This window comes from Centrocercus urophasianus, unplaced genomic scaffold, assembly GCF_019232065.1.
Source record: "Centrocercus urophasianus isolate 14NV4802_14NV808 unplaced genomic scaffold, USGS_Curo_1.0 seq_15, whole genome shotgun sequence".
NCBI classification, from domain to species: Eukaryota; Metazoa; Chordata; class Aves; order Galliformes; family Phasianidae; genus Centrocercus; species Centrocercus urophasianus.
This window is the reverse complement of record NW_024884697.1, coordinates 38,078,842-38,223,020: the sequence shown is the minus strand read 5'-3', so window position 1 is coordinate 38,223,020 and position 144,179 is coordinate 38,078,842. Positions and strand designations below refer to the sequence as shown.

General features: G+C 41.0%; 4 protein-coding genes across 6 annotated transcripts in view; 1 reads left to right on the top strand and 3 right to left on the bottom strand.

The window, feature by feature from the left end:
- ACSS3 (acyl-CoA synthetase short chain family member 3) overlaps positions 1 to 14,509 on the bottom strand; it is a 76,720-nt gene extending 62,211 nt beyond the window's left edge. The window contains exons 1-3 of one of the 2 annotated variants that reach the window (XM_042815465.1): positions 14,238 to 14,509; positions 6,614 to 6,758; positions 1 to 45 (exon numbers count right to left, since the gene is read on the bottom strand). The exon at positions 1 to 45 is cut by the window's left edge and continues 144 nt beyond it. In XM_042815465.1, coding sequence (XP_042671399.1) covers positions 1 to 45; positions 6,614 to 6,758; positions 14,238 to 14,494 — 447 coding nt within the window. In that variant the 5' untranslated portion in view covers positions 14,495 to 14,509. The remainder of the gene's footprint in view (positions 46 to 6,613; positions 6,759 to 14,237) is intronic. The other variant, XM_042815466.1, reaches the window with a different exon arrangement.
- Positions 14,510 to 58,380: 43,871 nt separating this feature from the next.
- On the top strand, positions 58,381 to 106,349 carry LIN7A (lin-7 homolog A, crumbs cell polarity complex component). 2 transcript variants are annotated; one of them, XM_042815757.1, is made up of 6 exons: positions 58,381 to 58,458; positions 76,935 to 77,053; positions 94,553 to 94,624; positions 96,985 to 97,194; positions 102,651 to 102,859; positions 104,264 to 106,349. In XM_042815757.1, the coding sequence occupies exons 1-6, from the start codon at positions 58,416 to 58,418 to the stop codon at positions 104,304 to 104,306; spliced, it is 696 nt and encodes a 231-aa protein (XP_042671691.1). In that variant the 5' UTR covers positions 58,381 to 58,415; the 3' UTR covers positions 104,307 to 106,349. The 2 variants fall into 2 exon arrangements, with proteins under 2 accessions (XP_042671691.1, XP_042671692.1); XM_042815758.1 differs by having other exon boundaries at positions 102,651 to 102,863.
- A 20,563-nt stretch (positions 106,350 to 126,912) lies between these two features.
- On the bottom strand, positions 126,913 to 128,128 carry MYF5 (myogenic factor 5). The gene is made up of 3 exons (XM_042816190.1): positions 127,622 to 128,128; positions 127,199 to 127,274; positions 126,913 to 127,106 (listed from the first exon to the last, which is right to left on the bottom strand). Exons 1-3 carry the CDS (start codon positions 128,126 to 128,128, stop codon positions 126,913 to 126,915), a joined length of 777 nt encoding a protein of 258 aa, XP_042672124.1.
- Positions 128,129 to 131,687: 3,559 nt separating this feature from the next.
- Positions 131,688 to 132,735, bottom strand: MYF6 (myogenic factor 6). The gene is made up of 3 exons (XM_042816189.1): positions 132,217 to 132,735; positions 131,924 to 132,014; positions 131,688 to 131,806 (listed from the first exon to the last, which is right to left on the bottom strand). Exons 1-3 carry the CDS (start codon positions 132,733 to 132,735, stop codon positions 131,688 to 131,690), a joined length of 729 nt encoding a protein of 242 aa, XP_042672123.1.
- Between the last annotated feature and the right edge of the window lie 11,444 nt (positions 132,736 to 144,179).

Below are 144,179 nucleotides of genomic sequence, written 5' to 3'. Positions count from 1 at the left end.
TTTCTTCACACCATGTCTGACCATGACATCAGCTAACTTGGACACCTGTACTGACAAAACATTCACAACATTAAAAGCTTTTCCTACAATCAACAGACTCAGCACATAAAGGAGACAAGCAAGTAAGACACAGAAAGTTGATGAACAATGCAATCCTCGGTCCAACTAGAAGTAACAGGAACAGGAGTTTTGTTTACAATAGTTTAACACCAGCAGTAAGACTAATAACTGAAACTGTGGGAAGTTCTTGGGGTATCAGAATACATATGTAAGTCTAAATTCAGAGAAAAGCAGTTGCTCTGTCTGACAGGGGAACTCTCACTCGACAGTAATAGTAGTTTTTTCCTTAGTAAGCTGTCATTCACTACAAAATACCACAGTAAATATTAGAAATTATGAGATTCTAATTTGTTTCACTGTCAGTGTGAATCTACTCCTATATGAACACCTCACACCTGACCTATAATGCATTATTCTTTCTGTATTCATTATACCACACAGGTAAGGTTTTAAGTAAAGGTCAGCCTTGTGGAAGACTCTTACCATTCTGCACTATCAGACTGGGAAGAAGGGTAACACAAACTCCTGAGAGCAGCAAGGGGATATGTCCTGTAGAATGAAAAATACCCACTTCCAAGCATCTCAAGCAAAAACATGTTTTCAGTGACACAGCAAATAACATAAGCAATGGGAACAGCCTAGGCCAATCTTGTATAAGTAAAAGAGGAAGGAAGGCTTTTCTTTTTGAAGGATGTACAATTCAGGAGAGCAGATCTGCCTTAAAACGTTTTACTTTCATTTATACTATTCTCCAAATTTGCATTTTCTCTATTTAAAGAGCTACTTCAATGCAGTTCAGCATTTTAAATATTAGTATCACTCTTACTTTCAGTGATTTGTAAGCATTCAGTGCTTTCTTTTAGTCACACTGAATGTATTGAAGAGGGGCACAGCATTACCTCATTGCTTCTCTGTTCCGTAGAATTGCACATCTCTGTGGCCTGAGATTGGAATATCCAAGAGCTCCAGAAGCATCTGAGCTGTGTTTACATTAAACACACTGCTCAGAGTCTGCTACTACACTCTGCATATTTCTACACCTCTGCCTGAGGATTTAAGAAAACAGACCCAAGTATGCATACTCACATCAGAAGCCCCCCTTTTTTTATAAGCACCATATAAATCCCTGCTGTTATTTTCAGCCACAAGACAGCATGTGTATGTAAGGCAAAGTCGTCAGAACGCCAAGTTGCAAACACACATAAATGTATGCAATTCATTCATAATAGCCCTCTCATCTTAAATACAGCTCATTATCAGAATAAATATCTTTAATTCTAGATGTATTAATACCTGTCAATACACTAAAACAAATCAACAAGTCTTAGACATGCACACAGCCAGACAAAGCAGGAAGATTCAACCCGTACTGCAAAACCAACAACATCCACCTCTGACATCACAGGCCAAAATAATAAAACATGAGGCACTACTTTCAGAGCAACCCTCATAAAACACTGCCTCCACCTGCAACTTCTTGGAAGATTGTGGAACATCATAAAACATGTTTACATTGCCCTCAGGATTGATGTGAAAACCCTGAAACATTCGAGCAATCATTCTAAAGCAGAAAAAAAGTGGGAGTATGAACATTTCATAAAACTGTTAAAAGCCATGAAACTTCTCAGTTTGTAACAGTATGTTATATTTATGGCTTACATAAAGAAAGCATATTTCATCACTCATGATTTTACACTTGTTATTCCCTACCAGCATGCTGTTTCTCTACTTTGCTTCAAAGTTTAAGATTGCTCCATTGCCTTAATATATTTGACACCTCAGTAATAAAATCGCTTTCGACATGTGATATAATAGGAGTCTGAAGCAGACTCTCAGATTTGAAGATCTGGACTTAAATTACACTTACATCAAACGCAAGCCCTAGTGAGCATGTTTTATTTGCACCCAGCCACCAAACAAATAATATCTGTATTAGTAGTTCAGGTTTTGAGACACTGCTATTCTGAAGCAAACCAGCTGGCTGGCCCCAGTGGTTCAAAAATGCAGTTTTGGTCCCCATCACAAGAATTCTGTTTAAGAAGATACTAATCACAGAATCATAGAATCATAGGGGTTGGAAGGGACCTCCAGAGATCATCGAGTCCAACCCCCCTGCCAAAGCAGGTTCCCTACAGCAGGTCGCACAGGTAGGCATCCAGGCAGCTCTTGAACATCTCCAGAGAAGGAGACTCCACCACCTCCCTGGGCAGCCTGTTCCAGTGCTCCATCACCTCACTGTAAAGAAGTTCTTGTGCACATTTGTGCAGAACTTCCTGTGCTGCAGTTTCTGGCCGTTTCCCCTTGTCCTGTCTCCACTCACCACTGAAAAGAGTCCGGCCTCGCCATTCTGCCCCCCACACCTTAGATATTTATAGACCTGGATCAGGTCCCCTCTCAGTCTTCTTTTCTCAAGGCTGAACAGACCCAGTTCACTCAGCCTTTCCTCATAGGAGAGATGCTCCAGGCCCTTCACCATCTTTGTGGCCCTCCGCTGGACTCTTTCCAAGAGATTCCTGTCTTCTTTGTACTGGGGAGCCCAGAACTGGACACAGTTCTACTAAACTGAAAATTTCACTCCAAATGCTTAAAAGAGGAATTCCAAACCTTAGTGGTTTAAACAACGCTTTGGTCTCAACAGAATACAATCCCTATGTACATGTCAGCATGTTCATATCAGGGAGATATCTTTCAAGGGAAAGTTTTTGGGACAAGCATAGATATTGTCCATTTTCCTTTCTGTTTTGCGAGACTGGCTGTGGGACACATGCCTCCTAGAAGGGAGGAGAAAGAGGAGGAGATGGAGATTCTGTAACACTTACCAACTCAGCATGGATTTTGTGTTTGCTCAGAAGCAATGCCACAGCATCCACTCTACACAAGAGGGGATTTCTAGACAAACATTTTCCTCAGAAGGAATACTGCGGGACACCATAGTGCTCTGTAAAACTCCTGCAGCACCTGAGTTCCCTCACATTAGCTGGCCAATATCCACAGACTGAGAGAGTATTCAAGCAGCAGTGAGACAGATGAAAGGAAAGCACAGAGCTTTCTAAAGGCATCTACAAGTCAAGGATGGAAAGATTTGTGGAACAGATAGATTCAGACTGCTTTGAAGTGAGTCATGGGACATTTGGTTCAAACTAAACCTATTCCAAATTAAAGCCAGCAAACCACATATAGAGGAAATGTCAGGAGCCTCAGCAATCAATTCAACATGGCTTTGCTACATTCATCTGCCAGTACTGCACCAAATTATACACTACTGCAGGCATCATTGATGTTGACGTGATCCTGTAGAGCTATCTTAAGTCAAGGGAGATCAAGTTCCTGCTACTTTTTCTGACTTCGAAGATGATTTGGAAGCCTTTTGTGCGGAATGTGAAAAACCCAAGATGCCACTCTTCCTAAATGCCTGATTAGTCTCATCCCTTACTGAATACTAATATTGGTATTTCTGAAGAGCTACCTCTGTGACAGCACAGTTAAGTCTTCCCAGGACATCCACTGAAGAATGACATTTGAAATTTGAGTAAGAAAATGAAAAACAGCATTAAACAAAAAAAAAGACTAATATATAATACTGTCAAAATAATTTTGCTTTAACAATCAGGATAAAAAATTAGACTGTCAGTTTCAGTAGGATTTTCTATATTCAGTTTTGATCTGCTAAGTACTTCTTTTAAGTACTTCTGAGAATGAATGTCTTGAAATGAAAGGAATTGGTCACTTCTGCAGGGAGAAGGCAAAGAAAGAACGTGGAGTAAAGCGTGGAGAATGAGAAAGACTGCTGGAAGCAAAGCAATCTAGGTGATAGTTCAGTCATATATAGAGGAGATGCAAAGCAAGACAGACACAGCTACAACCTGAAAATGGCTAATACAGCGATCTCAGAAGGAGATGCTGTTAGAGTGGGTAATTATAGAAAAAAATCCATCCTGCAGAATAAATTATATCCTAACCCAATGTCGATAACCCTGAAACCCTTCTCTCATCCATGTTTCTGTAACATTCAGTGCTGAGAGGGACTCAGCCTGGGGGGGGGAAGGAGGGTTGGTTTTCAGTAATCCTGTCGGGTTGCTACGCTCAGGAGTTATTTATCACAGAACCAAATTCAGCACGCTAACTGTGCATTGTTACTGAAAAGAATGACGAAGAGACATCATACTTGTTTTGTGTAAAATATCTGTCATGTGTCAACATCTGCAAATGTGGTACTCAAATACTTGAGATGTTTTTCAGCAAGGGAGGCCTCAGTCATGTAAACAGAAAGGTTTGTTTTCACGCACATAACAATCTATGCCTTAACCTGAAAATGGTAGCATTTTCCAACACAATCAGAAAGTTTACTTTTAAATGAACAGAATCCATTGCTCCCTATTTCTTCTGGGTAACTAACGCTGCAGTGATTCAGCAGCATTTCTAAAAGAATTCATGCCTCCATTATCTTTTCCAGGCATCTCACTACTGGAATTTGAGAATACCCCAAGGCACATACAAAGCTGAAACTTTCATCGCACCATTGCAGTGGTTCGACGCTGTAATCCTCACGTAAAGACCTCTAACAAGCACCAGTACAGGAAATAAGTCAAACTGGCACACTCTCAGAGACCATCACATCTCCAGTTTTCCAAAGCCCTACTCTCTGCATTTGCAGCATTCCATCTGTAACAGCATATAATTAATACAATATGATTGTATGCACTAAATAAAATTTCACTTTAACAAACTGTGACAGCGTCAAAGCATTCCAAGTGTAGCAGTACAGTGTATCAACAGATCTCGCCATTCCCAACAAAGAACTGCTGAAATTGCCCTACAATTCTTATGTTCCAGCTATGCCTTAAAACAAAAAAAAAACAAAGCACAAACTTTTCCACAGGTCTGACACTAAACAACCACAAGCTTCCAAAATTTCTCTCGGTTACTTATAATTTAGTGATGCTTGACTTTAATTGCAACATCATTGTAGCTTTTACATCTGAACTGTTGTGCAATGAGTAAAAAGGATAATGTGAGAACAGCAGGCATCCTGAGCACGTAGCTCAAGCCATCCTACCCTCCTTAAGAGGCTGCATTATCTCCAACCAAGCACCTATTTTCTTTTTCCATCCTTACCATGTATTTGATCCTTGGACACACTGTCCAACTTGGTACAAAATTCTGCATCTTCCAACCCTGTGACCCACAGCTACTCTGCATATCTTCTAGTGAATCCTCCTATGAATTCCTCTTTTTTTAGCAAAAGCCAGAAAGAATTCCATTGCTTCAAATGTCTCTTGTATGGATATTCTGAACAGGCAGCCTATCTGATAAGATATTCTCACTGAAATATCAGCTTAATGGCTAGAAAGACTACTAAACATTCATCGGATGGGTACACTGCAGACTACAGTTTGCACACAGATTTACACTGTCAGCCTATTTTAAATTGAGAAAGAAATTCAAGGCAGAAAGCATAAAGCTTCTTTCCAGGGTACTGCTCTGTTCATATGTATAGTCTACACTTAGACCGATCTGTAACGAAACATGCAAAGCACTGAAAGCCTATTTCAGCTCTAGCATACAGTATGTTTAGCTTGTGCTGAGCAGACTGAAAACACAGCAACAAGTGATGATGGAGGGATGTGAGCCAAACAATGTAAGCCACAGCCTCAGTGGTTTGGTGTGCCTCTGCTCAAAATCTCTCCTCGTTTGTACATAATCTACGACACAAAACACACAAGCAAATATATCTGCAGTTTTCAGCCAACGTCTTTGTGGGTATGTTTGTTTTCTGGTATCCAGCAATGACCAGATGAACCAAGTTAAGTTCCACAACAACGGACCAGAAAGCTGCAAGAGAAGTTATTAATCTTAAATCCTGCCTTTCATGATAACACTCCCTTTTAATTAAAGAGAACAAGCTACAGAATTTCAAATTCTGCACATATGTCTGATTACACTTTTCTGGATAGAATCAGATGGTTATCCCACTATTCTAGGTCAGAGTAAGCTAAAGGTAAGCAGGGTTGGCTCCCTCAGACCTTCCACACAGAGAACCAGCACGGGCCATCAGCACTCCCACTGCAGCCTCAAGCAGGCATGCAATGCAGCTCTCCTTAGAGCTGCTTCCTGCGAACGTTGGATTTGTTTTTACACTCAATCGTGTACAGCCATAATCAAGGTATGTACCTTCGCCTCTGCCATAGTGGCATTTTTGTTCATCATAGCAACTCACTGTCATGCAGCTTGACAAATATTTTGCATTCTTTCATGCACAGAAAATAAGGGCTATTAGAAAAAAAAAAAAAGAAAAAAAAGAAATTCAAGAGTGAAAAGTTCAGAATGTAACCAACCAGAACAAAAAATATTTAACTGCAGGAAAAAAAAATAAAGGAAGATCAAAACCTCTCAGATACACTATTATTTGATGCAAGCAGTGAAGCTTACAAATCAATACAAGCACAACGAAAGGAATAAAGTAGAAAGATAGACCATTTTTACCACCCTAATATCCACCTGCTGTGCAATATTTCCAGCCTATTTCCAGTAACAAGGTTATTCTCAAACGTACCTGTTCAAGGAGTTCTTTGTAAGTTATTTTCTCTTTGGTATTTGTTACAGGACTGTCGTAAATAATGGCAGCGTGGTCTCCTCGTCCATTCTCAACGTGACGATCAACAGCATTGTAACAGATATTCAGTTCTCCGCCGACAAACCTAAAAAAGAAGTTGGGAGAATACAGCAGGCAACCTTCGCAGAACTGAGACAGGGTTGTTTCTTGAAGTAGAGATCAAAACTTTACACTCAGTTCAGGAAGTCCTTTTTTTATTCTAGAATCACCCAATTTACTGAAAAAGATAAATAAGCTCATTATTTAAATCAGTAAAAAAAAAGTGAAGTATTTCCACCTTAACTGACTTAACTAAGAATCCGCTAAACTTGATCGTGATTTAAATTCCTTTCCATCAATCATTTTGATTTTTATAGCTAAGACTTCAGGGAACAAGACATACATTCACGTAAAACAGTTTGACATTATGAACATATCTTATTACACTACTTTGTACTGGCATGCACATGTACCTTTTTTATGAAGAACCGGCTCAAGACACAAAATGTTCTAATTCACACGTTGGCAGTAGCAGTTAAGCACGCACACATCTGTATCCAAGTGAAACTGACCCCAACAGTCATAAAAGCTTATAAATTTGTCTGATATTCTGAACGCACTTGACATTACCAAGGGCTACATCAGTGACTTAAAAGCCTCTGTAAAGGAGTGTGAGTCACGGTCTCTTCAACAGCCAGACATTTAGAAAAAAATCTCTTCTAATTAAAAAAAAAAAAAAAAAAAATCACCTGCACAAACTCTGGTTTTACTTTCAATGCAATTTTACAAAGAAAATTCAAGCGTGCCACAGTCCTCAAGAAAACACAGAAGGCACCATATGCTTTTACTATACAATTACTATACAATTACTATTAGCAAAGAAGACACAGAATTGAAGTTACCCAAAACGATGCTCTCCTTTGTGCTTTGCTATCTATCTACAGCAAAAAGAAGAGCAACAGAAAAAAATACAGCCAAGTTTTCAAAAATGCTATGGGGATGCTCACTGACATAATGTCTTGTTGTAACGTAAAAGATAAAAACAGATGGCCTAAAATAACCCACAACTAATTAAAAGAGAGCATTTTCCTTCCCATATAGTACAGGACCTCTCTAAAATAGGATATATGATGTAATTTTTATATATCCATATGCACAGATTAGTCCCTATTGTCAAAGAATGGCAATTATTAAGCTCAGCCCAATTAGGATGTCAGGACATAGCAATCTTCTACTGTGACTTGTTTACAATGCCATTGATAAGGAGAAGTGGAAGAGCAAGAAAGAAACAAAAAAGACTGTTGTGGTTTAACCTGGCAGGTGGCTGAGCACCAAGCATTCATTTGCTCATTCTTCCCCTCCCCAGTGGGATGGGGGGGGAGCATCAGCTTAAGAAAAACAAACTAGAACTCATGGGTTGAGATAAAACTATTTACTAAGATAGAGGAAAGGAAAATACTTATGACTCTCTCTCTCTATATATATATAAAAATGAATGTATATAATATGTGATGTACAAGCAAATGTTCACCTCACCCCAATCAATGCTCCGCTAACCCCTTGAGCAGTGGAAGAAAATCAGATGAACTCCCACCCCCTTCAAAACTTCTTCCACATAATGTCACATGGTATGGAATATCCCTTTGGCCAGTTTAAGCCAGCTGTGCTAATTCTGTTTCCCCCCAGCTCCCCAGGGCCCTCAGTGTAAATGGCCTTGGCTTTGCACAACACTGCTTAGCAGCAGCTATAAACATCAGTATGTTATCAACATTGTTTTTCTCCTAGAACCAAAACACAGCATCATACCAGACTCTCTGAAGAAAACTATTCTGTTCCACTGAAACTAAGACAAACATGCTGTACCATAAAGCCCTCCCCATAAAAGAAGAACTGATGGATAATAACAGACTGTCAGTTGCTTCAGGTAACACAGAGAAACTCTGTATAACTGCCATAATAGCCGTGTAGGAATCAGGACATCCATGGATTTTTATATCAAATCCCTGTAGGATGATAAGAACAATTCTGTTTAAGAAACATGTAGATGTTGCTGTAAGGGAAGTGGTATAGTGGAGAAATATTGGTGATAGATGGATGGCTGGACTGGATGATCTTGGAGGTCTTTTCCAGCGCTGGTGATTCCGTCATTCTACGAATGAGAGCACAACATCTGGGTTATCACGCATAACTACTTAAGAATGGTGAAAATACGAGGGGTAGAAGAGCTTGGACTCTCAGAAAGATGCATGACAAGTTCAACACTGCCGTGCTTTATAACGACTGCTTGTGAAAAATGTGAGGCTGAGGGTTGAAAGCAACCCCACGGCATTTAGATGGTGTGACGAGAGCTCTGCAAAGGGAAGGAGGAGCACAGGCTGCCATGGGCCCAGAAGGCAGCATTGTGCAGCTCACCTGCTATGGCCACAGCCACAGCTCTTCTGCTTCTCTGCTGGTCACACACGGGCGTGTCGGAGCACCCCATTCTGTATGGCAAATAAACTGCCTGGCCTTGAAAAGCTGCTCTGTGCTGCTGCAAATTTCTGTTCATTCAGTGATTCCCAAAGAGATGAATATCTCTGAAGAACACAGAATTGCTCAGGTTGGTAAAGACCTTAAAGATCACCAAGTCTGACCACATCAATTTTTTTGAATGAGCTCTAGGAAGAAAGCAACATCAGCATAAAAACAGGACACAGTCCTGAAAATAAGGGCACTGATTTGAAAAAGAGTTCTAGAACTGAAAATGAAGTATTCCAATAGACTGCAGAAAGATATGGGATGAATCTGCAGGATAAGTATAAGAGCTGCAAGTGAATTTTGCCATAACAAGTAAGGCTGTAAAATGCTAATCTGTTGCTAACCAGACACTTCTTTCAACACAGCACGCAAACTGAATTCCTGGTCAAAAATCATTCCTTTAGACTACATTCCTAGTGCTGAGAAGTGAGTAACATTTAGCAAATGGAGCCCAGAAAGAGTAAAACAGAAATAAAAAGAGCAAACAGTAATGAGTCTAACGCACAAAGGAGACTGGCTGCAGGCTCTTTGAAGAGCTCACCTGCTGCCCCTTTCTGCAGTAAAACGTCAGGGTTCTTCTGCCAACACCACAGCAGGATTTACATGTTGGCTGTAACAATGCAACTGTTTGTTTCACAGCAACTTTTTTTTTTTTTTTTTTAATTGGATTTGGCCAATATCTACCTCTTTTTGATAACTCTTCCTGTCCACCATCAGTTTCAATAGGGCCAAGTGTCAGGTGCTGCATTTTGGTCACAGCAACCCCAGGAAAACCTACAGGCTCGGGGAGTGGCTGGAAAGCTGCCTGATGGAAAGGGACCTTGGTGTACTGATGGACAGTTGGCTGAAATGAGCCAGCAGTGTGCCCAGGTGGCCAAGAAGGCCAACGGCATCCTGGCTCGTATCAGGAATGGTGTGGTGAGCAGGACTAGGGAAGTCATCCTGCCCCTTGGCATTGCTGAGGCCTCACTTCGAGTAGTGTGTTCAGTTTTGGGCACCTCAGTACAGAAAGGACATTGAGGTGCTGGAGCAGGTCCAAAGAAGGACAACAAGGCTTGTGAAGGACTTGGAGAATATGCCCTATGAGTAACAACTGAAGGAGCTGGGGCTGTTTAGTCTGAGGAGAAAAAGGCTGAGGGGAGACCTTATTGCTGTCTTCCAGTACCTGAAAGGTGCTCACAGCAAGAGCGGGGTTGGTCTCTTCTCACTGGTGACATGGTTATTGGAAACGGCCCCAAGTTGTGCCAGGGTAAGTTTAGGCTGGATATCAGGAAACAGTTCTTTACAGAAAGGGTTGTTAAGCACTGGACTCCCCAGAGAGATGGTTGAGTCACCATCCCTTAATGTGTTTAAAAACCATTTGTATGTGGTGCTCAGAGACGTGATTGAGCAATAATAGGTTGTTAGAGTTCAGGTAGTATGGTTATGTTGTGGTTGGTCTTTATGACCTTGAAGGTCTTTTCCAACCTGAGCAATCCTACAGTTCTATGACCCCTGAAAGCAGTAGCCTTTGATAACCCACATGATGACTAACTTTCCTCAAACAATACACCTGTGCAGTGATTCCAGCAGTTACCACATCAGGACACTGTGAGCCCCTGAAGAGCTGCTGCAGCCTCCCATGGCCTGGCACTCTGCTCCTCCCAGCTTCTGCTCCTCAGTCACATTCCAACTCTCCTTTAACTACACTTCAACATGACTGCTGCCATTAGCCCTTATGATTAATAGAAGGGGACAAGAAAATTCTGTTCATGTCCTTCTACTCTGGGCAAGTCAGTTAGCTAGGTCTTCTGTAACAGGCCTCCAATTACACAGAGCTTAATATATGCCGTAAGTGACCAGGGAATGTTTTTACTTTGTTTTCATCTGTCAATAGTGATGAAACTAGTCTTGAAGAAGGCCACGCATAATTATCACTTAACTCAATTCTCAAAATTTATGTCTTAATTTCCAATAATATCTGCTATCTTCACAATCTAACAGGATTCCGAGAATTTTCAGGCTCTGTTCAAATGGCTCAGGAGCAATGATAGTTAAGAAAAATGCACGCTGAAGGTTCTGAATAAATCCAGAATACATGCAAGAGAAAAATCTACACTGCAATTGCACTCTGACTGTAAGAAAAAAAAAAAAAAGAAAGCATTGTGCTAAAACCCCGTGACATCATGCAGGGCACCAGTAATTCTCCAGCCTGAGTTTCCAGGCGTTAAATGGATTTCTTTTAAAAGGCTTAGATGAAGGCAGAACAGACGCTGAATGAAGTGATAGACAAAACCTCTACACAGTACCACATATTTTAAGATAACAGTATGTTAGTTGATCTAGCCACACTTTAACAAGTGTAAGCAGCATTTAAACAGTCATCTGGGTAACACTCAGAAGTTCAAAGGTGATTTTATGTTACGTTTAATGTCTTGGAATCACAGAAAAACACAGCTTGTAAACTGCCCCCTGCCTGCACTAGTCAGGGAAAACTGTTTCTACCACTCCTAACAAAAAACCTGCCTAATCCAACTGTGTTTCCACATGATCCCCAAATGATCTGTTCTAGAGTTTCACCACCATTCGCACTGAACAGATTTTTTCTTCCCATTTGGAATGCCATTTATACAATCCTGCAGTGTGCAATAGGAGAGTCTAAAGAGAGCATGCTAGGGTATGCTTATGTTTCCGTTAGGCTCTTACAGCATTTAGAGAAGCAGAATTAGGATTAGAAACCAAAGTTTCAGCTGTGCTAACCACTTTCTTCAAGTAAAATAAAAGGGACCAGCAAACATAGAGTGTCTGTTTTGTCTGTCAGGCTTGGCAACAAAACACAATGATATTGAAAATAAAGCACACTTATTAATCTAATAATATGCATCCAACACATATTCTAACTCAAGAAGCACATACAAGAATTTCTTAATGGTACTTCAAAGTTCCATAAACTGCTTCCGAGGCAAAGTACAGAACCACATCTTTTCTCTGTTAGATCAGCAAACAGTTTTTCTCTGAAGCCTGGCATCGTGTTCAGTTCTGCTATGTTTTAACTGTTTTCTCTTCAGAAAGTACTCTCAACAAGGCTCTTGTATCTTCTTTCTCTCTTAAACACAGTCCTGTCCTCCAAGAGCCTATCTATCCCTTGTCCTGTGGAGCACACAGGATACTGGCAACCATCTGAGTCTTCAGAGGCAGAATACTCTGGGATCCCTTGCAGCTCAGTATCTCTTAACATAAAGGAAAAGAAAAAAAAAAAGAAAGAAAAGGAAAAAAAAAGGAAGAAAATCGCATGTTGTGCATTAAGTTGATAAAGAGAATTTAAAAAAATAAATTGATTTACTTGAAGTTTTATGACCCATGAAAGGTCAACAGATATCTGACATCCAAACAGTAACTATGGGCCTCACATGGACTTTTCAGTGATGTGCACCTTTGTAAAATCCTACAGGATCCCAGAACAGCTGAGGTTGGCAGGGCCCTCCGGGTGCACCTGCTCTGAACTCTGCTCCAGCACGTACCCCCAGAGCAGCATGCCCAAGCCCATGTGCACGTAGCTTTGGAAGATCTCCAAGGAGGAGACTCCAAAGTCTCCTGGGCAGCCTATGCCAGTGCACTGTTATCCAGACAGCCAGGAATTCTTTTCTGGTGTTCAGGGGGAACCTCTTGTGTTCCAGGTTTTGCCCACTGCCTCTTGACTTGGCACTGGGCACCACCTGACTCTAATATCCTTCAGGTACTTGCATACACTGATGAGATGATTTCAGTCTGTGGCTATCTGCATCCACAGAGATAAAGATGCCAGCGGGACGGAAAGTCAGAAAAGGCCACTGGAAGATAAATCTGACTTCAGCCCAAATAACTTAATCCAGGTATCTCTGTCATGAGAACAAATTACTCCCACCTGAGAAACCAAAATGCTTTAAAAAGACTGAACTACATCAATTCCAGCCAGCAAGCTTACTATATCAAGCTACATCAGTTTGACAGGACCTGACAACAAAACTGTGCTCACCAGCATTGCTAATATTCTTTAATTCTTAAAAAGTAACTTTAAAGTTGTTGCAACAACTTTTTCATTTACTTTATTCAAGCATGCCAAGGAGCTTTAGTGGTTCTTAATTGTGCAGGCAACCCTGCTTGCCCTTTTGGAATAGTACCATGGCCTCAAAGGCCAGTGGACCACTGGTCTCCTTATCCATCCATTTTAAGACTCCTGACTGTTATGTAGCCCCGCTGACTTAGGGAGATTTATCCCAGCTGGGTGCTGCTTAAGATTCAGTTTAAGAGATAGAAACAATTTTCACTGGGAGAGCTGCTAACCAATAACCACAGCCAGCAATGAGAATGTAAGCTTCATGTTGCTGGCTCTGTGTTTCCTCATTTTGACAGATTTTAGAGTGATTAATAGTTTTAATTACGTTTTGAAAAAGCTTAGTATTTTCAAATTAAAATCAAGTCAGAAAAACATAGAAAAAAGCCAAGAACATCGATGTGAAAAAGATGACCCCCTGCCTTGCTTTATCTTGTATGAGCTTCTCCTTGAAAGGAGATTGAAGAGCATGAGGTAAACTTGCTGAAAAAAACATTATGGTGGTCGTGACAAAACTTTAACGGGCAAGCTGCCTTTGAAGAAGCATTGAAAATCCTCTCCTGCACTTTACAAGAAGGACGTTAGTTCTGTCTTGGATCAGGCTGCCATTCACCACACACAGCACACTACGAACACACTGCTGTAACCACGTCGTCAGAGTAACGACGCACTGAGCCAACTCCTACCATTGCACAGCCCCATAAGTCTCTGTATTCGCACACGTCGCTGCCCGCCCTCCGCCGTGGCCAGGCTCCCGTGCTCCCCGCAGCCCGACGGAGCAGCAGGCACATCGCCGGCCACCTGCATCACACACAGGTCTGTGGCGAACTCCCTTCACTCCAACGCACTGCTCCACTCCGATTTCAGTTGTTAAGCCGGTGTAACCGTAATCTCCGCTGAGCTCTGCAGCCGTCCCCCCCGCGGCGGGCTGGCTGCCTCGGGCAGTTCCTGCAGCCCCGCCCGCCCGCGGCTCTCCCCGCCGTGCCCCGCACTCACCAGGAGTCGCTGCCCGGGCCGCGCCTCTCCAGAGCCCTGGCCCAGGGCTTGGACCACTGGATCAGCTCGGCGGCAGCTCCCCAAACTTTCTCGGGCTCCGCCACCGAGGCCCTGAACACTTCCCCGTACTGTCCTAGCGCCGGCGAAGAGGCGGCGGCGCGGGCCGGTGGTCGGCTCCCTGCGCAGGGCCGCCCTAGCCACCGCCGGACAGCGCCGCCGCCCCCTGCCAGGGCCGCCAGCCTGCCCAGCAGCCCCATGGCGCGGCCTCACGGCGCGGTTTCGCAAACTAACGCTCAGAGCAGCCCCTGGCCCGCGGCGGCTCCCCCGCGACGAGCGGGGCTGCCCAACGACGGCTCCGACGTTCCGCGGCGAGCAGCTGCCCCAGTCAAACGGCCGCACTCAGGAACGACGCGGAGCAACGCGGCCGGACCCCGCCGAGCGGGGCGGGCTGGTGGCCGGGGCTGCGCCCCCGGGGGCCGGGCTGGGACTGGCCTGGCGCCGTCTCTGGGGCTGCGGCTCTGCGGGGCTCGGGGGCGGGCGAGGGCCGGCGCTGGCGGGAGCGGAGCCTCGTGGGTGTACAGAGGCCTGTGGAGAGAGGAACCTGGCAATGTTTACCCTTTTATCTCACGCATCAGGCACTTCGGGTTCCTGGTCTCTTCACGCAGACGTTGGCCGTTTTTCCACATCTGAACATTTTTTTCTATCGAGTAAAATTCTTTTGCAGAAAGCAGGTATAATTTAAAGATTTTCCTGTTCATCGCTTTTTTTTTCTTTCTTCCTTGAGAAGTTTTTTGTGGTTGCAGCAAGTCATCATTACTGCAAATAACACTTCCGAAACCACATCCACAAATGACAGACAGACAGAAACCACCACTGTTTTGCTTGAGTGAAGAGGAACTTAGTATTCTGTGCAGAAACAAACTGAAAAGAGACAGAAAAATTATTTCTTACTTAATAACTTGTGTGGCATACAGCCATAAAACTCGAGTGTTTATTTTGAAATACGCTCTTGCTTTGAGAAAAGCTGGCAATGATAAAGTAGGTATACTGTATGGCACTTAAAACCTACACCAGCTTCTCAGACATATTTTAGGGCTACTGCTGAGTTAGTACAAAAGAAGGTAAGCATGTATCACATTACTGGCACAGCTGTGATTAGATTAGAGCTAGTCCGAATACTCACTACAATGGATTTAATACATGAAATCAATTTCATTGCCTGCCTCAAAAGAAAGAGGAAAAAAAAAAAAAAAAAAAGGCATGAAGAATTTGATTTACAGATTTACAGTCACTCCACTTTTATTAGGTCACCTCCACATTCATGAACATGAAGGCTGATTGTTCCTTTCATTTCTGAGGCAGATGTAAGGAGCTCACCGTGTTCCCATGGCCTGCTGAGCCTGTTTTCTCTGCCCAGTGAGCGAGGCTCGCCTGTCCCACACTGCATGCCACACAGTGCCACTGGCTCCCTCCCCTCAACTACAGTAACACAGCCCAAGCAACACATTAGCATTCAAGAATCACTTACAACAAATTTAACCCTCTAAAGCACCTGAAGAACTATGCAGAGAAATGGTGAACATTTCCCTACTGCCACGGAGAGGCTACAGCATGCCAACAAAGCAAGAACATCAAAAATGCATTTCTGGTTTAGAGATTACTTTTCAGAACATTGCTTTCTTATACATTTTACCATGGTGTCAGAGCAATTGCTTGTCAGTAGAGTCCACAAAGCACAAATTAAAAGATATATGAAAGAGAGAAGCTTATGGGGATCATAAACACTGTGACTTCCTGACAGCCCTGGACTCAGATGTCAGTGCTGAATGCCTGGCAGCATGGCATGTGTTGTCCAAAGGAACACTTACTTTGTGGCAACACACAATTGCTCTCAGGATTTAAAAAAGACTCCCAGGGGTTTGTCTTGTATTTCCTGCATGTGAGGTGCCTAAACTCATTGTGACTGAAAATTCTGACTGAAAATGACCAATCTGACTGAAAACTGTCATGGGAACATGGAAATATGTTTTTAGATAGTTGGTTTTGTTTTTGTTGGTTTTTTTTGACCGTTTGTCTTCCTGTGAAGAAGATCAGCCTTCGTCCCATCAATGCCCACAAGCCCACTCTGGGCCGAGTTACATTGACTCTGCCTACCTGTGGCACCCAGCCTGGGCATTATGATTGCCTCAGCACAGTTTGCGAAGTTTGCTCCCCCAAAGCAAACTATTGGAGGTGTATATTACATCCACTCCCAAGGAGTAACCCTACTGATTAACCACTTTATGTGCTTCATTCTTCACATCACCAACACTTTGATGTTCCACTGCTTTGCAGGAGGCCTATAGCAATTGTATGTAGCCATCAATGTGTCCATGACAGAAAACTGATGTTGAAACATGTCCCTTTGTATTACTGCAAATAAAACTGCTGAGGCCAAAGACTAGCTGAAATATTTAATTATCTGTGTTCTGTAACCTGTTAGTTGTAGGCACTAACGCTAAAAGAAGTATCCTGATATTTAAACACATATGAGTAGTGTCAGGCAGTACCTAGTATTTCTTGTGGTATTGAAAAGTAATGCAATGTTTCCACTCAGCCCGTTATACACATTTAATATCAAAGTATAAGCTTTTGGCAAAGGAATTAGCTTTGAAACAGTAAATGCTCTGCTATTCATTTTGAGAATGTGTCCTAGTAGAAATGATACACCAGAGATGCAGAGGAGACAAATGAATTTAATCAGAACATGAAGTACATTAAATTCCTATTTTAGGTAACATTCTCTTATCTGTTTCCTAAAGGGATGTTTGAAATGAGTATCTGTGGAATATACTTCATTAATTAAACTACTCACAGCTCATACTGATATCTGAGGGGCGAAGAAGGGATTGCTAGCTCTCCCAATTGCATACTAGTAATTTAAGGTTCACTTACAAATGCTATTATAGCAGATTTCTGAACTGCTGAATTTTCTCTCTCTAAGGACTTTTTTTTTTTTTTTGCAAAAGCTGACACTCCTGAAACTCACACTCAACACAGAATTTTGAAGCAGTGCCTAGTGATGTGTGTAGCAATTACCCTTGTAGCTGCACTTCATTGTAAAACATATGCTTGTTTCTAGGTGCAGGTGTAGCAAAGAACAAAGTATGAAGCTTGGACTGCATATTTCTGCAATTTCAAAATGGTTTATCTGAAGCCTTTCTTTTGCTTATAAAAGCGAATTTTCTGCAACAGTATCCTTTAAAGCGAGGTATGCATGTTTGAAGATATATGCATATTGAAAAAAGATGAGTTCAAAAGTATTATAAATTTTGTCTTCTATGTATGAAATATTCTGGCCGTTCTCATTAACTAGACCTTCTAACCCTGCTAATCCGAACTGCAGTTGGAGAGTCCACTAGGGAACAGGAAGCAGTACTGTAGATAAAGAGTTAGGATGTGTATTAACTCACTTTGCTATGGTTCTTTACCGCCTTTTATCCAACTCCTAGACTGTATCTCTCTCAAAGAACTGCCAGTCTTATGTGAATAGATTTCAGAGTCTCTCATGCTGTTAATGTTTGACAAGTAGAGATAGTCATGATTTTCTACACTATGTGTTAGTCAACAGAGCTAATTTCAAATCAAATAAACTTTTCCATTTTCCTGAAAGGTGAATGAAAGTAGTACATTTTAGGCACAAAAAAACGTATACAGTTATTCTTCCAGTTTTCTATCCATCTTAAGTGTAGAACAGCTTTACTCAAAATGCACTAAAAATCTTATACAGAATTCAATATAATAAAAGTATTGCTTGAAAAGATACTTATCTGGACAGAACTCTTCAAACAGACATTTTGGCTGATGTTAGTTAACACAAAAGAGGCCATGGCTTTTTCTGCAATCATAAGATGTGCCCATAGAAGAGGAAATAAAATCACAGTGGCCCACAGAAAAACCTGTACTTACTACTACTCTTTGTTTGATTGCTGCTTTCTAGCCTAAAGCTACCTTTGTGTCAGGGGTGTTTGGTCTGCCTAGTTTTCCAGCACTCAGAGCAGTGAGTGGAATCAATGTCTACATCAGCGTGTCATGGTGGAGCACTTGTCAGCAAACTGAGTGCTGAGTGCTGGAGTTCCATGTCCTCCTGTTTATTTCTCTCTTCCAAAAATGAGCACAAGAAGTGTTTTGGGAAACAGAGGATGAGAACTTATAAAAATGCTAAAATATCTGTATCCTGAGGGAGAAGCCACTTTTCACAGGCTTGTGGGAAGCGCTGAAATGAAAGCCTGTGACTCAGTCCAGGTGAGAATGAGGCATGACATGACTTAGAGATCCTCTGGGATGAAAATGCAATTTTAGTATCAATTATTATTGATGTTATCACTTGATTTCTCCCCAGAGAGGTCTCACAGCTCAGGAGGACCTGTATTTCATCTATAGTTTTCCAGATTTAAGTTCAGTCATATACTTAACTTTATTCATGTGAGCAATCTTATTCACATGAGACCTTACTTAACCTGAGTCACTCTGTTCAGGCAGCTTCGATAAAACTCTTCTTGGCAATAAACTTTTATATTTTAGGCTCTAAGAAGACCTAGCAAATGAGAGAAGAAAAAACAGAGATTACAGGGATCATCTTAAAAACAAACAAACCTAAAAAAATAAGAACATACACACTAAAAAAGAACACAAAAAACTTACAAATCAAAGACATGAAAGCAAAGCAATTTCCTGCAAAAGCAAAATTATTCATGATATGCTCAGTCTTTAGGTGTGCTTGAGGAAAAGAATCCACAGTACATTTTATGGAGGACAGGTAGAATTTAACTTCTGCTTTGCACTCCTGCTGTTGTGGATTTAACTGAGAAGTTGATGATGTAATTTTATAAAGATTGGCATTGAACTTTGATTTTTATGTAATCCATGTCCCTGAGCTTTCCAGGTTCATGAAATTGCAGATTATTGATTGTTTCTACATGACTAAAATCTGCTTTTTTATCTAAATGCAGTCTCGTTTCTTTGATGTGCCTCTACCACTATTTTTCAGATCACTGCATTAGAGCCATCACAAGCAAAAGCTCAGTTATTAAAAATAGTTTATCATTCACTTTATGTTGTTTGAAGGGGACAAAAGGACTTCGGGTACCTGCACTCTTGTTGATGTTACTTTTAAACAAAAATAGCCATGGATTTTGCAACCACATTTTTACCGATAAATATTTTGTTTTTACAGAACTAAGACAGAGTCCGTTAGCCCTCAGTCTGAGTGTTGATGTCACTGGTGGCATACAAATCAAGGCATTTTACAATCACTTATAATACTGATAGCTCTTATCAGCACATTCTCTATACTTCTGAAACTGAGAATACAGCCCAAGAAGTGTATGGCAATTCACTGCTACTGAAAAACTATATGCTTTAATTTGTATCTACTCTAAGTGATGTTTTCAACCTTCCTTGCCTAAAATTAAACAGGAAAGCTCTTTTTTCCCAGAATATCCAGACTTAGCTGGGCCTAAGGTACAGATATTCAGTATACTTTCTTGGAGGTTTTTGGGGGAACAGGGCTCAGAATGGATGTTTGTCACTAAAGATGGGAAAAGGGAGAAAAAAAGACATATACTTGAGATTTTGAAAACATAACCTCAAGCATAGTCCTCAACTGCTTGCACACTCAGTGTGTGTGCCCTGGGCTTGCAGGGAGGGCAGAGCTGTGTTAGTAGCTGGGCTAAAGGCTTGCAAGAGGCAGGCTGATAGGAGCAAGAAGCTACCACAGCTTTAGTATTTACTTGGACTCCTTTCACTTCCTTCTGCAAGAAGTTATTGGTCGTATTGCAAGAGTAGCAAACTTGCCATAGAACCTGACCGATGGCAAATTGTGTCTCAGCATCTTAACATACACTAAAGAACTCTTTTTCATATAAATGACATTTGCTCAGTCTGTACCATTTCTTTTTATCTCCCAAAGTTGCAATCCCATTCTCAACTGTTGTTGGATTTTGTCTTTGTGACATATTTCATAATCCTTATTCCTTATTCTTTACATAAACTTATTCATTGCATGACAAGAAAAGCTAGTGTTCAAACACTGTGGCCATGTGCTCTCATAGTTCATCTGCAGAATTATCTTACAAGCAAACTGGAATTGGTCAGCTATATTGACTGAGAGCAAAGTCAACAGCATATTTCATTATAACTGTCATTTATTAATGAGTGCTGTCTTTTTAATGTGAGTTCATCCATAGCCATACATCAAACAATTTTGTGAATGTCCTGAGTGATCTCAGTCTTCAGCAGCTCAAACTGGTGGAGAACGGATGAAATTTCACAGCAACTTTGGGAAGAAATAGCAGCAGTCACTCAGGTTGCCCCAAATAACACCAGTAATAAATTCTGGAAATAGCTTTTTCTAAAGCTCATACTGAAAATTAGCATGTCACAGGATTCTGTGAGAATCTAAATAAGGAAAATAGGCATGAATTCAGGCTCTAGATTCATTATAAGGAGCAAAAAAAACTCTTAGTGGTAAGCTAGTAGCAAAACCATAGACCCAAATGCATTGTTACATCTTTAAGTACCGCTCACAATTTCACCTATGGAAATACAATTCCAGAAATGCTCAGGGTACAAATTTAGACTTCATAAAGCCATAGGCCAAAAGTCATAGATAATAACAGAGCTTAGGCAGCATACCAGACTTAAAGATACTGTTTTTTTTTTTTAATTATTTTTCAGTCTCTATAGCTTTTTATGCTAGTCTAACAGAAATATAGCAAATTAATGGAAGCCTACAGCTACTTTCCGTACTTAAGGAGATGCACAAGGCAAAAGGCAATAGAGAGAGCCATGAACTAATATGTTTATAAAACTAATATGTTTATAAACTAATATGTTTATGTAAGCTCTCTGGCTTTGAAAAAAGACAGAAAAACCAATTTCTTTACCAAATCAGTATTTTAAAAAAGTGGACATTGAAACTTGGTCATTTGCCTTCTCACTGATACTCTATTCTTCAAGCACCCTGAAGTGTACTCAAAACATCTATACCGTTCTGTTTTTTTCAGGGTTAAAGCAAGGAATTTCAGCCTGCCCCTCTGCAGGCTCAAATATTTTTTTTTAGGGAAATTGTTGATTGACTTCTAGATATGTGCTTTAAAGTGTGCACAATTTCGAATCTTCAGGATTTAATTATTAGTAATAACTTCAGGAGAATTATACTCAATATTTCTGCTCGCTGGAAAAGCCGGATTACTTATAAATCTGAAAGACATTCAGTTGGTCTTGCTCAGTTATCCAGTGTATGTATTTGAAATTATATATACAATTTGTATTTTAACTGTGCAGTTTAATAATAAAGTTTCCCAGACACTTTGAAGGTCTGGATCTGTAGTGGACTCTTCTTCAGACATATGGTTGTTTTCTCAGCTTTTGTGAAATGAATATGAACTGTTAGGTTTTGTGAATGTGCAGTATTTAGATATGCATTATGGAGAACAGCTTCAGCATCTAATATGAGGTTGGAAATGTGTTAAGAATTTTCAAGCCAAGTCTTATGGCCTGTATCAAAACAGATCACTCTTCCAGCTGTCAAACTCCAAAGAGCACATTTGAGTTGTTGTGCCTGTGTATCAAAGTCTCTACAAATGAGAGTCCAGTGATTGACTTCTTGACCTCTGGGAATTAGGCCAGCAAAACCAATGTCCACGCTTTACACTGTGTGCTGTGAGTAGAAGTTTTCTCTTTTCTTTTTCCTTCTTTTCTTTGATATGTGTGGTTTCATTAATAGCTGGAAATCATTTTCAGATGCAGCTAATTTTAATGACATTTTTAAACGTCTCTTCTTGTAAAGAGCCACACTGAAGGATAGCTGTCCCTCTGTGGAACACTGTTGTATTTAATACAAAACAACAAAAAACCGTCCTGCCTTGTAACAACTGGGAAAACCAGATTGCATCTTCTGTCAAATTGAATTCCCCAAAAATTAACTGATTCTCTTTACAGATAACAAATCTAATGAAAAATCATGAGATTCCATTTTTCTCACTAACAGTATTTGCTCAGTTTTTTGTCTACTCATGATCTGCTACTAAATATCTTCTTTCCTTTCAGTTTAAGTACAGGTACATCTGGAAAGCCAAAGATAAAAACCTGTCTCCTCTCATTCTGTCACTAGCACAGAAATGATGGCAGGAAAAACATCACCAATAAGTGAATAGAAAAGTTTGCCAATTTCTGCTCACTAACTGCATCATAATCAAGTATCAAAGATTCAGTGTTAACACCTCATAGGAACAATCAGGACTCAATGAGCTGCACAATCCCTGATCAGTTCAATCTACTTCTTAAATTGTAAGAAAGAGCTTGTTACAAAGAAGATGAAAATATTATGGATATTTTCTGAGTCTAATTTGATCAGTTCATCATTTCCATGTGAAAACCAGAAAAAATTATCTTCCTTCCTTCCTTCCAAAGCTAACAGCATGCATGTATCTGTTAACTTTTGTTGGACAACAAGAGATTGGTTTCACTGCCTAGTTGGTTACTGGGTTTTACCTGCCTTTAAAGTCCTCAGATCCAGGAATCCACAGGTATGGGAAATCATTCCAGTTGTACACACTTCATTAGGTTTTAGTAATAAAACTGACTGAACAGAAAGAACAGTGAAATATATGAATGAATTCACATAACTAAATCCGTATTTTAGAAAGAATAATCAGAGAAACAGATACTTCTTCATAAACTTTGTCCAATGATTTCTGACAGTAACAGACTTACGTTCCTAGCAGTTCCAAACATCAGGACAAAATCACAATCTTTAGATGAACCAAGAGATTTATTGCCAGTCATCAACTCAAGGATTTGATAAGGCAAACATTGATTGTCTCTGATTTCTCAGTATGTGTAAAACCAATTCAAGGAACAGGCCTAAGGCAATACCTTCAACCCTGCTCCCCAGTATAAAGGCTCGTAGTAATTCTATCCTAATTCCAGCATCTATCATTTGAAAACAAAATCCTTTCTCTTTATATGCTGAATATTTTTGCATTATTTTCAAGGCTTTTAGAATCATTTATCTGAAGTTTACCTCCAGATCTATGAACATTTTACAAAAGCACATTTTAACGAGGAAATAGAAGGCTTCAAATGTATGGCATACAAAGAAGTGGAAAAATCACAAGCATTAGCTTTCTTAATACCTTATTTGCATCTTAGCCAAAGAAAAAATTACTCAACTGTTACTTGTCTTCACAGATGCCTGCCAGCAGATTACGGTTTCTCTCAGGGTGCTTCTATACCATAAGGATTAGCCAGTGTCACACTGCAATTAAAAAAATAAAAATCAGACTCTAGTATAACCTCAGTGTAACAAGCTGTCCAAACGTGACATTTCATTCTCTGTCACAAACTTACCAGCGAATAAAAGAGATGCCGATTCCGCTTTCCGTTCTCCTTACGTATTGGAAGCTACAGACAGAATCCACACAACACAATTGTCCTTGATCAAAGTTCACCCATTCAGTTATACAGAATCTGTCTTATTCTTCCTTTTTTTTTTTTTTCCCCCCCAGCTACCCTAATCTTTTGGGTATTATCTTCCAAAAGAGATTGCTTTTGATATTATTTCCTTGTACTCTAAGGGTCCAAAGACCAATTCATTTTCATCAAACTAGTATATGCGCTATTCTTTTGAACATTTTATATTCAAATCCAAACTGTTTTCTTCTTTATAGATTTACATAGTCAGTTTCCCTTCTGGAGCTTCAGTATTTGATGTATTGTGAATGGTCACCACTGAGTGCAGAGAAAAATGCAAAGGTGTGAATATGCCTCTGAAAACTTTCCATATATTCAGAATTGCCTATCTGACACGCTGGAATATTGTCAGCTGAATTTTGAATGTCAACATCCTCTCAGACAGTAACTTTCTATTGTGAATGGTTCCCATTGGAGATCATAACCAACCATCAACAATTTTGAATTTATTAACTCGGTAACCTTATGAGTTAGGCAGCATGCATTAGAAACGCATTACACGAGGGTAATGTAAAATATGAAATAATGTAGTGTTATAAGAATATAACTCCACTTGGCATAATTATTTTTTTCCCAATTTACAACCATCACAAACTAAAACAAATCAGGCACTGCTCGTCAGCCAAACTCAAACAGGAGAGATTATGTCTAAGAAGGCATTTAAATATGCATCCAAATAAATGTTTAGGCAGAATTTCTGCATCTCTTCTCTGGAGAGCCATCAAAGAAAACCCTGAGTGCCCATAAACTATACAATCACATACGCTCAGTATGGTGACTGATGACACCAGGTACGTAGGACACCTACACACTATTCTCAGAGGCACTAGGTAGACTGTGCAGTTACTTGAGAGAACTTTTGCACATGTTCATTTTGAAGGCAGGATTTGATGGTCAAAAAAAATGGCAGCATAGGACCATGGCCTTGATTTGGGTTCAGGCACCCAACTTAGGCGTTCCAGAAACAGGGAAGGAAAGGGAATTGAGACATACTTTTCTACTCATTATTTCCTTTTGGCTTCTTCCTGTTGGAGCCATTTTTGTTGTGGTTGCCTAAAGAAAGTAAAGATATAGGGAGAGTGCTGTTGCTTCAAGAAGGCTGGTTTTGCTTAAATAAAAAATAACTAAAAATAAATCAGTCCCTTGGCACTGCACAGCAGCTGCAGCCCACACCTCTTCTCCCCTGGGGAGTGTCTTGATTGCTTATGCTGACCTTGGCACAATACAGGTGGGAAAATAAAACCCTGCTTTTGCTGTCCAAGAGTAGGACAAGTGTGATCTTTACATAACACTGATTATAGGGAGAAGGGAGAAACCCATCTCCCACTATCTCTCACCTACTGCCTTGTCTAAGAAAGACACACTCATGCTTGTGAGACACAGTACAAGAGATATGTTGGTTTACTTTGCAAGATGCAACAACTCCAGTGTTCCCCAGCCCTTATGTGGAAGAAGTGTGAAGGTTTGGAATTGTCTCATTTACATAGGCACAGATTCAGACTTTTAAACCTATTATATTTTTTAAGCCTATAGAGGCCATATGCAGTTGCACTTCAGTCAGTTCAACTTGAGGACTTCTCAGTGGAGGGATTTGTGCTGAGATGTTGTGTTCAATTGGAGCTTTCAGCAGCCCTGTAAGAAGGTATAAAAAATACCAGGTTAGAATGTGTCCTCATTTATACACAGTACAGCATTTTTATGCCTATTTTGCATGAATCTCTTGTGCTTAAATAAAGCACAAAGCAATAACAAATCAATCCTCTTTTTTTCTTTCTCAGAGTGTGATACAGAGATGATTAATGTTCACCTACTAATCAGGATGAGTTAGTTATTTCACTCAATTCCAAGACTTATGTTCTAATAAATCCCTTACAAGAAAAATGCATACTGCTTATGCGATAGCAGTAAGTGTTTGAGAGTGTATTTGTGCTTTGTTGTTGCTTTTTAATCATGTTTAAATTTGCTACTTCTTATCATGGACACTTGTGTATTTATAATAATATTCTGTTCACCCCTTAGCTTATTCAAGCATGAGTGGCTAGCTTGCTACAGAAAAAGGTTTAATGAGTTTCAAGGGGATAGCACTGTAAAAACACGAAAAATATAGAACAAGTGCCTGAATGCTAATTTAAGATACTTGCTAAAACCTGTCTTCCAAGCAAATGATAATGGATAGATCTCCCATGATGTAATTCATTTTCAAATAAGATACTTTTGCTCTTATTTCTACTCTATCTCCTTACCTAATATCTCTAAATGAACCACACTGCAGCTAAATGTTTCAAGAAGATTAACCCCAAAAGTGAAATGGTTGCTCCTACCCTGTATCTTTATTTATTTATTTATTTATTTATTTTAACAGCTCCATTTATTAGCAGGCTTTTGACTTTCAGAAAACTCAGCAGTTTTGTCAAGGTGTTTCCCATTCTCAGTGGACAGCTGATGTAATATTGCCATAATTAGATGCATGATCTCATAATCTGTTTCCCTCTATTGTTTCTGTTGAGGAAAATGCAGGTTTTTTTCTTAACTGCTTAAATAAAATACTTAAATAAAATTACTTAAGTATGTTGAAACTGGAAGAGACCATGGTGCCACCTTGGTAAAGAGATAGAGACACCATAGCCTTGGAAGCAAGAAAGCACAGGATGGAGGGCCCTGTGTACCACCTCATTTCCTGAAGTCCTTGACGAGAGGTTTGTGTAATTCAGGTGTTGTTGGAGAACCTGCACTGCAAGAACATTTTTAGCTCCAGGGTTCCCTACCACTGTTGGTAGCAGTCGTGAAAATTTCTGTGTGAGACACATTGCTGAAAAGGGCTTTTTATTAACAGGCCTGTGCCTAATGACTTTGTCATGGTGGTAAGCCTTCGGTGAACTCCAGACAAGGCACAGCAATGTCAGTAGCATAACAAAGAGACAATTGGTAGGACTCAAGAGACCAGTGTTTACCACTGAGCTGCTTGCAAGTCATTTGAACTCTGTGCTTTTGCTTCTTTCTCTATGCAGTCTTGACAGTTATCTCCCTTAAAAGTGTTTTCAGATAGATTGGTAAAATCTGAGCTATTAACCATCACGTCTGTGAAACTGCAGGACATCACTGTGCCCTCCATCTACAGCTGTCAGCTCATGATCCTGCCCTGAGTTTCTGTCTTGTCTTTCCCAGTTCCCTGAGCTAAAAGTTACCATGGGCCACTGCCATTAAGACTATCATGCTAAAAGCCAAGGCACCTGTCTGGCTGCTTGGCTTTCTGTCTTCACGCTATTTTTACATTGATGGTGCTTTCTGATACGCCAGTCCTTCCACACTACTTCCATCAATGTAGCCATACTTGGGTATAACCGTGATGGCAAAGAACTTCTCAGTCCTTGTCGTATTAACTGCTTTTGCTTCTGCAAGCAGTTAGTGCAATCTACAAAGAACCAAAGTCAAGAAGATGCAATCATAAGCTGGGTGGCACATCAATCACTTTCCCCAGAACATTCCGTATTAAATAACACAAAGTGAAAATACATCAGGGACCCAGCCTTCTGCTTACATAGCCCAGGGGAGCTTCACAGGAAGCTTGCAAAATTCAGTTTTCTCTCTCAGGTTCAGGATGTTTTAACAGATATTGAGTGAGTATCTGAGAAAATACAAGCACAACCTGGAACTGCAGCTGTTTTAATTGTAGGAGCAACAAGCCATAAGATGTGTGCAGTGCTGAGAATACAAATATCTCAAATGTAACCCAGTATTACAACAGTTTTTAGGGCAACCTGTGTCAAGCAATAAGGGCTATACTTAAATATAGGTGCTAGATACGTACAGGGCCCACTCTGAAAGTAATACCTCTTATTTTGCTATATTGGCCCACAAAATCAGAGCTGGATTTTGGTGACAGTATAGACTGACCCTTCTGACCAGTATTCTCTTACATTTTGTTGCTGTGTGAGAGATGGCAGCAGAGGGACAGCCTGACAGAATGGTAGATGACGTGGAAGTGCACATGAAGCAAAGGTATGGCATTGAATGTGACTGTGCAAAAAAAAAAAAAGGCACACCCATGGACATTTACTGACACTTGCTGAACATTTATGGAGACCAACCAAATGGATGTGAGCACAGTGAGGTGGTGGGTGGTGCATTTCAGCAGTGGGTTACCTTCATTGGTGCAGATTTTTAGGAGCGTAGCATGGAAGCTCTTGATCACTGCTGGCAAAAATGTGTAGCTAATGGTAGTGACTATGATGAAAAATAGTGTTTTGTACATGAGAATTTGTTCCATCAAATAGTGCTGTGGTGCTCTTTGTATCTGTTGTAGTTTCCATGGAAATAAATAGAAGGCACTACTTTCAATGTGACCTACGTAGAAGGAAAACATTAGTGCTGAGAACTTTAATGGCTAAAATGTACTCTCACTTTGATTGCCTTCACCCTGGTCCAAATTGCTGTTAACAACTGAAATGCATTAAGGCTCCTTGGACCATGCCTTTTGCTTTAGCATCTCTTGAAGTCGAATTCCACTTGTCTGCTAAGGTCCTGCTCTTTTCTGTGTAATTCCAGAATTTGCTTGCACAGGATAGGCAAATTCTTTTTTGAATTTTTTTTGAGTGTGTTGCAGGTTTTCTGATCTTCAGCTTGTAGCTTCACATAAAATGTTAAAGAACATTTGGAAAGGCTTTGTGGTACTAACCTTCTTCTCCCTCTGACAGAGCACAATGGCTAGATGCACTATTAGCCTGCTTGTGCGCAGTCACTGATCAGGAATGCAACGCAAAAAGGCACGCTGCCAAAATAATTGACGTACTCGAGTATGCTGAATTGTTTTTTGATTGCTTAAGAAATACTTTTATGGCTGGACAAACAAAAGATAAAAACAACTGCTAATTTTAGAGTGCTTTTTCTGTTATTTGTTTAACATGAATTACAACACAAGTCAATAAAAATCCATTTCAATGTGACTATTTAAAAGGAACCTGATAACAAAAGGCAATCTTTGCCGGCCATTTATTTTATCTCCACTTTCCTCACACTTACTGATACTGAGCTGGTTTGATATAAACCAGCAGCAGTCATTGCAGTAAAGGAGCTAGTGATGGCTTCCCCAGTGTTGATACATTCTCTTTTAGACAATGCAAGAAGCAAGAAATAAGTTGATCCCTACTAGTTTTGACAGAATAACAAAAGAAAGTGGCAAAAAAGCAAGAAATAGAACTTTTTCTGACAACTCAAGCAGCTAAAGCTGCTTGAGAGTCAGTGATTAAGAAAACCAATAAGTGAATATATTGAGCTGGACTGATACAGAAGAGAATCTTGGTGAATCTTGTGTTATCATGAACAAGAGCACATCTGCCTGCCCTTCTAGAGAGCAAAGAGAGAAGAAATTAAACACTCTCTTAGTCACCCTTCAGCATGCACTACAAAAATCTGTCCAAGCACAATGAAAATTAGCACAATCAGAAATAGATCTCTCTTTTTCCTGAAGAACACTTTCAAACAAAAGTATAAGCTTCTGAAAGTTTTTTTAAGAAAGGACTTCTTTGTTGCAATCAATGATTTTAGTATCTAAGCTGATGCAGTTTGATTCGTATTTGTGAAGAAAACGCTTAACTGCAAAATTGAGGGTTATATTAGGACATCTTTATAGCCAATCACTGCAATTATTTCACTCACATTAAATCATCTGCTACTTTTTTTTTTCTCTGTAACATTTTTACAGGCTATCTTTGAAGCATTTATTCCTTTAAAAAAGCCCTGATGAAGAAGTAATGTGGCCAGGAGAATATGTATGTAATCAGGCTTCTGTTGGCTAGTATTGGCAAGATTTCACTTAATTTAAGCAACCTACAAGTAATCTTTTCCTTTTTTTCTTTTTTTTTTTTTTTTCTGCTTTGGATATGACGTTCACTCATAAGGCAAATCTGACTTGTGAGTAAACACAGGGCTTCTGTGCAGCCAAAAGCTGCAAAAAGTACACATTTTTCTATAATGTAAGGAATCAGTATTCATAATCTTTCATCTCTTAGACCCAGCCTAAAAGCTGAGTGTTTTCCAAGGCACTAGCTCACTTCCCCAGCCAGACCTAGGGTGTGCTGTTCTGGCCAAGAGAGCTCAGCGTTCTAACACCCAATGGTACTGGTCACAGCTGTTAATGGATTTCAGCATACTCTCTTTTATGCACAATACGCTATCAGAATATAGGATACTGCTTTGTAGAGTTCTGCCAGTGTGAAAATGAGATATCATCGTGCCTTTCTCATCAAATTAGATCTCCCTTCAATTCTTCACCAAGCACCCTGCATCATTTCACAGCAATACATTGTATTATCTCAGTCAGAAGTTCCTGTTTCCCGTGATCATTTTGGTACAAGCACTACAAAGAATGTGATAAATCTTTCCGAACCAGAAACCAAAAATAACTCACAACCAAGTAATCGTAAAATGCATACATCTTATGCAAAAGTTCTGAAATGAGACAACTCAAGAGCTGTCCATGAACAAGTGAGGACCACTGTGCACATCCCTTCACTAAGGGCTGTGGCAGAGCGGAACATTGATTGTCTCAGCATAACCTCTGTCAGATTCTGGATCCTCCTCTAGTTCACTTTCTGCAACTAGGTGTTCTTGTTTGCAGGAGCATAGTACCATCCTACACCAGAAACGTTACGCAGGGTCTATTTTCAAACCAGAGTGATTTATTAGACTGGATTTGGCACAATAATATGCACATACATGGTGGACATAGTGGAGTGGGAATGTCATCATTTCCAGAAGACCTTCAGTCCTTGCTATTCAAGATCGTGAGGATATAGAAAGGGATTTGGAGAATCATAGAATGGTTTGGGTTGGAAGAGACCTCCACTAGCTAGACAATCTTAAGGTAATTTAGTTCCAGCCCCTCTGCTACAAACAGGTACACTTCTCCCTGCACTAGGTTGCTCACAGCCCCATCCATCCTGGCCTTGAATGCCTCCAGGGAGGGGACATCCACAACCTCACAGGGCAACTTGTTCCAGTGTCTTGTCACTCTCACAGTAAATAATTTCTTCATAATATCTAACCTAAATATACCCTACTCCAGTTGAAAGGCATTTTCCCTTGTCCTGTTGCTACATGTCCTTATAACAAGTCCCTTTACAGTTTTTCTGTAATCCCCCTTTGAGTACTGGAAGGCCACCATAAGGTCCTCCTGGAGCTTTCTCCAGACTGAGCAGCACCAACTGTCCCAGCCTGGCCCTATATGGGAGGTGCTCCAGCTCTCTGACCATCTCTGTGGCCCTCCTCTGGACCTGCTCCAACAGCTCCACGTCCTTCTGGTGTTGGGAGCCCCAGAACTGGACGCGGTACTTCAGGTGGAGTCTGATGACATCAGAGTAGAGAGATAGAATCACCTCCCTGCTTGTCTTGATGCAGCCCAGGATACTATTGGCCTTCTGGGTTGCAAGCGCACATCGCTGGCTCATGTTGAATCCTTCCTCAATCCACACTCCCAAACCCTTCTCCTTAGAGCTACTCTCAAGCCATTCTCTGCCTAGTCTGTGTCTGTGCTTGGGATTGCCCTGACCCAGGTGCATGATCTTACACTTGGAAGTTCCTTTCAAAAGCAAAAATTGTGCATTTGTAGCTCCTTTTAAAATATTATCGTATACAAACCTATCGACATTTGTTGACAACATATTTCACAAGAGAAAAAAGCGCTTTTCTATTTTAAATAGAACACTGTCGTGTACTTTATGCTAGTGTTATTTATACCAAGTCAATAGGAGAATAGTCAACATCCTCCTTATGAAAAAAAAAGAAGTTATCGTAAAAAACAGGCATTATTTAAGATTTCCATTTAAAAATAGCATATAACCTAACTCTTTATTTCAAAGTGTCAACAAACCATACATCTTTAATTAGATTTTCATTTATTTGCATTTAAGAAGAACAAAAACTTTTGAGATAGTGCTCTTCTCATTTGAAATTCTTGAAGCACTTCAAAAGACGAACTGGCCTGCTGCTTTGATATTGCTGCTACTTTTCAGAGTATTATCATGAGCAAAGAACTCAAGCCCTAAGAACTTCCTTTTATTCTAAAACCAATGGCATAATCACTTTTTAAGCACATATATTCTGATTTTAATTGAGTGCTGCACAAAATCTTTCAGTGTATACAGCAATAAAGTGGAAAACAAATCAGAATAAAATAGTAGACTTTGCATATTTCTAAAATATACTGCATTATCCAGAAAGACATACAACAAGAAAAGTAATGTAGAAATGTATCAGTTTTCTCAAATCATTAAAGAAAAAAAAGTCAAAGTAAATTCAGTTCATAGCACTGTAGTTTTTTTCTATTTAGTAGTATTGGACAATTTTCTATTTGTTTACTTACTATGTTTTCTCTTATTCTTTTATATTATGTTTTGGTGGGGACCAAATGTTGCACTTTGTGTTATTTTTACGGAGTTTTCTTTAAGGTCATCAGGGCAAAAATCAAGATACTCCATTTTCTAGACACTGATGTTCTCTACCTTATTTTATGAATAAAGCATACCATAAATATTTAACAAAATATTTATTTGACCAATTCAAACAAGATTTCCTCTAAATACCCTTGGAATATACATGCAGGGATTCATGTCTATTGATTCACTTGGGATGCCTGGACCCTCATAAACAACAAACGACCTTCTTAATTTTTATTGGTAAAATGGTAAAAACAAGAATTAGTGTCTCAGTTTTCCTCCTGGATGTAATGCTCTGTAGATTGCCAGTATTGTTGCTGCCATGTATGCTGATTCTTCCCTTTTGTTCCCATCTCCATCCAGAGCCTTGCAAGAAGGAAATTTTGAGCACAGAAACGTAATGGCATTGCAGGTCTGAGGAAGTCAGCCCATCTTGTCACCACAAAGAAGTCTGAGTGTGCCTGGACCCCTCCTGCACTAAGGAGCACCCACTGACACTGGGCCCAGGGTCTTACCTGGGGTCTGTTCTTACAACCTAAAAAGCTCTTCCTTGTATCATACTTAGAACTTATTTTTCACCATGCTGGAAGACATACAGAATTGATACATATAATATTATAAGTCTTCTCAGTGCTGTCTTCTGAATTCTCTTCAGCTTGTCCAGGTTTGTCTGCCTGCCAAAACTACTTAGAGTGTTTCAGATGAGCAGATGAGGAGGGCTTCCTTGTATCAAGCACAGCAAAATATTTGACACTCATCTTTCTTCCCATTTTCACCATTATCACTCAGCCATTCATAGTTTCAATCTTTTGTACTGAATTTTGTCAATTATTTCCCATTTCCTGTTTGAAAATAGGACTTAATTTCAGAGAAGTCATTCTTGACTAATGCGAATCTTCTGCTCCAGGGAGCAGAGTGGGGAGGAGAGTTTGGTACAAGATTTTTTAGGACCTCAGTAGGAAAGGCCTTACAAAAAATGGCATAATAAAATTTCTGATCCAACAAGAGAACAAAAAGAGGAAAATAGATAATGAGTAAATTTTACATCTCTTCAAATGCTGGAAAACCCACTCAGCACAGGGAGAGACACCACTTAGATTTTCCCTCTACAGTTCCTGTATGTGAAGAAGTTCCTTCTACCTCCTGTGCCATTGTACCTTTTATTTTATGTGACAAAATCACGTGTGCTCCCTGGCAGCCTGGTCTGTCATCCCTGTCAGAACATCCACCAGGGTGCAGCAGTTTCCTTGCAGCAGGTTTCCTTACAGCTCATGCTTTTATCAGATCAGTTTAAGCCTAGAAGACAAGGTCCAGCAGAGCAGATATGGCCCGTTCCAGGTTACTGGCACCTTAAACGTAACGTCTTCTGCAACAGGGAAGGATGCTCAGTTTTGCATTGTTGAGTTCAGACTGTTTCTCTGTTTCTATCAAAATAATACTGCATATGTGCACCTAAGACCATTTTTCATGCGCTGCCCTGACCTCCCATTAATTGGGCTCCTATTTATTCACTTAGGTGGGTAAGCATAACAGACCTGTGAAGCATATCCTAGGAAAGCGCTTGTCATCATCTTTATCTACAAAGCTTTTATCTCATAAAACACATACACAGGAGATTCATATAAACATATAAAATACTAAGAGTGAGATTGTCTTACTGTATAAATATAATAAATTAAAACATACATTTTCACCTGCAAAATCAGCAACACCAAAAGACACTTATACGGATGCAGTATGCCCTAGAAAGGTGTGGATTGTGTAATTCAGAAAGAAAATCATTATTAAGTATAAAAGAGAATAGAGTAAGTAGGTTACATAGATATCCCTACATGTGTTTTCACAGTATAAGCATGAGTAATAGGTGTTGAAAATGAAAGAAAACACCTATCTTGTTACGGATGTATTTTATTCTCACTTTCTTCACAAGAGCTATTTTCCAGAACAGAAAAATTCCTATGTTCAGTCTGTTTTTCACATACTTTTGCAAAGCCAAGGCCTTGGTTCTTTGTCTCATCCACACACCTATACACTGTCATTGCTTCATGACTGTAATGAAAGACTTAGCAGTAAAAGGGCTATTCTCTGCACCTGAGATCTCTCTGACAAGCAATGGTAATGGCACAAGGAACCCTTTAGTCCAGTTGTGTAGAGCTGAATGATTAAATTATAGCTGAGAATCAGCTATTTCGCTGCTCACCTGGCTTTGTATAGCTCTCAACCATAACACTCTTCAGGTGGTCATCTCCAGCTTTTTGTTAAAGAACTGAAAAAAGAAACACCAAAAGAAAGCACTTTTCTGTGTTTTTCAACAGTTAGCATATTTAACATATTAACATAACAGTTAACATCCAGTTAACATATTCACACTGTGATAGCACAGTGGTTGCCCCAGGTAGCAGCTGTCAAACACTTGGAAAGATTTTTATATTTAAGGACAGAATTTCTGCCTACATGGCCTTCACTCAAAAATAATTGAGCTGCTTCAGTGCTGACTGGCAAGATTTTTCTTTTTGCTCAGAAATGAGAAATAGAAAATTATAGTCCAAAAGGTAACAAGTCAGAAAATCATTATTTGAATTCAGGTTTTGTAGCAGAAAACATTTTTCAACCTCAGTTAAAAAAAAAAAAAATAATAATCCCAAAGAACTGTACTGCCCATGCAGTAATGCAACTTATTAAAATTAAAAGCATAAGGGAAAAAAGCAGGTGAAGCAAGTAGGTTATTTGGAACTGCGATATATCTGTTGGTGCTAAGCACCAACGGGAGTGTTGCTAATAGTTGTTCTCAGCTGGAAAAAGAGAAAATGGAATGTAACACAAATTTTCTCTCTTCAGAACACAGAGATTCGTGTCTCATTGTGGAGGCTTTCCACAAACAGCTTTAGCTCTATTTGAGCATGTGAGTATTCAATACAGAGGGAATGAAAGGGAATGTTTGGACAGGAGCTGTAACGCAGACCACAAAGCAATTTTGGTGCTTAGCATTACACCTGAAATGGGATGCTAATATATTTGCTGTTGTGACTGTTATGTGGGATTCATAAGAAGGAGACAGCTTCATATAGACACGCAACTTTTAATAATAACATTCAGACAATAAAACTATTCCAGTGAAAAAATGCAGCCACTTTATTCTGCTATTTCTATATTTGGTCAGTTCACCTTACTAATATCCAAACGTATGAATCTCCTGCATATTTTTACAGTGCTAAGATAGCCCCTAAATAATTTCTGTCATTGAGATTATACTGGAAGGCTCCCAGAACAGCAAGTTCTGCAAAGCAAACAAAAAAACCCCACTGAATTTGCATTCACTGACTAAAAGAATTCCAGCCATCACAATATCCATCTGAATGAATCTCAGTCCTTTCACGGAAGGCAACGTGCTATGGTGATGATATTTAAGGAGTGTTGAAAGGAGACTGAATAAATGACACTTGTATATTTAGAAATTAAAGAAAAATGAAACCATTTGTTCCTGAAGATTGATATTTCAACTTCAAGCACTGAGAACTAACATTAAACCTTTTACCGCACTCAAACCCTGCCACACACGTATAAGATTTTACAACTCAATCAAGGCACTTCTGTTCTCTCATTGAATCAAGAAAGGAAAATGGAAACATATAGGTGATAAAAAGACAAAAAGAAGGTCCAAGGAAGCCACTGGGCTAAGGGGGTAGCAGTTGCTAAAATTTCCATTGCAGGCTCTTTTTTCAGCTTACAGAACTTACTCATAGAAAAACCCTCAGCAAGCTCAATTGTGCCTGTTCCTCAGCCTGCATACAGAAGAGAAACATTTTAAGCAGTGCCTATTCGGGGCAGCAAAGTTTACTTTTCTCCAACTGTTCCAGGAACACTTTCAATCTTGACTGCAGATACAAGGTTTATCAGCCTCAACAGATGTATATATGTGACAAGCAAGAAGTCATACTCCTTCTTAATGCATTAAAGGCAGAAGTTGCAATGCTGCTGACAAGTGCTAGGTAACTCAGTACCTAACAGCACATGCTTACTCATCCATTTGCTTAGACAAATCTGCTGTGATACAGGCTGAAGAAGAATTCCATGGCCACTGAAAACGTATAAATGCAGGAAATTCAAGATTTTACATAAAAACTCTTCTTCAGTTCAAAAACTGTCATGACTTCTTTTCTAATTAGAATGATTTTCAACCATAATGGTAAAAGGGATAAATAAGCCTCAGGTAGCCACAGTATATTTGCTTCAAATATCTGACACCATTTTCAAAGACAGAAATGAAAACTTTGCTTTTAGCCCGAATCCATCTATCCCCTTTTGTTTTTCATTTTCCATTCTGTCTCTTACAGTTGTAAAGTAACAAGGGTCACCTGAATTTCCTATAAAACTGCACAGCTTGGGTGAATATAATTATGGGAAGGCAAATGCATATAGGATAACTGCTTGTAGAAATCTCCTATTAAAGTTGATTTTTTTTTCCTCTTATGTACAGACCTCCTCTTATATACAGTCATTTGACTATAGTCTAACTGGGGGGACCCTCACAGGTGGGAATTGACAAGGACTTGAAGTTGTGTATCAGTACAAAGTTACCTGCATGACAATCTGTTACTCCTTTGGAATGTTTCAAGCACTCATTGCAAAACTGTCCAGTAAGCAAAAGTTCCCTATATTCCTTCAGTGCAGAGACTTTTCAAGTAAGGCATTTCTTCCCTCTGTTCTGAGAGATTCCCGTTTGGACTTCCACAAGAATTTTGTGCCAGAGATTTTCTCTGTTTGTGTTATGTAAAAAAATCATCCCCATTCTTTATCACCTGTTAGAAATGTGTAATTTTTTTCTGTTTTATGTTTTTGGGTTCTTCCATATAATTTAAATGCAATTCTGAATCTTGTGAGCTTATGAACTTGTGTGTGACGCCTTTAGCTGTTCCAGGTGATTTAGCCAGTATTATATCAGTAATAATATACATTACTATATAGAGAAGGAGTATCTCTGTTTATAGAGAAGAAACATATAAAGGAGAGCACAGCATAATAATTCATACAACATACAGAGTAACATTGGGATCGATAGGAGAAAATCTTGCTCTGTCTGAGCATCACTGGAATGAATTTCTAGTAGAGCAACAGAAGCCTCTGCTTTCTCATTCAGAGAAGATATTAAGGGAAAGGAGAATGACACTCAGAAAGGCTGTAAGGAAAGCCTTATAGTCTGTGGATAGCCAAGGTAACAGCATTTAGTGCAATGAGCAGATAATATGCTGAATTCTCTCTTATCACTTCCATGTCAATTCAAATACAGTCAGATCTTGATTACAACTGCAGTGAACCATAAATAGGTTTGAGACAATATGAAGCAGGCACGAGTGATTGTGATAAAAAAAATGAGGCATGAAAGGCATTGCAGATGCTGGATTTCCAGACACACACACACAAAAAAAGTAAAGAAAATAATTTAATCTGGGTTTTCCTCCATGACAAGGGTTTTTAAATTATCTGCTAGATTTTAGAAGTAATTGTGATCTGCAAGTATCATAGAACCATAGAATCATAGAAAGGCCTGAGTTGAAGAGGACCACCATGATCATCCATTTTCAACCCCTGCTACGTGCAGGGTCACCAACCAGCAGACCAGGCTGCCCAGAGCCACATCCAGCCACATCCCTTGAATGCCTCCAGGGATGGGGCATCCACAGCCTCCTTGGGCAACCTGTTCCAGAGCATCACCACCCTCTGTGTGGAAAAACTTCCTCCTAATATCCAGTGTAAACCTCCCCATCTCAGTTTAAATCCATTCTGCCTTGTCCTATACTACCCTTGTAAACAGCCATTCCCTCTCCTGTTTATATGCTCCCTTCAAGCACTGGAAGGCCACAATGAGGTCTCCCCAGACTCTTCTCTTCTCCAAGCTAAACAATCCCAGTTCCCTCAACCTTTCCTCATGGGAGGGGTGCTCCAGCCCTCTGATCATCTTAGTGGCCCTCCTCTGGACCCACTCCAAGAACTCATTTCCTTCTTGTACAGGCCTGGATGCAGTACTCCACATGGGGCCTCACAAGAGCCGAGCAGAGGGGGATGATCACCTCCTTCTCCCTGCTGGCTGCCTCTTTTTTTAATGCAGCCCAGAACACAGTTGGCCTTCTGGGCTGCAAACACACACTGCTGGCTCATGTCCAGCTTCTCATCCACCAGGACCCTCAAGTCCTTCTCCACAGAGATGATAAACACATCAGAAGAGTTTAAACCCATCAAAAGTACCCATCAGGAGAGGGAGTCAATAGAAGCAAGGTGAGAAATTACAACGGGAGAATCCCCAAGCATGTTCTGGCAACCCCTTTGCCTTTGCCTTTGCCCTGGAAGACAAGAAAGCAAAGTGCTTTCCTACTCTGCTTTATTTAGCATGGCAGCAGGTGGATATGCCTAGTATCACTGAGATGGTCTAGCCTTAGGATCAGCATCTGTCCACCTAATGGTACAGTTATTAAAAGGCCACTGTAATCAGCCAAACAGGAAGATTAAACTGCTCTAATTGGAACTGCATATCGCTCTTTTTACATGTTCTGATTTTTGTTTTCCTTAGGTTGCTGTTACAGTCATGCAACTCTAGTGCATAACTTGATGGTTCACAGTACTACTCACGCTGACAATATCTTCCTTACCACACAGGATAATGAAGCCAATTTACATGAGTAATTACAGTATCAGAGGCAAATGAGAGACATAACCTCTATGTAGCTACCAACCCTATGTGATTTTCTGTTCCAATCTTTTATTTAGAAACAAAACACTCTCCACAGATAGAAACCTTGATTATCTGGAATTCAGAGACTGTGCATCCAAGCAGCACTTCTGCTGAACTCTTGCTCCCTATGAACCTCTCTTATAGTTTACGTTAGTAATTTCCAGCTCAAGGCTCTCAGTTAAATCATTTCAGCTGTTCATCTTAAGAGCCACCCACTCAGAGGTAAAACTGAGTACTACATAAATAAAAGCTTGACAAGAAATTGATGACATTCATAACTTGCAGAACAAAACTGGCTTTTTTTTTTTTCAAGACTACCTTTTTATTTCATTTACTACTTGACTTTTTCTCCATTAAAAAAATACAAATTAGGGTGTTTATTTATAAAAGTCCTCAATTCTCTCGTGTCTAGAATTTACAAAGTTACCCTCAGATTTTGGTGAAGAGGAGTGTATTTTAAGCAGAATTCTAATTTCTCGTATGATTTATCAGTTAAGTCATAAACATATGTCATAAACATATGTAAACATACGTTGTATAAAACATAATGAAGCAGGCAGGAACCTGCATCTATTTAATTAAGTCTACCAATCTGTCAGTTCTACGGCATTCACCTTTAATTGTTTTCATTGGATATTTTGATTATACTTGATAGTTTTAAGCTTCTAGACTTAGAATGTGCTGTAAATAGCTCTGCCCATAGAGCAGGTCTCCTGCTCCTGCAGTACTCAGATTGTCTGGTTTGCAGTTGTCCTGCACCACACATGAAGAAAAGACATTGAAAACTAACCTCTCTAGACCATACAGTTGTTTTTTTTTTTCTATTTTCTTTAGAAAAACAGATCAGATATAGCATGACAGTAGCATCTCATAGGAAATTATCCACATCACATAACTGATAACATGTACCAAATGTCTTACTACATTCAATCCTTTCTGGGGCTAAAAATGCAATGAAAAACCAAGGCAGGATTTATTTTAAAGCCTGTTAATGATGTTTGCAAAAAGCATTTATGAGTCAGAATGCAAAGCTTGTTCCATGGTGACTTAATTTGCCAGCCAAGAAGTGCTCTCAAGCTCTGCTAATCAAAAGAGTGAAATGCAGCCTTAGGGATCAGACTGAGCCTATTACTCAGAAGCTGAGAAAATTTTACTTGAGTTCCCAGAGCAGCCTTAGAATCTTTTTTTCCAAAATACAGTTAAATAATTTTTACACTTTGCTACTCCAGCAGAGTGAAATCTCAGCACAGTACAAAACAAATCAGACATGCAAATGTCTGTTAATAATAAAGACAGATAGGTGTATCTCTTTCACAGTTCAAGAAAATTACCATGGATTCTGAGGTCCTTATGGACTTCAGAAGCTTATTGCTGTATATACCATCACCCAGTTATTTAAAGGTCAGTTGACAGATCACTGAGGTAGTTGGCTGTGTGAGGAATACTTTTTTCTAACAGTTGTCTCTGGATGCAATGATTTTATTATTCTCTTCTATTATCCTTTCTTGTTTTGACTTGCTCAGAAAGTTAAAAAACCCTTAGATTGTTCATTCCTCTAATCACATGTAAGTGTCCTGTAAAACACCCACAGTGTGTATGTTAAATTACACTGCCTTTATCCAGCACTTTTTCAGCCACTATTATTGATTAGCAATTCTTTGGTTTGGTTATTCATGGTTCAAAATTTTACTATATGTACTTCTTTGTTATCTCCTAGTGTTTGATAACCAATAGTCTTCCTTTAATGCCCCAACCACTAAGCCTCTCAGCTGATAGGAGAACAGACGATGGAGAGTTTGAGCTAAGTGTGATGCTGAAATTCAACCCCATTCCCACATGGATTATCTGCTGTCTCCTAGTTTAGGAGCTTCTGCTTCTTTATTTCCCTCAATTTGAAATCTTGCAGGTTTCTCCCCTCTTTCTCGCTGTCCATTTTCATCACTTTACCCTTGAAAGTCACATCCAGATACTGTGAGATGCTCTCCACCAATTTGAAAGTCTTTATCTGAATGCTTTTTGTGTCTTCAGCAGTGCAAAGCCAATCAAATTTGCATTAACAGTGCTATTAGCATAGATCTTCAGGGGAACATACACAAACTTATTTGACAGATACGCTCCTCTAACGATGCTTAACAGGTGAAATCACACGGTGAGGTTGGCAGGGCCCTTTGGATCCATCTATCTGTTCCAACCCTTGCTAAAACAGGCACACACAGAGCAGGGTGCCTGGGATCGTGTGGGTTTTGAAAATCTCCCAAAAGAAGACTCCACAACCTCTCTGGGCAGCCTGTGCCAGCACAGCACAGAGGTGCTTCCTCATGTTCAAAGGGAATCTCCTGGCATTGGGCACCACTGAGAAAAGCCAGCCTCTGTCTTCTGTGCACTTTCCCATGGTGATAATGCCCCTGAGTCTATTCTTCCCCACGTTGAACAGTCCCAGCTCTCTGAGCAATCTTACCTCCTAGGAGAGGTACTCCAGTCCCTTCATCATCTTCACGGCCCTTTGCTATACTTTCTACAGTATCTCTGTGTATCTCTCTTGTACTGGAGAGCACAGAACTGGACACAGTATTCCAGGTGTGGCCTCATCGTGCTTAGAGAAGAAATGAATCACCATACAGTATTTTACACTTCAAACATACACCAGCATCCTTTCCAGAGCAGAAGTGGTATAAACAAGAAATTGCTTCGGAGCCTCTGGATCTCAAGATCAGTATTTCTAAAAGTTAATTTCCTATATTTCTTTTTGATTACTGTTCTTGATATATTGTCAGCAGTTATTTCAATAAAATAGACCGTGTGGCACATTCACCTATCACATGCAATTCTGTATTTATGTACATATCTATATTTCATACAGAAAATATATATTCAGAAAACCCTAGTTACCCTCAATTTAGTGTCATTTTATGCATGCTCTATGTTACCAGTGGGTTTAAGTTTTTGTTGAATAATTCAACACAATATTTTTCACTGTTGGTTCTTTCATTTATGCTTCTATTAGGTTCTCACAGCTACACTCCCTGTAAGTCTCTTCCTATCTGGAGAAATAATTTTCTTTTCTTACTTAGTGGTCACACCAACCATGCCTATAATTTCCTTTGCCTCTCCTGTAAAGACACTTTTTCCAGACATTTACATTTTGGATTTCTTCATTTTATAGAAGACTCATGTCAACGACTACTTGTATCATCCTCAGGCATACTCATTCTCCAACTGTTTCTATTTAACTACATATCTGGAACTCCAAGGAAACACCTATGAGAGATTTGTTAAGATCTTTTTTCTGCTGATCCAGAAAATTCTGTACTAACTTTGTATGTCTCCTGTATTACATTTGCATTTCACAGCAGAGGTCTCTTAGTAATTGTTGGACACAGTTAAAGAAAGGTGACAAGATTAACACGTAAACTGGCAAGTTTAATACAAATAAATACATCTGTGTACAAAGAAATCTTAACTCTTTCCACTACAAGCCACCAAAGAAAGCCCTGTGAGTATTATGCAATTCTCAGGAAGCAAAACCAAACAGCACTGGGATTGTCTTCTCTGAGGACTGCTGTGAGGCATCCATGTCATTTAATAAATGCCCAGGCAAATGGACATGATACGCACTTACTTGTAATCATCCTAAAACGATTAGTCAGGGTTTCAATATCCCCCAGAGCACTCAGTAACTCTTAGCTGATTTGTATCACATTTAGATCATTGTTTTAAAACTTTGTCAGCAATGCGTCAGTTAACACAGCAAGAGTGAAACTGGAATGTTACATATTTCAGATTAGACCTGTCAGTTTTTTGTTTAAATACATAATGCATCAATCTGTCTGTGCTGAAGAAATGTTCTTTACCATGTCAATTTCATATGAGAGCAATATTTGCTGAAACTAGGAATTTGAATATGCTCAAGAAACAGACTGACTAGCAGTTTGTTAATATTGATCTCAGGGCCATATAGGCATCTATCAGACTTATACTCTTACCAGAAAATTCCCTGCTGTCAGAAAGGTTTGTTCAGACATTAGCTACATAGCTTTGATTATAATAATAATAAAAAAAAAGAACTCATTTTTAGTGTTATAATAAATTCTGTAAGGAAAGGATCAGGCAGGTTCTGAATGTCAAGCAGAGACAGCATAGAGAGGTTTTATATTATAAATTTCTTCACTTTTAAAAATTAAATACTTTGGTAATGGAATAATTCAACGAAGCGTTCAACTGAAATATCCAAGATTAAAAATACTGCAATAATTAATACAACTACTTGTTACGAGGAAATAATATAAATAGGACACATAAGAAACTGCTATTTTGCTCCCTCGTAACAAGGACTGAATTGAAAGTCAGGACTTAGAGGGACCCGTACTCCATGAATATAGAAAAGGCTACTAAGCTTCTACTTCCAGCAACTTTGATCCTAAAATTAAGTCATACTGAAAGCTGAGGAAAAGTTACGAAGCAGTAAAAATTAAATAGCTCAGTGCTATCAACTTATTGATTTTAATAAAAATATTTATATTATGAAATAAGCATGGCATCTGAAAGAAAATTATAACTTTGCTTGATTTCTTGAGCAAGCATTAACCCATACAGCCATCGAACTTCTACTTTAAAACCCATGCAAGATAAATATGAAACTATGAAAATATACCACGATAATACCATGATACATTGCGTAAGAGATCCAGTCATTTTATGATCTTGACATTTCAGAATAGCTGTGATCTTCGTTATTTAAAACATCCATAGTTAAGGAAGAATTTACAAATAATAGATTTTAAAAAATCTTTAAATTATTCAGGCACTGAGTATCTATTTGGAATGTTTTAACACATGGAGAGCTATACAGTCAGTCCTCTCCAAATCCTAAGCCACATTTTCTCACTGCCTTTGGCCTGACACTCAGTTTGAGAGACAGTCACAAAATACACGTGCAGAACTGGTCCCATGAAGGAGATAGGCCAACCCACATCTGACCCGGGAGTCTTCTTCAGTCTAAATGGGTTGTGAGCAGTGAGACAGCATCAAGAGGAGTGAACTGAACCTGAAAAGTTTAACAGAGATGGAACTCTGAGTGTTTTATGATGTTCAAAATCCACTCCTAACTTCCTGGAGTAGCACATATGCTTCCTTGGCTCTGTTCTCAACCTTGGGGTACAAACCTGCAGCCTTTTAATCCAGAAAACTTGGGATGTCCTTGCCTGTAGCAGACCAGAGGCATTGCACTAAGCTACTGACACAGACCTGAGGTCTTCTGAGGCTTTGGCTTGAATACCAGATGATGACTATTCTGTTAGCTTTTGCTAAGATTTATACAACTGTATAAATTCAAGCCACCTATTCTGTACCTCAAAATAGGTAGCATATCTGTGACAGACTGGGAACAGATTGGGACAGTGTGAAATTGCAAAGGGGTAAAAGGCCGGAAGATAAATTATGTCAATGCTCCACTACAGAACAAAAGAAAGAAAGTATAGCTGCCATTTTCAAACTCACAATAATAACTTTTATTACTCATATAAATGTATGTATAATTATATATATATATGTGCACACCCATAATAAAGAGAAAGACATTGCTGTACATTGTGCCAAAGTAAGAAGTACCTTTTTCTTTAAGAATTGGAGAGAAAAAGAAATCAGACCTATTAACAACATTCAAAACTAAGATATAAATTATGAAAGGGTCTGTAAAGAAGGGAGAGGTGATAACATAATTTGTGTCATTTTGCTGACAGTCAGCTTCACAGCCTACTCTGCCAGACACTAAGAATAGCAGCATTCACCCAGCAAGGAAAGCTGATTAAAGGCAAAGAAAGGTAAGGACAAAGAGTTTGTTCCTTTGTTGGGATTCCTGAAATGCTGAATATTTATGCTAAATTATCATCACAGTTCACATGCTTCAACTACAACACATAAATTATTCTTTGTGCTACTGAAAAATAAATGGCATTTTCTTAGCAGTTAGCTAATCTGGACACAATAGCATAAATTATAGTTAAATAATTGATGTCTTTGTTGGTGTCTTTTCCAATCTCATGAGTGGTTAGTGAGAGCAGTGACTTAAGTTTCTAATTATAATGCATCTGTCTTGCCTGCAGGAGCAGAGCAGAGCATGAAAGAGCATACTCTAATTCAGGAAGCTGTTGTCACGAGCCACGTGTAAGATGACATCATTCTGTGCTAACAGGCTACAAAAACAAAAGATGTTTTAAAGGCACATATACCCAGCCAGCCTGCTAGTGCTTGTAGGAACATATATGTATATATAAAGTAATTATACATATATGTATATATACATATATATATGTATATATGTATAAATATATATAAAGTAATTATACATATATGTATATATACATATATATACGTATATATGTATAAAATAGATAGTCAAAAGATAATTAGAGAAAGCCCTGTAATCCTTGCTTTTTTGTTTGTTTGCTTGTTTTTTTCTATGACAAGACACAAGATACTTCTCTTTTTTCTCTGTGAAGCTTCAGGAATTATTCACATCCTTTCAGAATGACTCCTGGTTCTTTTCCTTTCAGAGCTCTCATCCACACAGTTCCCTATATCTTTGCTCAGTTTTTCCCCTATCTGTCCCACGTTTTTGGAACTTAGACTGCTGAAAGGATAAAATACTTCAGGAGTTCTTATAGACTATTCTTGCTTCCTATAAGTTACGTGAAGACAGCAGTACAATTCACATTTCTTGATAATTCCTGAAATCTGACAACTTCAAATGTTACAGCAGCTGGCTAAAGCCGAAACTCCGTAGCGTATAGAGAGAATCATTCTGAAGAATTTGCTTCCTGTAAAATATCCTTCACTACTGATGATCTCTCTTGTCATGTTTTAACTTTGCCTACATCCAAAAAAATCCTTTTGGATTCATTCAGTGTTTCCTGATCCCCGATCAGAAAAAAAAAAAAAAAAAAAAAAAAGCATGAGAAACCTACTGCAATCTATCAATGACAATGATGCAGGCAGTCAAGATAACCAAGCCTCATTCCTGCAATTCACATAGAAATGAAGGACCAAGGCAAAGAAAATTCATCTCAAATCAGCTGTCTCCTTCCTTTGCCAGCAGTGTGCTGGGGCTCTCTGCAGCAACACTCCCTTGCAATTATAACCCTCCAACACCATGATGCTACATTGCATTGCTGAGTGATTAAGGATGGATCCTAACAGCCCGATAAGACAGAAGAACTGTGCTAAATTCAGATACTGCAGGAAAACTTGGAGACGCTTGATTGTGACCTCTGGGCCCAATACTGACCAGTTCAAAGGAGAAAGCGGTTAAGCATTTCTTAATCTCTTGCCATCTGCTCTCTAAAGCTGTAGAATATTTATATTCTGTACTTCTCTAAACAAGGCCAGCTTTGTGGCTGACCCATAATCCCACTCTCTGAAACTGATTTACTTATAGGAGAAAAGTAGTCTTCGTAAAAACGGGGGTAGAAACCCCTTTTACACTGCCCATCTTTGTTTATGCTGCTCTACATGACTGAACTCAAGTCCTGGTGAATGTGGATTAATGCCTAGAGTGTCTTGAGACCTCACTGGTAAAAATATTTAAATCATTGCTTCTAAAATGATTGAAACGTGATGTAAATGGGCTCAGCCACAATCATTTTTGTGTGAACAAAACAGTCATTTTTCTCTTTTTTTTCCTCACTGATATCAAGGTAGAATGTCTTATAGTGCCAGCTACATTTCATTCATGAGTTAGTAAAAAAAAAAAAAAGAAATGATCCTTTTAAAATGTCTAACATCTGCATTTCAGCGTTGCCCTAGATTACTGACCATCTCTGTACTAAAATATTTAGAGTCACTGACTGGCAAAACACATCTCTACTTTGCCCATTCCCCTGGATTTCCTCAGTTCTTCTATCAGTCCTTGTGATATTGACTGTCTAATTCATTGATAGTAACATAAGCCGTATAAATTAATGTATACAACTGATAAATTATCTTAAAGTCTACTTGCTATGCTCAGTATAAAGCCTGACTGTTCTTAGCTTGTCCACAATGCTGTTTTATCGAGTTAGCCTGTAAAATAATGGCTGTTGTGTTGTCTTCAGCTGCACTCCATGTCATCATTTGCATGGTAGCATAGGGGAGTGCCTTTGAATAAGGCAAGTTTAAAGCCTGGGGCTTCTCTGCAGAAACATTCCCCTACTCAACTTTCCAGGGAATTAGCACAGCTGAGTATCATGGAGCCCTGGATCCTAAAATAGCCTTCATGCCTCACTGAGGTTCATTTGATGAGTGTACATGTACAGAGAGACTCTTTTCCTGTGTGTATCACTGAAAGTGGTTTTAGACTTCATTTCTCAGGGGTTGAATGCCATAGAAACACAGTTAAAAAGCATTTTCCGCACTTATTATTAACAAAGTCCCTTAGCAGGCCAGTCTCACAGCACAACATCCATTTAAATACTCCATTGAATACAGCGTAGTTGATTCACAGATGTAAATAGCCTTCAGCTTTTATCAGAAATACTAACACAGGAGTACAGAATTGCAGTGCTGGGACCTGTGGTACATCAAACACGGTATTTTAACGGAAGTGAGGGGAGCAAGGAATAATAGCATGACTATCAAAGAGAGCGGGGGAGGAACTTAAGCCTTTACAGATTGTCTGCAGAGATACAGTTGACAGATCTGACAGAGCTACAGTTGGCATTTATTATTACAGAAAAAAAAAAAAAAAAGATCAAAAATTGACTTTTACATATATATGTATAAGAAGCACTTGTTTTTAAGCTCACTGGTCATTGCCTTTGTCATTTTATTCATTGTCTTCAAATTTTGCACCTGTTTTGACCTTGTATCAAACCAAACACCCAGAGCAGCTACTCCTACTCCTCTGCCTGAAAGGTGGTACAGCAGAAGGAGAGAAAGCAAGGAGCCCCACTGCAGCTCAGCTCTGCCCCCTGCTGCATAGAGTGCTATGACATGACCGTATACTGACTACCATGATAAAACAGACCAAGCCACTGCATTCAAAGCAGAGCTTGCTCACAGCTGGAAGTTTTTGAATTTTGATGTCTCCAGCTTTCAGCACTGCAACAGCATTCAGTTTTACTGCAAAAAAACAGCTGAGGAGTTGGAGGGGGCCAACTAGGCCCAAGTGGCCTGCATTCCACAGGCTGTCAGTAGTGATGAGATCCTGCACTTCCTTCTACTTACATAAGGAAGGGTCTAACCTGGCAGCAGACATCACTTTGTATTATAACATACAAACCAGTAGAGTCTCACACCAAGACTGCAGTCTATGTGGCAGTGTTCCCCACAAGCAGGGAGCACTGGCATCTGACGTGGCAGCACTCAGCAGGGCAGCCATCCGGCTATAATAGGATCATAAAAAATCATAGACCCATTTGAGTTGGAAGGGACTCTTAGAGGTCATCTAGTCCTATTCCACTGCAACAAACATGAGCATCCACAGCTGGATCAGGCTGCTCAGAGTACGGTCCAGCTACACAGAGAAAATTTAAAATATAAGTAATGGAGGATGGTGTTGCAAGGTCTGAATGTAAAGGGGAAATCCTTCTAGCTCCACACCTCACGGTTCTAATCCCCATATCAAAAGATGATTCTGAACCAAGATCCCAAATCCCCTGCTCTTTGCAATTGTTATCTGTTCATAATAGTCCTCTCTCCTGGAAATATCTTGAAGTACAGCCAGGTTCAGCAGTTTTACATAAAGACAGATCCTAAATCCCTCACAAGCTAGGAAAACAGACACAGCTTGCCTTTTGCATGAGTACTAAGAATTCACAGGTATCTCTAGAAGGAAAAAAAAAAACAGACTTTAAATCTCTCACTGGCCCATCTGTGTGATAAAGAGTTTCCCTTCTTGCTGTCAGAGAACTCAAGCTCAAAATAGTCTCTTCAGTCTCACTTCAGGAGAAGAAAAAAATGAATGAACTGCAAAATTGAGACCTTTGGAGGACAGAGAGCAAAAGACAAAAATGGCAAGTTTAGCAAATTCCCATCCCACAGCCTGCTGATAGCAGTGCCCTTCTCTTGCTCTTGTTCTTGCTTAGTTAGTTTCTGGACTGTCATGTGTTCTGATGGAAATCCAGTTACATTATTTCAGTCATGCATAATCAAATAAAACCCTAGCTGCCCAAGCAGGTTTTACACAGGGCTCTGGAGAGTGCAACACAGAGAAAGTCAACTCTACAAAGTCCACTGGATTCCAAAACATTTATTAGTTCAGTCTTAGTAAATAATAGACATTGTACAGGGCTCATGTTCCACACTGGCTTATAACCCAGGATGGTAGGGGACGTTGGAGTATATTCCCCAGCTGGCATGACAGAAAAGCTGGTCTTAAGACAGCAGGGAGAGCAGACAGATTTATGGGTTTTCATTACCCAGATTCCTAAACATCTTTCCTCTTTCCCAGCACATGAGATATCATCAGGTGATTAAAAGAGGAGGTCCCAGGACAATAGAAGGAGCTGCAGTAATAGGCTATAGCTGGCCCAAGTGTATTCTATATGCAAGTGTATCTATATGCATATACACATATATGGGGTTTAATTCTGCCACATTTTAATTGCCATAGCTCCTCCAGTATTCACTGGCATGTAGTAGATTAAGTCAGTGGGTTTATCTGGCAGAAAGGATCTTAGAGAGCAAAACTAAAAGTATTCCACCAAGGCAGATGAGTGAATGCAAGTAAATGCAGGAAGGGTGTTGGGCAAGAACTAGACATGAAAGGCTTGCTTTCAGGGCATTAAATTTTCCAAGTAAAGAAAAGCAGCACTTCTGTATTTCAGCTGAATCCTTTAGAGGACTGTGAGGATTCAATGCTGTACCTTTACTGATTTTATTACCTGATTTCATTTGCTTGGTGGCTGGATCAGCAGTAGACACAGGGCAGGTCCTTAATGCATCTGGGGCAATTCAGTACATGAAATGCGTATACTGGCCAGTGCAAAGATATAGAAGGGGATTATTAAAGTAAGACATTAGTTAAGTCAAGGGACAAAGCTGAACTCAGCAAAAATAGGTGAAGCAGAATCAAGCAAGGGCATGATTTCTCTCTCATAATTTGCCTTCCCTACTCTGCCACCTCCTTCTCTGACAAAGCAGAAGGCCTCTGTTAGGGATACTTTCCAGACCATGAGGCAAAGGCAGGTCTATCCCTATGCCTGTGTTTGAGCCCACTGCAGTTCCCCAAATCAGGAAACACTCAGGAGTAATTACCCTGTTTTATATGTCTCTACACAGGTACTGTGTGTAATCTAGCCCTGCAGTAGATCACAGTAGAAAGAAAGGCATTAATGGAAAGATGCTGAAGAGGTTTGGTGCAGGAGCATGTTACTGGGAAGACACAGGCCAGGTGCAGCCTGGGCTTTCCTCACAAAAATTATCACATAAGGCAAAAGCTAGCAATTTTATAGTGGTCATCATAATCACAGAAACCAACTCCAAGGGCTGCCAGTAGAGCACAAGTTACTATACTTCCATAAGGGAATTTGCCTGACTAGGCAAAGAGATGCAACAAAAAGTAGCTTCTTGTGCCAACACTAGGAGATGGCACCACAGAGCCAAGCTTCAGTTTGAACAGGAAGAATTCCCTGTGCTAAGAGGCTCACTGCGGTCACTGATGGTTGTGACTGTCATTGCAGAAACTAACACAGTCTTGGAGAAAAATTGGAGGCTAATTGTTGCTTGATGATAGCTGTTAATGGGCCTGGAGTGCTGCTACAGGGACCGTTGATCATCATCAGTGGCTGGGAGAAAGCAGGTCACAAGACCCCTGTGACCCGGTGTTAATCCCTGCAGTTAATCCCAGCAGCATCTTTCTATTTAAAGAAAATGTTAGATAAAAACTGTTGACAGTGCTGCAGTCATTAGCACGGAAAAACGGAGAATTTGTTCTCTGTCCTGGAAAGAAACATGGGTCAACTTGAAGGCAAATTTGATGGCTCTAAATGTGAATGAAGAGCAAATTTACCAGAATGGTGTCATCTGAGGGCTCTGAGCAGATGGACAACAGCATGTGTTGGAAAATGCTGTTCCTATAGCACCAAGAGGAAATGTTCCTCTGAATATTAAAAATAAGTCATTCAGAAATCAGCCAGAAACCTTTCATCTGTACATTTCAGGTTTCCCTGAAGGCCTTCCATGAAAAAAATGCTGTATATGCCATTTAATTAGATTATTAACAGACTCAGCCCCATATTCTCACAAATTAACCACACTGAAGCAAGAAAGTTTACCATGAGAACAGATGAGAGCAGAGAGAGTATAACCAGATGCAGGATTATTTCTGCAGACTCTCCCTCTCAGGATGCAGAACTCCAAACTGTGGGTAGAAAAACAATTTCACTAAAATACTGGCACTTCGAACAGACATACCAGGATTTGTACACATCTAAAACCCACACAGATCCTGAAGCTGGTTTTGCCACTGGGATACACAAAAAAACAGAATAAGTTAGCAAGTGAGATGATGATGTTGCACTGACTAGATGTAATGCCATGTTTGCCATGCCATACAGATCAGCCTCGAAATGGTCTTGATTCGAGATGTGGAGAAAGCCATTAAACTGTTTCTTAGATCAAGACAAGTTAATCACACTTTCTTCCCCTTGGCTCTCATTCCTTCTGAAGACAAATTATTATTCCGAATGGCAATCATAAGTAGCTCTCACATTCTGGTCTACAGCAGAGCTTAAATAGCATCTCTTCCATGCATGTCACTAAAAAAAGCAGGATAAAGCTTCAGTACAATCAAAATCTGCTTTCTGAAAGCTAAAATAATCTTTCTTCTTTTCAATAGAAAGCAGGCCCAAAACAGAAATACTACTGAGTTTCATTTCAGTCACAACACTTTCTCTAGGTGGTGAGGTTTTTATTCTTCACTAGTTTGTCTCTGCTTTTCAATGCTCAGAGGAACAAGCCTGGTTTTCTGGATAGTTTCATTATGTAATCACTGATTTCAGATATTACTTAACTTGAACCTCATATATCTGAACACATCAGCTTTGCAAACACCTCGCTTTTCCCAACTTTCCAATTAAAATTTGAACAGGAACTCTGGATTCCAAAAAGGCTTTCCAATCACATTTTAACTTTTAGGGGTCAAAAAGGCATTACAGAGTATACTAAAATCAGAGTTAATTACAATATGTCCTTGTAATCAAGGTCCTACCCATTTTCATCTCTTGCATCTCTTGATGTCTCCAATTTCACCTGAAAATGAACACAGGGCAAACAGCTTCAGTGAGTACAAGGTTGATAGCCAGTGTCTGTCGCACTGTTCAGATCCCTAAGTTAATTAGTCACAGCAATTCTACAGAATTGTGGTTGACAATGCACCACTCCATAGTCACTTCATATTAGATGACCACTGATGATTCCAGAACTATTTAAAATGTTATGTTAACATTTATGTTAACATTTATGTTAACATTTAAAATGTATGATTTAGCATCCTTTAAAGGCAAGATTGTCTTTTTTCACCATTTATTCTTTCTCCATCTGCATCCTGTGCAAAATTCTTTTGATATAAACACTGAGAAACCTGGTTGAGTATAATCAATAAACCTGCTCCTACAGAGATGTGTAATTTTTTTTCTCTTTTTTTTTTTTTTTTTTTTTTTTGCTCATAGGTTCTTCTAAAATGAATCACACTGATTCAAAAATTCAATACAAAATACTCATTAATAGGCTGGACAAAGAAGGTAGATGGATAATGTTTTTGTTCAGTATTCAAATAACCAAGAACACTAGTTACAACCCGTGTTAATTAATGTATGCCAAGACTAAAGGTACAGTGCTTGCAGGCAAAGCCTAAACTGACACTGAACCAGCTAACTGTGGCCTCGTAGAAGGCAATTTACTCTACTCAAAGGGCCTCAGTACAGACAAACTTCATGTAGAGACCTATTCCTTACAATAAGTCATGGTAACAAAGGGAATCAGAATCAAGGATGAATGGATAGCCAAATGTGATCAAGGATTAAAAGTCGCATTTGTAGATGCTTTTGAACTGCCACTAAGACTAAAAGAAGGGGTGGGTCCTGCACAACAGGCTTGTTCTTCTTAGCTTCTGAATCAGTCTGCTACAGACTGTATGCTGAAACTCACTGGACTGAGGAGTAGACTCTCCACCTGAATTACAGCGGGGATAAGCAGAAACATTCAGCAAAGCTTGATCCTATTCTCCCTGTAGTCACCTGGAGTTGAGTCTTAAACAAAAACATATAATATATGTCATATATAAAATAATAACAATTAAAAAGTATGTTTAAAGACTAGATTGGTCTGAGCGTTTGGGAAAACAGCAGTGAAGTTATCCAGAAAGTGCAATCCATGACACGATATTAGAATGTGTATGTGACTAATGCATCTAATTCTCAGAAAGCACTAAGTGATATTTCTTCTGGGAAATTGATGCAATTCTTTGCCCTATAAACAAACTGCTGTTAAACCATTAGATGTCTCAAACAGCAAATTCTGCCATGGAAACTGCTTGAAAATAACTAATGGGTTTTAAAAAGGAAGGATTCTTTTTCCCCAAAAAGGCAAAACGACATTCAAAAAGCAAGCCTGAATGACGAAAAAGATCCTCAGTCTTTTGAAAACTCACGACAGTACTGAAATCTCAACTTCTAGTTGCACTGATGTGCAAGGTACAAGTGAAATGACTAGTCAGCATAAAAAAGAGAAAAGCCTGAATGCATGTTGGGAATCAGTACTGAGGTTAGATTTATAATCCTGAAAGGTCACTGTACTTAGAATCTTCACTGAAACAACCTGGAGTTTCATGCAATATGCAAACACAATCAAACTGTGTTTGAAGGGGAAACGCCTGATCACAGCTGATCATAGAATCACAGAATGGCTTGGGTTGGAAGGGACCTAAAGGATCATCAAATTCCAACCCCACTGCCACAGACAGGGTAGCTAGCCACAATATCAAGTACTAGATCAGGTTGCCCAAGGCCCCATCCAACCTACCTTGAACACCCCCAGGGACAGGGCATCCAGAACTTTTCTGGGCAACCTGTTCCAGTACCTCACCATTCTCTTGGTAAAAAACTTCCCCCGACATCTAATCTAAATTGCCATTCATTTAGTTTAAAACCATTCCTCCTTAGTCCTATCACTACCTATCCATGTAAAAAGTTGATTTCCCTGCAAATCCTGCAACTACAATATGCAGCATTACTCAATATTGTCAAGTTAATGCTAGTGGTGAAATAACATTTCAAAAGAAAGGGGCATAATCAAAATAAAACTATATCACATAAGGGAAATAATCTATTTTGTAGCTTCTAATGAAATAAAGTAAATGCTTAACAAACTATTTTATGTAAACCTGGATAAGACAAGTCCTGCAGCAAACTGAAATATCACAGGAAAGGTAAGTAGCAACCCATATGTAAATACCTAGGGTGAAGTTTGGTCCTGACAAGACATTTATTTCAAAGACGAACATCCAGAACTTGACTAAAATACAATGCACTGTAACCCAAACACAGATTTAACTATATTAGTGAGTGTGATACAGCCTCTTGCCACAAACTTCTGTTGCCATCAGAAACAGGGCTTCCACCTCTTTTAAACGTGGCCCTGGCGCTGAAGTGAAAAGCTTCACTTACTGCAGTATTCCTGTTATGTGGCTGCATCTCAGTTCCTGTGAGTTAATTATCCCACGTCAAGCTTAGGACAGGTGATGTGCTACTCACACAGCCAGTGAGCACATTCAGAGCTACTCTGGTTATTCTTCCATGTTCCATTGCACTGTGCTGTGGAGAAATAATACTCTGGCCCTTGCAGCACCAATTCATGAGGGAAGTCAAAGGGTGACAAAAGTCATGGGAGTAATAGATCACAATCATTATCTCATCTAACCCCCTGAATGCCTTGGCCATTCTATCTTTCTTTAGAAGTTAAAGCAAGCCTTTTCAAAAGACCTCTAATTTTTGTTAAGATTACAGGCAACAGTGAGTAATTGGTCCCTATGTTATCCTTATTGCTGCAGTGGTGTATCTTACTCAAGGCTGAATTTTGAAACTTCCAGCCAGGGGGCCACCTTATGTTGTAAGACAATAAATTTTAAGACTATAAATCCCTCCACCATTAAGCCTCATCCATATACATGGACCAATTCAGAGTGATTTAGTTCCTTCTTACCCTTTTCTTTGATAAGGTTTGACTGAGTTCCTTAAGCCTTATGTCAAAGCTGATTTTCTACCTTGAAAGGCAAACACCAGATCTCAGACTTCAGTAAGTTGCTTTACCAACACAAGGTGCAGAGTGAAGGTCATTGTGCTGGTTCTGCATAATATCTCTCTTCTGTATGTCCAAGGGTCACATTAGCGCTTCTGGCAACATCACACCAAGAACTCAGTGTTGAGACTGTCACATAAGAATACCCCTCCCCAAAACTACCTCCAGTCTTGCAAGTATCCATTGCATTAGAATCACAGAATCATAGAATCACCAAGGTTGGAAAAGACCCACAAGATCACCCAATCCAGCTATGCACCCATCACCAACAGTTCTCACTAAACTATGTCCATCAACACAATCCAAATGTTCCTTGAACACTCTTCATCACTTGCTTGCAGCAGCATTAAAAATACACTACTTTTGGGATGTAACTATTCAGAACAATTATTCAGATAATTCTCACCACTATTTGGACAGTTTATTAGAGAATCACAGAATAATATGCACTGAAAAGGACTTCAAGGATATCCAGTCCAACCCCTTGCTTAAAGCAGGGCTAACTTCACAGCAAAAGCAAGTTGACAAGATCTTCACCCAGTCAGGTTGGAAAATACCAAAGGACAGAGATTCTTTGTTTCATGGACAACTTCTTTCAAGGTTTACCCACTTCCAATGTTATGTTTTAATATAATTTGTGCCATCTCAAAGCATGGCCACCAACACCTCCATATCCCCATTTTAGATCTTACAATAAAATACTACACTGACAGTAAGTCTGCAGGCATCCTATGAGAAATAGTCTTGTTCATTGGCATCTGACCACTGACTACTTTTGAAGACCTGTCAGTAAGCCCATTTCTAGTTTGCATGCTCAAAGTTCTGTTAATTCAATCTCATTTCCTTGGTTCAGTAAACATCACATGACACTGAATTAAAATTTCCAATGCAGGCCAAGGAATCAGCAGGCTGGGAGGCAGACCATTGCCTTCCGTCTAAAAACATCCACATTCACTAAGGTAGGACTCACTAAGGTCAGCACTACTCTTGCTGACTTTTGCTGTTAGTCCACTACTTCTCCTGGGAACTGATGCTGGAAAGCAAGAGCCACAGCTCCCTGCTTCATTCCAACCCCCTTCTCAAGTTAGGGAATTCTGCAGGACAACTTCTAAAATCTTCCCTGTACAGCTGCTTTAAGTACCCCTGGGCTAGTTATTTGACAGCCTTGAGCATTAACTGTGCAGCTATGCTGATTAGGAAATGTTTAATTTCAGCAAATGCTGCTTTTCATCTTCCTTGAGTGCACATAATACTCCCATTCAAGTCTCTCATCTGAGTGCCAATTAGCCCCTATGGCAGAGCACATGAAATCTGACCAAGGAAAGATAAAAAAGGATTAAGTTGGAATAAGCTTATTGCTTTCCACAGGTACCCCGTTCAAGCACAAACACTGAATTAGCTAAACATGTATATTTCTTAAAGGCAACATATTTGGCATTAACGTTACACAGATATTAATAGAAAAGTTACTGTTATAGCTGCATTTTGCTTCAAGAAGTCTGTTCACAACATGGCAGTTTAAAAGAGCAAGCCTGAAGGTTACGACGTTCCCTATGAAAAACAACTAATTAACTGTTGCTTTTCATATTGTTAAAACATAATTTTATACATGTAACAGATTTTTTTTAAGCGTCAGAACAGTTTGAGTGTTGTCACATTAGGCTGTTATGGCTTCAAACACGAACTTCTTCCCCACTGAGGATGGTGAATCCTGTGTGCAGCAATGTGACTGCGTAAGAGGCACTGTTGCGCTTTATGTCGATCCAGCTGCTCTGCAAGTACATGAAGTCTACATAGTAAAAATCCTCACATTAATTTTGATTTTAAAAACTGACTGTTTGCCAGGAACTGCTTTCTTGACTCCAGTGTTTAAGCCAAACAAAACGTTTTCTTGTCAAGAAATCTGAATGAGCTACTGTTTATTGTTTACTCATCAGAGAAACTTGTGCTGATTTGAGTTGAGCAAAAGAAGTGGGTGGATATTTATTATTTAAATTTCTCTAATTTTAATACTGCCATATGTATTTTTAATCTCTTAAAAGTTTTAGTGACATTTCCACAGCTTCCCTAATTACCTCTACTACCACTTAAATACCCTGGCAATTACAGCTGTTACCAATGCACAGTCTGTTCGTGCTGCATTTTCACACCCTCTGCGTTTTGTCAGCTCTCCACTGAATGAGAGGAACAGTGCTATGTCCCCTCTGGATTAAAGTTTTCCCAGTTTTGGCGTTTCTTGGGCAAGCGCAACAATGCAGGTACCGCACAGGACAGCAGTCAAAGGGGACTCAGTTCTTCACTGTCACTTCTCTGCGTACTTGCACACAGTGGAAGGCAGCACAACTGCACCTCCGTTTCCGGAGAGGCAGCAGAACGGCTCCCCCTGGGCTGCGGGCTAAGGACGGGGATGCACGGCAAGCACAACCAGCCGGCTGCTGGCCGGCCTTGCACAGCTCCAGCGCTAAGTTCAGCTTGAAGCCCGAGCGCTTCCTGTCCTAAATGGACTGAGCACATCCACCAGCACGAGGCGACCACGACGCACCCACGATCGAGCTCTCCCTTTCTGCCTTTCAGCCCCGAGCTGCGTACATATCGCGCAGTATCCCGAGGACGGCCCGGAGCACGCGGCAGCCCAGACGAGGCTCAGGGCTGAAGACGGGGCTGACAACTGTGGGTCCGTCCGAAGGGCGCTGCGGGGGGAGACACGTCGGTGCAGCGCAGCCCTGCGAAGGACTCCGCCGTCGCCTCTCCCGGCGGCTCCCGCAGGCGGCGCTGCGGCGCTCCCCGCCCTCGCGCTCTCCCTCCGCTGCGGCACCCCCGGGCGGCGGGGCCACAGACGGACCGCCCCTCGCCCGCCGCCCCCGGCCCCAGAAAGCCGTCACCGACGCCGCCCGTCCCTCAGGGCTGTGGGCCCCGAGACTCCGCTCCGAGGCGAGCGCGGCGGCCTCCCGCCGGGCCCGGACCCGCACCGCAACGATGCCGGCAGCCCGCGCCGGGCCCCGCCGGGCCGCCCTGCGCACGCTACACCGCGGCGCCCCGTCCGCGTTGAGCCGCCCTCCGCTGGGCGCCCTCTCCGCCCCGCTCGCCTCCTCCTCCTCCTTTTCCTCCTCCTCCTCCCACGGAGCCACCCTCCTCCTCCGCCCCCTCTCCCTGCCAGCCTCCTCCCCGCCCTTCCCCTCGCTCCACGCCGGTGCCGGAGCCGCGCGTCACTCGGGCTCCAGCCCCGCCGCAGACATGGCGACGTTGACCGCGGTCCAGCCGCTCACGCTGGACAGAGGTAAGCGCGGCGGCTGCCGCCCCCGGCCCGGCCCGAGGGAGCATCGCGGGGCTCCGTGCGAGGCGGGCGGCGGGCGCTGCCGCGACGGCCCTCCCGTTCCCGCGGCGTAAGGGCTGGAGGCGACGGGTGGGCTGGCAGGCAGTGTCTCCCCGCGAGGCTCCGGAGCGAGGAGACGGGAGGAAAGTTTGTCCGCCGGCGGGGAGCGGCCGCGCGGCCGCGGGACGCGTGCAGGGCTGCACGGCGAGGGCTAGGGCTCCGCGCAGGTGCCCCGCGGCCGTGCGCCCGGTTCCCCCCGCCTCGCTGCTGCGGGAGAGACGCGGCCGGGGCGCGGCGCACATCCGCACCTGTCCGGCGGCGGCCGTGCGCTTGGGGCGGGCGGAGTGGGCGCCCGGGGAAGGTGTGTCACCGGAACGCGGCTTTTGGGGTCGGTGCGGAGGTGCTGTGGCTGCGCGCTGGCGGTAATGGTGTTACTCTGTGTGATGTTACTCTGCCGGGGTGCTGTGCGTGTCTGTAAGGCGGCTGCTCGGTCCGCGGAGAGAGAGCGGTTGATGTTTTGCTAGCCTTGAGTTTGTGTCAGCAGCCTGACTGAGGTAGTGAAAAGCGGTGCTGAAATCGAACTTTAGTTTAAATTCAGTTTTTGCCTCTGGCTGTGAAAATTGGACGACTCCCTCGCGATGCATTTGTGCCGCTTGCAAGGCTGAGCAGAAAGGCTGTTCAGTTTCTGTGGTCACAAAGGAGAAGAACTTAACCTGATGTCTGATTTGTTTTGCTTCTGTGGTTCTGTGAGTTAAAGAGGTCACACAGCTCCCAAAACAGTTTCTTGAGTTGCAGGTGCATCTCTCTTCTTAACTTCCATCAAGGAGCCCTGAGTGGCTCTGAACATGTATAAGTCTTGTACTCTTGAAAGCAGAATTTAGGCCAGTGCTGCTTATTTCTTTAACGTGTTCTTTCTAGAGGATTAAGACAGGCTTTCAGAGCAAGACAGGGAGCGTCTTCCTGTAAATCCTATGCAAAAGAAGCCTGATGAACCCAGTTTCAAGGTGAGAAAAGATGGTGCAGGAACCTTTACTGGAACCTGACTGAGAACAAACCAGTTCTGCAGAGTTTCACAGAATCACAGAAGGTTCTGGGTTGGAAAGGATCAGCAGGGATCATTGAGCCCAACTCCTGGCTGCATACAAAACCATCCAAAATCAAACCCTATGTCTGAGAGCATTGTCCGAACACTCCTTGAACTCAGTCAGCTCTGTGCAATGACCACTGCCCTGGGGAGACTGTGCCTGTCCCTGACCACCCTCTGGTGAAGAACCTTTTCCTATTAGAAAGAAACTTTTCCTAAGTAGAGTTTGCTGGATGGTTTTAATTTCAACATTTGAAGAAAAGGTGAATCTAAAATTATTCTTACTGAAATAACAAAGTGCTGGCATGCGCTTGAAATTAAACTGTTCAGAAATCCACTGTGTAATCTACAGTTTCACCCTAATACTGTTTTCAGTAAGCAGGACAAATCTATTTCCTGGCAAAGAGCTGAACAGATGGCAATCCATTAGCAAACCTGGCTTTTCTAAGGCAAGTATTACTATTTCAGAATTACACGTTTCTTTTCATCACTAACAGTGCTTTAAAATATCCACGATACACAAAAATGCAAATTAGTCCCAATTTAAATGTAAACATCTGTTGTCGGTGTCCAGAATATGCCTAAATATTTGGCAGAGGTGCTTGCGTTGTGGACTCCCTGGTTGTCAGTCAGGGCTGACAGTAGTGTGAGGAGATGTAACATCACGGAGCAGTAGGATGTGATGTGCAGAAGGGAACTACGGGTAAGAAGAAATAGGTTTAAATACTGCACCTGGCCTGCAGACGGCCATTTCGTCAGCAAGATACACTTTGTCACCCATAGCAAGTTGTTATTATATCAGCTGGAGAGGATGGGCTGACACTCCAGGAGCAACCCAAGCCTGGTGCTTCCAGGTACTTCTTCTGTAGTCTTTCACAGCCAAGGAAGCAGGAAAGTGCTATGCAGAGTGATTTTCCACATTTTGGTTGTTCTACTGAAGCAGACACAGCTATGTTTACTGTCACTTACACTTTGCACAGCTCTGCTGTGATGTAGGCCCAGCCCGGCAAGAGTTGTAGCCTTGTATCCACTAGGCTGTGCCCCACAGAGTGCTACGTGCAGCAAGAAAATAGCATTGCATGAGAGGCAGCACTCACTGCCATGCATTGCGTAGGGAATGGCTGCTTTATCTCTGGCTAAGAAATGTTTGCTGTTCTCCCCCACTGAGGCGTCCAGAAATAGTAAAACTTCGTATAGATGCATACATCAGAAATCTGAGTTAGGCCACGACGTCGTCTGCTCTCAGACAAAACCTGCATTCTGTGTTCAGTGCAGGGATGGGAGCGTTCCTAGCGCCTGACACAAGTGGAATTCAGAATCGTGTGGTAAAATGAATTACCATTTAAAGGTGAAGGGCATGTTGTGTGTGAATGATTGAAAGCCAATTACATTCTGGAAGATTACTTCAGTCCAAAGCACAGGAATTAATTTCCTTAATTCCTGTCATCATGTGCCTTTCTACCTGCACAAATGTGTGCAAGTTCCATTAGGGCTTTTTAATATGTAGAACAAGTTCACAAAATAATGGAAATTTTAATCACTTACAATTTAATCTCCAAGGCTTTTGCCTGACCTTTGTGTGGTGCTCTGTTGGGAGGAGGGGAAGGAATCAGCAAATGCTTCAGTGCAGAGATGTGAAGCACTGGAGCTGAGGGGGCACGGCTCTGGGCTGAGCTGCATGTGCCTGTGAGCTTTGTGAGGGGCAGAGCCTGTCCTCCGAGTGCCTTCAAGCAACTCTGTCAGTCTTTTACAGAAAGAAGTGCACCTTCTTGTCTCTTGCATGCATCTTGCATGCTGAATGCGTGGCACTCTGTTGGTAATCCCCAGAGCCCACCAGGCCTCACTGTGGGAAGGTTTTAGGCCAATTCAGAGGTGATGCCAGAAACTTTGAAAGCTGTGCTTGTTCCACGTTGAGGTGAAAAGTTACAGTGCTGCGTTATGTAAACTGACAAAGTAAGGTTGGATTTTGTTTTTCATTTTATGTCCAAGGTTATGGATTTTTTAAGTATGCTCCTGGTTTAATTTGCCTCTCTGGACATCAGATCAAAATGGAATGTTTAAAAATGCCCATGCTGTGTTGTTTGTTTTTTTTTTTTCACCTTTGCGTGCCACTTTTATTGGCACACCTTGTGCTTTGTTCTCAGCGCTCGATCAGCAGCACTGCCTCTACCTGTCCTCACAGTGCCTTCAGCGTGCCACAGCCCTGCGGTGACCAGCAGTGGCCACTTTCCCCATCATCAGACAGAGCTCGCATCTCCCTCGTGGCCGTATTCTGTTGCCTTTCTCTCCCCAAAGCCCTGTGCAGATACAGGAAGCTCCTGATGGGTGTGAGGCACTCAATGAGTGCCTTAGCACAGTCTAATGGAAGCTTTTTCTGCAAATAACACTGTGCTCCAAGGTATATGATGGAAGGGAGCACCTTTCTGCTCTTCCCTTGGTGCTCGTTTTAGGAATGGTCGTATGGAAGCGCACAGTTTGAAGCAGGCATCTTGCTAGCTAGGCATAATGTGTGTTCCACTCTGAACTTCCTCTGTCTTACTAGTTCGGCAGTTTTCATCAAGCTTGTTTTACATAACATTTTACTTGTGCTCTTTCTTCTGAGATGAAAATCTGCTCTGACAGAAAATTGACCATTTATTTACTCAGATTGCTGCAAAACTTCAGTTATTCTTCCTTGCTCCCAACCGTGAAAATGGCAGCTTTAAAAGAGCACTTTTCAGAACTTCTTGCTTTTGATGATTCTATACAATTAGGCTGTACAAAGACCATTGCATGATTAAGTGCATGGAAATATTTCTCATTTGAAGGAGAGCTTTCAACTGTCTTTTATTAATAATCCATGTCCTCTTACGTTTTTCTTTATATAGTTACTATTCATGCATGCCACTGGTGGTTTCAATTCTTCATGTGATTGAGGATAAAAGAAGAAATTTGAATAGACTGAATATACTGTGCTGATATTTTAATCCCTGTGAAGTTTCACGACAAGGTCATAGCTATTGGCTGTTGACAACCAAATTTCTCCTCACTTTCAATTATATCCTAGGCAACTGGAAATACTTCTTGCTCTTGAGCTGTGGCACACAGCTAATCTCTGTTGGTTTTTTAAGAATTCAAAGAAGTTTTTTTTTTTTAGTGGAGGGATGTCCCATAACTTCCTGAAAATCCTTAACGAAGCATCGTGTTCAGTGACAGTAAATATGTAATTGAATCAATTTATAATTTGATTTGATGCCTATCAGCCACCAGCTGATAGCAGAGGTAGATGTGCTCTATGAAATATGGCCAGATGACATTTGACCATTTGCATGCTAGAGGGCATACATGGGTTTTTTTTTCCCATCAATGCTTATACATTTCTATACAACAGAACTGAATATAAGTTGCTAGATACTGTCTGTGGAAAAAAATGTATAACGTACTCGTCAGTAAGATGAAGTCAGAGTCATGAAGTGTGAAATATACTCCTTGACAGAGGTACAGCATAAGGCCAGCTATCTTTTACAGTGCGGTTAAGCCCTTCAAAACAGTGCTAAGCGGTTATGCTGCTCCCTGCATGGCTTTCAACAAAGCGTTTCCATCTGTCAGAGAGATTTCTTGTACTGCTCTCCAACCTGGCATGTTAAAGGAGGAAAATACTTCTGCAAGTGCTGTGTGCTTTAAGTCTAACGTTCCTCTATTTGGTATGCCAGCTGATGACATATAAATAATCAAATTCATTCTTCTGAGGCTACAAAAAGGCCTGTTGTTTGTAGAAACAGAGAGAATTGACCATTCTGGATTCAGTCTGAAGTGTGATTTTTTGTTTTCCATCAGTATGCCAACATATATTTGATTTTTTTTTTTTTTTTCCCATGTATTTTTATGAAGGAATGGATTAAGATAAGCAGGTAATATGGGTGTTTTTGAGGATCCATGCAGTTTAAGAGGTTTTTTTTAGCCACATATAGTATCTTGGAGATCTGCAGCAAGAATATGAGAAAGTCCCAACCTGAATGTAATCTTTAATAACATATTTTGAAAAGTTAAATGCACACATTTGACTTGGATGCCTCAAGGCAGTAGAAGGCTGGCCTGGTGGAGCTGGCTGGGCACGCTGCTGCATGAGCTCTATATTACGAGGCAAGCTGGGCATCAAGAAGAGGGCTCTGTCCTCAGGCCTGAGGCAGCTCCTGATGATGGGACATTGAAACTGAGCTTTGTCACGATGCGTGGGAGCGAATGAAAAGTTCATTGCATCATCTCCAGCACGCACCAGGCACAGCGGGCCTCTGGTGCTGCCTTCCTCCAGAGAGTTGTGCCTTTGTGGCTCATGCCATGAAGATGCATGGAAATGTCTTCAAAAAGTGGCATTTTTAACGTTGTTTAACTTTTGTAGAGTGTAGAGGGGGAATATCTGATATTTCCAATCATGTTTGTCTTAGAAGCACATAAGTGGGCAGTAACCATTTCCAGAGTCAGACAGTAGTGGTAAGAGACACCTCTGATCCCCTCCTGCTCAGGGATCTCACGTTCCTCCTGGTCTGTCAGGCTGAAAAATTCCGTAGAGATGGTAGCAATGAAATAATTCTTGTAGCCTACCTGAATTCATCTTCTGTAGAACAAAGTGATAAACAGAACTTGCATGTGTATGTTACGCGTCTCATTCTTCAAATGGGGCTTTCTGCTGAAGCTTGGTGGCATGGATTTGAGTCCACGACAAGCTCCGGAATGGGTGAGGGGTTGACCATTTGAAACAAGTTGAGAAATAATATCAGAAAGCACAAGGGGTGCTATTTTTATGCATAGTAATCTAAATTATTTCACATTATGCGTTTTTGACATTTAAAAATAATACTAACATGCTGTAAACTGTATATGTATGTACAAACCCAAGATTTTCAAAGTTAATCTCAGTCAGCTTCCTTTGTGATAGTTGCTGGAAATTCACCTTTGGAATAAGAAATATTCAACAATTGATTCTCTGTTCAGATGAGCAGGTTTGATTCATAAGCACACATTTGCATAGTAATGATGCTTTCCTGAGTATTTGAACTACAAGCTCAGACCTCAGCTGTGTTTAAAAGAGAGAGAGATGAAAACTTTTTTTGAGAACTTTTTTCTCCATGGTTCAAAATAGAATGGTTACATTCTATTTTTATATATTTTTATATACTTGTATGTAGTTCTGCTAAGTCACCAGGAAATGCTTCTCATAATGAGTTGTCATTACCTTAGTGCTCCTTTAACAATAGGGCTTTTTGTTGGTTTTTGCTTTTTTAAAGAAGAAAAGATTGATTAGAAAAGTGGATTTCCAGAAGAGATTGGAGAACTCTTATTATTTAAAATATAGAACAATTAAGTATCCAGGAATACACAGAGCATCAAAGCATTGATTTGTTTCTGTGTAAATGTGGATAATTGAATAAAGAAGTGCGTTGCTCAGAATAGACTTAATTCATTTTTTTTCTGAAGCAAAATTACGTTTTTACTGATTCATTTTAATAGAACCCCAGTTTAAATGCTAATCCTTTATATCCACTAACTCTTTAATTTTCTTTCTCAACCATGTTTTCTGAAAAAGGATAAATCTCCCAGATAACAAGGCGTCAGTCCCTCTGCAATCAGTGAGGCATTAGGGAAAAATGCACTTGAAATAGCTTATATAGATCACCATAGTCATCAGCAGTAGTTTTAACCCTCAGAAACTTGTTTACTGTCATCTCATCAGCTTCCAATAGGTTTGGCAGTAGTGTTTGTGCCAAATGCTATGTACTGAATCAGCACAGGAATAAAAGGATAACACATCTGTTCTTATACAGAGGCAGACTGGAGAAACTTTAAGAGAGGACGTTGGCCTTAAAATCAATGAAGCACTCTTTGAAAAGAGAGGTGATTTGATGTCTGATTATCTTGTAATCCAGTGGTAATAGTGGTGGAACTTAAACTAATTTATTCAACACTTTCTGCTTCCTAACAGTACAGCCATCTTAAAACATGCCGGGTGTGCTCCTGAGATCTTAGGCAGATACCTCCCTTCTTGTGATACCAGGCTGAGAAGCATTCTAGTTCTCCTGCTCCTGTTCTCAGCATAGTTCGATGTGTAGGATACCAAACAACTGCATTCCAAAAGTGACACTGAGCTCTTTCCCACAGAGGTTTCCCATTTCAAAGTTTTTTTCATAACTTGCAGCAGCAATCAAAGTGGTCGTGGCTTTCTTCTGAGGTCATAGACTTTCCTAGTTGTAAGTTAATTGTGTGCAGTTGTTGAGATCTACCATCAGCATGTTTATCGCCTAGGTGTACTGCCAGAGGATTTTATTCACTGTTTCCTTCTTATTGTAGCTTTTCCCATACACATACTCAACAGTTTTTTTTCTCTTCCTTGAGAAATGGCTAGTATGTAGCCAGCTACCAGAGGGATTCCATCCACAGAAAGTAATATTGTTAAACCCACTAAAATTGAAGAAAGGATATTAACTTTCTTGTTGTTACCTGAGCCTACAGGGAATCTTATCTTAGGTGTATGTGTGTAATCACTGCGTCACAGCCGTTCTATTGCACGAATGCCATTTTTTTACCATCATTTTACTGAAATCTCAAGGCACCTAAAAGCCCCCAGAAGATAAAATCGTGATGCTAGACTTAAAGTGAAGATTTGCATTGCAACTGTGTACAACTGCCAGTAGCCCACAGCCATCTTTCTCATCTTTCTGGTAATAAAAGAGAAAGATTTAAGATTCAGATTAGTTGGGGAGGTAAGAACTGAGAAGAGGCAGCAGGAGACTGGTAATGACATGAGCAGAGAGGAGAGTGAGAGCAACTGCCTTGGCTCCAGCACAGTGCCTGTTGTGATGGAGAATTAGCATCCTGAAGTTAACCTTGCCTCCCTTTGAGAGGCACCGTTTGGTGCCTTTTCTCCCCTTCCTGTCATCTTCCCTGCCAACAAAAATCACTCTTATGCAAGCAGAAAGCATGCTGCAAGTATCTGTGTGGGTAATGTATGAGGTTGCCCATATGGCCAATACTTTTGTTTTGCAGTGTGCACATAGGGCACACTAATACATGCTTTCGCTTAGGCAGGGAGATGAAAGAGTGGAATTCAGCTAAGAGAAAAGTATATCCAAGTTGGAAGTAATAGTTTTCATCCTGTTTTTCTTTGTTTGCACAAGCCTATTTATTGTAGTTATTTCTGTTCTACAATTCTTGAGCTTAGTCAAATTTTTAATTCCTTCCCTGATTTTAATGCTGTATGCTTACTGACTAAATCACAAAAGCAAGTATCCTGTAAAGTAGGGTTCCTGTTGTATTCTAATGTAGTAGCATTTCAGCAAGATGCCCAGTGTACTTCTGTCTGGCATTTAAAATGGTGGCATTCCAGCATGATTAGTGGCTTCTGCTGAACGAATCCTCCAAGGCCGAGAGATGCTGTCTTCAGGAGATAGATGAGGCTGGTGGAGTTGCTGGGGCATCTTTTTACAAGTTACCTATAGCTACAGGAAGGAGCATACAATTTCCTTACTTTCACAAAGTTTAGATTGTAGGACCTTATTTCTTAAAAGCCGGATCCTTACACTGCTGAATTTCTGAATGTCTCAGGGATTTCGAACTTTGCTTCAGAGGTTGATTTATTTTTTTTTCCTGTTATTTTATAGCTTCAGAAGGCCAAAACACTATTTTACACTTCCTGTGAAGGCAAATAGCTGTTTCAAACACTTGAGAACTTTGGGGTTTTTAGAAGTCCTTACAGAAAGGCTAAAGAACTACAATAACAAACTCTGAAGCAACAAAGTATTATGCTTCCTGTTGGAAATGAGTGTTTTTGTTGTTTGTTTGTTTCTTGAATAAATGAATATATACATGTATATGTTTATATTTATAGCATGCACAGCGTGTATTTATTTGAATACAACATTCACTTTTTTGCTAAGTCTAAAAAAATGTTTTTGTGTCATATTCACAGCTAACTGTCCCTTGTCAGAAAAGGCACGAGAACCGTGTCTCATCTGTTCTATTCAGCACTGAGTAGCTGTCTATAAATCTTAATTATGATCACCAAGAGCACACACAATTGAACAATAGAAAGTTGTATCTATATATGGAGAGAAAAAAGAAATGTTACCTTCCTTCTCTTTTCTCCCAAGGTGATGCAGGAGAAAAATCATGGCGTTCTTTTCAAAGAACTGTGCAAGAACATACCAGTGTTTTCAATGTTTGTCTATTCTTTGCATTTTCAACTTCATTTTTTTAAATCCCTTCTCTTAAAGGATAGTTTGGAAACTTGTTTTCACACTGGTGCTATATTCGAAGCTTTCTATACAAAATCAGTGGGTGCTGTCACAGGGTTGGTGTATGTCTTGGTTACTCACAGATGACAAAATCTTCTGATGAAAATTCTCAAACTTACATTTTTGCACCTCGTCACCTTCACTGCTTAAAAAATTATAACAAAACCACTAATTTGGAAGAATAAAAATTATATAACTATTTTTAAATTATTTGATTTAAAAATTAATTTTAAATGCTCATCTCTGAAAATTCTGAATTGCATTGTTACTATTCAGGCCTAGTTTTAATAAAACCCATGGAAATTCATCATAAAGAAAAGATCTTGAATTACCTATCAATTCAAGCTGCACTGTTTTATTATCATTCCTCTAAAAAGCAGTAGTGGAAATGTGACAGTACCAGGTCACATTCTCAAAGGATCTGATGAGCTTAACAGTTTTAGGAACTTTGTGGATCTCTCTCAATAAACCAAATTCTGAAAATTGTCAACAGGGACGTTCCTGTGACTTGCACCACTTACGCGAAGGCTTCATTGTAAAAATTGAGGAGTGGCTTTACGTGTGCGGATTAATGATTATGCCAGAAAAATTGACCAAGATAAAGCAAATCCAGTTCTTCCAGTTAGTCTTTATGGTAGGTTAGGGATGTGAAAAAGCCCTAGCTGAATATGAGAATGGAAATCACCAATTAAAACTTACCGGGTTGGAAGGGGGAAAATTACTCAGACATTGGTAGACATTGAGAAATTCCAAGAAAATAAAGGAGTATACTTCTTCACTTAAAGTTGAATTTGAACACGCTAAGGGAGTATTAAGGAGCAGTATGCCTAAAATGGCACAATTTCAATATTTTGGGTCGTATTCCTGAAATGGGAAAAGAGGAATTGCTGAAGAGAATCACAAGGGTCTTTTGTAGTGTTGAGGCTGCTGGATGGAATGATCTCCACACAATATCTATCTGTATTTTGGATCATAGGTGACTCTGCATTCCTGGCAAATTAAGTGTCCTTTCTGTAAGCTATTTCGCAAAACATACCAGACCTCTACTGTCATATTCAGGTGTTCCTGCCAAAGCTGCTGGGAAGACTCATGGTGATTAACGTGCCTTGGGGTATGCAGCATCTGGGTCAGGAGCAGAGGGAAGCAGAGGGCTTGTATACCTGTGGTGTGTCTGAGAAGATAGAGCCAGAGAAATCTGAGTGTATCACCAACATACAGAAAAAGAAATATAGACCCAGATAGGGTCTGATGAATAGCCAAAGAAAACAAGAATGACACAGGCATGGGGTATGTATGTATACTCAATTTTATCCCATGGTTGGTTTTCCTCATTTGTTATGGAAAAAAAAAGAAAAAAAAAAAAAGCATCAGATTTTTGGTTAAGACATTTGTAAATCTTTTAACCAAAAAGCTCTGAAGGTGACTGTTCTCAAGCATGGTGTCTTCTGTATCACACGGAGGTAAATTTGCATGAATTTTTCACTGTAAATCTGGACAGTAACTCTGGATTTTGTCGTACCATGATGTACGTAGGATGCAGGCATTTACATCTAAGCTAATCATCTAGTCTTCCTTTGTAGTCAACAAAGAGAACAGGCGCTCCTAGGATATGATTCATCTTATCTAAAATAGGTCAGATAAATTGTAGCCTGAAAGCGTTTCTCTTCATTGAAAGTAGCAACAGTCTGGGGTGAGAACTGAGCTGTAGATGCCTGCATTAGAACTGTGGTGAGTTGAAATCCTCAGCACAAGGTGAATCATGAGGATTTGGTTGTTCTTATATTTATTTTTGTGTACACAGTAATGTTTAACCCCAGGAGTAGAAGTGATACTGCATTAAACCTATAACTGCTACCCATATGATATAAACTAATATAAATATAAAGCTATTTAACTATAAATATTAGTGTAGCTATAATTTATCAGAAGCACTGATATTACTGCTGTAATGTCACGGTTTCAAATATGATAGGGCAAAGAGGCCTTTATCTCCCCTTTTGGGGAGAACAAAAACAACCCAATTAAGATAAGGATAGATAACAAATTTACTACAAATGGTAAAAGAATGTCACCCAGAATTGTAGATGATGAGGAGGCTCCTGGGAAATGCAGTAAATCCAGGTGTATCTTCCACTTGGAAACACAGCTTGGCAGCCTGTCGCATGATGTCATGATACAGATTACTGTTAAAACCAGGACATGTAATTGATTTGAATACACCTCACAAATACACATCATGGTGTGTTGAAAGTTAATGCTGTATTGTAACAGGCTTGCATGTTGTTCCCTGCACATCAAATCTGATTTACCATGGTGAAGTACACCTTTATGCATACTCATTAGTATGAAATTCCAGGCGAGACAAAGATTGCAACTTAAATGGGCAAAAAAGGCTGCTCTCTGCCTTCATTTTCATGAACTGCTTAGGTTAAATTAAATGTATTAACAGAAGAGTTGTTTTATTTCAGGAGAGCGCTGTGCCATTAGTAAGGAGATGAACTGGGCGTTGGGCAGTGCGCTGTTTGACGCCAGGCAGGACTTGTCATGTTAGGCAAAGCAGCAGCTGACAGCAGAGCTCTGGTAATGCAGAAAATTCTCAAAAGATGCAAGCTGAAAATCTTCCAAAGCTTGTGCTTTAACCAAGAAGTAGCGGAGATAAGGGGTTACTGGCTATGAATTACGAATGAACTTCGCTAATCACTGCGGAATTCTAATTGCCTAGCCATTGATTACCTACTGTCATTTGATAGTATTTGAAGATCACTCAGTGTAGGTTTGGGAAATTATGATAAAAAGTAGACTAACATTGGGAATTTAGAAATGTGTTTTCATAAGCTGTAAAGGAGCAACTAAACCTTAGCAAAAGTACTGAGGAATAAAAACGTGGCAGTTATGAAGACCTGTTATGTTATGCAAATTCTTCACCTTCAGCCTAATTAAAGGTCTTCAGGCACAACGAAATAGAGCTTGAAAATTGTCAACGTTATTTTTCTGTAATGCCATAGTGAAGCAAGTGAAGACTTGCTGAGTGTCCTTGCTGTCAGTCTGTAGTGATGTTCCACCTCTTTGAAGTACCAAAGTATGGTATTTTTTCCTAATAACTGGCATACTAATTCATCTAAGTTCTCCAGAATTAAAATGAATGAGGCAGTTGAATGACTTCAGAAAGGTGAGAAGTCTACTTTCTCATCTTGTTAATAAATAAGTGATCATCAAATTGTTGCTTGGGAAGCAACCCAGCAACGTGATTCCTGAGTAGTTATCAGAGTACAGAAATACTACATAGGTCGCTCCACAAGTAATGCCTCCTTTTTGTTTCCATGGAAACCTCAACAGATACAAAGAGCACAATAACATTATTTCATAGAGCAAGTGCTCAGCTACAAAACACTGTTTTTTCAGCATAGTCACCACCATTAGCTGGGCATTTTTGCTACTGATGAGCAACAGCCTGCATGCTGTGCTCCTAAAAATCTGTACCAAAGGAGGTAGCACAGCGTGGCTGTCGCCACTGCCAAAATGCACCATCACTGCCACACCACGCTCACATCCTCTGCTTGGTATCCATAAACATTCAGCAAGCATTCAAGTGTCGTTAGGTGCCATTTTTTCACATGAAGAAATCAGTGACACACCTTTGTTTCATGCACACTTCCATGTCAGACGCCACTGTGTCAAACTGCCCCTCTGCTGCCATCAGTCACACGGCAACAACGTGTAACGGAATATTGTCAGGAGGCTTCTGCCTCTGCTGCCATGCTACCAACATATTCCTGTTGGTGTCATGGGCTGACAGAATAAAATGGGAGGCATTGCTTACATGGGCAGCCCTTGTATGTTTCTAAATAATTACTGTTTGCATCCAGGCAAGTATTACAGAGCATACTATCATCTGTTTAGTTATTTCTTAAGTCAAAGAATAATATATTTATTTTAAGGACTGCAGACCAACATTTTAGGTCACTATGAGAGAAAGATTGGGTGCTGGTAGATGTACAACAGTTTTCTTGTTTTGTGTTATAAATCATGCAAGTACATTCGTTTTCTAGAGCCACTGTCATATTGGATGGGAAGCATTTAATACACTAGAGTAATTTTCTATTATTTTTCTTTGTAATTTATAGCTTATCTGAATAAAGTGGAACTAAAGCCTGCACAAAATATACTGGGGTAAAACCACATTCACAAACTGCAGGAACTTTGTCTACCCAGATTTAACAGTCATGTGAGACAACCCATAGTGCAGACCTGCTGGGGTTCTTTCTGCAATGCATGGATTCATGATTAACTTTCACGTAGTAAAAGCTGAATTGAAGAACAGTAGAAATAGCATTTACTTTTAAAAACATCCATCAAATTCAACAGATCTATCTACATTGTGTATTCCTTAGCTATTTGAACAAAATCAGCTAGTGAAAGCAGTTAGTATATTAGAATAGGGTGATCAGCAAAGCATTAGCTAAGCAAAATGACCTTTCTGTTAATTGCACTCTGGTATGTGGCTATATGTATGGAATTCAACTTCATTTATTATTGCACAAGAATGTTCCGCTTGTATCACAGTGTGGTATTTTGCTAGTTCTATGTTCTAGTGACATCTCTCTTTCTTAATGCTTAAATAGTAACCTACTGCTTCTTTCCCACTAACAATACAAATGAAAATTCATTCAAATTAAAATAGAAAGAACACTTGAAATCTTTTTTTTCTGAGAGCCACGCTTTTCTTTTGATGGGCACATTTGATAAAATGTGTTCCACCCACAGCCCCCTGACTTCACTGACAACATGATCCACCACGCTGAAACCTTATTATTTCCTGAAAGGCTGTAGGCAAGCATGATGATGAGAAGGCAAAAAGGGAAACGAATGTTAAACAGAAAAGGAGAGAAAGAAATTCTTTTTGTATAAGGAAGTCAGAAGAAAATGGTTGTGGAAAAAAAAAGAAAGGCTAGAATTCGATATAAAAAGAGGACAAGTAATATAATATTCATTTCCAAGTGTACACATCATAGAATACTGAGGATTAATTCCACCCATGTTGGTACTTAAAATTCCCACTAATTTCTGTGTGATATGAAATGAGAAATGAAGATAGATGTCAGTGACGTTACCATCAGTTTAATGTAAATATAATGGAATTTGTATGTCTGAATATATAGAGAATATTTTTCACAATTCCAGTTGTGTTCCAAAAATATCTTAGATTAAAAGAAGGGCAAATCAGTAATAAAACGCATGTTTAATTTGCATAGAACATAACTGCTTTTAACATAATTCCATGAGTATTGTGTATCTGTATAAACACACATTGTTTCATCAATTGGTGCTTCTCACTAGTGGGTAAGAAAATGTTATTCAAGAGCAATTTCCTGGTGATAATTTTTGCGAGGAAAGCTGATTGCATTTGTAATCAAAGGGACATTTGAGACAAGAAAAGTGTCCCAGCAGATGAATAGCAATCCTTTGGAAACCTGTGGCATTGCTGTAACTGACAGGGATGGTTTGATTACCTGCTGCTTGCTTTCTTGTCATCGTAGCTATGAAGTCTGCCTCAGCAGCAATCTCATCACTTATTTGAGCTGGCACTTATTTTAGTTTTGTCTGGAACTCGCCTTGTATAAAGGATCAGGAAAAAGCTGCACTTAACTTACATTGAGCAAGTTCACTTTTTAAGCATTCCTGGAGGAACTGTTCATTCAAGTCTCTCCAGCAGAGTTATTAATTGAAAGAAATAGGCTATTCCGTGAGATTGCATTTATACATTCATGTTTAAACAGATTTAGTTTTGCACAAACTGTTACACTTTGCTCCTGACAGAGCATCAGCTTGTAACAAACAGCTTTGGCCCTGAGCACATGCCTCATTTTAATTCTGTATTTTTATCCCTTCAAGCTCTTTATTATTCCATATTCTCTGTACTGCAAGCAGTTTTGCACTAGTCATTGCCAAATTGGGTCAAGCCATGTGCCTAAGAGAGAGAAAGCAAGCTGATTATTGTTAACAAATATGGTGAATAAAAAAAACAAGAACTTGGGTAACAACATTCATGCGTTCTGGCTCACTGGATGGATTTGGAAGTGGGGGAAATCAGAATACTTACATGATATCCAGAATTTTCTTTACCCCAAGCCAGTTCTTAATCACAAAATGAAGTAAACTGATACTGACAAATGACAGCTTCATGATCAGTTTTGTGTAGGAGTCTGCATACTAAACATCCATTGACTTCATGCCAGGCTTTTGTACTGGGATGAAAACTTACCTTTTGTGTTGTAACATTCCCTGTTTTAGAAGTGATTAATTGTTTGAACCTGGTCCATGCCCTAGGGAAATGTTTACACCCGTACTTAACAATTTTGTATTGATCAATGTATCTAAAGCTATTTAAGTTCCCTTCTGGATCAGAACAGCTATTTCATTGAATATGTCACTGGATTCAGGACCAAAAGCAAATACAGTGTTATACACAAAATGTTCAGATATGGTGAGGAAACTTCTACACATCTGTAAAATAGTAATCAATCTGCCATCTCTGGCCCCAGCCTTCTACAGATACAGTTGGTGACAGGGAAAGACAGTTCTAAAATTCCCCAAACCAGTACTGGAAAAGATGCCAGTCTGACTTAGAATATCTGAATTTCAGAAGTCATATCTGATCTGTTATGATCGGCTGTTGGAGCTGCTTTATGATAAATGATGTAATTGCTTTGTGCAGAATGAAATGCATAGCAGTTTTTACCAACTAGCAGATAGACAAATGTCTGTTAAAAGGTTTGAAAATTATTTGGTTGTTAAGTTATTATGGCACAACCTACCATGCTAAATAATTGCTTATCTTCTTCAATTAAACTGTAAATTTAACATGTGACATCATCTTCTCTATTCCTAACACTGAAGTAGGTGGGTAATAATTATTTGGTATAATTACATTGTTATTGTTAGAGCTCATCTTCTGTCACCTCTATCTCTCTGTGTTTTATATGTAAGACATCTGGTCAATATAGCTCAGTTGCAAGCCAAGGATTGTAAGAACTGTTTCAGTTAGCATAATCCCCTAGTCAGAAACAGTAAAACTCTTGTCATCAGAGTGGAGAATTACACACGGCTGAATGTAGCCTTTGTAGTTGTTGCAGAGTTATGTGGTGGTCTGGGGAGGGATTTTATTTCTTCTTAGTGCAGTTAGTGCACTGAATTAAAATACCTTGAATACTTTTTTATCGTTCAGTATTAAGAATACATGTAATCACTAGGATACAGACCTATTTTTAGTAGGATTGTGTAGTTGGCCAATAGCAGCTCAGGTAGCTGTTCAGAGTGAGAATTCAATGTGAGAATGACCACACGATCAAGACTGTTGTTCAGTGATAACAGCAGATCTACAGGAAGAGCTGGAAGGTAGCACTAAATGATGCAGGAGGAGAAAACCTTTTATTAAGCTCTACCATTTAAAAGCTGACTGAGATGTATATCGTGCAGCTCCCTCCTGGGAGTGAATCAGTATGACCAGATTCCTGATCAGTACTCCGAATGTCTACTAAGTTAAGCCTTCTGGATTGCTCTTCAGAAGCACTTAGTTCTGAAACCAAAAAAAAGTACTTCACATAAGAGGGTGCTCCAAAAGTAACACCTCCTATTTTATTCTGTTGGCCCATTGTGTCAAGAGATATATGTTGGCAGTAGAGGTTGACCCTTCTGTCCAGTATTCCATTGCATTTTGTTGCTGTGTAAGAAGTGGCAGCAGAGGGGCAGACTGACAGAATGGTGTCTGACATAGAAGTGTGTATGAAACACAGGTGTGTCATTGAATTCCTTCATGTGGAAAAACGGCACCCACTGATGTTCATCAATGCTTACTGAATATTTATGGAGACCAACCAGTGGATGTGAAGTCATGGTGGTGTGTTACAGCAGTGCCAGCAGTGGTTCAGAACCACTGCTGCAGATTTTTAGGAGCGTGGCCTCAAGGCTCTTGTTCATCACTGTCAAAAATGCATTGCTAATGGTGGTGACTATGTTGAAAAAGAGTGTTTTGCAGCAGAAATTGCTCTGTCAAAACGTGTTACAGTGCTCTGTTGTAGTCCCCATGGAAATAAGAAGGAGGCATTACTTTTGGAGTGACTTACATATTTATGTGGGTTTTACACAGGTTTTATATGGCAAATCAGGTAATTTAGCATAGGTTTTCGGAGACCTGGGCAAGAGCTTTACATATTTACTTTTATTTACTCTTCACTAGCAAGCTCGAGATTTTCTTTATAATTGATATGAAGACTTAGATTTATGGAAAGGTCAAATACTTTTATTAGACATTGTCATTGGAGTGTGCTTATATATGTCAGCGGAGAAGTTCTTTACAGAAAGAGTAGTGAGGTGCTGGAACAGGCTGTCCAGAGAGAATGTGGTGGCTCTGGGCAGCCTTGTCTAGTGGTTGGTCACCCTGCCTGTGTCAGGGGGGTTGAAACTAGATGATCATTGTGGTCCTTTTCAACCCGGGACATTCTATGATTCTATGATTCTCTGTCTCTGAAGGTGTTCAAGACCAGGTTGGGTGGGGCCCTAGGCAACCTGATCTAGTACTGGATCTGGAGGTTGGTAGCCCTACTTGTAGAAGGGGGTTGGAGCTTCATGATCCTTGATGTCCCTTCCAACCCAAGTCGTTCTGCAGTTCTGTGGTTCTATGACTCAGTGACTAGATTTCATTCTTGCAGACTTTCCAAAAGTAGACCCCATATTGTGTCTGTGCTGCTTCTGTGCAGAAAAGTAAGAAAAAAAATAGATCTGCTAATGTAGATTAGATTAGCTGCTTTAAATTGGTAGATTTATTCCAGAAAAGGTTTGCAGTTAAGAATGCAGCTCTGCGTGTGTGTCTGTTGTGTGTGTACATGCCCCATTTGGTCTATACATAGGGATTTGGATCTCTCAGCAGTAGTGCTGATGCCTAACTGAGCCTGGTATAACAAGATTAGTACAGTAGTAGTTTCCACAGTAAATTTTAAATTTAAAATCACTGTGATTTTTCCTCTTTTAGTCATTGTTGCATTTACAACCTCTGTTTATACTGACTTGTATTTCTTTCTTTTTCCACTCAGATGTTGCAAGAGCAATTGAGTTACTGGAGAAACTGCAAGAATCTGGAGAAGTACCGGTACATAAACTACAGTCTCTAAAGAAGGTTCTGCAGAGTGAGTTTTGTACAGCTATCAGAGAGGTATGGAACAGAAATTTTTAGTTAAAATTAAAAAAAAATATTAAAGTATACTGCTGGAGAAGCAGCAGTACCTTATATAAAGAACAATGGATATGAGATGTGTCTGTAGCTATCTACAGAAAGATGAAGTTACTGAAAAGCAGATGCAGAAAAGTTGCATCAAGGCCTCAAGCCTGAGGCAATTAGACTTGATAAGGAGAAAGAGTTTAATTATTACTTTAGCATTCTGCTCATGCTGTTTCAACGTTTGTGCTAAGTCATACAGCACATGGGGATGTGCTGAGTTGGGTGAGTGCAAGGTTAAATGCCTCTTCTTGAACTCAGGTGTGAGGTACAGTAGAAATGCCACGAGAGACAAGTGACATAAGCATAGAAGTTAACTGAAGCTAATGTGAATGTTGTAGTCGGTGATCAGGTCCCAGTGGGTGTTGCTGCACATGTAAGAATTTTTTATCAAATTACTAAGAATTGTGATTGTTACCCAGCAGTGTATGGTCAGGAGCCTTCCCGAGCTCTGCCAAACAGTAGATAAATTATTGTGTTGTTCTAGTCAAGCTAGAGAAGAAGGAGCCACTTTCTCACGTACATACTGGTAGTATTATCTTTAACGTAGTTAAATTATGAATACATCTGTTAGAAGTTTCTTGGACAGACACCATAAATTAATAAAAGAATGCATCAGACATCTTACCTACTAAAACTGAATGCTGTTAACCTGCCAGTCTGAAGCAGCTCTAGGTGCTTTAGTGAAAATAACATATTTTCAGCAGAAAATCTGTAAGAAATTCTTTTTATGTTTGTTTATCTATTGGCTAGAACTAATCCTCCCTCACTGAAATCAATGGGAAATCTAATGTTGCTTCAATGGTAGCAGGATTGAACCTCCTGATAACTAGGCAACAGCAGCACATTGATTGAGTGGACTGCTGAGTGTCTGGAAGGAAGAAAGATAACAGTTTAATAAGCAGAATGCAACACACTCTTTGTTTCTTGGAGTATATTCTCCAGTGTGAGAAACAGAGGGAGTTTTCCCCTAAGTTAAATGAGGGTTTTCAAAGCTTTTTAAAGGGAATAGTGTTTGATGACAATAAATAATGGCACTATGTACCCTGTAAGCTGATATTCTGATTAGTCTTTTCATTTAACACATTAGATGTTTCTTTAATTGACCGCAGAGCTTTGAAAAGTTATTTTTCTTCAGATAGCAGAGTCTGGCACTCTGATTGTTATGGGAATTTTTAATCTCTGGAGCATCATCAGTGAAATCTTGTCGAATTTATATCCTTCTCAGGAAAATATTCTTAACAGAAACAGACATAAAGCTTTTTGAAACAGTTATGGAGGCTAGGAAGTAGGAAAATGTTGTAGGCAAATGCACTCTCAGTTCAGTGAATTGGAAGTGGATTTTGACAAAACCATCTAGATGGCACAGAAGGTTTGTAGAGAGTTGTGTAAAGATAGCTTGTACATGCCAGACAGTCTAATTGCTATTAGAGTGTTACAACTAAGTAATAGTCACCTTAATATGCTTGTAACACAAAAATCAATTAATGATGAATAATTAAGTCAGTTCTACCAACTTCATAAAAAAAGTATTTATTTCAAAATATTTAATATTACATACTTATAGACCAATATAACTAATTGGTCTAATTGCTATCATATCACCATTAAAGAACAGAATTCTGTAAAAGAAAGAAAATTATTAGTATCATTCATGACTACACATTAAAGTACTTCTGTGAAGAAACATTTTAATATAAAATGTCCAATAATACTCTTTTCATCCAAGGAGAGTAGAGGAATTGACATATATAGATCGGCAATTCTTAAGATTGTTCAGCGTGTGGCTCCTCTTTACAGTTACTTACATTAAACCTTTGGTGAATGTTTAGATTGTAACACCTTTTTCTTTTTTTTTTCCTACCAGTTGAAAAATTGTTGGAAAATGCCAGCAAAGATTTTCTTCTGTTAAAAAAAAAAAAAAGAGTAAAAAAAGCGTGGAATATTCCAGCCATGTTAAATTGTCAGACTCCTCCAAGCACTGTAGTAAGGAGTTGGAGAATATTTATTCTGGGTCTTGCAGTTAATTAGGAGTGTCCTTGCATGTCCTTTGTGTACGCTGGAGTTACTGAGAGACAGATAGGCGCTTTACTGAAGAGCACAGTCTTTTTTTGTGCATATTCAAGGTTGAAATAGCTGATGCTAAACAGAAATTTCCCTGCAGATGCTCCTTCCTGTTGTTTATTTTCTCTAACCCCGAGTACCTTCTGTGAGAGAGAGGAGACTAGCTTTTTATTTCCTCTCTTCACACCTACATAATGGAGAGAAGAGTTACTGACCTTTGAGGGAGAGGCATGACAGTCAGCTGGAAGAAATGTAGAAGGTTGTATGGAGCGATTTTCCTGGAGAAAGCAATGAAGTAGACAGAGTCAGCAGTAGGTAGAATTAATTGAAATGAAGTGAGGAGTAGTGGAAGACTTTGTATTAGTATGCAAATTCAGGAAGAGGCTGCTTATTAAATGTATGCTGAGATTCAGATTTGCAGTGTGATGTGTACATTATGTAATACAAGAGCTGAGCCTAACTTTCTTTCATCAGAAAATCTAATAAAGCAGGTTAATACAGATGTTTGTAATCCTATAAACTCCATAATGGAAGAGCTGTGGAAAATAAATGTTTTCTTTTCCAGTTTAAGAAATTATGAACACTTAGCTGTCCAGTGAGTTTCATTGTTAAAATATATCCCAGAGAAACTTAATGTTGGGCTGAATGCAGGTGAAACGATTGAAGATAATTTTAGTCCACACAGTTTTGATTGACTGTGACTTGTCTTTTCTTTAACTAGGAATTATTTGACTTCAGAAGCAGTAGGTCACCTTTATGATTAATTAGCCTTTAAAAGTATGGGATACTTTATTAGATGACGTACGTTTCAATCTAGTATGTAGGAACCTATTATATGGCCATAATGATTTGTATTTATGGGAACATATTTAGTAAATTAAGCGACCAATTCAAATTCTCAAACTAATATTCCACAGAAATAAAATCTTTTTAAAGTGACTGAGTGAATGAAATTTAAATAGGAATACTTTGGCATTTTTCTAGAATGCTATGTCAGGAAATGGTGATTAATGGTTCTCAATTAACTAAGTATAAATACCACCAACTGAAATATTCTATCTGGCACTAGGAAGGAATTTGTATTAGCTCTGGAAGTAATGGAAATAACTGAAGTTTGTATTGGCCTCACTATATTCTTTTCATCTGAAGACCCTAGTTGTACCACTTAGACCAAAAAGCAAGGTAACCCAAAAAAACTGTATTTTGAAAAAAATATATAATTGCATTTTAAAATTACTTGTTTCAAAACCTCACCAGCTGCATGAAAATTAGTTAAGTTTCTATGGCTTTGTCGCCTGTCAAAAAATGCATGAATCTTATCCATTATACCAGTAAGCCCTTCCTTCCATGTGTTTTTGCTATTTACTCTAAGCTGTTGCTGTGTTGCATTCTTGTGATTCCTGGGAGATTACTAGAATAGGTGAACTGCAAGGCATGAAAACTGAATGCATAATTGAAATGCTGAGAAGGTATATTCATGTAGAACATAAAACTAGCAACCTGAATTGCTACAGTGATTTGAATTGTTGTAAGGCAGTGAAAAGGAAATTAGGTGAACTTAAACTTCTGGTCTGGTAGTAAACCTTAAAATGGCTGTAGTCACAGAAGTTAGAGTGAACAGTGGAATAAAACACACTAAATACCTTAGGAGATTGTGGGAAATTCACTTACATTTGCATTTGGTAATCAGTACTGAAGTGCCAGGAAAGTGGAGTTACAGCTTGATAAGTTCATAGATCTCCCTATGAGCAGTTTTCTTCCAAGTAGATTATGAAGTTGCTATTTCTGTATCTTCAATAGTAGTATAAAATTCAAGTATATCTGCCTTTCCCATTCTTCACTTTTCTTTACCATCTTAATAATTAAATCTAATGTTTTTCTCTGCGAATATTATTTAAAATAAATCTGACTAAAATATACCAGTAGTAAAGCATTTATCATTAAGAGATGTAATCAAATCAAATGGTCTTTAGAAAAATGTCATGAGGCAGCCAGAAAGACAAAAACAGGCATTATTTTATTTTGTTGTCATATGACTCCCATCAAAATGTCAGGTCATCGCACAACAGCACTTCTGCAAGGCTCAGTCAAGTACAGTCATTTCTATAAACAGAGGAGCAGAATACTGTACTGTTGTCTGTTTTATATTAAAATAGTTTGTGGAAAAGCACGTTGCCTTTGAAGATAGGGAAAAAAGAAAGACCTGAAACTACAGGCCAGTCATTTTCACCTCCATGCTTGGGTCTTGGAGTAGATGCTCATGCAAAGTATGCTAAGATACATGGAAAACAGAGGGATTGGTGTCAGCCAAAATGGTTTCATTAAGGGCAAATAACGCCTGAGAAATCTGGCCTTCTGTGGAGGGGTAACAGCATTACTGGATAAGGGAAGAGCAACCAATGTCATCTACCTGGAATTGTGCAAAGCATTTGACACTGTCCGCACGACATCCTTGGCTTTCAATGAAGAGACTTGGATTTGATGGATGGACTTGGTAACGGATGAGGAATTGACTGGATGGTTGCAATCAGTTGTAGTGAAAGACCCAATTTCCAGGTGGACATCATTGGCAATACTTGAGAGTCAGTATTGTAACTTGCACTGTTTTTGTTGGTAACATGGACAGCAAGACTGAGTACACTCTCAGGTGGTTTGCAGATGATACCAATTTGTGTGGGGTGGTTGACATGCAGGAGGGAAGGGATGCCACTCAGACCTGGAGAGGTGGGGGTGTGCAAACTTCACAAAGCTTGCCAAGGCCAGGTGAAAGGTCCTGCACCTGAGCTGAGGCAATCCTGAGCACAACTACCGGATTAGTGGAGAATCCATTGAGAACAGCCCTGAGGAGAAGGACTTTGGGGTGTTGGTTGATGAAAAATTCAGCATGAGCTGGCAATGTGTGCTTTCAGCTCAGAAAGCCAACTGTATCCTGAGCTGCATCAACAGAAGTGAGGCCAGCAGGTTTGGGAAGATGATTCTCCCCTTTTACTCCACTGTTGTGAGGCTCCATCTTCAGTAATGCGTTCAGCTCTGGAGCCTTCATCATAAGAAAGACATGGAGCTGTTGGAACAGGTCCAGAGTGAGGGGCATGAGAACAATCAGAAAACTGAGTATCTGTCCTTTGATGACAGGCTGTGAGAGTTGAGGTTGTTCAGCGTGGAGAAGAGAATGCCCCAGGGAGACCTCATTGCAACCTTTCAGTACCTAAAGGGGGCCTACAAGAAAGGTAGCATAGTGACAGGACAATGGGTAACAGTTTTAAACTAAAAGAGGGTAGCTTTATATTAGATATCAGGAAGACAGTCTTCATTAAGAGTGTGGTGAGGGACTGGAACAAATTACCCAGAGAAGTAGTGAATGCCTCATCCCAGAAAGTGTTCAAGGCCAGGGCTTGAGCAGCCTGGTCTATTGGAAGGTCCCTGCCCATGGTAGGTGGACTGAAATTAAATTATCTTTAAGCTCTCACCCAAGCCTAACTGTTCTATAATTCTCTGAATTTCAAGATCTGTTTCTTTAGTTTACTATATAATGCTGTTCCTTTGCCTCTCAGCCTTTGGAAACAGTTTCATTGTTTCCTACCTGATAAATCCTATTCCCAGTAAAAATAGAGGTTCCTCAGGCCAAAATCTCTTGGTTTGTATTGAGAAAGGCTCTGGGTTTGGAATTCTGCCACCTCTTACACTCTGTTTTCATTGAGTGATGACTGTTTGTTACAGAAGGAAGAACGGAATTCCCACAGTATCTCATCTTCACAGTGCAAGCCCAGCTTTATGAAGTTTCCAATTAGAAAGTGCAATTTCTACATGTTTACTTAGAAGACTTAGCTCTAGAGATGCTGTAATTCATAATTCATGTGTCATTCACAACAATGACATAGGCTCTGTACAAAGCCCAACATCTGAAGTCCCTACTGTCACATTTACCCATGCAAATGGTGGTATTAGCCAGGAGTAAGCAAAAGTGGTATACTGGAATTACTAATAAGGCAATTAGTAAGCAAAAGGCCACTAGGACAAGTCATTGTAGTAAAGCATATGAGCTTTGTAAGCTCAGATTTCTAACTTGGGTCATAAAAGCAGTTACATCTGAACAGTACCCTACTCCTAGCTGGGAATTAACATTCCTCTTAGACTAATCTGATACCTTGTTCTGGTGTTCCAGACAGCTTATTTAGAATTACTGCACCATTAGTCTAGCAGTAGCATTCATGCAGTAGAAAATACGTATTCATCCAAATTAACCAAATTCATTCAGATCCTCACATGCTTGTAAAATATAAGAATAAATAATAAATAATTTCAGCACATTCATCACTGTTTGGAAAAGATATTACTTAAATTAATTCAAAGCTGACAGTGTGGCTGAATGGTTATGCTTTCATATTTTACAAAGTTTTGTTTCCCTCTCCGAGTTGCAAGTATTATCTCTGTAACGATGAGTTAAGGAATGGCTTTGTATGGTATGTAAATGAGGGCAGAAAAAAACAACTGATTGCAAAAAAAATGGTCCATCTGCTGTATTAGGCATTTAGAAAGTTCAGCACATTGGAAAGCTTATGTTAGAAGTACAGAAAATATTTTTTAATATATAAAATTACGCTCCTGTGTAATTTTAGAAATACGCTTTTTTTTTTTTTTTTTTTTTTTCCAACCAGAAATTATGCATATTTTGAGAAACAATGAAGTTGCAATTTCCACTTTATCCTAGGAAACTGAAGTATTACTTGGTCACTTGCAAGCCTTGGATGACACAAAATAAAACTTTTGGAATGATTACCTTGTCACTCAGCAGATGGCCTTCGTTAATGGCAATCATACAAATTTACCAGGCAGCCCAAGCTTTATCTGAGAGAAAGCATTATTAAGTCCCTGTGTAATTACTAAGTCCCTATGACTTTCATGACTTTGCTGCAGGAGATTTAAAACAGCTGCTGTTGTCACTTTTTTCAGCTGCCTGGAGCTAAATACATTGATTTCACAGATGCACTACCCCAGAATCTAGGGCCATACCATATCACTGATCTTTAATCAGTGCTTTCTCCCATTGGTTTTGATTAAAAGATCAATTTTCAGAGTCATTTGATGGGTATATATCTACTTGCATTTGTGCTTTGTTTTTGTAGCTGTGCTTTCCATGGGAGAGAAATATTTCAGTGTTGTAAGAGTCCTATAGTGTGTAAAATCAAAGCAGTGACATATCTTGTTCATGCTCCAGTTTATCACGATGCTGGTATATGTGTACTAAAACTCCTTGGTGAGTGGTGTTGATACGATGTTCTTAGTTCTGTACCTGCAGAGTATCTTGTCTTGCAGAAGGTCACTCTCATGGGTCAGTGGTGGTGCACCTTGGCATCTTTTTTGTTCTCTTTGTGTTACTATTTGACTTTATTTCTGCGGCATTGAATTTGATTAAATAAAGCTCTTACAGATAAACAGAACATTCCCTGCTGCAATTCATCTCAAGCCTGCTTCTTCCTCTTGAGAGAAACCAGCAGCTAAGTGAACTGCTGAAAAATGCTTATGCTGACAGTCTGTTGGAAGCCTCTGTAGCATCTGCATCGGCTTGCATTTCTCCCTTGATGGAACATCTATGTCCACTTGCTTCACCTTATCAGAAGTTGCTGATCAAACTCCTGAGCAAAGCTCCTCCATCTCCGTTTTTTAATATGCCTTCAGAAAAAAAAAGAAATTGTAAGACTATTTGAAAACTCCATTTTGGGTACATTTTTTGTTTGTGTTTAAAAGAAGAAATGTCAGCAGTTTTCCTTCACTCTCCCCATCTTCTCAGCTCAATGGGAATGTAAGATAAACTTGCATGACTTGCTCAGGTTATGTCGTTTTTTATCCAGGTGCTGATAGCGATGAGGCTTTGCCAAAGCTCTTAACTTTTGGAATATGGCTATTGCATACTGCAGCTTCAACAGCATATGCAAAATTACTGATAAAGTGAGGAAATGAGTGTTTAGTGATGCTTGGCATATTTTTAAACTCAAAAGTAACTGGCAGTGGAGTCCAAAAGAGAGTTTTATATTATGACCTATCAATTCCAAGTAGCTTTATGGGAATTATGTAATGACATGTATTATTATTATTTCTTTTGATCCCAGTATACTGAAGCAGAAGCAGCAAGGAAGGTCGTCAGGACAGTAATTTTCAGTGACTGTAAAGCTTAAAGTTTTTAAGATGCATATAGCCACCTTCAAAGGTGCCAGGTCACAATTGTCATTGACTTTGAGCCAGTATGGAACAGTGGGGAAGGAGTGTGAAATAAACTAAATGACCCAGTCATATTTTTATTGTTCCTAATATTTTCTGCTTGTAAGGCTGTTTATTTTTATTATTCTTAAGTGGATGCCAAGTAACTTCTATTGACTTTACAGTGTCAGAGGAGTATTTTCAAAAAGAATCAACATTGGAGGGAAGGAGAAAGGGCACGGAGAGGTCTTGTGTGTCCTAACAGCAACACTGGGAACGTGTCACCTGGCTCATCTGCAGCGTGCCAGTGCTCCCATTGGAGCAGAGGATGTAACAGCATGTATTTCCTGGTACATCTGCTGTCTTCCTCTGCTAGCACAGAAGGGAGGAAAGGAATTCTGGCTCCAGCCTCTGGCCCCTGTTGGGTTGTTTGTTGGACAGACACAGCCTTCATATGTCAAGGATTTGGGGACCAAAACTTTGTTTGGCTTTTAAGAAGCAAACACAGAGTGGAGTGAAATACTGTCAGGGCAGAGTGAGCGCTGCTCCTTTCTACACACACACAGACACACAAAATAAATGCTGGAGTAAACAATATTATGGCATTTTAACTTGTGCATCCGTACTGTGTTCTGCTCTGAGTTAAAATATTACACCCTTAGCGTGATTATACTTTTATTTTTAACAGTGTTTCAGCCTTTTTCGTTTTTGTTTCCTGTTGCCTAAGGAAAGCTTAATAATGCATCAAGGTTTGGATTTTTTTTTTCTCACTTTAGTAAAACTGACCTAGTTTCCACCATAAAACCCCTGCCCCACAAAGAAAGAAACTTAAATAAAACACCCTCTATGAAAATGTAAAAGCCAACATTTGTAATATTTCTTCTACACGTTCTGAAATTAAAACTGTCCCATCTCCTCATGTTGTTAATGAGACTGAATTCATTTTGAGCTTTTTAATGGCTTAGCCTCCCTGCTGCCTGTGACACATGCTGCACAGTGTTATTTCATGGAGAACAATTGTTATGACAATTGTGAACATGATACAGAGTGAGAGTTTGAAGGTAAACACCAACAATTTTCCTGGTGCTATCATGTAACTGCTTACAGACTAATGAAAGCTTATAATATAAAAATGTTCCAAATGCCAAGAACCTTGAATAAGCATGCTGTGTCAGATATAAATAGCTCATAAATATAGACTACTTGTCACAAATCAGCTTTTTCTATGAGTTGTCCAAATTCAGTAGCTGCAGGAAATAAGTTATGTAATGCAGACTTCTTGATTCTCCCAGCAAGCCTTATAATGTATCATGTCTTCCGTTCAGGCATCCATTTATTGTTCATTATGAGGAAGACTTTTTGTCAGGATGAAGACTGTACGTTGTACAGTGTGAATATGTGTGTATGTGCCTAATGCTGCTTCTGTCAGGTTTAATCAAACACGTGGCATAAGCCTGTAACAAAATGGTCATTTGTGGTTCATTTGTTCAAACAGTTGTGCTGAAGAATAATCTAGGTTTATCATTATCTGACTGTTGTCATCAGTGTGTATGGCATCCACAGCCAGTGATTCCATAAGGTTGCCAGCATTTTGTCAAATTCTCATTCTCTTCAATTATCCAGAATTGTCCCTTGTTTTTTTTTGGGGGGGGTTGTTTTTTGTTGTTGTTGTTTGTTTGTTTTTTAAATTAAACAATGTTAACCAGTTTGGTTTTGAGTCATCTTGGTAGCTGGAAAATACATCTGTTTTAAACTTGCCCACGGAACTGCTGTCTTCTCCTGTGGTATGTGATTTTGTTTAGGACAGGATCTTAGCTGGAGGCTGTAGCTGTATTGGAGAAAATACACTTTTATCATGTATTCATGCTTTCTTGAACGTGCTTATCACATAAGATAAAGAAACAGAACACAGGCATGAAACCAGAAATTCCACGTGATACTGAAGAGGGATAAAACTGGAGGTAATCACAGAACCACAGAATGTCAGGGATTCATACTGTCATTAGAGATTTTTCATTTTAATTGAGCTGTCATGATTTTTTGGCTGAAAGGGAGTTCTCTATTACATTGTTTTTGAGCTAGAGTATGGCTAAAGAGATAAAAAATAGTTAACGGAGTGGAAGGGTAGCCTGGTGGTCTGCATACTTCTACTCTGGTTACATACTCTTCTGATTGTATTTGACTCTTCGTGTTTTTCTCCTTTTTCCTTACTTTGTATGTTCATCTATTCTGGTAGGAGTCCCCCCTGATCTTTGTAGTATTTAAAGCATCGTTGTCCACTTGTGTGGTAGATTTACTGCCTGAATTGAGTGCTGACCTATACCTCTGAAGGAGTCTATTCAGGCAAAAGAACCAATGTATCCCTCTCCACACACATACAAATATATTGAGTTAAGAATGGAAAATATAGGCAAGAGGTTATGGGGAAGGAAGAAAAGGTACTGAGTAGAATGTGAAGAGGTAAAAATGATTAAAACCAAAGAGAGGAGAAAAGACGAGACTGCAGATCTAAGTTTACAATTACAAGCACGGAGTTCACAAGCACTGCAGTGCAAGTCAAACAGTTCCCCTGTGCGGCTTTGCACCACAGCTCCTCCCTTTATCAAAGGCAGAGATTCTCCTACCCCAAGTAGAAGCCCCACTGGATGAAATGTTGATGTTAAGACTTACAGAAAACAATTGAAGTATTGAGAATCAACTGCAGATTTAGGGAAGAGAAATGAAGAAAGAAGAGGCCAACTGTGCTGCATGAAGCACATACACTCAGACATGTACTTGTCACAGGAGGATAAGAGATGACTGATGAAGATATTCTTGATATCTTTGAAGGCAGAAAAAATTAGTTCATCCTTTCTATCAACTGTAGACAATTAGGAAGACAAGGATTCATAGTAGTTGATGGCAGAAGCATCATCATACTCAGATGTAAGTAAATCGTGATTTCTCTTACCCTCAGTTCTGCAAGGGTACACATTTATACTGTTCCATTTACATGACTGTATCAATGCAGTAAAACCTATTACTTGTGCTTCCTTGTACTGGTTATTTTCAAGCTGTTTTCCATCTTTGTATGTTCTGACAGCCTCCTTCCCTTGGAAGACTTGTTCCAAGAAAAGGGTATAAAATTCCCTTCCATATTGAAGCAATAAAAAGCTTGGCAAGCAAGCTAAATAAACTGAATCAATATAGTGCTAATCTGTGTGCTAAATACAGCTCACCAATCTTTTCGCAGGTTGTTTTGTTACATCATTAAAACTACTTACCTGTGGCACTTAGTTTGTAACTTCCTTAAGGAAGACTTACATCTTTTCTATACAGTATGATGATTCAGGTAACATAGAAACAGAGCTGATTACTATAAAGACTGCTCTGAAAGCAGTGCATCCTATTTTATTATATTGGTCCACAATATTAGACTGATGGTAATTGATGGTGATATGGCAACAGAGGTTGAATCTTCCCACCAGCGTTCCCTTACATTTTGTTGCCATGAGAGAGATGGCAGCAGAGGGGCATTCTGTCATGGAAGTGCATGTGAGGCAAAGGTGTGTCACTGAATTACTTCACATGGAAAAAATGGCACCCATGTACATTCACTGACACTTGCTGTTTGCTTATGGAGACCAGTCAGTAGAGGTGAGCGCAGTAGGTGGTGCCTTTCAACAGAAGCAACAGCAACATGAAAGACAAGCCGTGTTCCAGATGGCCTTGCACGGCTGTCACACCACAGAATTGAACGCGTTTCAATCAGCTCATCTGTGCAAATCAGCAAATTACAACCAGAGATCTGTGTACAGAGCTGAATATTGGCTTCAGTGCATTGGAAATGATGGTGGCAGTGCTGGAGTATCACAGAGTTTGTGCCATGTGTGTCCCATGAATGCTCACACAGGAATAGAAAGAACCCCATACATAAATTTCTCAGGACCTACTGAACCCGTTTAAGGCTGAAGGTCACAGTTTCCTGGTTCACATACTGATGAGACAAGGTGTCACCACTACATGCTGGAGTCAAAATGGCAGTGTGCGGAGTGGTGAGATGTAAATTTCTCACTGAAGGAAAAGTTCAAGATGCAGCCCTCTGCAAGTAAAAATGATGTGCACTTCTTTTCGTGTAGGAAAGGGGTGATCCTTCTGGATTTCTTGGAACCTGGACAAACCATCAACTCTGACCACTACATGGCAATGCTGACTGAGCTGAAGGTTCAAACTTCCAGAGTCAGGCCAAAGATGAAGACAACCTTTCTCTTGAAACATGGAAATGCCAGGCCCCATACCAGTTTGAAGACTGTGGAGCACATTGACTAGACTGTTCTACCACGGCCACTGTACAGTCCTGATTTGGCACCTTCTGATTTCCATCTGTTAGGCCAATGAAAGATGGAGTGTGTGGGCAACATTTTCCTACCTCTGCTGGTGCAGATTTTTATGAGCAAGTCATGCAGGCTCTTGTTCATTGCTGGCAAAAATGCATAGCTAAAGCTGGTGACTATGTTGAAAAATAGCATTTTGTAGCTGAGAATTTTCTCTATCAAAGAGTGTTACTGTGCTCTCTTTCTGTTGTAGTTTCCATGGAAATAAAAAGGAGGCATTACTTTTGGAGTGACCTACATATCCCCTTCAGGTTGCCTCTTCCCTTAATAATCTCTACAAAGATGTTGAGGCCCTGCTGCTTTATTGGTCTAAATTGCAATGTACTCTGTCTTGGGTTTGTTTGTTTTGATTTGGCATCTTTTTTGAATACTTGTTCACTGCTGCAGAATGATTTCTGCCACTTGCTTCTTCCCTGCTGTTTAGAACAAGTTGTCCTAAAATCTATTGAGCATCATTATTGTTGGTACACTTGCAACATAGAATTATGTAATATTGTGTTAGGAGGAAGCACTGAATACCACTTACAGAAATTAATGGAACAGAATCCTTTTAATTAAATTGTAAGTTCTGGAATTCAGCAGAAAACGCACAGCATCATGCAGGATTTTTTCAGAATGCTTCCTCTGGCCACTTTTATAAAACAGACTTCTAAGTGTCCTGCTAGCCCTGAGTCTCATACTGAAGACTCACGTCTACGGAAATAGGCCAGCCTGGTACATGCTGTTTTGTTATGAGTTCATACGGAGTAATTCCTGCTAAGAAGTCAGCTCCTGAATTACCTGTAAGGCAGCCCTGTGCTTCAGGATGCTAAACCAGCTTATTTGCGTCATAGCAGAATAGGTGGAGATGAGAACCATCACCATGCTAGGATTACCTGCTGCATCTGATGCACTGCAGCACCTGCTGGGAGATGTAACCCAAAGTGCACTTCTGTGTGCCAGCACAGGCTGCCACAGCACAAGGATTCACTTCCACGTTCAGATTTTTTAGTTCTTATTTTCTTCCTTCACCTCTCTTGTGCTTTTGGAGTACTGTGGGAGAATAATTGTAGATTATGATGTCTGAGGAGATTTCCTGCAGCCACTAAAAAAAGCACCATGCAGGCTTCCAGTGTTTCTTGATAAGTGTTGTGATGTCTGTGCTGCACTGAAGAGCAAGTGGAGCTGAGCATTTCTGTCTCCACAGCACAAATGGGAGCTGAATGAACAGACCTCTGTGTGAAAGGGCTGTGGGGTGAAATTATTGGAAACACTGACCTTACAGCTGTGGCTTTGCATCTCAAAATGCTGAGATTTCACTTCCCCTCCCCTCCCCTCCTTTCCCCTTCCCTTCCCTTCTTTGTGGACTTATGCTTTTGTGCATTGCTGAAGTGAGCAGTCTGAACCTTAGAAAGAGTTTAATGAACTTCATGGAACAACCATTCTGCATGTGGTTGTTAAACTGAGTTAATAACAAGAAAGTCATTTAGGTGTATGTTTTATCCTTCTTTAGCTCAAATTACGTTATGCATTATGTAGCAATCATTATGCAGGAGAATTAGATTAATGATAGCCTGAAGCAGATATTCGAGACCTGTTGTTTTACAAAGAATTAGGTTTGAGGTGAAAAACTTATTTTCCTATGAACTGTGCTGTAGGTGGTACAATCACTGATAACTGGTGGCAGATAATCATTCTAAATATATTACTTCCGATAATTTACAATAAATAGCACTAATGCTTGCATTTTTCATGTTTATTTGAGTTGGTTGATTCTTTTAAAATGTATTAGCTTAATCACTTGCTAATGAGTTTTTTTTTCTTTCATCAGTATACAAAGTAGTTTTTAGGACATTGGATACTATAAAACCTGTCAGCTACGTACTAGTAGGATGTAGACACTGTGGAGTTACATGGCATTAGACCTAGATAATAATCAAATGAAGTATCATTATCAGCTCACAATATCATTTGTGATATTCTACCTTAGGAATGAATATTGTAACAGTAACTGCTCCTATGTATGAAATGTTGTGACCTGTTTTCAAAGAAGTTTAATGTCATAATTCTTCAGTAATAGAATACTTGCTTTTAGACATTCTAGCCAGCCACAACATTTATACCAGTGGAGGAATAAATGCGGACAATCTCCTCTCATAATGTAAGATAACTGACAAGTATCAAGAATAGAGCATTATCAGTGATTCAGTACAGTATGGGTTTTGAAATAGCAAGTATTTAATTATTCATAACTGCAGTTACACAGTGGTTGTTCTTATATAATGAATTCTCCTACACCGTAATACTTAGAATAAATGTTGAACTGATCTATGCAAGATTATGCTGAAAATGTACATTCAATCTGTTAGTTGAAGGCATAGTCTAGTGCAAAGCTAAAGCAAACCAGACACCTTTTAGTGACTGTAAAATGTTTTTTTTCTATATTTTTAAAACTAAAGGCAAAATCACAGCTTCTGCTGAAATCAATGTCAATTCTACCAGTGGAAGAAAGATTTCGTTTCAGATGTAGAAAGCAGGAAATTTTCAGTCTTCTCCCTCTGCCTTAGATATATTCAGTGGACCCAGTATTTCTGCATTAAGTCTTAGATGGGCCTATGTGCTGATGATATTCAAGGCAAATAATCTTATACTGTGCTTTCAAAGCAGTTAGTATATTGTATATCTCTAAACTGCTTCTGTTTGTTGATATCTCCTTCACTTCTTTGTCCTTCGCTTGTGTATGATGTCCCTCAAAAAAGATTTGGGAATCAGTCATCCCAAAACAAAAGTTGTCTGTTAGCTGAGATCTGAAGTGAGCTACGTGTCTTAATTCCATTTAGAAGTTTGTAGCAATATAGTCATCAGTGTGTAGGTATTATAATAACTGGCTTAGTGGAGACATATATATATGTATATGATTCTGTATAGCAAGTTGTCAGTTCATAGTAATGGGGAAGTTTTACCATCAATGGGATAAGTTGTTGTTTGTAGGTATGTTAACTACAGGACCTGACATCTTGTCTGCCAAAGTAACGTAGACATTACCTAAGAAAGATGTTCAGCAACTCCTGCTTAAGTATCACCACATCAGTGAAAGGTAAAATACTTTGTATACTATGTAAAGTACAATTGAGCCTGCAGTCCTCAAGAACCCCAGGAAAGATTGCCATAAAAGTGAACATAATTTACCAGCAAAAGATCTCTCTCAGGGATACAGCCTGAATTAAAACACCATGAAAAGAGAATTCCTGATGAAGTATGTCAAGAAAACAGAGTAAATCAGTGGTATATAGGAACAATTTTTTAGATTGGCTGGTTTTGTATGAGGAGTGAGAGATTTTGTTTGTATGCATACACATTTGTTTCAAAAAATTGTTTATATATCACTTATTTACTTATTTATTTATTTATTGGAGGTGATTTCAAAATGGCTGACTTGCAACAAGGCGTTTTTAAAATGTTTTTCATCTAGGAATGAGACAAATTCATGGAACAACGAGTGTGTTCGTTCATGCCCGCAGAGAGGGCTTTTTCTATACAGGAAGTATTTAAAAGGGAGAATTAAGAACCATATAAAGGGGGCCAAGAGTGTGTTTCAGAAAAGACAACAGAGGGAAAGTTGTATATAATAACTGTGTTAATCTCATGCCATTTATTTGAGTGTACAATTCTGTTCTAAAGAATGACATGAGGGCTGCTCCGAAAGCAAAGCCTCTTATTTTATTCTTTTGTCCCACTGGAAGTGGATGTTGTTGGTATGGCAATAGAAGTTGAACCATCCCACTAATATTCCATTACATTTTGTTGCCATTTGACAGATGGCAGCAGAGGGGCAGTCTGACAGAATGGCGTCTGACATGAAAGTGTGTATGAAGCAAAGGGGTGTCATTTAATTCTTCCAATGGCACCCGTTGACATTCATTAGCATTTGCAGAACATTTATGGAAAGCAAACAGTCAATGTGAGCTCAGTGAGGCAGTGGGTGGTGCATCTCAGCAACAATGCTGTCATAGCAGCTGAGAAACTGTGGGTCACCTCTACTGGTGCAGATTTTTACAAGCACAGTGTGCAGGTTCTTGTTCATTGCTGGCAGTAATGCATAGCTTATAGTGGAGACTGTTGAAAAATAGTGTTTTGTGGCTAAGAATTTGCCCTATCAAAACTTGTGCTCTTTGAAGCTTTTGTAGTTTCCATGGAAATAAGTAGGAGACTTTACTTTCGGAGTGACCTATGTATTACCCATTTTCCAGGTCTGACTTAGCAGACTGCCAGCCCTTTTCCGCATTCCTAGCTGTGGTTGATGAAAACTGGCGCAGTGACCTTTCTCCAAAATTTAATTTTCAATTCCATTCTTCAGCATCTGTATGCTGAGCAAGTTACTTTTTTTTTTTTTTTAAGATCAGCCTGCTAAATCTTTACTTCATTAGAAAGGTCAGAGAACAAAAAAGCCATCAGTGGAGGCGAAGACACCATTCAAATCAGTCCATATCATTTGAGTTCACATCAGTCACAGGGATACCCCAGTGTTTGGGTACCACAAAACCAAACTGTCCCATTTTTGGGAAGGGTTGTGCTAAAGGTTTGAAGGGAACAATGTTGGAAGATGTGCAGTTAAGACTACAAAGTATCATGGGAAGTGTGGGCTCATGTTTCCCATAAACCTAAGCATGCACAAGTTTGGCAGACACCTACTTTCGTGACTGCATGGATACAGCATTAATGAAACATCATCTTAGGAGGGAAAGAAACTGTCCTGTCTCAATTAATATAAGCTCTTTGTTTTGCTTCTCTAATTAATTTCATTTTATTTTCGTGAACATTTTAGGTGTATCAATACATGCATGAAACCATAACTGTTAATGGCTGCCCCGAGTTCCGAGCCAGGGCCACTGCAAAGGTAGGATACGTGCAACTGTAGAAGTACGTGGTACCAAAGTGACCCAGTAATTGACTGTGCGCGTGTGTGTTTCAGGTATTCGTGTGTACACTGTAAGAAAATTTAGACATCAGTGGCAGCCCAGAGTCTAGAACCAGTGCTACTTCCCAGGTAACAATCATAATGGAAAATTTAAACCTTTATGCTGCTTCTGTAGCTTAAGAAAAGAGAATGATTTTGTGGAAATTGATGTTTTTTGAAAAGGTGCTTTGCAAAAGCAAATCTACTGGGTAATTCTATAGAGGTCTGCCTGCTACAGTCTATATTTCAGTGGACTATTTTTGCATATATCTCATCCAGTGAGGACACAATGATTTAGGAGGTAGCAACTGCACAGTCAAAATTTAACTTCAATTAACGGGAGCTGTAGGTGCTGAGCAAGTAGTAAGGATGAGCAGTGACACAAGTGGCTGGATCAGGAGAATCCACAGCCGAATGCAAGTCCACTTTTTCTAATGCATTACCTGTTCTAAGTATTTTGTCTCTCTGTTCATATGAACCTGCTCCTCTCGTGTCCTTAGGCCATGACAGCTACTTTACTGCTATTAGTGAAACGGTAATTTTCTAAGGAAATCCACATGAACTTGAAGGAATATATTCTGTATTCTGGTGTGTAGTATGCTCTATATTTTCGTAAGATGCACAAAGATAGACAATTCCAGACAGGGATGTTCACTCACCATGACTTTATTTTTTCCATTATCGTTTTGTACTTAGGATTGTCTTCTGGATGGTAAAGCAGGTACTGTGCAGAACAAGTAAACCTGCAAAAGCCATAAATCCAGTTTAGAAGTATTTCATTATGGTCTCACTCCTGGGAAGTTAGTGACGGACTCCCAGAAGTCTTAATGGGAATAAGATCTTACCATTATGCATTTGTGTTAGGAATTTTCATGTAAAGTTGCATCAAATGATGAAGGTTGGGAGTATGTTATTAAAAGATTTCTGCAGTGTTTTAGAAAAGTAAGCCCAATAGTAGCCAGCAAATAATATTCAAAACTTCAGTATATTTTCCTTACTAAGTAGAACATCAGGTTGTTCTGATTTTAACCTTCATCTGAGAGAAACTTAATGGTCAATGTAAATTTTTAAGGTCTGTGCTGCAATATAGAGAAATGCGTATGTGAGATCCCACTTTGTCTACACTACAACTAAACATAGAAATTTCTTCTATGTTGCATAATAAATGGGGAGAAATCCAATTAGTGTTTGCCATTCTCATTTCTTATTCATATAGAACAGCAGGGTTACAGAGCAATGTTTCGATACCGCAATATTTCCTGGTTATTTCTGGGCTGTCTGCATTGCATTCTCCTAGTGCATTCATGTCTGACATTAAATGTGTGCATGATGACGAGGTCTGCATGTGCAAAAACACCTAACCAAGAACGATCCATTATGTCATGTCATCTACTAGCTTCTATTAAGCATAAGCACTGTTAGGATGCTCAAAAAGTATTAGTGTAATGCAGAATTGTTCTAGCGGGTTGGCCTACAAACATACTTTGAAAAGGATGCAAATATTGTTTATTTAATGATTTACTGAGATCTGTAATTACAGTAAAAAAACATCTGCAGTGAAAAACTGAAATATAATGTGTTACAGTTTTCTAAGTACAGGCTTTACAGTTTGCTGTGTGTTTTTTTTTTTCCCAAATTAAGATGAAAATCTAGGATTTTTTAAATTTATCTATAATTACATTCTCTTGAAATTAATTTTTCAATAAAAGTTTCAATCAGATTATATTGTAAAAAATCGTATTCCTGTTCCAGGAGTTATTTCATTAGTGAAATTTCATGAAGATTATAATTAAACTTCCTAAGACAGTGTCCCTTCAGGAATTTTTCTGTGCACAAAGAATAAAATAACCAATTCTGCACATTGGAAAGCAAAGCAGAGAATTAACCATTCAGTTCATCCACTTTGTTTCGGCTAGGAACACAGTGCAGTTCACATCATCTGATCCAACACTAGCACTTTTTCCCTGTGAAAAGGTGAAGAAGAACTGCAGTAGATCAGAAATGCTCACCCCTGCATAGACAGGCTTCCTGGTACCTCCTTCTGGCTCTGCTGCTAACTTTCTGAGTTACTGTTGACAAGTCACCTGAATTCTCTACTCTTCTGCTTATTCCTTTATTTCAAATGCAATGGCATGGAACTTAATTTTTGCGAAGTGCTTTCAGATAATCAGAAAAAAGAAAAAAAAAAGGCAGAATAAGATGCTGAAATGTTTTCACAGAGATGAGTTCTTCCTGCAGAATGAACAACAGAGTGTATCAGCGTTCTCCCTGTATAGCCAAATCACTGTTTTTTCTTCCAGGCAACAGTTGCTGCTTTTGCTGCAAGCGAAGGCCATTCACACCCGCGAGTGGTTGAGCTGCCAAAGACAGATGAAGGCCTGGGATTTAATGTGATGGGAGGAAAGGAACAAAATTCACCCATTTACATTTCCCGCATAATTCCTGGAGGAGTGGCAGAAAGGCACGGAGGGCTCAAACGGGGAGACCAGCTGCTCTCAGTTAATGGAGTGGTATGTGGAAATTCGATAGACCTTTCATTTGCATCTGGATTTTCATTTTCCACAGCTGTTCTGATACCCTGATTTAAAGTCCAACAGTATGAAATATAAAGAATTATCTCTGCGAGTTACCTTCAGTTCTCATTTATGGTGTGGTGAGGCAAACAATTTTGTGCCACTACAATTTGTGTTGGAATGGAGGTTTCTTGAAGAGCTTCATTTTACATTCACACCACATGCCGAACTAACAGGGAAGCTATATCTTTCTAATTGATAATTGAGCAAATTCCTTATGTAGTAAAAGCATTAAAACAGCTTTTGTTGTTTTTGCATTCTGCAGCCTCTGAGACATGCAGGTCTTTCCAAATATTGATGCCTCTGTGGTACTGATGCAGTCTTGTGACCTTCAGAGCATTAAAAAAAATAGTAATAATAAATTGATAAACACATTTGCCACTGATTTGCAATGGCAAATGCCTTCCAGATTTCTTTTAATGACATTCACCCACCTATGACGTATTTATCAGAGAATTATCTGTGCAAATGAACTCATACAGGGAGCAGGTATGATAAGTTAAAAAGGCACATTTTTACATAGTCATTTTTCATTTAAGTCAGTACTGCAAGATGGAGTGTTTCACTGTAGTTTTATTATAAATGTCAGTATGGAGGTAAAAATAAAAGGCTTTTGGAACAGAGAGGGAAAATCAGGTTCCACCTGTAATAATATGGGTCAAATCTTACCTTTCATTTTGCCTTTTATTCCCTTTTACAAGGAAAAGTAAAATAAACTCCTAAAAATGTAAGCGTATGCAATCATATCACCCCACTCCTCTCTTAATGAAAACATAATCATTTTCAATGTAAAACCTCCATCTGAACCTTGTATTTAAATACACCAAAGGGAGTCACAAGCAATTTCTGAATCCGGTCATAAATATCAGGCACTGCAGCTTAAATTTTCTCCTTGTTGCAAGTCTGTAAAGAATGAAGGAAGTGCCCTATTCTAATGCTTTCATGTTGTCATCTGTTTATCTCAAACAATAGGTATTCCCCTTGTCTTGAGTATCAGCATAACAATTCAGACAGGCTTTTTACCACTTCTTCTATCAACAATCCTGTTCTCAAAAGAGAAATAATCATTCTGTAAGCTTCCTAGCCCCAGTACACAACAAGAAGAAAAAGATAAAAAACAAAGAAACAAAAGATCATTTACTCTCAGGGAAAATGAAACCGAATGAACATTTAATAAGTATATTGCCTGAACTTCACTGACTGGAAGTAGATTAAATAATTTTGTTATTGATCAGCTGTCTTTTCCATAGGTAAACGAACATTCAGCAGTGAGGAGTTTATCCACTAATTGATGTGTGATTCTCAAAAAATCCTTTTACTTTCAACAGTGTGTAGGCAAATACTGAGGAGGAAAGTAATGAACCTTCACTTAAATAGATATACTGACTTTGACTCTGTTGTCACCTCTACTTCGTGATAGTCTTCCAAAAAAAAAATCACAAATGTGCTCCACAATGCATGTTAAGCTAATGTAGCAGAAAACACAATATAAAGTTCCCAAATGCAGGTAGGCATTGAGAAAGCTGATTCTGAGATACATCAGAGCTGCGTGTGTGTTCAGAGTCTGAACAACAGAATTTGGAATTTGAATTGCAATTTCATACTTGAAATAACGCTTATGAGCAACTGCTCACAAACCAGTCTTGGGCTCAATAAGCCCGTACAATATGATTCGTTAAAAGAGAAAAATTATAGAACTGGCAACTTGTTTGCAGACAGCTTGAGACAGGAGGAGGTCTAAATTTAACATTGTTCACTGGTGCTAGTTCACTCTGCAACTCTGAATTCAACTGAAGAGAAGCAAATAGTATACAGTATGTACAATATAACAGACGGCTCAGCAGTAGAACACGGAATGAAAATGAAGTAAGTGTAACTTGTTTGTGCCCAGAATTTGGTGGTTATCCAACTTCATAATTATTGACATAAAATTAGAGCCGAGCGTTCAGAATCCAGATTCTTTGTCCCAGCATGAATAGGATGACTGTTCCTTCAACTGTTTCACCAGACGTTAAAGAAATTGCTTTCTCCTTATGCTGGGTATTTCCTTACATACTTTTGTCCCATACCCCCTAAAAGGAAAGGAAATTGAAAGCACCGAGCCCTGCAGATGGCTTGGCAAAGGCATTTGTTGGTGACTGTTAATACCTGGCAGAGATTCTTTGTTTATCAGATACCTGGTTTGAGTTCAGATACAGACAAGGATGTGAAATAGATATATAAAGGCTAGCTTCTCACCCAAGTGTTTGCTTACAGTTACCTTTGTAAAAATATTCTAGTCTGTCTCTCATCACGTGGAGTAACAACCGGATTCTCATTCTTGTCTGCAAGGGACTGGGTTTTTGTTTTTGTTTTGTTTATATTTATGACAAGTCTGTTTGCTTGGATGCTGTAAATATTGGTGTTTCCTGAACCATGTCTGCAGTTCTTTCAGCTATTCCTGTCTGTGAAGTATTTCATCTTCCTTGTTAATACAATCTGCCAATGCAATAAAGGGAAGAAATATGAGAATATACATAGGCAACAATTGCATATTAAATCAAAATACAAAAATATTAGATCTCACCTTTGGTGGGCAGTTCTGAAGTAATATAAGTGTCATATCCTCGCCACATCCCCAGCCAGTGTAATCCAGGCAGTGAAATCCCTTGTGCAGGCATGACTGATAGCAGCAGGAGCTTTTTGCCAGCACAGCCGTAGTGATTTGCGGAGAGAGGAGAAATCAATCTGCAAAACAACTTCCTTTGCTGGTATAACCTCTTTTCCCAACTCCAAGGGGTTTTCCTATTTATGTTGTGCAGCTTCAGCTATGCAGAAAAAGCATTTCTCAGGCTTTCAAAACATGGGTGCAAATAGCAGTGAAGATGTTAATGGCAGTGATTATAGCAGTTATAGCAGTGATTTAAAAGCAGCTGAAACCTTTGGTTAAGACCCGAGCTGGGTAAGTTTGGAGAGTAAGATTTGTTTTTAGCACAGCTATGTTTTATGCTGCCTTTGTTTGTTTCCCCATTTTGCTTATTTTTCAGAGCTCTGTATCATTACTATTCAAGTCAATGGGAGTCTTCCATTGACCTGGATAGCAACGAAGTCAAATGCTACATTTCTAATTAGAAAATACTGGCTGTAAACAGGAAAAACAAGGCTGGAGGCAAATGGGAAGAAAACAGGCATTCATGAATTAAATACAGATTGCTAGTATGTATAAAGTGTTAAAGTACTCCATCTTATAATTCCTTTAAAGAATAGATAAAATCACAATTCTTTATTGATGTCATTTACAACCTGAGGAAGATGTTTTAATTCGTATCTATGACTTCTTTTCTGAGAGCTCATTCACAGCATTCATCTACAGATTCCTATTTCAGCACTTTTTGGAGCATTACATTCACTGTTTCTTACACAGCAACAATTTCTTCTTCCAGTACTTCAAGCTAAACCTTTTTTTCCCCAAATTGCTTCTAGGTAGTAGTGTTTGTTCAGCAGATTTATCCCATTCACAGTTTCTAGCAAATCTGGTCATCACGGATCATGAATTTTCTAGAAGATCTTTGAACAGGAAACCTAGTGGACAAATTTCATGAGCATACAGTTCCAAAACATGAAGCCATTCATTTCTCTCAAAAATCAAGTAGATGCTTAGAATCACAGAATGCTGTGGGTTGGAAGGGACCTTTAAGGTCACCTAGTTCCAACTGCCTGCTATAGGCAGGGACACGTCCTTCTAGACCAGGTTGCTCGAAGCCCCATCCAGCCTGGCATTGAATGCTTCCGGGTTGGGGCAACGTTTATTTCAAGGTTTTCTCTTTTTCTGATAATCATTTTGGTACATCACATGAAACAACATGCATTATTTCTCTAAGTTGCATTATTTTTGAAGCAGTGTACATTTCTGTAGAAACATGAGTCTGTCAGTTGACCAAGACTATTGAAATAATTATTTGGATTAATGTGTTAAAGGACATTTACCAGAAGGCAGGAGGATAAACACCATGGTGATAAGCTTGGATTGTGTTGTGTATATAATTTATGTAGAAGCGCATTGTGTCTGGTTTTTGAAACTTCTAAATCATTATTGCTAGCTCATGGTGTGCCACAGTGGAATTCTTATTCATTGTGTTCTTGGACAATGCTTCTCAGCATTTCTAGCATCTTCTAACATCTGACAGTTGCTATAACGATGCTAAGTTATTCTTTTAGCATGAAATGAGCATCGAATGTTTTTAACACTGATGGTTCTCTCTGGAGGCCTTTAGTTATAGTCTCATTTTAAATAGCAGGGTATACATTGAAGTTTTAAACCAGCATGTAGTAAAAGCTTGTTTTCTTATTCTATGTGGGAAGAAATTGACATTTTTAAATGGTTTAAAATCAACATGAAGATCTCGGTGGTGTAAGCTTTTTTCTGCGCAGAGATACTTTTGTTTTTTGGACTATTTCCTACACCATGTGGGCAATCACACACCATTAGAAAATGTCACCCTTGTTCCTAAGGAGTGGAACAATCTACATGTATGAAAAGCACTCCAGTCAATCTATGTAATGATAGAAATTAAATATTCTTTTCACAGCCAAATTACTTCCCCCGTTTGGAAATTTACTGTTTCAAGCAATGCTAGCACAAAAATCAGAGCTTGAGCCCCCTTCGGTATGCATTTGGCAACACAGCAGGTTTCACCTTACTATTTTCCAGAAAGAGGAAGAAAATGTGTTTGTTAGGCAAGAACTTGAAATGCTTCAGGTGTCAGTGTTTGATTACACACAGCTAACCAGGTAAAGACCAGTTCCATTCGACAGAACCGCTGCCATTTCTATGTTCAGTGTGTGAGCAGTGCCATCAGCTCCTTAGTGCAAGGGCTGTCCCTGGGAGCTGTGGGTGTGCTCCTCCTCCCGCAGCTCTGCGACTGCTCTGTCACCACCCATCACTCACAGTGGGATCCTGGCAGGGCCACAGCATAAGAGAGGAACCGCAATTTCAGACTTGCAATTTCTTCATTTCTTGCTAACATGTTAATAAGATTTTGTGTTCACTCTGTTCCACTTTATTTTTGTACCTTGCAATTAGAGTGTTTGGGTTTTTACTGCAGGAGCTGAGTTGGATTTTTTGCATTATTTTTGTTTGCATAAAGCACGTAGAGTATTTCCCCTTCTCTTCATGTGGATCGTAACTTAGGTTTGTAATGCAACCTAAAACACATTTCAGTTATGTAAAATATGAAGATGAACACATTCACAATAGTGTACAAGTCTTACTTAACTCCACACTTTCCTGTAATGGTTCCTTGAAAACTGTAAAACCTTGACAGCTTTTTCATGGTAGCAAGTGCAAAAAAAGAGGACAGAGCTCTGGATCAAAGCAGCGTTTTTGGTATTAAATCTGTGCTCCTTGCCTCCAGAGCGTTGAAGGGGAGCATCACGAGAAGGCGGTGGAGCTCCTGAAGGCGGCCAAGGACAGCGTGAAGCTGGTGGTACGGTACACTCCCAAGGTGCTGGAGGAGATGGAGGCTCGCTTCGAAAAACTGAGAACAGCACGACGCCGGCAACAGCAGCAATTGCTCATTCAGCAGCAGCAACAGCAGCAAAATACACAGCAAAATCACATGTCGTAGGTGAGAGTATTCATTGTCTTCCTTAAGGCCCTCGGCAGGGCAGGGCCTGGCACCAGGACCCATCCAAGCCCAGCCAGGAGGAGGCTGCAGGGGCACCGAGGCAGCACCAGCCCAGTCCAAGGCCGGGACCCGCTGGGGACCTACGCGAGGGCCCAGCTGAGTGGGGCCTGAGGCTGGGCAGGGCAGGGCTGTGGGGAGCTGAAGCTGGCACAGTGGCCTGGCTGGAGCGAGGGCTGATGGCCCAGGGGGTGACATTGGGTCCTGCACCTGGAGCAGGTTGGGGAATCATTGGGGTAGACTGGGAGAGAGCCCTGGCAAGCACTTGCTGCATTGAGGACTAGGAGAGCGCATCCTTTGGTACGTTTCCGTGTGATCTGCCCCAATTAAAATGGATTTTGAAAATAGGTGAATGAAAGGCCTGCACAAATTCTGGAGCCAGTTTCCAAGAACCCAAAGATCGGTGCCCACTGTGCAGCACTGGCGTATATGCGAGCAAGACTGGCATATATGCAAGTCTTGCATATAAGAAATCTGCTTTGCCTGGAAGCAGCGGTGATAAGAGCATACTACCAGATTTTGATAGCTTGATATATTTTCAACCATACCTTTATTACAGTGCAACAGAGCATTAACATTTGCTGCTCATATGTGAAGAAAAGTTTTCTTGTACCGGTCCTTCTACAGGAACCCCACACTTCAGTCCATGGTTCCTGTGCAGGGAAGCCACAAGTCTTACCTCTCCTGTCCAGTTCGGCAGGAAATACTCATGACTGATATTCAGTATTACAGCAGCTTCCAAGAGGCTTGTGTCTTTTCCAATGCTGTCAGAACTGGTGATGTGTGAGGTACAGAGATATCAAAGCCCAGATTTTCCTTAGTTGCATGTTTTCTGAAATCAGTGGCAGCTTGTGTCTTGAGCACATATATAATAAATACACTGTTCTCCCAAATGAAGTCAAATTGGAAGCATGTGGTAAAGTAAGAGCTTAAATCCTGATTCTCTACATTTTATACCAGCAGTTCCCAAAATGCGACATTTGTACCAATAATATTCTACAGCTGATTCCTGAAGTCCTCTAGTAATAAGAAACTGAAGCTCCAAGTGGTGGTGTCATTGTTACTCCTTGACACTGACCTTTGCTGATAGTTAGGGAAGAAAAAGCCCTGGTAGGCCATCAGACTTCCAGTTTCGTTGATGCAGGAAACAGTGAAGTCTGTGAAGATTCCTTTTTTTTAAAAAAAAAAGAAAGGCTTTTCAAATTTTTTTTTTAGCAAATAAGGTATTTTTACTCATTTTACATTTTTATCTAAAAGGGGAAGAAAGGCAGGCAGAGACAGCCAGCAATTAAATTCCTCAATTCTTTGTTCTTGCTCTGAGAAATGTGTTTCTTTAATTCTAGGTTATTCTCAAGAAAAAAAAAGCCTCGATCAAGAGTGCAGTAATCAAGCAACCAGAGCTGTACTTCAGTATTCCATTAAAAGGAAGCAACTACAGAAACACGAAACAGAATTCATCTGGAAAATGTTTAGTACAAGAATAATGTAGTTAAGACAGCCATATAGAGGGTACTTATCATTATTAGACTTTTCAGAACATGGCAGTCACAGATACACAGTAGTTCTGTGACTCCATTCCTAATGAGAACAGCATGGTAAATAAATGCTAAGAGACAGAGAAGTCCAGGGCTTCCAAATAATGGTTTGATCTAATCTTGCACTCCTTACTCTCACAAAGTGGCTGGTTGGCTTTCTCTAGTCAGTGGAAGTTTTGGCTTAAGGAGATCAAGATTGGCTGTTTTGGGGGACAGAGTCTTTCTTTATAGTTATCTCCAGAAATAAACAACTGCATCAGTTCAGAATTTTGCCACAGACATCAAACTCACGCATCGCACTTCATAGCCACTTTGTACTATATATTGTAGAGCTGTTTTAACCTAACTTCCTGTTTATAATTTTCAATTTTCCCTCTGAAAATAGCAATTTACTATATTTATAAAGTATTCCATTTGTAGAAGCAATTGGCTTTTTACTCTTGGTGTTTCCATATATTTTATTATGCATCAACAGAGTGAGAAAGTTTTAGGTCAATTTTAATTTTATTAGTGGTAAAGTTAGGGAATCCTAGAACTGTATTTTTAAACGTAGGCATTGCTTGTATCTATTATAGCTACTATTCAGAAATCTATAACTGGATATATTATATATTTATTCCATAAAATATATATTGTCTGAATGTACCTGTTAGAGAAGTAGGGTCTTTGCTTAGCATGTATTGCAAATGTAGTAAGCTAATTTTAGCAAAAGACCAAGCTTTGTTTGGCAGATATTCCTGTGACAGCCTAATCTCAGCATTTTTGTATTATTTAATTTATTTACCAGTCTAACGTTAATATATTTTAGAGAGGAGGAAGTGTAAGTCATTTCTTTTAAGACCCTCACATTATCATTTAAATCAATTTGAAGTTAAGAATTCTGACTTCTTTTTTTAAAAATCAAACCAAATTGGAATGTGCAAACAAAATGCATAATTAATTTTACATTGTTTGCATGTGTGCTTTTCCAAAGAAAATAGTTAAAGTTGGAAGGCTATAAATGTCATCCACTTTCAAGAAATAAAGCAAATAGAATCCCCTTATCCTAATAAATAATCATTTAAAGCATGCCTTCTGTGCTACATTAGAAAAAGCTTGGCGGGGGGAAAAGAGCTTAAGGGAAGAGTCCTGCAGTCCTTGCATATTGAAGACTCTGCTGATGTCAGTGAACTTTAGCAATGTGAGGAATGTAGAAGTAGTGTGAGCCTGTGTTCTGACTGTGAACTTGGGAAAAAGTCAATTAATAGTTTGAAGGATCTGTTCTCAGAGAGAGGCAAAACGAACCAAGGAAGATTGTCGGTAATGTATGTTAAAAACCAGATGCAGGCTGGCCAGCAGTCTTGTCAGTGTTTGATTAGTGTAAGTAGTTAGTGAAACAGTATTACTGTATTTTTAAAACCAAACATTGTGAATATATCCAGAAAAAGCTCATTTTATACAGAGAAGTAATTCTATCCAGTGGTCGTTGGTGACAATGTCAATTAAGACAGTGGAGCTTGAGCACCACCAGAATTCAAGCTGAAATGTATTGTATTGTGCTCTGCACGGTATCTTTTTATACTTAATAAAATTGTATGTACCTATTTTAAATCTGTATTCTCGAACAGACACTGCTATTAATATTAACATTACAAATTGTTACTATGACTGCATATAACTGTTCTGTATCTCATCAGTATGATTTGAGTTACACTGATAACTGTGCATTTTCAGAGACCAAGTATTATTCAGATTTAGTCAGCCCACTGTACTGCATTTTTCCAAACTGCCTCTCCACCTCCTCCCCTCCTCTTCCTCAAACAATCTAGATTTGATGGAGTGGAATGTGCTGATTAATAAATTTCCATAATGGAATGTCATTCATATAGAGAAGCATATAAAATTCATTTTCATATATTATTACTCAATAAATTATTTATGCACACTAACATTAACACTCCAGTCTTTGCCAACACTTAAAAATAAGGTGAAAGTAAAAATACAAGTAAAATGCAACTGATAATAAATTTGAAATGGAAACGGGGAGAAGTGTCTCCTTTGAGGTCATTTTCCATGCCCCCTACAGATCGATAAAACATACAGCCACTTCATCACAGAGCAATCTGTGTCTCTAAACCTATCATCCACATTTAGTTACAGACAGTCTTTTCATTTGTGGTTTTAATGCCCCTGGTCCCGATGTAGTAAAGCACACACATAGTAGTGTGCAGTAAAGTCCACACATGGACTGCTGAATTTGGACCTGAAGCATGTGGAGAAGATCACGTAACACATGCAGGTCTGCAGGTACTTGTGCATCACATTTTACCTGGCTGGTCTCCTGGCATTTGCTGTTTCACTATACAGAATTGACCTTCAGTCGACGCAGTGAGTTTTTTTGCTCACATTTACCCTTGGGTTTCCCTCATGTGTTTCCCCGCACTGGCAGCAAATCGAAGGAGGAGATCCAATAAGTATTGTCTCTCTGTCTCCTTATTACAGTAACCAAAAGGGTGTCATGTGATTTTTACAAGCTCTTGCATTATGTTCACCAATGTCAAACATCCAGTTGTAAGAATAGTACTTGATGGGTCTGCTGTTGTAGCTGTAGTTTTTCTATGGCACTTTAGAGGGGATTTAAGGATTTTATATCCGTCGATAAAGAGAAAAGCTCACCAGGCTGCATTTTCCTCTTCTCCTACAGTTATAAGCACAGATGAAAGGTCAATGAATGCACATGAGTGGAAGCTGTGACAAAGACACCTGCAGTTCCTCGGTGAATAATGTCGCAGAACTCTTTAGTCCTATACATTGTGCTTTTTGTAGATGTTTATCTCAGCCAGGCTTCCAGTCTGACCTTTAGGCGCTCCTCTAGAAGGCTCAAAAATACCTGCTACATTTGCTGAATAAGAAACTGTTTTATCAGCCGCTAATTATAGGGGTTTGGGAGTTCTATATGTCATCTAACAGTGCCGTACAAGAGGAAGGATGGTTTTGCCTGTATTTGAAATAGCACAGGATTTTAAACATAAATTCAGAATTAAAAATAGTTACTATATGTATACAAGATGTATTTCATTACACGATGAGAGACTTTCAGAAAGTAGCAATTATGTTAAAAAGCATGAGATTTAAGAAAACAAAACTTAGGTTTCAAAACCAGAGTGAATTCTAGGACAGTTTTCAAGAATGCTCTGCATGCTGAATTATGTCCTGTGAGAAATAGAATCCATTGTACTTACCCATGAGAAGATCAAGATGAATTAGGGATGTGTTCAAACAGCCATGCCAGCAGACCCGAGCACACTCTGCTTCTCCATGGAGCAAATGCAATCTTGAGCTCTGAAGCAGCAAGAAGATTTAGATACATACTTGATGGATTCATTAACTCTACCTTCAGCTGTCTGAAAGCAAGTTGCAGAACTTAAAGTGACTATTTCCATGGTCAGTGGCAAGTTAGAGGCATCCTTAGAATGTGATTCATTCCACCTGTCTGACATCTATCCAACATGGGATAAGGTGTCCTTTCAAAGGGTCCTTAAGCAGAGCCACCAGCTGAGCAGAGAACCTAAATGCCCGGTATGGAGGAAGCAGTGTCTTTTGTTCTCTTTGCTACTTTCTCATGCACAGCTTCAAATAAGTTGATAATCAAAACAGCAAACAGCCAGATATGTAAATAAATAAATAAGCCACCAGGGTTTGAATTCCCCAATCTGAGATCACTACCCATGTAGCTCAGATGGTGAATAGGCCTCACATTTCTTTGTAAGGTGATTCCTGTTGCTGCAGCTGTCTGTTCTGAAACACTCAGAAATGTTTCATCTAATTCCCAACGTAACAATATACAGTAATTCTAAGAGAAATTTAAGAGCTCAGGGCAGGTATTCCTTAGCAAATTCTGTGTTATATGCAGGAGCAGACTACAAGCTTCAGTTCATGAATGTTAAATAGCAGAAGTCTGTGCTGCCAGCAGGAACACGGGGCTAGTCATGTGCATCTTATCTACAGCCCAAAAGATGAACAGTTGCTTTTGATTTTTGGTTATAGAGGTGCACAAAATTCAAAACCATCAAGTTTCTAATGTGGGAATTTCTGATAGCAAGAGTCACAGCAATACTTTACCATTTAGAAACCTGCAGCTCTCCAGGGTTAACTGAAAAGATGAGAAAAGCAGAAGATGTCTCTAAGGAGTAGCCAAAATCCAACAGAAAAAAATAATTCCCACAGGAATTTAATCTCTCATCTGCTTTGAGTTTATTTTCTTGAAATTACTTTTACTCTTACGAACTTATCTGACCAGAAGGGAATCATAAGGTCCACCAAGTGCACTTACTTTTAACAAACCCTTGAAGAACTGTGGGGGTAGATGAGTACCTCTTCTCTTCCTTCATCCATTCTTTCTCTGAGGTTTGCATCAGGCTGGGTTCTGTCTGCAAGAAAGTAACGCTCAAATATATCCTAATCATGTAGAATTTTTTCATTAGTCAGTTCACAAGGTCACAGAATGGCTGAGGTTGGCAGCGTTCTCTGGGTCCATCTGCTCCAACCTCTGCCCAAGCACGGACACCAGAGCAGGGTGCCCAGCACTGTGTCCATGTGGCTATTGAGGATCACAGATTATAGAAGGTCTCCAAAAAGGAGACCACAGCCTCTCTGGGTAGCCTAGATGCTCCATCACTCTCACAGCACAGAAACACTTCCTGGTGTTCAGAGGGATCCTCCTGTGTTCCACTTTGTGCCCACTGCCACTTGTCCTGGCACTGGGCACCACTGGAAAAAGCCTAGCTCCATCCTCTCTGCATCTTCAGGTACGTCTACACATTGAAGAGACCCCATCCTCAGACTGAACAGTCCCAGCTCTCTCAGCCTTTCCTAACAGGAGTGATGCTCCAATCCCCTCTTTATCTCTGTGGCCCATCACTGGACTCTTTCCACTACAAACACTTCCCTGTTGTGCTGAGGGCCCCAGAACTGGACACAGTGCTCCAAGTGCAGCCTCACCAGTGCTGAATAGCGGGGAAAGATCTCTTCTACTTAGAATTAGCTTTTCATAGAATCACAGAAAGGCCTGGGTTGAAAAAGTCCACAATGATTATCTCGTTCCAACCCCTTGCTATGTGCAGGGTCACCAACCACCAGACCAGGCTGCTCAGAGCCACATCCAACCTGGCTTTGAATGCCTCCAGGGACGGGACATCCACAACCTCCTTGGGCAACCTGTTTGAGCGCGTCAGCACCCTCCATGTGAAAAACTTCCTCCTAATATCTAGCCTAAACCTCTCATGTCTCAGTTTAAAACCATTCCCCCTTGTCCTATCACTATCCACCCTTGTAAACAACCATTCCCTCTCCTGCATACACCCTTCAAGCACTGGAAGAACACAATGAGGTCTCCCTGGAACCTTCTCCAAGCTAAACAAGCCCAGTTCCTTAAACCTTTCCTCATAGGAGAGGTGCTCCAGCCCTCTGATCATCTTAGTGGCCCTCCTCTGGACCCTTTTAAACTGATCCAGCAGATAACTTTATCCCAGGAGTCACTTTTCAAACATTTCTGTTCAGTGAAAGAAATGCAGAGGATAAACAAAATACTTTTGAAGTACCAAGAGTAACCAATGCAAAGCTACTGAAATGGGAGCATATTTATGACTTTACATACATGCATGAAATCTCCAGGAATGTTTGTTTGTTTTGTTTTGTTTTGTCTAAATACATAACTTTTCTGTGTTGGGAGGATTAGGTTTGGGTAAGAATAAGGTCTTGTTAAAAAGAGAAACCTTGTGGGAAGTGTACAGTCTCCTCAGCCAGCTGCAGCATTTGGGCTTATCCAGCTCCCCTCCTGCGGGGCTCTTGCTGCAGCTGCACCACATCCCCTGTCTGCTCTGCTGTGGCCACCAGACTCAGCTGTCTTTGTCCCAGACGTGTTGTTTCCTATGTATCTATGGCAAGTCCAGAGTCTATGGTACAAACATATCCAGCTAGCCTCACCTGTATGCCACTGTTCCCGGAGCTGCAAATTGTCTCTTCCGCAGCTCAGAGCGGGATGAACGCTCTCGTGGAGCCGCCTGGTGCCCGCCGGTGCTCACAGCATCCTGGCGTTATAAATGCGGATGCACACAGATACGTGTAACTTTCATTTCAGAATATTTCTCCTCTCCACGTTTCATTGTGACTGGGCAGTTCAAAAAGCCTCCATTTAACAAAGCACCACATGAGCAAATGCTCCGTGCTTTCAAAAGAGTGTACAGTAATAAGGTGACAGCAATAGCAGCAGTATTCATACCTGGTTAAGAAATCTGTGGTTCACATTAGGTACTGCTCAGTCCAATGGGAGGACTGCACTGCACACCTGCTGCTCCTCAAGGTCTCGATGTGCTGATGAATACAAGGCATCAGATCCAGCTGCACCCCCTAGCTCTAGAGGCATTTTGTTTCTCTGTTCCTGGGCAAACAATGCATTCTTCCTCTTCTCCACACTTTACACCAGCTTTTACCAAGGTTTTGATGTTCAGCTTATGTACTTAACTATTTGAAAGCAATGTCTTTTTAAAGCAGGATAAACAATCTAGGAGCCAGAATTTGGTTCATCACACCGTGGTTCATCTTCTCAGGCAGCTGCCTCCCTGGAAGACTTAGAAGTAAACAGTGTCAATGGAAGCACCAGCTTGTCACATGGAAGCTGGAGATGATTGGCAGCAATGTTAGAAAGGAAAGAAAACACACACACACAAACAAATAAGACATCCCCAAAGGAAGGCAGCCAGGATAAATCAGTCCTGCATTCTGCAGGTTCCAGTGGAGAAGTCACCAACGACCTTCACAGTTGATCCATGAAACGTAAAGAGCAGAGGCTTCTCCTTAGAGCCAGAGGTCACATCTTCTGTTCAGTGTCTATGTGGTGTATGTGGGACTTAACAGAAGACCAAGTTCTTCAGTTCTGCTAGAAAACCACGCACTCTGACAATATTTACAGTCCTGAACAAAGAGGGGTAAAATGAGATCTTATCCTGGAACAAGGATTTCACCTTCACCTTTTACCTTCTCCACTGAAAAAAAATATTGCAGTTTCTTGTTCTCCTTGTAGGAATGTCCTGTTCCCAACTTGCCACTGAAGAAAATATATTAGATTATTATATTCCCTCCTTCCCTGCCTTCCTGTGCCACTCATGAGCTTTTATCACGTCTTTATCTTTCATCTAGATCCTTTAATATAGAACTGCATCTTCCTTCAGTCATCTTCTTCTGATGTTAAATAAATTAAACAGAAGTCCTAGGTTACTCTGCAAGCTACATTGCTTGTGGTAGAGAAGCCATTCAGGAATCCTTGATCACATTTTTTGCCTTTCCTTCAGTCTTTCCCATTTTGCTACATAAAGTTTTAGGCAGAGTACTAGTGATGTCTGTAAAGTCTGAGGGCACACTGGGATTTTTATAATAGCATAATGATATTTTCTGGCAGTTTGTTATCTCTTACTTTACAATACCTAAAATCTAATTTGCTTTTCTAACTACTCCAAGTATTGAGCTGAACTTTTTGCAAAACCATTTATTATAATTCTCAGATCTCTTCCCCAAGCGGTAATCAGTAAGACATCTCTCAGTTTTATGTGTAAAGTTAGGGATGTTTTTTTCCCATGTGCCTCATTTTCCATTAATCAAAACTGACTTTCATCTGCCATTTTAAAACTCACCCACTGAGTATCATGAAATCTTTCTACAGTTCTTATAGCCAGTCCTTATTTTTATTACCCTAATTTATTGACATCAATAAACATTGTCTTCTAGCTGGTGATGGCTTTTTCCAGATCATTTATGAATATGTTATATGATGTGGATTCCTGCAGAACTTCACTAATGAAACTTCCAGAGGCACTGAGACATGGCCAAAGATCTGAACACCCCAGGAGATGCGCAAGACACTGAGCATAACCTGCTTTTGTGTGGAGTAGCTGATAACTCCCAACTTGGTTACTCTCGTCTTGCTCTGCTTCAAGTGGGAGGCTGGACTTCAGTCTCCAGAGTCAGAATCACAGAATGATTTGGCTTAGAATGAACCTTAAAGACCATCCAGTTTCAACCCCCTCTGCTGTGGGCAGGACAACTCCCACACGACCAGGTTATCCAAACCCCCATACAACCTGGCTTTGAACACTTCCAGCAATGGAGCTTCTCTGGGCAACCTGTTCCATGGCCTCACCACCTATGTAGCGAAAAATTTCTTCTTAAAATTTTGTCTGAATCTTCCCTCCTTTAGTTTAAATCCATTAACCCTTGTCCTATCACTAGACTGCCTGATACAGATTCCCTCCCCATCTTTCCTCTTGGTCCCCTTCAAGTATTGAAAGGCTACCCCTGGAGCCTTCTTTTCTCCAGGTTGAACAAGCCCTGGAGCCTGTTCAACCTGTCTTCATAGGAGAGGTGCGCTGGTCCTCTGATCATCCTTGTGTTCCTCTTCTGGATCCATTCCAGCAGCTCCATATCTTTCTTGTGCTGGAGGCCCCAGGCCTGGACACACAACTTCAGGTGGAGCCTTAAGAGAGCAGAGCAGAGGACAATCACTTCCCTCAGCCACACTGCTTGTGATGCAGCCCAGGATTCAGCTGGTTTTCTGGCTGTAGGAACACACTGCTGGCTCATAATTCAGTGTTTTTTACACCAATAACCCTGAATCCTTCTCTTCAAGACTTATTCCTAAATAAGGTACCTATTGCTTAATGACAAATTACTTCTCTGTCTTCCTCTTGCTGTTTTGGAAGAAGCTGAGAAAATACACCCTTTGCTCTCCTACCAGACAGAGGTCTTTCCCATTCCTCCTCAAGGAGCCCTACACTCATTGCACCTGTTCCTCCTTTGGAAGACTGCTGACCTGCTACTAGGTCACCTTGTGGTTTCCCCAGCAATATGGAAAGGAAAATTGGTTAAACAAAGGCATACTGTGTAGAAAACAAAACAATTCCCTGTATTTTACGTCTGTTTTGCCTTCTGTAATGGGCATTTTCCTCTGTTCGGTATCTGCAAAGAGAAAACAACAACAAAAACACAAGCAGAGCTTCCTCTTACTAACAGACTGAAACCGGAGACATATGGCTAAAAGAAATAAGAAATTCTTTCATTAAAACTTGAGCAAAACAAACAATTATATTGCCAAAAATATTTGATTTATTTTCATCACTCGCCTGGGGCCTTCAGCGACTGCTTGGAAAAGAACTGATAGGAATGTTGAAAACCAGCAGCCACCACAGGTCACAGTGTGTGATCACACACACCAGCACCAATGTGTCACTGTGCCTGGTGGCTCTTGGGGCTGCACCTCTTAGTTCCTTATAGCCTGTGTCACTGTGGGCCTGAGTGCACCTCTTGTGCCAGGAGGTCTAGAGCCACCAAAGCAGCTCTGTTCCAAAGATGTTCTACTTAATGTGCACACATACATACTTCCCAGCTGCACATACACATGTTTCAGTGTCAGCCTACTCCTTTCCATCCTGTGTACTCACCCTGAGGCCAACCACAACAGGCAGAGGGCCCTGCCTGCTTTCCAGAGGGTCTGCACACCTTATTGTTCAGCTGAAAAGTTGTTGAGCCATCTATGAAAATAACCACGTGAACAGGATTAGCACCTGGAGAATCATTTGCTCACAAAATGGTAGCTCAGTGTTGTGTTTTGCAGCTATATCCCAAAATCTTCTGAAGGCATCAATTTCTGAAATCCTCTACATGGGCTGTTGAAGCACCACCCACCTCTTTGAAAAAGCAAGCACTCCATAAATCGACTTCGTACAAAAGACAGCCATAATAGGGCAGGATAAATTAATTTACAAAAATTCATGGCAGATGGCACATAGTATCATAAATTATTGTGCACAAAGTTTGCCAGCATGAAACTAGATACAATAGCAAATTATACCTCGTGTACAGATTTTAAGACACTCTAAAAAAGGTGAGAAAATGACACTTATGCAACCAGCATATGACTAACTCTGCTTTTTAGCACTTTTAAAGTGCTGTTATTTATTAGGTACTGATTATCTCTTAAAGGCATAATCACACAACAAAACTTTATTGCGCTGTACAGTACTAGAAGGAAACTAAAAGAAACGACTGCCATCTATAGCCCAAAACACACAACTACACACCTGGATTTATAATGCATGCCCTCAGCTTCAACAGTACATGCCATCATGAGCTGATCAAACATAGAAATATCCTATTCAATTTAGGTCTTACTGAAAGATTTTCTAAGGCATTCATCTGTCCATAAGGAGAGGTAAGATCCAAGGATTAGATCCCAAGGGTGTTACGGCAGCTAGGAAAACTCTTCCCATCTGAGGCCAAAAATTGCATCTTTCAGAATAATCATTAAGATGTTGATAACCCCGAGGGTACCAGCATTTAGCAGCACCTCCATTTTCACAGGGACATTTATGGGAGCCTACTCTATCTGACAGCATAGTTTCTCAGCCTTGTTTCCCCCTCTCTGGTGACCCTGACTCCCGACTGCAGAAGCTGCACCATCACCCACGTCTCCAAAGAAAGCAAGTGGCCACTTCAGCCCCGTGTTCATATCCACCGTGTGTGGCCCTTTTACCCTTTGGGTGACAAGTGTCACCTGCAAGGTTTGGTATGATTTACCCTGTATAAGGCAGCACAGGAAATTACCCTACTCAGACACTGCTGTTGAGGACAGCTGCTTTATATGTTACAAAGATGGCTTCTGAATAGCCTGGCATGAAAGCAGTGAATATCAAGTGGAGGGGAAAAAATAATTTATGGAACTTCGGGTGCAAAGTTAGGAGAACTTACTTCATATTTATCAATGCAATGAATCGAATTGCAATCACAAATTCTTAAATTGTTCAATTATAATTCAGTGAACTGCAGCAAGCCAAGCAGTCAGATAATCTGGAGATGGGATTGGACATGTGCCTTTTAATTTGCCATTGAAAAAAAAATTCTTTGCTTTTCTCTAGCTCACTGAAAAGTGTCCCTTATTAACAGATTTCCTGATTGCAGTTTAAAAATAAAATAAAAATAAAAATAAAAAAGCATTCTAAGCAGACAATTGTTTGTTTGTTTTACTTTGTTGTTTCAAATATCATTTGGGGTGTTGATTTTTACTGTCAACTTACTTGTAGATGCTGACATTTCCTAGCAAGAATGGAGCCATGTAACAGGCTTGGTTCTGCCTGTCTTTACTCCAGCTTAATTCCTAATGCTTGCAGAACAAAGTCCTGGAAAATGTGAGAATGATGTTAAAGGACATTTCTGTCCGATGAAGTCCACAATTTCAAAACAAAACTGTGGAGAGATGGCAACATCTGGTGTATCAGCATTATTTCTAAGAGGACTAAGCGCAACAGAAAGAAGGATTCACTTTAAAAATGGGAGGACAGCATCCACATTTATTAGACCATTTCCCCAGTGACTCACACAGAAAATTGTTTTGGGTGTTTTGCTGCCACTCTGCATCACAACAGCCTCTGGTGAGTATGAACAGCAGCCTGGCTCTTTGTCAGGCATTAGTAATAGAGGGTGGTTTTATTAGAGCTGTGTACACTTTTCAAACAGTTCATCCCTCAGGGAAAGAGATAAGCAGGTAGAATCAGGATAAGCCATTAGAAGCATCCTGTTTACTGCAAGTGAGACCTTGCTGATTTAGTATCCTTAAGCATGCTGGGAATCTGCTGTGGGTGAGTGCCATTACTTTGAGTCACTTCATCATTTCATCAGAGGATTTTAAAGGATACAAGAAAAAATGTGGTGACTTCCAGAATCAGGAAAATACAGGCACATGGGGAATCATGCCAAATTATAAACTCTGTGGTGCAAAGAGAGGACAAAACCTCTGCCTGGGCATTGCTGCTGCCTTAAGCCTTATCCTGTGAGCAGCTGCCCATGCACACTGAGGGTATTCAAAGCAACTCAAACACTGTAAGAAGACTAAGGCATGCTGTGCTCTGCTGCAAGACCACGTGGCACAGCCCAGTCCTTATAGCAAGCCCTAGCTGCGCTGCAGCCTGCAATTGAGCTCTCCCAGCAATGTAATAGACAAATTTCTAGCATGTGTGTCTGAGCTAAATGCTGATGCCCTTTTACCCTTACTTCATCAGTCTGCTTCTCAGACTTTCACCATTCAATTCAACAACAGAGAGTAAAAATATCTTTAGGTGACACAGATTTATTTTTCTTCAACTTGCAGTCAGCGATCTAAGTTGCTGCAAAAGATACTAAGTGTAAAAGCAAATACGTTCTTGTTCGGCATGACTGAATTCAAATATACTACTGCATGCAAATGTACTTTAAAAAGTATATGGTCACCATTAGAAAGAAACCTTCTCTAATACTCGTTTCAGTAAGCTCATTTAGTGTTTATCAGGAGCATTGCTGCAATCATCCTAGACTCCAGATTGCCCCAGGAGAATCAGGTTTGCAAGGAGACCTCTGGAAAACAAGAACATAGTCACTGGTGGTGGTGGTTTGGGATCTCCTTGTCCTAGCTGCTGTCACTCTCTGCCCTTCTAATCAAAGCACTCTCTCCAGTACAAGCAGGAAAGGGCCCTGATTCATCTTCTTCACCATGAATGAGTGCTGTAAATGCTAACCTGTGTCACAGAAGGGAAGCAACTTTACAGACACTCCTACTCTTTAAATGAAGTATTAATTCCTGCTTAGACCACAAAATGAAGGGTTCAAGCAGATGAAAGAAGTGCTAATCTTAACCATACTAACTAAACTCTAACTAAAAGACACTGTCAGATGACATTTAACTTAAGACATGATCTCCATCACATTTTTGGATTTAGGCAGAGCCTTGATTTGCATAACATTCCCAGGCACTGCACTGGGAACTCAGGTGCCTCACTGTGCACAGTGCATTTCCCTTATGACAGCACTCTGTGAAGTTAACTCGCTTTGCACCAGAGATCACTAAATCCCCATTGTGAATCTAGAGTTTCATTCTCAAATATATTTAAAGACATAACCCCACTGGAGAGTTTGAGCCTTCGCCTGCTGTAAGACACTGAAAATTGCTAACTCCTATAGGTTTCGAGACTTTAAATAGCATTCTTTTTTTTTTTTTTTAAGGTACATATTTAAAACTCTGCACTGCGACATTTTGAAAAGTAGGATTTTTCAAATAACCTTATATTCTTCAGAAAATTCATCCCTTAAACTTCAGAACCCTTAAACAAATTAGACCTTGTCCTATACTTCCTATTTTTTTAATTCAGACTGGAAGGATGCTTGCTGTGATTAGAGTTGCTTTGGGGCCCAAAATAGATTTACCATTTCCAAACACTCACCAGTGACAGCTGAGTGGTATAATGGTGCTTTATCCCAGGTTAGTGACAAAATAAACTGCTTTTCTAGTGCACATATACAGCTTTATAAAAAGTATGATCTCACTGGAAAAAGAATTCTTCAGCTTTGACTTCCCAAACCCAAAAGGCCTCTGCTGCAACACCCACCCCTGGTGAATCCAGGAGAATTCCCGAACGTCCAGTGTGTCACCTCAAGATAGGCTCATCTGTGAAGACCAAAGGAAAATAGATCATAGCTCTCTTAAGTCCAGGTGCTGCTGAATTCTTCTTATTTAAGTATTGCTATGCTATACTTTCTGCTAGATCAATGATACACTTCTAAATTTCAATTTTCAGGCTACAGATATTTGAGTTACATTTGGCTGGGACACAAAGCATACACTTTCAATAGGGATTTGACTTCTTTTCCACTGCTCACCAATTGCTTCATTTAATTTAATTGCAATAGGAGAACAACAGTGTCAGAAATAATCCCCATGCTCTTCTGCCCGCTTCCAGAAGTGAGTTAGAGCCCAGCTCTACTGTTTTTCTATCAGAGCAGCTCTGATCCCACAAGGGACTTGCCTGCCTTCTGCTGAAACATGCTTGTCCTAAAAAGTTTGGAGTTATTCAGGCAGAAAAACCTCCTGAGCAGAGACCCTCAGCACAGCACCCATGCCAAGACCTCACTGACTGCAGCAGTGGAATCTGTGGACACTGCAGGTAACCTGAAGCACGTTAAGGCTACACAGGCGAATCCAAGCATGCAGAAATGCCTGTGTTTGAAATCCCCAGGCAAGCACTCACCAAACTGAGTCCTTTACATGACTAAAACATGTATAACACCTCCAAGCTTGGTACTGCTTGCCACAAGCTTCCAGTTTCTTCCAGAGCTTCTTCTTGAGATACTCCTGAGCTTTCCAAAATCGTCGCCTATAGCAATATGATAACACTGCAGCTGTGGAAAGGTTTTGCCACAGATGCTATGGACATTCACACCCGCTGTGCCAAGATTGTTTATAATAAAAATAAATTGGGAATTGAAGAGTCAGTCAATCACTGTCCTATGTCATCCACATAAATAATCTGGTATCACATAAATACTGTTTTTCTTTCTTTCCCAAATCAATATAATCATAAAGAAGGACTTCTCTATTATTAAGCTTCAAGCTTGCTAAAACTTACATATATGGAGTCTGCCTGTGCATAGTTATTTCTCTTGGTTCTAAAGGACATAGAAAATCAAAATTTTTTTCATCTTGTTTTTTTTTTTTTTACATCAAACATCCACATATTAATTTCTTTTTGATGATTTTAAAATGTGTTTTTTAGAAAGTGAATGGTTTTATCATATGTTCAGCAGCATTTTCTCTCCGACTCTGATTTTCTCTCCATTCTTATCTACACTGAGAGGTAAAATTTTCTAAAAACACCCAGGCTCCCAATTAAGAGATCTTCAAGAATTCCTTGCACTTGTTACCTGCCCAGCTAGTCAGTCAGAGCTGCCTGCCATTCATGACTGTTAAAAATCACTGCCGTTAATCTGAGGATAATTTCAAGCTCATACTTGTGAAAATCCCAGCCTAACAAAACAGAAAACGTGACAGCATTTGGGTGTGAACAGAGAGCGGGCACTGGCTCTCAAGCACACGGCACACTGTGAACCTCCATCCCCACCATAACTGCAATAAAAAAAGCAATTTTCCACAGCATTTATCCTTGTGAGAAAGATCCATTTTATTGGGCTGCAGAGAGAGGCTAAGCCGGCTATCCCAGAAAGGCAGAGTGGCCCTGTTCCACCACAGGCCCAGCACCAGATCCAGCAGCAAGCCCAGCAGCAGGCTCAGCACCAGCAGTAGGTCCTGCAGCAGGCCAAGCAGCAGCACAACAGCAGGCTCAGCATGGCCGCACTCTGCCCTCGCTTACCCCCAGCAGCCGTTGCCCCTCCTCCTGACAGGGAAGGAACAGTTTCAGATACCAGAGGATTTGGAGTGGAGGATCTGGATATTTTAATGTTGTTCAGGCTTCAGTCATCATGAATATCACTTTACAGCTTGGCATATAAACAGTCCATTTCTGAGGCATGAGAAAATGAATTTAGCGTAACTATATTCTAGGCCTTCTGGCCCGAATCTGTTCCTGGTGAAACTCCGGGGGCTTCAGGGGAGTTGCGTCAGGAATAAACCTCACTGCCTAGCTGTACTCTGTAATACCCTATTTCTGATTAAATGAGAATTGCCGTGAAGTTAAATCTAATTTCCATATATAGGAAAACCAGAAAAGCATTCTGACTTATTCATGAAACTGAGTTAATTGTTTACAAAGAATAAAACATTTTATAGATGGGGGAAAAAAAAGGAAAAGAAAAAAAAAAAAGAGAATAAAAAGCAAAAATTAAAATAGGACTAATTATTTTATAAACACAAAAGTAAGGGTGCATGTTATTGATCAAACAGTGCATTAAATCAAGACTGTACAACAAAATAAACTGCAAAACAGGCACTGCAACCTTTGGATATTTTCAAGCAAGTGACAGTGCAGAGATTTTCTTCTTCTGGAATTTTCTCATTCATAATGCCCAGGTCTTCCTGTTTTGCTGCAGAAGTAATACCACAGAGGTTAGCCCTGCTTTAGGGCTTCCAAAACCTATGCCTAGGGAGCAAGGAGCTAGGCAAGCATGCTGAGGGCTGCAGCTGCTTGCATTGCTGCCTGATGGAGATGCTACTGTGTTGGTGAAGGATTTGCACTGCTCCTGATTGGCAGAGATCGGTGTCAGGAAAGGAGGTGTGTGCCAGAACTTGGGCTGAGAATACAGCAGCAGCAAGTGGGAGCAACTGAGGCACAAGACAAGCATTTCGTGTGGGCACACAAGTGTAGAAGGCTTGGTGTAGGGAAGTGGGAAAGGATGGGCAAGCAGCTGAGTCCCCTGTCTGGCAGGTGAAATAAGAGAGGTGGGAAAAAAGCTAGGGTGGCTAAGGGAGCCCCCAGAAGCAGATCATTTTCTGCTTGAGAAGACCCGTTTCATATTCTTGTTTACTTTCCTTAAACAAATTTTCACCACCCTACTTATTAGGAAGTTTAGAAATAACAAGTTTTGCATTTCAAAGTTCAGTCATTTTTGTATTTCCCAAGCAATAAACATGTGAGAAATTTGTACCCTGTGAAAAATGTGCATTTCAGGCACCAGAGGGATACAGCTGTCTCTTGCTCTTGTTTACTTGATTTCTCCTCTACTTCATGCTTGGCATGGAGGATTTTAGAGTTATTAAGTTTTTTTCTAGTTGCCTAAAGTTATAATTGCTTTGCTCCCTGTGAGCAGACATGTATCTAGTCATGTGATAACCTCTGTATGAGCCCTTTTTGTCACCAGGCACATCTTCCAGAGGGAATTCCCAAACTACGTTACAGTAAGGGATGTTACGCCACCTACATTTCCAACAGACAAAAACCTTCTGACTAACATGGCATCTCCTTTCCTAGTGCCTGAGAGATTGGTCACCTGCAGGGGTTTTGCCTTCCGTCGTCACTCAAATGGCAGGGACAACCCCAACAGTATGCTGTGACCACTCAGACAGGCTCATGGTGTTTTGCAAGGAAGACAAGAGTGGATGCATAAAACTCAGGATAAAGCTCAAAAAGATCCTTGGTTTTTTTTGTTTTTTTTTTGTTTTTTTTTCCCACACAGATTTTGTGAACAGTGAACTTGGGAACTGCTCACCACTGAGGTCCCGCAGATGCCCAGGAGGGTGGCTCTCACCTATCTGAAGAAGTTTGCAGCTGAGCCATTCGCCTACACTTTGGGAGCTTACTCTGTCTATACAGGCCTGAGAAAAAGAGGCCAGGACAACTCCTAGCTGCTTACTTAAGACACACCATTAATAAAATTTAGGAGCCATAGGACCATAAATGCAGTTCACACAGGGAGAAGAAAGTCTGGTGGTCTTTTCTTAACAAGCTGCTGGTATCCAAAATAGTGAGAATCAGATGACTGACGACCAGAGTGGAGGTATCCACCTCCCAGTTGCCCACCTGGCTCCACTCCAGCCACCTCTATGGGTCTGCGGCATTTTTAAAGCTGATGTGTCAAGTTAGTAAAATAGAAGCTAAATCTAAGAAAGAATTTTTGCTACGATCACTGCTGTCTATAAAGGTATTTACCACAACTGTATACACAAGACTTACATATGGGAAAGAGATTTCAGATGTACACTTTGTATGTATGTTCAGCAGTGACACTTCCCCTTCTGCTTTTCAGTGCACACAGCAGTATTCAGAATTTCACTATTAGATCAATTTGAAGATGCTCCAAAACAGCAATTGTAGAAATAAATACTTTTCAAACCTTAAATACTGTTTGTCTTTCTATTTCCTCAAAGCACAATGAATTGGAAAGGAAAACAAACAGGTTTTTTTCACACTAGTTTAAAAAAAAAAAAAAAAAAAAAAAAAAAGAAATCCACACCTTGGATATGTAGTTATTTAAAATGTGGAAGTGAAGGGAGCAGGGCAGATTCAAGTACTTCCATTTACAGAAATTGAAACTCTTGTTGGTGCAGTGATCCATCTGCTAATTAGGTCTTTGTGCCACACACAGGTGTAACTGAAGTTACAGTCATTATTTGTTAACCCCTGATTAAGCAATTATTCATTTACTAATTTAATGAATTGTGTGATATCAAGGCAATAGGCAGAATTCAAACCTGATTACATCTACATTTTGGCTCTCTATAATACATACACTAGCTCAAGCTTTTGCTCAATCCTGGAGTCCCTGCTAGGTAACTCAGTCCCACTGCAAGCAGTAGGGTGTGGTACTTAAAAAAAATAAAAAAATATAAAAAAATCGGAGCTAAAGGTTTTAATGCTTCCTTTATAGGTTTTAGTTTTTGCTTAGTATGCATTTTGTATGGATTTTTCAAAACAGAAAATAATATCAATTAAAAAGCTTATATTAATCAAGAAAGGTAAAAGAAATAAAAAGAAAGGACACAGATTCCTTTCATTGCTGCTACTCCAGCTTTGAATGCTTCTCAGAGAGCCTCAGATTTAAACACGCTTGATTTAATACAGACGCTGACTACCTTTATGATCACTCTCTGGGCTTGCTGACACTCATATATCATGCCCTCTATTGCCTTCTTCAAGCACAGATCAGCAATGCCTTTGGCATCACAGCCACCAATATCTTCAAGCAGATTGCCAGGCAGCCCATAAATGCTACTAATGCTCCAGGATGGCCCTGGAACTGGATGACCCTTGTTAGCTGCTCTGGGGACCAGAAAGCAAGAGACCTTTCAGAAAGTAGCTTGCCTCAGTGGCACAGTAAGTTTGGCATGAGGTCCATGAGCATCCAAGATGCATAAGATCCTGGAGGAAGGGAAGTGGGACAGCAGTTGAATAAAGAGAAAATATATCACGCTGTGTCTGGGAAGGGCAATAATTCCTTCATTCAGTCCTGTACTGGTGTGGTAGATGGGTGTATCTCTTGGACTGAATGGAGAGAAGAACAAAAGAAGTGAGGGAGAAGGTGGCTATTGAAGACTAAACTAATATACAAGGGAAAAGTCATATACAGCACAATAAAAACAAACAGTTCTGCTGTCTCTTTTTCAGCCAGCCTGAGTCTGGCCCCGGCACCCTGTGGCAGCACGTGCCAATATGTGCTGCTCAGCCCCATACTCAGGGTGAGCTCTTCATTCCTCACAACATCAGATTAGCTAGTAGGATCCCAGCCCAGTCTCCATCTGGCCACATTCAGTAGACCTTGAGTTGCCAGGAAGGCAGCTGTGGCCAGCTGTGGGGCTGATACCCCAAACAGAGCCTGCTAAAGGTCAGCAGGCCAACTGCAGGCCTCCTGGGATCCCAGGGCCCATCTGAGAGGAGAAGGGTGAAGCGATGAGCGAGCAAGGAGCTCTGCAGAGGAGAAATGGAGGGAGGGAGTCCTGATGTGGGAGGGAAGAGTTGCTTGCAGCCACTAATGCTCCTGATAAGCAGGCCAATCTGAGAAGAAGGGGATGCTGAATTCCTCCCAAATCAAACGCATATACTCCAATGATGTGCCTTTTAAAAAGATATGACTAAAAACATTGTAATGAAGCTTGTTCTTCAACCTTTGCTGTAAGAAGCCCAGCAAGAGCTCATTACAGCACACATGAATTCACAGCACATTCTCAATGGACACACACCTCACAAGGGAAAACATTCTTAGAAAAACAAATTTATATCAGGCAGAAAAGATTTCCAGGCACACATCTACACAGACAACAGCTTGAAATCCTGGGAAAGATACAAAAGTACATCTGATATCCACCGATTCACAAACACACTTGCAACACTTCAGGTGTGAAAAGCATGGTCATTATCAGCATACAGCAGTAACACATCAACATACAGACAAAATCTTCCAGAAACATGCAAACACACTGAAGAGGAAGAAAGGGGCCTGGAAGTATAGGCCCACAGGGCAGCATTTCTTATGAATAAGCCTAAAGCTCAGCTCTTCTGATGTTAGAAAGGTAATCCATGACAGGTTTTAGATATGGTTACTTTTTGGACATGGCTACCTGTAACCTGATATGAGGAAATCTTCATTTGAAGTGGACTATCCTGTCATATGTGGATTCACTGCTCCTTGCATCTCTTATTCCCTAAGCAGATTTTTTTCCTTATGTTATATTTAAGAGATGTTTGAGAGGTTCCTCTGTTAGGTTTGTAATGTACAGAAAGACTTTTGATCTGAGATTAAAATAAGCATTTATTTGAAGATCTCTGCTTGGTTTCTTAATGAAAGATACAAGAAGCTCATCACCAAAATATAAGCCCAGCTCAAATTCAACTAGAATATAATCCAAGAAAGCATGTATTTCAGAGGTAGAATTAAAATATAACACAAATTTTATTAAGAAAATGATATACTCATTGCAATGAGGGAGTGACAGAAACTTCTGAAATCACTGTTAGATTAGCCTGAGGCTATGAGGCATTGCTCCGTCTGTTTGACAGTAGGTGAGATTCCTTATCATTATTATTGACCACACAAAATGTGACAACAGCTATGTCCCAAGACAGTGGCATTTTACACCTTGTTCTTTCCAATCCACAGACTAAAACTGGTTTCACAACGCGAACTTCCACTCCTCCTGAGGGTTACAGCACATTTAGGTTCACAGCAGCTTTGTTTATAGATGTGCTACGATCAAGAGTTGTTTTTCTCAATGTATATAACAAAAGCCTGAGATTGTAATCTAGCCTGGTAGGGCTGAGGAGGCTATGGACAAACATCCCACAGGTTGGTACTTTTGCTAGCTCTCTGAAAAGCCAGCCTCAGAAGTACTGACCTTTTTGCAATGCTCAAAATGTCTGCCAGCCAAAGAGGGGTGTACATTACCAGCATGTGATTTGCTGGTGTTGCTCTGCATACTTCACGGGAGATCACTTGCCAAGGTCAACACGGTGCAGAATGAAATGCAGAAAGTTTCCCACTTGGCTCCATAGTAAACCATAACTTAGAATGCTCTGCACTGTCTCCTGGCCATAAGCAGTGTCCTTGAGACTGCATTTTGCTCGAGTGGAGCAAGCAAGTCACCAGCCACCAATGCAGCAATTTGTGAGAGATTGTGAATAAAGGCTCAAGATCTTACACAAAGATTTCCACAGAGGGCTCAGGAAGCTGTCGCCAACAGCCAAGAAGGACTGTATTTCAATCAGGCGCTTGCATCCTGGAGCATGTGCAATGATATAATGCTTGTACCTCTACACAGGCTAAGTGCTTTTCAACCACTTTTTCTGCTTGATGATTATTTTGGATCTATCTATAAAGACATAAAGATCATTCTGGAAAAAGCTTATTCTAAACAACTGCAGAGAAGAAACTGCAGAGACTCACCTTGAGGTCACACGGCATGGGCAAAAGGTGACATTCAGGGGAGGTGTACAGGAGGAGGCACACTGTGTCCCCACAGCCTGCTGGGGCGAGTGACCTGCATGCTGAGGATAGGGCCATCCTGAGGGTACTTCCTCATCCTTGTTTTGTGGATGCTGCCAAAGAGCAGTCAGGTGGCAGCTTTCGGAGAAGTAACTAAGCTGGGCTAGGTTCAAGTGAAAGATTTATCAGAGGTGAATCACCACTTCCAGGCCCCTTGGCCACCCATTGCTAGCAACACAAACACAAATGGCAAAGACATCCCTAACCCATGCTGGTGAATTGTTTCTCTTTCTACTTGGTGTATTTACCAGAGAAGACATTCCTGGGTGCTCCAAAGGAGCCCATTTCTCTCTCACAGATCTCTTTTGTGGGGCTTAGAAAAGTTTTTGATTGCAGCTAGAGAAGGGTTGGAATTGTTTCATGGGAGAAAGAGGCAGAAGAGAAGCATGCCTGGAAGGAAATAGCTGAAACTCATGAAATTTTGATCTGGCTGTTTCTAGGTCCACACAACTGCAAATATTAAGTCAAGGATTTTCATCCAGACTAGTGGGACCAAAAGGCAGGAGGTACAGACACTTCTACATTGCTTTCTGAATATTGCAAAATGTACCTTGTGGGTTGTGAAACCAAACTGTGGTCTGTTCTTAGCAAATCTGCTAAATTTGTCTTTGCAAAAGCACTGAGAGTGACTGAGATCAGAATTCCCCTACAGGGTATCAGGCCTGGGTCATGCAGTCTTTCACAGAAGGAAGTGATCATGCGATGCTGTAGCCAAGTCCTGACACGTTTGGTCTTTGGATCCATGGAAAGAAGCAAGGGCTTTGCAACAGATGATGAAAATTAAATATTATTGCCACTCTCACAGAAAATAAAGGAAAGTGCTAGTAGCAGGAGGGAGAGTCTGATCCTGCAGAGTTCTGCTCCCCCGTGAGCAGCCCCAGAGCAGCACCCATGCGGGTGGGGGAGCCGAGAGCTCCCAGCCAGGCCGGGCACTACAGTCGGGCCCCCGTGAGCACGCGGGGATGCAGTTAAAGAAGCACCAGGCGAGCCGGCTGTGTGGTAGCACGCTTTATTTGCAGCGGGGTTTCCAGGGCAGCACACGCGTCCCGAGCCCCGGGGGCTGCGCCGGGCGGCGGCATCGCCCCCAGCCCCGACGGCAGCGGAGCCGGGGCCGCTCCTCCCTCCCGAGAGCTTTTGCGGGGAGGCCGGACGAGAGGGCAGCCGGGGTCAGCCCCGGAACGGGCGGTGGCCCCGGCCCTTCATAGCGCCTGGTAGGTCCGTCGGGGAGGCGGCGAGCCGGGCGTCCCGGGCCCCGAGTCGATGCTGGCGCCTGGCGAGAGGGAGCCGGTGTGGCGGAGGGGCAGCCCCGGCTCCTCTGCCGGAGAGAGGCGGTCCACGATGCTGGAGAGGCAGTCCAGGCTGGACAGCGCGCCGCTCTGCTCCGCCGCGTAACCTGGCACCGGGGCGAGCCGCTTACCGCAGGCCGCCCAGACGCGACCCCCGCCCGCCGGCCGCCCCAAGCCCCCCGCCCGCCGCCGGCCTTACCGTGGGGCATCTCGGGGCAGTACCCCGCCTCGAAGCTGCTGCCTCTCGCTGGCCAGACCGGGCTGCCGCAGTCCGCCTGCAAGACAGCGAGGGGCCAGTGCCGGCCCGTCCGCCCGCGCAGCCCCCCGAAGCATCCCGGTAGAGCGGGCGGCGGCCCCCCGGGTGCGCTCCAGCCGGGTTGCACCTCCCTCCCCACGCACGGCCCCAAACAGAGGGGACAAAGGGCGAGCAGAGGCTGGGGTGCCTGCTGGGTACCCTAAAGCCCATGTGCAAGCTTAAATTTAGGAAAGGGCTGGTGGGAACTCAAATTGTCCAACATTTTTAAGATTTCACCCAAGTTATCCACCTTTTCCCGAAATCCCACTGCCAAGGGCCCTTGCTCGAGCCCATCGTGAGCTGCCCCTCACCCTGCCCTGCTCTTACCATCCCATCGGAGCAGCTGGAGCTGGGGCTGGTGGGCTCGGAGCAACTCTGTCCCGGCAGGTGATAGTAGTTCTCCACCTGTTCCCTTAAGAGCTCCTGGAGGCTCTCGATGTACCTGATGGCGTTCCTCAGGATCTCCACTTTGGGGAGTCTCTGGTTGGGGTTGGCTGTGGTGCACCTCTTCAAGGTCTCGAATGCTTGGTTTACTTTCTTCAGCCTCCTCCTCTCCCTCATAGTGGCTGCCTTCCGCCGGTCCATGGTGGTGGATTTCCTCTTGCAGGCTTTGCAAGCCCACATGAGGCAGTGGCCAGCCTGGTGGTGTCCACTGGGGGCCCGGATGTGCTCCTCTTCCTCAGGGCAGGCAGGCTCAGTGGGCACAGGGGCTCCAAAAGGAGGCAGCTCCCTTGGCTCAAAATCCTCGGGGAACTCACCCTCAGGGGACGACAGGCAGGAGCTGTCATAGAAGAGCTCGGATGGGGAGAACTGGCAGCTGTCCATCACCTCCATCTCTTCGTCCGAGGCAGCAGAGTGGGCTGGCAGCTCGCAGCGCAGTGCAGTGATTCCCTCTGCAATTAGCGACCCGAGACAAAGTGGCCGCCGGCTGATGCGGGGCCCTATATAGGCGCATTGTGGGAGGTTGGCCCGCAGCGGCCCGGCTCCATTAGCATATCCCCCGCAGCCCCTGCCCGGCTGGGCAGGCCCCCTCTGGCCCCCAAGGGGCTGATTTGCTCTTCACCCGCCTTCGAGCAGTCTCTAAAGCCTACACCAAACTGGGGAGCTTGGGGAGGGAAAAAAAAAGATGGGCAGTGAGTGCATGGACCATGGACATTCCCCATATCACCCCCTGCATCACCTTGCCATCACCAAGGGGAATGAATCCCGCTGCACCCGCAGTGCCTGCTCTCCTATCCCTATTCCCACACTACAGATCCAACGTGACATGATTTACTCCTCTTTCAGCACTCGCATTCACCCGTTGATCTCAGAAGGCACTTTGTCCTGTAATTAAAGCTGTGTTCCCACAAGAGGGGACAACAAGGACAGCTATGTGTAGCAAGGAGCAGGCAAACAGATGTTTGTGCTCTTAGATTGGGTCACATGGAGAAGCGCTCACAAAGTGCGTTTGCTGCCAGACAAACTCCTTCCCATTGCTTCTCCTCCGTGTGCGACCTGATGCTGCCAGAGACACAACAGCCGCGCAGTGCCCTGGGCCCACTGATTTTCTGCTTTCAGGCCAACTTGCACCGTTACAGATGCGTCCCAGCTGCCGGCATAACAAACCCCTCCTGGAAGTGTAAAATTTCTAACCCCAAACCTCTCGGTAACTTTACACAGGGCAGGGACAAAGCCCTGCGGAGGCCCAGCCGCAGCAGTAGCGGGCAGAGCTGCGCAGGGGTCATTAGAGCGGTAATGAAGCCATTTAACAGGCAGCTGCTAATGTGCGGGAACCCTTTGGTTTCAGCCAGGTGGCTTTTGCAGTTGGGGACAATATTAGGAGAGTGCAAAGGAAACTTTCCCTACCTGGGAATAAAATTATGTCATTAGGCTACCACAGACAGAGGGAAAGTAGCCTGCAGTGATTCGGATGGAGTGGTGTGGTGCCAGGTAGAGGGCATGGCTGCAGCAAGGGCTGTGGGAAGGGGAAGAAAGGGACATTCCCACCCCGTTGTCTTCGGGAGCCTTCAGAGGGACACAGTCTCAGACACAGCGCCCACCCAAAGCTTCTGCACCTGCCTGGGCAGTAAGCAGGGCCTGGGGTTTGGATCTCCCCCTGACCCTTGCAGGACCCCCCCCCTGCACTCTCATCCCCCTCCTGCCCCTTTAAAAAAAAAAAAAAAAAAAAAAAAAAAGGGGGAAAAAAAAAAAAAAAAGGAGAAACGGATTTTCATTCTTAGGATGAAACTTCTCCTAAAGGAAACTGCAAGCGTGTATGCACCCTTCTATATAAGAAAGATCTAGGGGCTTGGGAGGGCTGCATCTGCACTGCAGTGGTTTGTATGGGGCCATAAATGGGGTGAGCCCCCTCTGAAAGGAATACTGCACGAAAAGCAGAAAGTTGCTCTAAGGGCTGAAGTTACAGAGCGGCAAGGACGAGCACTCCGAGCCTGTGCCGGGCCGCGGGCACCGCGGCCGTGCCCTAAGCCGCCGGCCGGGAAGGCTCAGCTCCGCGGTAACGTGAACCCGTCACTGGGCTGTAGCTCACCCCCCTCCCCCCCATTTGATGTACGACGTTCGCGCCGGCTAAACTAGAGCTGTGTGCAGATTTGTGTACAAACATGCTCGGTCCTTTTCGGGCCGGCGGCCGCGCTTCCACTGCCCGGCGCTGTGCGTGCGGTGCGACGGAGCCGGGGCTGCGCGCACCGCGGTCCGTGCGGGGCTGGGAAAGCCTCGTCCGCCGTGCTTGGCTGTCTGGGGGTGGGAAGAGGGGAAGCTGTGCAGCACAAAGCGTGCACTGATGTCCCTCGGGAGCGCCCAGCTCCTCTGGTAAAGTGATCTCACAACAAATTCTAAGTGCGGCAGGCGACTGGAACTAACGAGAGGGGAGCGCAGACGCAGACTTACACGGCTGCGGCTGCAGGGGAGGGGGCTTCCAGCCCTTTGCAACAAAATGCTTCTGACGGAAACCGCGGGGTATGCAGGCTTGGGGGTGGGCTCGGCCCGTTGAGGCAGAGCTGTGTCTGTGCGCTACCGCAGCGGCCGCTCCCGGCGAGAAAGGCGCGTTTGGTCCCCGTGCTGGGAACGGCGCACCTAAGTAAACACATCGGTACCTGCCGGGGGGGTCGGATGGGGACAGCTGAGGAAGGCATTGGCCTCTGCCGGCACTCCGGGACTCCCAGGAGAGATCAAAGGGACACGCGGGGGCTTTTAGCAGCCTTGGGACTGGGAAAGTCGCAGTTCCCGCTGCCGGAGGGCTGCCGGCGAGCACATGGCTCCGTTATTTGCCTACTCTTCCCCCGCCCCCCGCTCCCGTTCCCCTGCCCGTTTGCTTCAAAAACCCTACGCGTTCTGCAGGCAGCTGCCGCCGCCGGAACCGCGCGGGCTGTGAGCGCTCGGCCGCGTCCGTCCCAGCGGGCCGGCAGCCCGGCGCTGTGTGCAGGCGGTGCGCTCCGTGCTGGACGGGGGGCGGCGGGGCGGGATGGGGCAGCCGCCTTAGTTAGCGTGAGCGTGGTGCGCGGGCCCCCTGGAGAACAGATGTGAGGCAAAGACGTGAAGCGCAGACCTCGTGTGATCGTCCTCCCTTTGATAATGTGATTCAGGGCAGTGTTTTGGTTTCGGAATTGGGTGCAGATTGTCGTTATTAGTATCGAACACAAACGCTTGAATTGCAAACACAGCGAGGACATTCCCGTCGCAAGGAAGCCTGGGGTCCCGGGGAGCCCCGTCGGAGGTGTTCTGCTGAAACGGGCATCGGCCGATCAGAAGCGAAAACGAACGAAACGACGGCGCTTTTTCGCCAACGCTTGTGGGTTCCCGTGCTCTCCAGGCCGAGGAGAGCGAGACCTTTCCGAGAAGTGGCTGCGACCTTTCGAAACCAGAAAAGAAAACGGCTCAAAGCGGCTCCCTTCCACCGCCTCCTGCGCGGCATCGCAGGACCGGTCCGGGTTTAATAACCGGGAGGGGAACGCTGTAACACAAAGAGCTTTTATTTTACAGTCCGAGGAACCCTTTCTTATATACAATATCACGTCCATCATTTAAATACACATCTGTCACGTTTACAAAAGGCAGTACTGAAATTATTTACAAGATGCGAAACGAGGCGGGGACGCTCTGAGCACGACGCAGACGAGACGCAGACGAAACGCAGCCAAACGGCTTCACCTTGACAGGAATGGACTGCTCGGCTGGGCGCAGGGCGAGCGCTCCGCCGGTACAACGCTAAGTACCGTCAGTTAAAAATAATTAAAAAAAAAAAAAAAAAAAAAAAAAAGGGGATGGGGGGTGGTCTGTGGGACAAAACTTCAAGAAAACAAAACGGAAGATACAAAGAGGGGTGAGAGAAGAGTCCGTGCGGCTTGGGTCTCCGAGGGCAGCGTGTCCCGAGGCAGCCGCACCGCCGCGGCGCTCATTTCTCCACCACCTCCTCCGCGCCGGGCAGCTTGGGCTCGTCGGAGGAAATGCTGTCCACGATGGAGGAGAGGCAGCGCAGGCTGCTGGAGGCCGACGACTCCACCATGGAGCCCCCTGCTCGGCGGGAGAGAGGGGTTAGGGAGCGGACGCGGCCGGCAAGGAGGCCGCGGGGAGCCGTCACAGGGCGGGGGCGCCGGGCTGCGGATGAGCGCCGAGCGCGGCGGCCGTTACCTGCTTTGGGGCTGCTCCCCAGCGCGCGGGAATGGTCGGAAGCGCCGTGCCAGTCGGAGCCGCAGGTGCTCAGGAAGTCGGAGCCGGGGACCTGCGGCGGGGCGCGGGGAGAGGGAAGGCTGCGTTAGCGAGGCGCGTTCCCCCGGCCCCCATCCCCCCCTGTTCTCCTCCGCCCCCCCCCCCTTCCCCCCCCCTCGCGGCCGTCAGCCCCCCGTCGGGGGGAGGAGGAGGGGAAGGAGGGAGGGGAGCGCAGGCCCGCAGCTGGGTGCCGGGGCACGGGCCGCCGTGCTTACGTTTCCCTGCTTGGGGCTGAAGCTGAAGGGGTCCGCCGCCACCTCCTGCATTTTGTCCTGCTGATCCAGCCTGTGCAGTAGGTCCTGCAGCCTCTCAATGTAGCTGATGGCGCTCCTGAGGATCTCCACCTTGGGCAGCCGCTGGTTGGGGTTGGCCACAGTCCTCCTTTTCAGAGCCTCGAAGGCTTCGTTGATCTTCTTCAGCCTCCTCCGCTCCCGCAGCGTGGCCGCTTTCCGCCGGTCGGTGGGGGCCGACTTTCTCTTGCAGGTTTTGCAGGCCCAGATGAGGCACTGGCCCGGGCAGTGCGGGGGCTGCAGGCCCGGCGGGGCCAGCACGTGCTCCTCGCCGCTGCTGTCGCTGCCGGCCTCCGGCGGCAGTTGGTCCTGACACGGGGACAGGGTGCCGTCGCTGCCCGGGTACAGCGGGGAGCCCTCTGCCATCTCCAGCTGCTGCAGGGCCCCATTCTCCCCGTCCAAGTAGAAGAAATAGGAGCCGGTTTCGAAAAGGTCCATCATCATGCTGTCCCTGGGCCCCTCTGCCTGCTCCAGTGGGGTGGCAGGCTCAAAAACACCCTGAGGAGCAACCCAGATGGAATTTAATTAGTGCGGTGACATAAGTCCCCACTGCTTTATATATAGGAGCTGCTGAAACCCTATCCAACTTTTAGCTGTCGCGGTGCATCACCCTCCAAAACTGATTCCAGCCAGTCTCCTGGGCGCTGTCCTGAGAACATCTCCTATTTAGAAGGCTGGGAAGGAGGGGGAACATGGGGAGGGAGGCAAAGAGAAGAAAAAAAGTAAAACAAATGACAAAGAAAAATGCCCCCTGAAGGCCTGTGAACTTGGGATGACGAGGTGAGGAGGGGGTTTGGGGAGCTGTGTCCAAGCACAGCAGGCAGCTCTGCTGAAGGCTGGCAGGGAACACAGACACAGAGCTGCCCACGGAGCCCTCCCCTGCCACACACACGCGGCCAGATACTCACCATACACACACTGCACACTTCTTACCGCAGTGCTAAGTACAGGTTTGTAAGGAGGGCTTTCAAAGGCAGCCATGGTTGTCCAAACAGAAGGAGAAATGTTTTCAGAAGCCCCTGCTACTCTCTCAGCCCCCTCAAAGCATGCCATTCCTGTGACCCACAGCCAGCCCAAGGTTGGGAGCCAGTCTCACTGTTCTTCCACACACAGGGGAAGGTTGCCAAGGAAGAGCCGTGCTGCAGAGCTGAAGCACCTGTGGTTATCACACCCTGATGCAGTGTTTTCCTTTGAACTTTCCGATGTTTCCTGGGAGATGACAGAAGTGAATTCAGGTGACTGGGTTACAGCCTAATGGGGCTCTCCGGACAGCCCCTGTCCTTGACAGTGTCTAGGGCAATCAAAGCCCAGGCATCTGTTGAAACTGCAGCTTAATCCCTTGGGCCTGGCAAGACTTACAGAGCTTCCTGGCCCCTGAGACAGAAATGGAGCTTGTGATCTCCCTCTGTTAAGATATACTGTAATGTCACATCTCACCTCAAGAAAGAGAAAGTGTGGGAAAATGTCTTGTATTGCTTCTTTCACTGGTCTGCCTTGAGATCCTTACGTGACATGTAATTTCTCACTGCTTATGTAAAAATAGATATATGTGTATACACATGCATGTGTTTGTATCTACAGACACACACACACGTGTATGTATGTGTGTGGATAAGTAGGTATATTTCTCTGTGTCTGTGTGCATATTTCCTCAGATAAGCTCAATAATACACGAGGAGTAGATGAGCCCCTGTAGTACCATGATATCTCTCACAGCTAGCTTCTAATTTCATAGTTTTGTGAAGTAACTGTGGCATTTTTGTTCAGTTGTCAAAAGCTACATTAAAATCAGTCACTGACTTGTCTTTCTCCAAAACTGATTGCAAACCAGTTTTTCTGAGTACAAAAATAGTGGACAGTAGCCATGATTTTTGTTTCAACCAAATTAATATTGTTAAAATTGACCTAATTCCTGGTTTAATCAGGTAGGACGATACCCAGTTTTGGATGAGACAGAGAAATGCAGCCTGTTCCCTGTGAAAACAACTTGGATATTTATGTTCCGGCACTAAGTTGTATGTATGTATATACATACATATATATATATGTATATTGGTTAGCCTTACAATTAAGGAGTTGAACATAAGGCACAGTTTCTCAGTTTCCCAGCTCTGTAATTAGTTTTCTGTTTGACCTTTGACCAGTCACTGAATTTTCCTGTGATTTAATTTTCTACCTTTAAAAAGGGATGTAATGTCAGCCTGTACCCATCCCGTGTGTTTCTCATGTGGATTGCCATTTACTGAGGGAACAGTTGCTCCTTGCAATTATGTGCCTTTCAGTGTTAGAGGAATGTTAGTCCCACACTGTTAATTATAATAGTAATACATAAATTATGCATGCTCGTCACTTAAAACACTTTTTGTTACAGTATTATTATTTTTTCCTTTTAATCTTTAGTTTCTTCACTGCTGATCTGGAGGTGTTTGGAATAAGACAGAGATTAGATCAATTTACACAAATGAAAACTTTGGGAGAAATATTCATAAAATGTCCTCTTGGAGAGTTTTAACTTGACTAAGGGAGTTGGGAAAGTAGAAGTTGAGGAGCCAGATGCTCCTTCAGCTGTCAACAGATTGATTTTTTTTTGCTTTAAGCAGGAAACAAAAAGTTCTTTCTTTCTTTCCAGCATTGATTCATTGAGAGCTGGAGTAAACAGACCTAGTTCCTCAAAGTAATGTGGGGACAACAAAGATAGCCCTTTATTGAGCAAAACTCTTCTCAATTGTAACTGAATTTTAGTTTGAGAGAAATTGGCCATTTCCCCTTCATGTAAGCAACTTTGATTTTGCTTTAGCCATTGTGTTGCATCTCCTATTCTAGCTCCTTGGTCAGCACAGCAGCTAGCAAGCAACCATAGCTTATATGAACAAAGTACCCTTAATAATTTTCACCATTACAAAAGCATTACAAATGGAGGGGTCAGAAATTGGTGCTTGTCTTTGTTCTCTCACACCTTGCAGCTGTATTGGAAGAAAAATATATGAACAAGAAAAACTGGGCATGGCACTGGAATGGGCATCTCTGGGGAAGTCCATCTGTAAGGTACCAACTGCTACTTCACAGATCTTCACAGGAAAACTTGCTCTCGGACTGTGAAGACTGTATGTTACCCAGTTGTTACTCCTTCCTGCAGAAAGCTGCGGTACTTTAAGTACATTTGCAAACGCAGAGGAACAGATGAGGTGTACTGTATTTTGCTGATGTATGAGATCTGTTGTCCTACCGAGGAAATATTAAGTCAAGATGACCCCAAATCCAAGAAACTTAGGTTGCATTTTCTGTCATGGCTGATCTCTAGGACCTCAGTTACTCTTTCCTCCAAATGAATTCTAGATATTTTTATATAATTGTGATGAGCTGATAATGCCAAGGTCATTCTTGAATCAAGGTCATCTTATGATTTGAGCAGAAGTCTAATCTAGAATTACAGAGAAATATTTTCTGATTTTGGACCACAGGGCCTCACATGCCACTCCAAATATCCCCTTTTTCTTCTTCACTCTTTTTCCTGTCCTGCTCTCAGTGATTTTCCATTCGCACAGAAGATCTTATCACCTGAGTTTGGCAGTGTATTCATGTGAAGCTAGGTGACCTACCTGGGGATTATGCTAATATCCACGTTTGGTGTTTTTTTTTTGCCACTTGTTACCTGCATGTTGTATAGGTAGAGCACCAGTTTAAGCTATTTAAGGGTTAGTTATCTGCTATTCCTCCTGATTTACTAAGTGGTGCACTCAAATACCTATACGTGCGTTTACATTCTTATTTTATTTTGTCAGGAGCATGCTTATGGAGCAATCTCTGAATAGTCACCACTTACTGCACTTTTGATACTCATTACAGGGAGCTCTAAGAATGTGTCACCTGGGTTTTCTCACCCTGAAACATGACGTATTGGCATTACCAATTTGTGCATGCCTGATCCTGATGTACATACCCTGTCTGCTAATGTATCGATAATCACAGTTAATTGTTAAGAATTAGAGAAAACCTTGATGTGTTGCTGCTCTACAAAATTCACAGTGGAAGTAGTATATTACGCCAAGGATTGCAAAAGCAAAAAAGAATAAGACATTTCATTTCTTCTTTCCTTTAAGAAGGAGGTTTTAAGCAGATCTTCACATTCTAGAGATGTTTCAAATATCTGAGACATGTGGAAACTGTAATGAGAAAACTGGTGCGCAGAAGATGTGCAAGCTGCTGAAGGACGCATGTTTAACCCCAAAGAAATGCTGGGTGAACAGAAATTAGATACTTCAAGTTTTCTTTAAAATCTGGGTAGTAGTGACCCTGTGGGGGACCAGATTTGCTTATGCTGACAATGGCTTCTGGAAAATGTAAGCAAAAGAACTTCACTGTAATTCATGGAAGAATCATTCCTGCTGCTGGAATGCAGATTACTGAAGTCCATGGTCTGTGGTATGTAGTAGCACTGCTGAGCCTGGGTTATCTTTTTGTACCTTAAAATACACAAACTTTACAGTAGTGTGTGGTCAATAATACAGAACAGGTTTAATTTTTGATGTTCATTTATATATATATATATTGTTAGACCTCAAGCTGACTTTTGCTTACCTACATTCTGTTAATTCCTTAACTGTTCAAATTCTGCTTGTCTGAAGAAATGTTATTTTCATAACCATAATCTCACATAGTCTCTCAGTGGAGGTTTGCAAAATGACCAGAGGAAGTGTGTGTTCTGTGTGTGTCTGTTTCAGAGAACTTGTAAGCAAGAGGGAGCATCTATCTCAAATGCAAGTTTGGCAACTGGATTAGCAAACGTCCCGTGGAGACAGAAAGTCAGAAAGGTCGAGATCTGAAGAAGATGCCTTCATATAATTAAACAATCTTTGTAGGAGCAGAGCTGAAAATATTCACAGAGTCCTTGGGTCCATAGCTGTTCCAAATCATTGCTGTTTTCCTTTGATTGGATATGGACTTTAGTGTTCATATCAGTTACAGCCCTGTTATCATCTGAGAGGTGCAACTTCGCTAACTAAACAGACTCCTCTAGTTCAAGATGGTAAGGTAGGATTTCATTACAGCTCTCATGTTGGGCAGTTATGAGACACAGTTCTAAATGGCAGATGCTTTAATGCCTGTGTCAGGGTCTACAGTGACAAATAGTCACCACTGCACAAACACATTTATTTTACTACAAGACATTTTCCTGGGGAGGAGGGAGTGCCAATCAGAAACCAGAAGCCCATTACACTGTTGCTGTCTGGGACAGGCATTTTCCATGGTTCTGTCCGGGAAGAGAAGCTGCAGTGATTACAGACCTCTCCTACTTTTGGTTAGGCAAAAAAAAGAGGGGAGAGGAAGTGTGAGATGAGTGATACAGCACACATTATGTGCTATATAATCATATTTTTTGCCATCAGATTTTCTGTAAAAGCATGAAAGATTGTTTTACAGTCATACACTTATTTGGCTGTTAAGTCTATAAGCTGTTAGAAGCACAGAGTGCATTTTCATACTCCACAGCTTCAGAACATGACAGTGATGTCTAAACCTGATCTCAGTAAAATGGACAATAGTTGAATAATAGTACCGATAATTAAAATACACACACATTTTAGTTCTGTAAGTGAAAGAAAATAAAGACTGTTTCTACATCCAGTACTCAGCCTAATCATATCCCTGCTGTTCATGGACAAAATGAGAACTCAGGAGGTAGGAAAATGGCCACTTTCTTTTTTGGAGCTCATGTGGAATTTTTGCAGGACTCCTCATTGGGAAACTGGAGGGACAGAGGAGTGGAGTTTGGAAACTGTGAAGATCCAGTGAAGGTCATGGATGTGTAAAGCTCCCTTCCCAGATATTACATAGGCATTGCTTGAGACACAGCACATCAGAAAACCATGAGATGATTATGTTGAAATTATCACATTTTATACATAAATTGTATTAATCTGTTTCACAATCAGTTGTCAAATACTTTTTGACACATGGATGTGCCAATTTAATGAGCTCTTTGATTACTTGGCTAACAAAATTAACCAGCTGTAGTCAAATGTAGCCATTGCTTGGTCTGACTTAATTCTTGGTGCTGCATTAAGACAGTCCTTAATTATTCCACGCACATGTGGATTTTAAATGCATAAACATCTGAAATGAGAATATCCTGAGATAGTTTTCTTTCAAAAATGTAAACAAAGTATTGGAAGTAATGCAGTCCTGTGATTGTCCTCTGGATTTCTCCATTCCTTGTGAGGTAGTATACATATTCTGTCACCTGCAATTTCAAGTTTTTGTTCATTATATTTTGAGTATTGTTCTGTCTGTGTAGACAAAGAATTTAGCTCATATGTGTTGATCTCTCCATTATATGTATTTTGAGATTTTGTTCTCCATTTCTTCTGCTTTCTTATACCCACGTTGCTGTCACACGAACAAATAAAGCTTGTCTCATGTACATTATTACCACTTGCTTGAGTTCCTTTGGTGGACACATCAGTCTTCTGATAGTGTAGGGTAAGTATAGAATGATTTTTTCCTGTCCTGACATGTTTTTGCCTTTGAGACATAATTGCTACATCCACGTGCTCCCTTCCCAGTTTTTCCTTAGGTACAACAGTTGACTGCTGAGTCAGTCTCAGCTTTGAAACACGTGTATGCTTAGATATAAAAGCGAGTTTTTTCCAAGGCTGGGTTTTGTGGTACACCAGGTAATGTCAGTTTTACCTCTAAATGTAAGCAAGTCTGTTCCAAGGCCCAGGTATCGTTATATTTAATCCTTTCGTGTAGATAGTTGTTCTAAAGATGCCCTCAGAAGAATTAAGTTTTAGTTTACCTCTTTGCTTATTTAAGATTTTTTCTAGACATTCTGTACATTTTAAACTAACATTTGTTTCTGGCTGTTTTTATATTCCGGCTATTGTCCTATTACTGCTATCATCTGAATTTCCATAAATATGTTGCTGACTGATTTGAATGTTATGTTCACAGCTTGTACTTTGGGTACTCTTACATGTGACTATTTCCTTTCCAAGTCTCAGTCATGTTCTGTTCTCTCTGTAACTTTTCGCAAGTCTTTTGCTTGCTGCATATCCAAATACCTTGGGCTTTATTTGGCTTTAATTAAGAAATTAAAGAGTTTTTCAAAACTAATTATTAACAAAATATCTCTTTTTCTCCTTTTTTTTTTTTTTCTGCAGCGTAGCAAGAAAAGAAAATGCTTTCACAGAATCTACTTTCTGTTATCTCTGAAGAATATACTGATCTTCAGACATTTTTGTTATTTATTCTAATGTCTTATCATCTTCGATAGGATGCAGGTGTTACTCTAACTGATGTGTTCTGATATCCTTTTCTGTCAGTCTCAGTCTCCTGCATCTGCTAGCTTCTTTTACTCGATAAAATCAGGTACACACCAGTTCCCACTTACAACCTAGTCGGCTGTCTACCTGGAAGATATAAGAATGAAGTGTTCAGACTGCCAGAGATCACCAGTCTGTTACACTACTGTCCACCAAAACAGTCATCCATATTTTTTGACAAAGATGTGTATCGGATGCGTCAGCTGAAGATACCAGAGGCTTTGATAGGTTGCAACAGAGAAGTTTTCTTCTAAACCTTGTTTCCACTAGATCTGTACTATATCATCTCTCCTTTGTATTGCTCTGTAAGTACAGACGAGTCATTGTAATGTGATAGAAAGCACAGCAATGACAGCAGAGTAGCAAGGTCCCAGGCTGCAGCAAGTGAGGAACTGCTGAAATGCAACAGCTGTGGGCACAGAAACAAAGAAAAGAATCTGCTCAGAAGGCCTCAGGTACGCAGAAACCTCCAGCAAGGTATCCTTGCCTCCACTGCCAACACTTACATGAGGTCTGGGAAGGGATGGATCCTGGCTCCACCCCTTCTGGTCATGGAGGTGCATTGCATGCAGCTGAGCTCTCTGGGTTGGCCCTACCTTCCACCAGGAGCTCAATCACTGCTTCAAGCCCCAATTTAGCATTTCCACTACAGTCATCCTAAAGGAAAACATAACATTTCTCATGGAAAGAAGCTGGTCTCAGTCAACATTTCTTCTTCCCAAGGCAGTTCATCTGTTGTGTAGGAGAGAAATAAAAAGTGAGTAGCATTCAGATATTCTATATTTCTCTTCTCATTCTAATCAGATTGTACACAACCACAGTGAAAAACAATGCCTGTTTTTCAATTCAGATAAGCTGCATAGACTAAAAGATCCTTGGCTACAACTGAATTGATGGGAGTTTTTGGATTCTTGGAGAAAGAGTACATATTATGGTGTGGGGTTTTTTTGGAAAAAGATAAATACCAGTGAGGAAAATTTGAGAAGGAAGAAATACCATAAAAGTGTGTTTTCATTGGACAGAGAACCCCTGGAAGAGCAATCCTAGATCTGCATTCTGCACCTGGTAACTAGACAACATCTAGCTGTGTTTAAATTTAGAGAAAATAGTGAGAAGATATTTTGCTTGTGAAGTGTGAAAGCTGGCTTAGAACAGAATCTACTGGCCTGCAGAGTCATTATTTTTAAACAACATTTGTGCATTGTAGCAGCGTAATAGAAATGTTTGGCTCAGAGTGCCAGGCATTATAATTATTACTTTGTAGTATTATTCATTACTATCATAACTGCAAAAGAGACAGATCAGACAACATGAATTGTGCACCACCAATGATAAGCAGACCCGGTATGTATGCTACAACCTCCAAGTGACAAATAATCAGTTCATTTTATGTAGGCCCAGACGTGGCAGCCTACATCATTCCTGAATGACTTCTCAAATATTCTTGCAAGAGGCACCACTGGAATATAACCGATAGCGGATATATGATTCCTCAGCAGCCTTAGCCCAGGGACTGGCATATTTGCCTGAGATGTGATAAACATGGATAAAGAGATCCCTGCTTTGAATCAAGCAGAGGATGAAAATAAATCAGTGTCTCCTGTGTTTTATTTGAGTGCTTAAAATACAATCCTAGAGATTTACTCCTGGATTATTTTTAGGGGGGGAATCAAAATTGGCAATTCCCTATTAATTTGACAATGATGATAATGAGATGACAATTCCCAAGCAAGAGGATGCTGCAAATGGAGGTATGTGGGCACATATACTTTGCAGCTTTTTATCTGCATCATCACTGCTTGCTATCTCCTGAATTCCACTCAGGATTTCTGAGAGTGTCTTTTGTTAGTGGCTGTTTTTTGGTATGCTATGAGTTTGGGCATTTGTCAGCTAAGGATTCCTCTGAGCATCAGGAGGTCCAAGAGTTAAGTACTGTAAGAGTTTAAGGTTCTTGGGATGCTCTAGCACAAGCCAGTGCCTATTCTGTGTCATTATTCCTTTCTCAGTACCTCTCTCTCTTTGACCCTCAGGAAACAAAAAAAACAATAATCACCAAACAAACCAACAGAATTTCACATGCAGAATAGCTTCATGAAGCATGGAGTGGATGGTCATCCATGCTGTCTGGAACACTGAAAACTTGGCCTGCCCAAGAGTCACAAGGACTTCTAGTACCCAGACAAGCCGGAGGAGAGCACGCATTTGGAAAGGACTGTGTGCAGGAGATGGCAGCGATTGCCCTGCAATCTCACTGCTCCTGTGTGAAGCAGGACTGGGCAGCGTCCTGACTATTTTGCTGACAGCTTCCACTGGCTCACTTCCTCCCAGAGCCAGGGTTTTGGGTTACCCAGCCAGGCCAGCAGGCTTTCATTGCCAGTCATGTGATACATCTTTGGCATGGAAATTTTTTTTGTATTGTGCGTAAGCCACGTGCAGCAAAAGGTTAGCCCTGTTGAAATCCAAAGCCTAAAATTATCTTTGCAGTCCTTCTCTGAAATAAACTATAAATAGTTCTTCCATAGCATATACAATAGATTTCCTAAGTATGCTTGGGAACATTCTATATAGAGCATAAGAAGTTGTTTTGAAGTCATAATAGAAAACCTTATTTCATTTGGTTTGTAATCTCATTATAAATGAAGTAAGAAAGTCTTTCTAACAGTTTTGCCTCTTTGGAAAGCTGAACTTTCAACCACAGTTTATCAACGTACTGAGCTCTGACTCAGTTTGGAATTTCTTTTTAAGGAAAAAAAAGATGAAAGCACATCATATGATGTTAAACATCAGTGGAATACAGTATTTGTATATTCGTATATTTCATTTATGCATCATTCTTTCCTCTGGAGCACTTTAATAAAGGCTCTGTCCAATGTTGTTTATAATGGATTTTTGTCAAGTACAATATTCTTTTCATAAAGACATTGGCTCTGTTAACATAATTTCTTCAAGCTTTTGTCAGGTTTTAAATCCTTCTGGAACTGACACCAACTGCCCACTCTGACACTTGTTCATAACTTTTCTCTCAATCGAACCATTCTCCGTCTCTCAGCTGTTGTAGCAATTTCATTTTACAAAGTCTCCTTGTAAGACATCTTTCTTGTTTTTGGAGAACCATACAGTATGGTGGTACAAAGTATTTCAAGGCTCTCAATGAGCAGCTCATTCCAGTGTCATTCAAGAAAACGAAGCTTCAGTTTAACTCTTAAAAAAATAATAAAAAAAAAAATTAAAATCAAAACCAATTACTTATTTAGATAAGGATTTACTGGTCACTACAACTATGAATCCAAGTCATGCTTCCTTTTGTTAATCTGGCGCAGGCTAGTTAACTGTGACTAATTTACATGTCACTTTAAAAGTCTGAGTATGTGCTTGTGCGTGCTACAGGATGTGTGGATTTGGTATATCATAACAGCAATCACAAGTTAGAAGAAAAAGTTGGCATCTTGAATAAGTTAGTTTTGTCATTTTGCTATTATTCTAAAAACGGAGCGAAGAGATTTTTGTCTGGACTGAATAAGAAGCGAGGTGCCCTTGTCATGAGTAGCCTGCTGTATGCCAGGGGTCTTGCTGGGAACCTTTCCAGGACAGGCAGTGAAGCTTTCTGCAAATTCTTAGCCAAAGCCACTGCTTACCACTAGTTCTGTACTACCAAGATGTGAGAACTGGTGGGATGGTGAAGGCAAGGCAGAGCATGCGCACTGTGTGGCAGCGATGCTGCCCATAGTATTTCTTGACAATCTCCTGGTCCTTTGCTTATATTGTGATAACATTAGTGGTGTCAGAGATCCCTTTGTGTTTCAAAGAGCACATCAATATACAGGAGAGGAATGTTTATCTCATTAAGTTTTGTACATAGTACAGCTTGCACAATTAATCTCCGCTAACCAGAAACCTGATATGTTTCTATAATCTGTGTAGGACTGCTAAAAAGGATAAGAAAAAATGGAAAGACAAAAGAAGGAAAAATGAAGAAGTGATAAATCTATCTGCCACCTTGAACTTGCAGTCACAGTCTTTGTGTACTGTGTGTCTTGCAATGTTCTTACAATAACAGTCAACCCACAGAAAGTAGGCATATTTTTTAGGAATTGCAGTAATATGGAATTACAGAACATCTTGTCAAAGCATCCTCCTGAGAAAGTAAATTCACTTCTGTTGAGGTGTGCCTCTCTTAGACATCCATTCTAGATTTGGCATGAACTGCTCTCTGTGTATGCCCGTGTTTTTCCATTGGCAATTGGAGATGGCTTAAACTGAAACTATTATGTGGCTAAAAATAGGCAAAACTGACTCAGCTCTAACACAGAGGAAGATTAGAGTGCTGACCTAGGCTTATCATGGTATTGCACCAAGAGGAGAACATAAAGTATATCACAGGTAGTCCGCGTAGAATTCAAAGTATAACGTCTAGGTCTGAAAGGTTTATCTTATTTGCCTTATTGCACAGATGTGTAGGATTTTAGCTAGCTGCTAAATAGTGTGTTTTAATGACAACACCAGATCTGGATTTTCTTCTATAGCAGAGAGACATTCAGACTAAAATCCCACGTACAAATGTCG

Bases quoted from the DNA above. Each gene is read 5' to 3' on its own strand.
- LIN7A (XM_042815757.1), top strand. From the start codon at position 58,416: ATGGCGACGTTGACCGCGGTCCAGCCGCTCACGCTGGACAGAG. The intron at 58,459-76,934 runs GTAAGCGCGGCG...TTTTCCACTCAG, and splicing joins GCCGCTCACGCTGGACAGAG to ATGTTGCAAGAGCAATTGAG. The intron at 102,860-104,263 runs GTAGGTGAGAGT...CTTTAATTCTAG, and splicing joins ACACAGCAAAATCACATGTC to GTTATTCTCAAGAAAAAAAA.
- MYF5 (XM_042816190.1), bottom strand. From the start codon at position 128,128: ATGGAGGTGATGGACAGCTGCCAGTTCTCCCCATCCGAGCTCTTCTAT. The intron at 127,275-127,621 runs GTAAGAGCAGGG...GCTGTCTTGCAG, and splicing joins CCAGCTGCTCCGATGGGATG to GCGGACTGCGGCAGCCCGGT. The intron at 127,107-127,198 runs GTAAGGCCGGCG...CCCCGGTGCCAG, and splicing joins CTGCCCCGAGATGCCCCACG to GTTACGCGGCGGAGCAGAGC.
- MYF6 (XM_042816189.1), bottom strand. From the start codon at position 132,735: ATGATGATGGACCTTTTCGAAACCGGCTCCTATTTCTTCTACTTGGAC. The intron at 132,015-132,216 runs GTAAGCACGGCG...GCCCCGCCGCAG, and splicing joins TCAGCCCCAAGCAGGGAAAC to GTCCCCGGCTCCGACTTCCT. The intron at 131,807-131,923 runs GTAACGGCCGCC...CCCGCCGAGCAG, and splicing joins GGGGAGCAGCCCCAAAGCAG to GGGGCTCCATGGTGGAGTCG.